Source organism: Phycodurus eques, chromosome 4 (assembly GCF_024500275.1).
Source record: "Phycodurus eques isolate BA_2022a chromosome 4, UOR_Pequ_1.1, whole genome shotgun sequence".
NCBI lineage: Eukaryota > Metazoa > Chordata > Actinopteri > Syngnathiformes > Syngnathidae > Phycodurus > Phycodurus eques.
The window spans coordinates 25,320,169-25,427,229 of record NC_084528.1 but is presented as its reverse complement, the minus strand read 5'-3'; the positions used below and the strand labels follow the sequence as shown (position 1 = coordinate 25,427,229).

At 39.6% G+C, this 107,061-nt stretch overlaps 4 protein-coding genes across 4 annotated transcripts; 1 reads left to right on the top strand and 3 right to left on the bottom strand.

The window, feature by feature from the left end:
* Positions 1-28,676: 28,676 nt before the first annotated feature.
* Positions 28,677-33,508, bottom strand: arl4aa (ADP-ribosylation factor-like 4aa). Its single transcript, XM_061674805.1, has 2 exons — positions 33,316-33,508; positions 28,677-31,503 (listed from the first exon to the last, which is right to left on the bottom strand). Exon 2 carries the CDS (start codon positions 31,406-31,408, stop codon positions 30,806-30,808), a length of 603 nt encoding a protein of 200 aa, XP_061530789.1. The 5' UTR covers positions 31,409-31,503; positions 33,316-33,508; the 3' UTR covers positions 28,677-30,805.
* Positions 33,509-41,760: 8,252 nt separating this feature from the next.
* Positions 41,761-70,991, top strand: vwde (von Willebrand factor D and EGF domains). Its single transcript, XM_061675481.1, has 27 exons — positions 41,761-41,920; positions 43,445-43,635; positions 45,902-46,133; positions 46,468-46,545; positions 47,741-47,991; positions 48,064-48,153; positions 49,129-49,282; positions 52,378-52,592; positions 52,826-52,899; positions 54,287-54,563; positions 54,657-54,853; positions 56,703-57,502; positions 58,148-58,407; positions 59,262-59,481; positions 60,559-60,696; positions 60,874-61,077; positions 61,560-61,799; positions 62,384-62,479; positions 63,324-63,419; positions 63,644-63,739; positions 65,149-65,244; positions 65,353-65,448; positions 66,465-66,560; positions 66,641-66,736; positions 67,013-67,108; positions 67,867-67,964; positions 68,036-70,991. The coding sequence occupies exons 1-27, from the start codon at positions 41,761-41,763 to the stop codon at positions 68,048-68,050; spliced, it is 4,662 nt and encodes a 1,553-aa protein (XP_061531465.1). The 3' UTR covers positions 68,051-70,991.
* A 97-nt stretch (positions 70,992-71,088) lies between these two features.
* On the bottom strand, positions 71,089-75,383 carry seraf (Schwann cell-specific EGF-like repeat autocrine factor). The gene is made up of 5 exons (XM_061675480.1): positions 75,152-75,383; positions 74,131-74,226; positions 73,950-74,054; positions 72,196-72,291; positions 71,089-71,291 (listed from the first exon to the last, which is right to left on the bottom strand). Exons 1-5 carry the CDS (start codon positions 75,381-75,383, stop codon positions 71,179-71,181), a joined length of 642 nt encoding a protein of 213 aa, XP_061531464.1. The 3' UTR covers positions 71,089-71,178.
* Positions 75,384-78,760: 3,377 nt separating this feature from the next.
* On the bottom strand, positions 78,761-88,303 carry tmem106ba (transmembrane protein 106Ba). The gene is made up of 8 exons (XM_061674804.1): positions 88,221-88,303; positions 85,681-85,896; positions 84,724-84,787; positions 84,489-84,648; positions 83,948-84,091; positions 80,143-80,192; positions 80,006-80,059; positions 78,761-79,701 (listed from the first exon to the last, which is right to left on the bottom strand). Exons 2-8 carry the CDS (start codon positions 85,880-85,882, stop codon positions 79,584-79,586), a joined length of 792 nt encoding a protein of 263 aa, XP_061530788.1. The 5' UTR covers positions 85,883-85,896; positions 88,221-88,303; the 3' UTR covers positions 78,761-79,583.
* Positions 88,304-107,061: the final 18,758 nt, after the last annotated feature.

Below are 107,061 nucleotides of genomic sequence, written 5' to 3'. Positions count from 1 at the left end.
TGAGGCACGATGGGGACACATGGTCCGGTCCTGCCGCTTTGTTAATCTTCTGTTGTTTGAAGATGCGTCTCACATCCTGTTCATGGATGGTTAACGCAGAAGTCAGAGGTGTGGTTGTGGTCGCGGGTGCGGCCGGGTGGGTGTGTGGAGTGAAACTGTCCTTTTCAAATCTGCAATAGAAGGTATTCAAGTCGTTGGCTAGTGTGCTATTGTTCTCAGCTTGGGGGGATCGTCGCTTGTAATTAGTCAGCGATTGGAATGCATGCCAGACTGATTTTGAGTCGACTTCGGAATCACTCACCTATTCCCTACTCGCGAATTACTACGGAGGGATTTTTAGGCGACTATTAAATACAAAAAGCATAGGCTATTTTGCAGAAATTTGCATTGATATTTCGGAAATGTTAAACCGTCAAACAATAGAATAGAATAGATAGAAACAACTGCTACTTTAACACACGCAGTGCAACACGTACAAACAGCAAACACCAATACTTAAATCCTGTATATTCTCTCAGCTGTGTGGGAATGACAACTTATTGGAGTTTAGTTTGGGACCTTCTCTGCCTCTTCTTCTTGCCTCTAATTACGCTGCATCTCTTCCAGTACACCTCAGTGCTGCCCGGCATGTTGCGGCACAAAATGGTAATACAACAAGGTCACAACTCTCAATTCAGAAGTATTGTGGAAGAAATAACATTTCGTGTGCGAAATGTTTGTCAGGTTATTGTTCGTAAGTACAGTGGACCCCCGCATATTCGCGGTTCGGCATTCGTAAATTCAGCTTTATTGGAACTTGCTTATTAGTACAAATAAAATTAGTAGTAACTTATTAGTACAAACCTCAGCTGGTTTGCGTCTTTTGTTTTTACCCGATCCTCCACTGATTCATATTTTTTTTACCCGATCCTCTGCTTATGTTTTTCTTCTTTTTTTTTTACCCAATCCCCCTCTCATTAAAAAACATTTTCCCGATCCACAACATTCCCCGCCACGTTTGAAAAATTATTTTACTCATGGCAATTATTTGGCATGGCAATTGAAGTCCCGAAAAAGCCAAAGAAAAAGCAAAATGCACAGCTAATCCTGTAAGGTCTCTTACATGAAGCATGACATTGTTTCGAACTCTGAAACTTTGTGCGACCTGAAAAGTTCTCTAACTGGATGAGCTAACACTTATGAAGTTGCTAACAAAACAAAACAAAGTTGGCTAATCATCATTGTCTTTTTTACGCAATGAGGCCGCACACACACACACACACACACAGCTTATTGATGAGCCCCACACAGCATTCATTAGCATGCTAATGCTACCTAATAGCTCAGCACACACACTTTGAGTGACGTGTCAATTAGCTGATCATTGATTAGACCGAGCCAAGGTCTATGTGGATCTGCACATTCTGGACAATTCATTTGGGACGCCTGTCTTATGACACCTGATAACAATGCTCACGTTTTGACTGACAGTCACTGAGTTGTCAACTTAACAAAACCATATGATAATTGAAACGTTCCTAATGTTTTGGTTACCTTAATGAGGGTCAAAATATTAGGAACAGCTCTCAGATGTGATGCAGTGCAGTTTTGCAATGGGCAGGTGGTCCCAAGGAAATGTCCTTTGAGACGCAAACTTTCGGTCAAAATGCACATTTATGATAACAATAAAAAAGTAGTGAGTAAGAAAAAAAAAAATCTAGTCAAACTAAGCAAAAAATAAAGTACTTGGCATTCTGCAGGACATGAATGAGGATTTAAAGGCTTAAAATACATTTTTAAACATGTTTATTTTTCATTTAGTTTTAGTTCATTGTTTTTAATTAGTTGTTTATTTCACCAATTAATAAAGTCAATAGATTAAAAACAATAATATTGTTTTTAATCTAATTTAGTTTAAAATGAATTTCTCTTATTTCTTATTTTAAAAAAAAAAATTTAATTTCAAAAAGAGTTTGGAAAGAATAGCTGTGCCGCCTGGAGAGCACTTAGAGCTAACTTCGCGGATTTTGTCTATTGTAGGGCTGGTCTGGAATCCCCCGCCATAAACGAGGGATTACTGTACACTGGTCTTCAAGGGATTTTTTTTTAAAAGTTAATATTCAACATGTATTTTTCAGCTCGAAGTTGACTGATTTGTTTAAAGTGGGAACAAAATCTGACTGTATTCAATTTTTGTAGCGGTTTTTCGGCAAGTTGACCATTGTTGTCTTAATGGCCTCTCACGTCGTGATGGTTTTGTCATTGAAACGCGTTATGGCGCTGTTCAAACACTCGTGTACACCAGAGGAATTGTCCCTTGAACGGCGACGGTATCAATCACTTGCTTGTCTATAATCACGAAAAACCTCAATAACTCCTCTCGAACGCCACGCTGACCCCGCGTGAGCACGTGCGTTATCAAAACCGCCATCATTGGCGCTCTGAATTGCTCGCAGCTGCGTTGACCCGGCTAATTTGCTAAGGCTAATTTGCTAAAGCCAATTCGCTAAGGCTCGTGTTAGCGCTAAGTGCTCTCCAGGCGGCACAGCTGCCCTGGAGGGAGGCCCTCATTTCCCTCAATGACGTGGGGAGGTATTTACTCTTAAGTGTCTGCTATAGGGCACAGGTGGCCAAACCAAGAGGGCGAGTCCCACCCCCCTTTTCGGGGCTCCTTAGTGTCTCCTCTGTGAGCGAGGGGGGGTTGTAAGAGGGGTAATCAGGGTCGTGATCTGATCAGAACGGGCAGGCCTGCAATTAATGTGAAAAGGAGCTGAAACGTTTGCCATCTGGCAATTAAAGCGACATCGTTCGCTCTCGGCTGGCCTGGATCCTCGTCCCCGTTGACGCTCGCCTCTGTGGAAATGAATGAGAACGCAATTCCAACGCAATTCAGCGGCGCGCAAATGCAGATGTCGACTCTCGAGCGGCTCAATTGACTCCTGAATGGGGAGCAGAGGTTGTCAATGGCGTCAATCATCCGCTGATTAGCCTTTGGGCGAGAGCCACAATGGACGCCAAATGACACATGCGCGGATAGCACGCGTTTCTGCTTTCCTTTTTGTACAAAATTATTTTTAATCTCATTTAATGTAATTTTTGATTTATTGAATCAGACGGCGGTGGTCGATGAATGAATGAATGAATTCCCAAGTAAATGACTGAATGAAGTCTTAAAGTAAAATGTATTTTCGCTTGATGGGTTGAATTAAATTAACTAAATTAAATTGGGCAGTAGAGATTATCATTGTGCTAAAATTTAATTAGGTTTTGTTAAATGTAGCATTTAATTAAAGAATATTTTATGTTCAATGATAATAGTATTACAATTAAAAATGTAAATACATTAAAATAAATATTTATAAATTAAATATTTTAAATACATTTAAAATTTTATTTTGAAAAAAAAACAGCCAAAAAAATAATTATTATTAGAATTACTATTAGAAGGATTTAAAAGTCACATTTCACTGTTACAGTTGTAACTTAATATCTATATTTTCTTAATTAGACAGATGTGTGTTTCTTGTATTTTATCAATTATTTATTTATATGTAATTTATTATTTTTCTTTTACTGCAAGTTAACTTTGTATTTATTACACTTACATTCATTTTTGTTAAACACATTCAATGAAAATTCAATTGAAATTCAATAAATTAATTCTATATTTTTAATGCATTATATTAAATCGATATGATACATTGTTTTAATTTTAATTTAATATATATTTAATATAATTCAACTAACATGTGATCAATCTAATAAAATAACTTGCATTTCTTATTTTATTTTACTCTTTTAATTTAGTTTTAATAAAACATTTAAGTACTCCTAAATTAATTTAAAATATGAATTCAACTACAACGCACTGAATATAAAATACATTCAATTCCATTTCTTATTCAATTTTATGATTTCAACTTAAAATATTAAATTGGTTAGTGGCAGCCATCTTCTTTCTGCCAAAATCAAAATGACATTAAATGTAATCTAAGTGGATTTTAATGTAATTTAAGGCCTCCCCTCCATGTAAGAACTATTCAAAGGTCTCATTATTTACTTCCTGTAGGTGTCATAATACTTTTGTACTGACAGTGTATTTGTTTTTTTTTTAAATTAGAGCATCAACGAAGTGATAAAGCGTTCCGAGGTGGACTCTTCACGAGCCGCTGACCCGATCCGTCATCTTCTTAATCGGCACCACCCGGCCAGCATCATCATGATCATCATCATCTTCTTCTTCTTCGTTTTTCATCATCTTCCTCTTCACCATCACGTCTGCTTCCTGTCGAGCAATAATGACGTACGTTGAATAATTGAGCGTCATTATCAAAGCCTGGCTTGTTGTGTTGTGCTGCAAAAAGTTGCTGTGATGTCGGGCACTCATGACTTATTCACCGCGTGGCGCCTCCATCCTGTTTGTCCTCGTTTTGAACGCCACGCAAACAGCGCAAATGATATCACACGAAAATATTAGCGTTGCACTGTGGGGAAAACTCACTGTTTACAGGCCTCAGATAAAGTCAGTATCATAAATGAAGGTTTTGTAGCCAGTGTTTACACAGCTCAGGACTGCTTGAGCCTCTCAGCTCATATAGATGTACATACAAGAGATATAAAAGGTCTACACACCCCTTTTTCAAATGCCAGGTTTTTGTGATTTTACAAAATGAGACCAAGATAAATCATTTACAAAGTTTTTCGACCATTAACGTGCTAGGACCAAGTGTCACCTTGCTTCTGCTTCACTTAAACAAATCGCCACACACACACACACACACACACACACACACACACACATGCACCGCCTTCTTTGCATCACACCACAGGAAGGGCGGACCCACAAGTCACCTGAAAGACAACCGCCAACGCAACAACATAATGTAGTTGTGGTTTACTTTGCATGTGTGTGTGTCTGTTAGTGTATTTGCGTGTGTGTGTGTGTGTGTGTGTGTGTGTGCGTGCGTATTAAATCCGGTCGAGGTCATTTGATCATTTGATTGTCTATGACTATGATAAAAAACATTAGCTGCCATTAAATGGGCCTTAATTTACAATGACGCCACTTCTGCTTTCACGTAATGAAAATACTGTAATGATATTAATTCTATTATATTTATTTAAATTAATTACAGTACGCTGTACAGTGTATATTTGGAGAATTTGAAAAGCGAGTAAAATATTGAATTTATTTGCAAATGATTTGAAGTTTGAGCTTAGCACTGCATGACTTGCAAAATGTAGTTTACATTATGCTGTATTTTCATATCTACTGTATTTGATTTTATAACATTCCTTTTTTCTCATTTTTGAAACCTGATTTTTAACACTATTATTATTTTCTAATTTCCCTTTCTAACTTCTTTGCCTTTCCTCATGTTTCTTGGTTTCTCTTCCATTTCCTTTGCTCATTCCCTCTCGTTAACTTTCCTTTTCTTTCTTTATTTCATCTCCTTTTCTTTCTGTACTTACCTTTCCTTGCTCCCTTTTCTCATTTCCATTCCTTTCCTCATCACCTTTCTCATCCTTTCCCTTTGACTCGTGTCCTGTCCTTCCCACCTTGCGTTGAACAGTCATGTTGTTTGTCTTCTTTAGGACCCACAGAAGAAGAATTTTAGCGTTTAGCATTAGCATGATAAAATAATCACGTACCCCCCCTGCCCCGCCCCCTCACCTCGGGGACATATTGTCCCGTGTGGGCGTCCCCTCGGGGACAGACGGCCCCGCCGTGGGGAGGCTCGGCGGGGGAGCGAGGAGCTGATGAAACGGAGATCGGGTAATGAAGGCATGGCCCGTGGCTTCCACGGCCTCACCATATGTCGAGCCAAAGGCAAATTATACCCCCCCACTCCATACCCTCCCTCCGCCTTCTCCAATCCAAACAACTTTTTCATCTTGATGCATGCTAATGTGTTTATAAGCGAGCACTTATTAATATCACAACACGCGTTTAGGCCGGGAACGGTGACAAGGTTTCATGTCGGGGTCTGCTGGGAATCTTTTATGATCCAATATATTACTGGAGTGGTATAGACAGTGAGTCGGCCATTTTGTAGTACTGTTTGGTAGGTGGGTTGGTTGTTTGGTTGGTTGACAAGTTAGTTTGTTGGTTAAATGGTTGATTGGTTGGCTGGCTATTTAGTTGGTTAGATTTTTATTGATCGGGCTGTTCAGTGTGATGTTTGGTTGGTGGGTTAGATTGGTGGTAAGGTGCTTGTTTGGGTAGATGTTTGGTCAAATGGTTGGTCAGTTATGTGGTTAGTTAGGTAAACGGATGTTTGGTTGGTTGGTTGGTTGGTTGGGTTGTTACATGGTTAGGTGATTGGTTGGTTAGATGGATGGTTGGGTGCTTTGTTGATTAAGCGGTTGATTGGTTAGGTGTTTGGTTAGTTAGATGGTTTTTTTTCATTGGTTGGTTAGGTGTTTGGTTGTTTGGTGGTTGGTTGGTTATTTGGGTGGTTTGTTGACTGGTTGGTTAAGTGTTTGGTTGATTGGTCATTTAGGTTGGTCTGTCAAGTATGTATCTAGATAGTTGGTCAGTTGCTCATTCAGGTTGGTTGGTTGGTCAGTTTGAGGTCAGTTAGTCGGTTGATTGGTTAGTTGGTAGGTCTGTCAGTCAGGTTTGCAAGATGGTTAAATCCAATAATCCACAATGTTAGCCAAGCCAGGGAAAGCCTCCCATGTCTTTTGCATTGGTGTCAGTCCTGGTACCCGTGCACCCGTACCACAGCTAAGTCAGCAGCGAGACCAGGCTGCTGGGTCACAGGCAGCCCCACCCCCGCTACCCGCGCCTGCGAGGGACGATGCCAAATGTTATTCTTGGAAACAAACATCTATTTAAGCGTCACATTGCCACCTTGCTCCTCTCTCGGTGCCATCTTGGTGCCAGTCATAAGTTGAGCCCAGGTAAAATGTGCTTTTTTGCACCGCCATTGTTCTTCGCTGCCATAGCAACACCCGTGTTTCTAATATTTTGGAGTACAAATATCGAGCATCAGCGGTCTCCATGACAACCACATTCGCTTTGATTGGACGCATCATTTATGATCCAATAAAATTCCCATGTGTGTGTGTGTGTATGCGCACGTGTGTGCATGTGTGTAATTATAATAATACATTGGCACATTTGGGTGTAGTCCAAGTAAAACATGTTGTAGAATTATTTACTTGTCATCATGATCAATTATCTGTTAATTTATTATAGGTGGTTATTTATGTGGATTGACTATTTTTATATAATAATAAAAAAGTCAATGGAGATGTTAGCTACAATGGCGCCCCCTTGTGAAGGTAATTTTTTTTTTTCAGGTACTGTATTTTAAGTGGCTGAAATGCCATCGATTTTATTAAATTAAAAATAAATGGAGGAGAAATAGTAGTTTGCATATTAGTCTCAGTTTTTTCTATTACTATATTATATAATATGGTAATTTAAAATAAGCACATTCACTTTCAAATGTAAAACAAGTAAAATGGTAATGTAAATAAAGTTAAAAATAAAATATTACAAGAATGAATAACACTGTATTCCATACGTCAACATGAAATACATATCTAATACAAAAATATTTACCTAAAAGTTTTTTAAATTAATTAAATTACATTTACTTTTGATGGCTATAGAATTTAGAATTTTTTTTACGTATTTGAATATATTATTTTCGATTTCATATATTTGTACCATTCACATTTTATTTCTGTATTATATTGTAAATATTTGCACTTTTTGAACATTATCTTTTTCCCTACACCTGGATTTTCCTATTTTTGTTCTTGTTTTGCTTCAATAAACTATCTAAGTATTTTCACAACGCACCACTGTAACAAGTCTAATTGCTAAGATTCAATAATATTAATTAAAAAATATTAATACAGTACGAAGTCAGTAATTATACGTTTGTCCACTAGAGAGCAGCAAATAACAGTGTGTCAATCGGAGCTTTGACTTAAATACACTGACTCGAGCTGCTCGATACTTTGCTGTTTATTCAATAAACTCCAATATTGACTCGTATTATCATAATATTATGTTACGAAATGATAATAATTTTGCACCTTGTGTATTCAAAACACACCCTTCCTTTCCCACCTCTCCCATGAGGAGAATTCCCTTGGGGTGGTGGTTGCGCCATAATTGGCGTATTAAAAATTCCGTCTCTCGTCCCCCCAGCGCATTCTTTTCATAGCTTTTGCACTTTAAAATAAAATCATAATTGTAATGTTCGGGTGCTGGTTGGTGCAGGACCGTAAATTATGCATGAGCGTAAAGCAGCTTAATGGTCGGGTGGGAGGTGGGAGCCCCCCCATCCCTTTACCCCCCCGCTCCCCTCCCTCATGTATGGTAATCATCAGAGGGAATTTTAACATTTCATTATAAACTTGCTATGAGTTTAGCCTCCCAAATTTAATCTGCAGTATTGCACTGCAGCCTCCACTTGGCTCCAGTAGTGCGGTTTGATGGCAAAATTTGTCGTCTTTGACGATACGCGGCTAGAAATTACAAAAACTAACACAAATGCTAATGGTAGCTTAGCATGTTGCTGTTCCAAAGCTTAAAATGGTGCAGTGCTATACTCCACAGTCTCCACCTGACTACAAGTGTCTGTATTTGTTGACAAAATTTGTCTTCGTTTAGGCTACACAGCTCAAAATGACAATAACCTAACACACGTGCTAACGTTAGCTTAGCATGTTGCTTTGCCAAAGCTCAAAACGGTACAGTGCTATACTCCACAGTCTCCACTTGACTGTAAGTGGTTAGCTTTGTTAACAAAATGTGTCTTTCTTTAGGCTTTACAGCTAAAAATGACCAAAACTAACACACACGCTAACGTTAGCTTAGCATGTTGCTTTGCCAAAGCTCAAAACAGTACAGTGCTATACTCCACAGTCTCCACTTGACTGTAAGTGGTTAGCTTTGTTAACAAAATGTGTCTTTCTTTAGGCTTTACAGCTAAAAATGACCAAAACTAACACACATGCTAACGTTAGCTTAGCATGTTGCTTTGCCAAAGCGCAAAACACCACAGTGCTATAACTCCACAGTGTCCACTTGACTGTAAGTGGCTGTATTTGCTGACAGAATTTGTCTTTTTCTGAGGCTATGCAGCTAGAAATGACAGAAAGTAACACACATCCTAATGTCAGATTAGCATATGGCTATGGATTACTGCTAGACAGTGTAATATAATACGCCACAGTCTCCACATGAATGCAGTGGCCCGGTTTGTTGACAACTTTGGTTGTAACACATTTAATGATATGCAGCAAGAAAAGACAAAACCAAATGCAAATGCTAATATTAGTTTAACCTTTGGTTGTCACTTAGCTCAGGGTGCTGAAGTATTACACTCCGCAATGTCCACTTGGCTGTGATCTGGTTTGTTGACGAAATTTGTTGAGCAGAGTTGTCATTGTGACATTTGAGGAGCCGTTTGGCTCGAAATGATAAAAAAAAATAAGCACAAATGCTAACATTAGCTTAGCCTGCAGCCTTGCCTTAGCTCAAGACACTGCAGTGTGATACTCCACTTGGCTGCAGTAGCCTGGTTTGGTTCAAGTTTCTGTTGCTGTTTTTTGGGGGGGCATGTTGTCGTACCACACTGCAGGCCGGCAACTCCGATCCGAAAAAAAACAAATCCGCAATTTAGTGGGTGAACACCGTTGTAGTGCATTCGGCAGCAGCCCAAACCAAACGTTTAACCCTCAAAGTACTACTTTTACACTTGAGGGCTCCCCGCAAACCTCAGGGACGCATTAGTGGGCTCGCTGTCCAGCTTCAGTTTCACAATGTGGGCGAGAGAAGAAGTTCCCACCCGGGAAATGCTTGCCTATGATTGGCTGACGCAGGCCCATCAACCACACTGTTATTATGTGGAGGCCCCCCAAGGCTCAATTTAAAGTGTTTGAGATAAATGCACACCAACTGTACTTAATGTATACACACACACACGCACGCACACACACTTTTAAACTGTTTAACACATGAAAACATAAAAGTGAAATGTGTCCAAATGTATTTAATTTTTAAAAATTAAAATAATAAATCAAAATCAAAAAATGGACAATCAAAATATGTGACAAAGTTGTATTTGAAAAATTTACAAAATATATATATATGTATTAGTATTATGAATTGGATAAAATTCCAAATAAGCACCAGACAATGGATGTGACACAATATGTGTGAAAAAATGATCCCCAATTAAATATTTCCATTATAATTAAAAAGGAAAATTATTTAAAATATGAAAATGGATGAATAATTTAGATTATTTTAAAATGTTTGAAATTGCAGTATAATATAAAAATCATTATACTGTAATTAAATATAAAGAATAATATGCAGAATTGACTGTCAAAATGTATTTAATTGTGAAAATATATTGTTTGCATTAATTTTTTTATCTAAATTAAATAAAATGTTAGTTAAAAAAATTAATAAGCATCAGTAAATAAAATTTTTCAAAAAATGTACCTCAGTAATTTCTAATCATTTCATCAACAGAAAGTGAACAGATGATCAAAAAATGAAAAAAAAAATTAAAACGTCTTGGGATCATCGAGATGTCTCTGGGAAAATTGAGACACGCCTTAATGTTATTTTTGCTCAGCAGTGGTTTTCGTTTTGGCACTCTGCCATGCAGGCCATTTTTGCCAGTCTCTTTCTCATGGTGGAGTCATGAACACTGACGTTAACTGAGACAAGTGAGGCCTGCAGTTCTTTGGATGTTGTTGTGGGGTCTTTTGTGACCTCTTGGATGAGTCATTGTTACACTCTTAGGGTCATTTTTGCACCATTGCACAATGGATCATTGCACCGGACTATTGCAATATTAGTCATTCAAACTGCTCTAAGTGCTAGAGGACTTTGCATCTTTTGCACAATTGTCACAAAAAAAAATGTACTGGCATTACTGACAACTAGCAGCCCTTTATTGCTCAGTGACTGTTTTTTTTTTTTTTTTTTTTTTTGTCAATGTCTTTATGTCTCAAATGTTTTCTGTCAATTGACTGTCCGTTGTCGTACTAGAGCAGCTCCAACTACCGGAGACAAATTCCTTGTTTTTTTGGACATACTTGGCAAATAAAGATGATTCTGAGTCTGAGTCTGAGTCTGAGTCTGATTCAGATTCTGATTCAGATTTTGGTCGGCCGACAGCTCTCGGGAAGGTTCATCACTGTTCTATGTTTTTGCCATTTATGGATGATGGTTCTCACTGTGGTTCGCTGGAGTCCCAAAGCTTTAGAAATGCTTTATAACCTTTTCCCCACTGATAGAGCTCAATTACTTTCTTTCTAATTTGTTCCTGGATTTCTTTAGATTTAGATTTCTTTCGGCCTAGCTTTTGATGATCTTTTGGTCTACTTCACTTTGTCAGGCAGGTCCTATTTAAGCGATTTCTTGATTGAGAACAGGAGTGGCAGCATCAGACCAGGGTGTGGCTAGAGAAATTGAACTCAGGTTTGATAAACCAGTTATGTTTTAACAGGGGGGGGAATCACTTTTGCCACACAGGGCCATGTCGGTTTGTATTTTTTTTCTCCCTTAATAATAAAAACCTTCATTACAAACTGCTTTTTGTGTTTACTTGTGTTGTCTTTGACCAACATTTAAATTTGTTTGATGATGGGAAACATTTAAGTGTGACAAACATGGAAAAAAATAAGAAATCAGAAAGGGGGAAACACATTTTCACACCACTGTATAACCCGGTCGATTTTAGGCCGTAGAAGAATGGAATATTGCAGTTTGAGAATCCCTATCTTTAGCTGTACCAGCCACGGCGTGTTCCCATCGACACCTCCCCACCACACACTCACTCACACATTTACAAACACACACATGCACACACATACAAATACAAATACACTTATCCTCCTTGTTGGATCCGAGGAATGTCGTCACGTCGGATGAGCTTTTGTGAGCAGTCAGGATTTACAGTTAAACCAATTAGTGCACGGATGGCTTAGACACACAAAAGCACCACTGAGAACCCTATCTCGCTTTATTTAAAGGTTTTCAAAAAATAAATAAATAAATAAGATGACAACATGTGTCTGTTTTTTTTTTTATTTGTGTGTATGTGTGTAGATGATGTAGTGTAATAATCTGTGGCTGTAGTCTGTGTTGTTGGAATTAGGAGGAAAAGTGCTGTGAAGTGTGCTGTTCACATGACTTGGATTGAGGTTTAGTACTCGCACACACGCACATGCATGTTGACAATCTGGTCTTAGTTGACCTCCAAAATTTTTTCATTTCAAAATAAATAAAAATGTGCCCGCAAGTGGAGACAAATGACTGACATCTTGTAAAGCAAAGCAAAGCAAATGTATTTATATAGCGCATTTCATAAAACATACCTTTTGTCTTCAATTGATTATTTTCCACGGGGGCGCTGGTTTCTTGTAGGAATCTAGTGGCGTTTTATAGCTAAAAGACTCAAACATACGTTGTGTATGTAATTTATATTAAATCAATTGTATTCCTCATACACTGTATGTCAAAATGCCAGCACAGACATGCTAATTTAAGCCACTACTGTACTTTACTGTATGACATCAAAAGTGTTATTACAGCATTTAGCACACCTGAATAGCTGCCTTGTTTGTGCTTGCATGTGTATGTGTATGTGCTCACCCACAGTGACATAACGTGTCTTCTGCTTATTAAGCGAGGTGTGTGCCAGCGATGAGGGTGTAGCACGAACATTCCTGCTAGAGAACAGCACGTCCAGCTTTCATTATTGTTATTATTCATCTTTTGCCAATGTTGCTAAGTTTTATTGCTTGAAAAATATGAATGGAACGACGCAACCACTCACAACACGTTCCATAGCACCACCACTGCGATCCGTTTATCAACCAAATCCGGCACGTGTGTTCATCATGACAGAATGGAAGGAAATCAAATAGGACCCTTTGCTATGAACTGCCCAGGTAGTCGGCCATTTTGGTTTAAGTTGGTATTTTTATGGCGATTCACATAGTGACCCATCCACAGTTTTTTCTAAATTAAAGTAATTTTTTTAAATGACAGCTTCCTGCACCTGTGTTCAACATGACAGGACGCACAAAAATGAAATGAGAACCTATGCTGTAAAATTCACAGATAGTCGGCCATTTCGGTTTGAAGTTCACATTTTTCTGAAGATTTAGGAAGAGATGCAGATAATGTTTGAAAATATTAGTAACCGGCACCAGTGAGTCTGATTTACACTAAATCCGGCACGCGTGTTCATTATGAGTGGACACAGAAAAATCAACAGCCTATCTTATCCTATTCTGTGAAACATACAAATAGTCAGCCATTTTGGTTTGAAGTTGGTGTTTTTCTGGGGATTTAGGTAGCAATGCCACTAGATTTAGAAAGCATTAGCAAACCGGCACCTGTGTTTCCATTTACATTACATCTGGCACGCATGTTCATCATAAGTTGATGGACAAAAATCAGTGCTGTGAAATGTTTGCCATTTTGGTTTGAATGTGCTAGTTATCTGTGATTTAGGTAGCGACCCACCCAGAGTGTTCAAAAACGTTAGCATCCGGCACCAGTGGCTCTGATTGACACGAAATCCGGCACACATTTTCATCATGACTGGACACACAGAAATCAATGAAGAACCTACACAGTGAAACACACAGATTGTCAGTCATTTTGCTTTGAAGGTGCTCTTTATCTGACACTCCGATAGCGTTCCCCGGAGGGTTAAAAATATTGTCAACGGGCACCGGTGAATCCGCACAACACAAAATCCGGCACACATCTCCAGATGCACAAAAAATCACAGAAGCACCTATACTGTGAAATGCACAGGTAGTCGGCTATTTTCGTTTAATGCTGATAGAATTGGAAAATATTAACAACCGGCACCAGTGCGTCTGATTGACACAAAATTCGGCGCACATGTTCATCATGGCAAGACGGAAATCAATAAGAGACGTTCGTCGGTTCTGCCTTCCGAAATAGAAGAAGCAAGAAGAAGAAGAAGAGTCACCGTGATTGAACAGGAAATGGGCACAGTGCAGCTCACCTGAATAATTCAGCCTTTCATTTCGAGAGGCCGCTTCCAATTCATCAGCGAGGGGACATCCCCATTACTACATGTCGGTCATTTTTAGCCGTCTTCTCTGTTTGTTTTAGGAGAACAAATTTGACTTTGGTGACTGTGGATTATTTCTTGATGTTCTAATTATTTGTATTGTGCAAGGTGGCGCTTAATATGAATAATTGCAGGGAACTACGGTGCAGTGTTTTTCTACTATATGGGGGATTTTTAAGCAATTATTTATGATACATTTTTACAGTACAGTATACAGGTCCAAGTCTAAAATTAGAATTGTCCACCTTCAATGTAGTACTAAATTGTGCCACAACATGCGGGGCAGCATTGAGCTCTACTGGAAGAGATGCAGCGTAATTAACAGCAAAAAGAAAAGACAGAAGTTTCCAAATGAAGCTCCGGTAATAGGAGTTGTTCCCACGCCGCATAGAGAATATACGCCTGTGAGTATTGTTGTAAGCTGTTTGTCTGCGTTCCTGCTCCGTGTGTGTGAAAGTAGTGTTTGAAAGTTTATATTTACCGTAACATTTATGCTCATTTTTACTTGCCCGTGTCGGGTGTTTTGCATTATATGTTAGCATTAAGCTGGCGGAGTTTCGTTAGACAAAATGATACGGTTTTGTTAACTATACAATGATTTTCTTTTGTTGTATGTTGTGTTCGTATGCGTTGCTGCTCCATGTCTGTTGAAGTAGCAGTTGTTTGAAGGTTTAAAATGACCATAACAGCGATGCTAATTTCCGTTAGCGCATCTATAGTGTTTCACATTATGTTAACGTTAATATGGTGGACTTTGAAATTATATGGTTTGGTTGAACTACATAAATAAATATACAATTTTAAATTGTCTTTTGTCTAAAGCGTCAGTTTTACAGTCGCACATATTGACACGTCCACATTGCGTCCTAAAATGTCTTCACGTCGTGGTCCTGACAGGACAGGACTTTTTTTTTAACAGTGTGCTGTGGCCTTCATTTGGGATGGAAGTGGTCCCGAGCCCCCCTGCTGGGTGAGCCAGGCCTTTGTTTGAGTTCGAGACCCCCATTTGTCTCATCGTTTCTGGCACATCAGATAACTGGAGCTGACCCACTTGTCTCGCACCAAGTGAAAGGGAACCCATTTGCGTGTGTGTGTGTGTTTGTGAGCACTGACCCCTCCCCTGCTGAGTGATGAGACAGCTGAGAAGAGGCTATGGAGGCTATGTGGGTGGGAGGTGGGGGTGCAAAGCAAAATCAAAAGCTTCCATTTGGATTCTCACTCTCCTCATGCACTGCTGCCAAAATAGAAACTAGAAGAAGGACCGCACCCACACAGTCATGTGAGGCAGCTGAAGCTAACAGGCTACATGTCGATAGCACGCACGCATGTCAGACAATTATTGGCCGTACATCACGAGCTGATGAAAATTTGTAATAAGATGGAAAATTGCTAGATTTCTTTGTTACGCTGTGGATAATTTAATTTATGGTTGTTGTCTTTATTTCTATTGTGCAAACCTCCGGTCATGATGAATGACTGGTGAGAAGAGTGATCGCATTACAGTAATCGGATGACACCACCATGTTGCATGTGTGTGCGGTGGATTGACCTTTTTAATAAGTCATGTTTTTTCAAAGGGAAACATTTTTGTTGACTTTTCTGAAAGAGAAAAATATGTTTTTCCCTAAAAATAATTACTGGGCAGAGAAAAAGTTGCAGGTAAACCAAAATCTAAAAGGTTTGAAATATATCTTTCCCCATCTTTGGAATCTATTTATCAGGATCTCATAAACTGCTTCAGTGACTTGTGCCTAACAATAGCTGACGAGCGACTGCTCCTTCCCACATGCCAGCCACGTGTTTTTTCCCGCAGCCCGCATCAAAAACACTTCCTGCAGGAGCGACCAGGATGCACCTGCTCTCGCCGAGCTGCTCTTTACGTCATATAAAAAGGAAGGGGGGGGGGGGGGGGGGGGGGGCTGCACGACTTGTACAACACCATGTCAAAGCAAAGAGTCCATGGATAGGAACTAGGCCTCACATCCATAGCATAACATTAGCATTTTGAGCTAACAACATATTACAGCGATAACATGAGTACATTGATTACCTTGGATTCAAATGATTATTCAGACGGCCACATAGATACCTGAGAGCAGACAAGCGTTTGCCTGGTGAGGGAGTCAAATTACTACGTGGACGACTGCATAGCTTGATCCAGATCCTGCATTTATCTAGTTTTGGGGGTTTGTGATCTTAACAAAACTTCCACATTGCGTCAAGGCCACTGAGCCCGGTTGGTCATCCATCTTGGCGGCAGTGAAAAGCATCACAAAGAGAGATTTTTTTTTTTAAAAGGCCTTTTGTGTGTGCCGGCGTTGCAAATGTGCCAGCGGGGCCTCTGGCCTCCATGCAGACTGAAAGTGAGACCCCGCAAAAGGCAGCCTACACCTCCACCTGCCTCACAAACCAGGCCTTTTTCACTCACCAAGGCCTTGACGTAGGATAGCAACGCTAACACGCTACATGGCGTTATTTTCATCTTATCATGCTAATATTCTGGACAATGACAGACGCAAATCCGTCAGGTAGGATTTAAGACGTAAGGAAATGACACAGAAACTGGAAGATCACAGAATTACAGATCGAATGGACGTGCCGAAAGGAATTTCTCATGTCTTGAAGCAACACGTCAGCAGCTTCAGGAAGTCTATTCAATGAAGCCACACCCCAAAAATGCAAACAGGCCAATCACAGTAAAGCATACAACAGCGACACAAAAACAATCTTATAAATATGAGAAAAAAAATACAAAATATTAGAATAAAAATATTGAGGGGGGGGGGGGGGGAATTTAAAAAAAAAATGAGACACAAGTGACAAGAGGGAAAGAAACCCTAAAAATATAAAGAAATGATACAAAATATTAGACAAAGCATGCAAATATATTAGAAACAAAAAATGCATTTTTATTAGACCCCAAAATCTTGGGGAAAAATACAAAATATTAGACAAATATGAGGGAAAATGATAAACTAAAATATTGGTGGCCGGGCCTGCACCCATGGGGCCCGACCGGGCATAGCCCGAAAGAGTAAGGTGGGTCCCCCCAATCTGAGACCATGGTCCTCAGTCGGGAAAGGGTGGCGTGCCTTCTCCAGGTCGGGGATGAGATCCTGCCCCAAGTGGAGGAGTTCAAGTATCTTGGGGTCTTGTTCACGAGTTAGGGAAGAATGGAACGGGAGATCGACAGGCGGATCGGTCCAGCGTCTGCAGTGATGCGGACTTTGTATCGATCCGTTGTGGTAAAGGAGGAGCTAAGCCAAAAGGCGAAGCTCTCGATTTACCGGTCGATCTACGTTCCTACCCTCACCTATGGTCACGAGCTGTGGGTCGTGACCGAAAGAACGAGATCCCGGATACAAGCGGCCGAAATGAGTTTCCTCCAGCAGGGTGTCCGGGCTCTGCCTTAGAGATAAGGTGAGAAGCTCGGTCATCCGGGAGGATCTCAGAGGAGAGCCGCTGCTCCTCCGCATTGAGAGGAGCCATATGAGGTGGCTGGGGCATCTGATTCAGATGCCTCCGGGACGCCTCCCTGGTGAGGTGTTCCGGGCACGTCCCACTGGGAGGAGACCTCGGGGACGACCCAGGACACGCTGGAGAGACTACATCGTTCGGCTGGCCCGGGAACGCCTCGGGATCCCCCCGGAAGAGCTGGATGAAGTGGCTGGGTGAGGGAAGTCTGGGCGTCCCTGCTAAAGCTACTGACACGCGACCCGACCTCGGATAAGCGGTAGAAAATGGATGGATGGATGGATAAAATATTGGAAAGTAATATGCAATCTTACACAACAAATACAAAAGAATATTAAAAAACATATATAACAAAAAAACAAAACAAATAAAACAAATTTGATTTAAAAATATTAGAAACAAAATACACATACATTAAACCATTTCTGAGCCGCTTCTCCTCACCAGGGTCGCGGGCGTGCTGGAGCCTATCCCAGCTGTCATCGGGCAGGAGGCGGGGTACACCCTGAACTGGTTGCCAGCCGATCACAGGGCACATACAAACAAACAAACAACCATTCACACTCACACTCACATTCACACCTACGGGCAATTTAGAGTCTCCAATTATTGCATGTTTTTGGGATGTGGGAGGAAACCGGAGTGCACGGAGAAAACCCACGCAGGCACGGGGAGAACATGCAAACTCCACACAGGCGGGGCCGGGGATTCAACCCGGAGCCTCAGAACTGTGAGGCTGACGCTCTAACCAGTCGGCCACCGTGCCGCCGAACATTAAACCAAAACATTTAAATACTAAATATTAAAAAATGTTATATAAGATACATTTGCTTCTTGCTAACTGCTAGCAACAATAAATATGAAAAAATCATATCAAAATATTACAGAACCAGGAATATTACTATATATATATATATATATATAAAACACACAAGAGAGACAAATGCTACAACAAAATATTGGAAAATAATAACAAATATTTTTAAATACAGAATTATTAGATGAAAAATCCAAAAATATAAGGCAAAACTACTACAAAATGTACAGAAAAATTTACAAAAAGCACAAACATATTATAAACCAAAATACGTAAACATTGAAACAAAAATATTCTTTTAAAAAATACATAAATATTTTAAACATACAAGGGGAAAACTAGAAAAATATTATATCAAAATATGGGAAAACTAACCCAGAGTAAGGGTAAATTGGAAAATATTCATGAGAAACTATAAGAAAGTTAAAGAAAAATAGACAAAGATTTGGAGGAAAAAATACAAAAGTCCACTTGTGTCAAACTTTAGCTCCGTACATGTATTACTATTTAGTCTTTAGCTATGCCTTGTGTATATACACCACAGAATACTTAAGTGAATGATATCATTTTTTTAAGTTACATCACTTGCCGCAATATTAGGTACAACATTCAAATAACCCAAATATTAAAAACAGCAGTATGGAGTGCCGTCGCAAATGAACAAACACACAATGACCTAAAAAGTCAACATCTTTATTCCTCTTTAGGGTACCTAATTTTGTGGCCTGTGCAGTACGCAGTTTAATCTTGCCCCTATTATAAAGCTTTAATGCTGCTGATATGTTATCAGTTATCAGAGTTTGTCATGGTGCAACAGTAAAGTGAGTGAGTTGTTTACTTAGGAAGCACTATCAGTATCAGTTTACATGCGGGACAAGGAAGTCTTCTTCCGTGGTATCAGTGTCATCTGACCCTGACTGCTCCTCAGCAGTCCAGCACTGTGAGTCAGAGCACGTGAGCGTGATCCGGTTGTAAAAGAGGCTATTGCTTCACCTCATGGTGCTATGTGACCGCCTGTACGGTGTATGGGAGCATCCGAGAAGGTTACGTGACCTCATTTCAATCGGGCAACAATCCACCTCCGAACGGTTCCCTAATCCCTTAAATAGAGACCAAAACTATTGCATGAAAATTTGAAAAATGTCAGGGTAAAAATGGACAAAAGGTTACAAAAAATATGTGAAAATAATACAAAATAATAAAAAGACATTTTCTGAAAAATACAAATAGGCCCAATATTCACCACTTCCTGGTCCCTGCACCCTAAACCTCTGCTTCACAAAGAAGTTTGAGACAAATCATTAACGACGTACATCACCGAAGTAAATACTCAGTTAGCGATTTCCAAATGAACACATCCTGGTTTAACTCGGTTTGTGGAGAGCACTACGGTGTTGGTTGGCCTTTAATTATTTGGATTTATGACTCTGAGGGGGAAGAACCCTGAACCCCCCCCGAATGACACTCCTACAATGTGACACTGTCTGGTTCTCATAGAAACCAGCGCACAATGTTCTACTTGGAGGTTACAAGTTCAGTCGCGGGGGTGGGGGGTCTGACATTTTGAGAACAAGCTGGGAAAATGGTTCGGACACCACCGGAGGAAGAGGCGTGATGAAATTCTACGTTAGCTTGTTGCGCTAACCGCTAGCTACCTAGCCATTGTCCTTATTTTCTAGACGAATGGCTGGTTGCTATAGTTACAGCTTATTTCTAGCAATGGAATTTTCTATCATTTGCTTCTTGCGGCAGCCATTAGCCTCTACATGCTTGAACATATAGACTACTACATTACGTTCTTGTGCTCACTGCGAGCAACAAACAAAACTTATTCCAGGAAAAAGTTGAAAAATATTGGAAAATAAGACAAACTCCTCAAGAAAAAAAAGTTTTTGAATATAAGACAAAAATAGTACATATTTGACCAATAATAAAACAATATTTTAATAAAAAGGAATACAACATATTTGATTAAAAAATATCTATACAAAAATATGACCAAAAAACAAAAATATTAGACAGAAAATTTTTAGTATCTTTTAAGAGTACAAAATTATTAGGCAGAAATCAAGAATATTTGATTAAAAAACGAAAAACTCTAAACCTTACTACAAAGATATAAGCCAAAATATACAAAATATTTGACAAAAATGCTAAATAATTGACAAAAATAGAAAATATTACAAAAATAGTACACACAACTGTAAAATATTTGATGAGAATACATATATAATATATCTTATATATATATATATATATATATATATATATAATATATATATATATATTATATAAAGTATTGAATAAGAATGCAACATATTTGATAAATAAAATACAAATATATTCAAAACAAAAGTACAAACATATTAGACAAAAAATACAAATATATAATGTATGAAAAATGTAAAATAAAACACACAAATATTTCATGAACAATACAAAAGTTTTGAAAAACATTTACAAACATGTTTGAGAAATACACTACAAATATTTGATGAAAAATACAAATATTAGAAAATGAATTCTTGACAAAAAACACAAATAAAAAAATTGAAAAATATATGCCGAACAATACAAATATTTTAAGAACAAAAATACAAATACAGAGGGAAATAGCTGTGGGTTCTGTTGTTGCTGTATCCAATAACAGCCCTTTTAATCAGTTTCTGGTCAAAAGTGTTGTGTAAACAGATTCCCAGGCCTGATCAATCATTGCAGTTATCAACTTTATGTTGTCCTTCTGCGACATGTGGAGGAGTGGCACTGATAAGCATGGAAATGGAGTCAGACTGAACGCTTCTGAGATGTTAATCATTCTTTAAGCATCAATAAAAGCCCGCGCCCTCCTTCTCCTCCTCCCCCATCCTCCTGTTTTTGTTTTCAAAAGAGGCCCGCTTCATTATTCAGCCAGGACATTCTCGGATTAATGAACTCCTGCGCCGTGTTTAAACAGCGCCGTCCGTGTTATTGGCAACGTTGGGCCGGTCACGCTGAGGAGGTCACATGAGAGGGAAACACACACACCTCAGAGCATTGAGAGGTGTGCAGATCAGATTAGCATCCAGTGTGAGACAAATAGAAACAATTGGATTCTCAAAGTGTAACAATGGAGATTTAAATATACCGCTAGGATAAAAAAGGTCAACAAGATGATTAAGGGAAAAAACTGTCACCTTCAAACCAAAACGGCAAGCATTGCATTTCACCACATAGATTTTCTATTGCTTTTCATGTGTCCTGTCGTGATGAATACACCAGATTTAGTGTCAATCAAACTATCAGTGGCATTACCTACATCTCAAAAAACAAACTACCTTTGCGTTTCACAGTGTTGGTTCCTCATGCCAGCAGACCAATCACAGTGCAGCACACAACAGAGGCCCATGGACACTTTCCTGGTACCGCTCAGTATTTATATTTATTTGATTTCTTCGTATAATACAAAATATTAGACATAAAAGACAAAAACATTCAATAAAAAACTAAATTGGAAAATAATACAAAATCATTCAGACAAAAATACATTATTAGAACCATATATATTAGATAAAAATTACAAAAATACAAATCTTTAGGAGAAGTTTTCAAAAATATATACAGTATATTAGAAAATAATAAAAAAATATTACAGGTGAACAAAAAATATTGGGAAAAATCTGATAATCGTGAGGTGGGGAAAAAGTCAAAAGAAAAATATTATCAACTAATACAAATGAGACAAAACTATTGGACAACATTTTTAAAAAATGGCAAAATATATTGGAAACAAAAACACATTAATATCCAACCAAGATGCTGGCCAACATGCAGCCTATGCGGCCAACCCGACTCCAGCTCCTGATGTCACTAACTAGGCCACGCCCCTTAAAGATACACAATGTACACACATTATACATACTACAGTAGATACAGTAAGTACACTTTATAAACTATGACAGGGTTATTTTTCATTAGGAAAAACACAACCAAAAAACTATTTTTCGAGGGGAGGGCTAGAACAAATTGATGGCATTTAAATTTATTTCAATGGGTAAAAGTGGTTTGATGCAGAGTCCTCCCTCGATTATCGCTGGGGTTATGTTCCACGCCACCCCCGCAATAGGTGAAATCCACAAAGAAGCGACCACATATATTTTTTTGATCATTTATACATATTTAAAAGCTGTATGAACCTCCCCAGATCCTTATGAATCTTCCTTCCTCAATGTCTATCATACTCTTCTAAACACTTTCTACTTTCTTCGATACTCTTAAACACCTTTTACACTCTTTAACAAACAGTAATGCAAAGTAGTACTGGACACTATGTACATTTCATTCCTTGTAATATGTATTTTAAGGGATTTTTGTTTTGTTTTGTTTGTTTACAGTTTTAATGTTTTGGGCTAGGAAGCGTTTATTTTCTCACAAAAAAATTACAGTATCCTCTCAAAATCCCACGATATGGCGAATTGTGCATGATATGAATATGAAAAAAAGAATCCGCAATGCACTCAATTCACAAGAGGGGAACAGCGTTTTGCGAGGGACCACTGTACGAGTATTTTGAGTTTCGAGTTTGGTCACAGAATTAACTAAACTCATAAAAGTCAAGGTACCACTATATTTTCAAGCCGTGGGGCCTTACCGAAGTTCCCCCCAAAACGACACCAAACTGAAGTGGTTTGAAGGTGGTTTCTTGGACTAATGGTTGCCATGGTTTCGTTTTGCATGGAACTGTGGGATTCCCACCGCTCTAATGTGCGCCTTATCATGTCATCTTCACGCACAATTCACTCACTTTGTATGAATTCCTTTCTATTGGCTCCCCTATTATAGTGTATATAGGCTGCCCATCCTAAATCTCCGCTAAGGTTTTTCGGGGGGCCCGTAATGTGAAAGGAATTCCGCCACGCCGCAGCAGCCCGCCGCCGTAATCCCTCACGGCCAAACAAGACCAGAGACACATTTCACAGGCCTGTGCCTCACAAAGACCCCTCTGGAGGGGACACGGCTCTTTGTGGCCCCCCGAAGCCGGCCCACCGGCTTGTGTCTGGATGTTGAGGCGGGGTGGCTCCGGGTTCAAGGTTAAAGGCAATGAAAAAGTCGTTTGCCGCTGCAGCTGGTGGTTTCGGACATGGGAGAGGAAACAAGGCAGAGACAAAGTCAAAGAAAAAAAGCTAAAATACTCCAATTCTGTGTGCAACATTTGAGCTTCGAGTTCCTGTGAGAGATGAGATAAGAAAACATAACATCATAATTATTTGATTGTCTAGTTTTTATTGTGCGCTTAGATCCCCCAAAAGAAAGTATTTCAATTCTGTCTGTGCAATATTTGACCGTCAAGGTCCCCAAACCCCCACAAAAAGAGAAATATAAAGCAAAAGTGTAAAATGATGCTTTTGGAACGATATCGTAACCCAACATTGCAAACAGTTCCACTTCCTCTTCTATGGTTATCATCAAGTTTTCCTTTTGGTCTATTACTTTGACCTTTTTTGATTAGAAAAAAAAAACCTTTCAATGTAAAACATAACCAATATTAGAAAATCATTGAAAAAATATTGGACCAAAAATACACAAAATATTACACCCAAAATACAAAAGTATTTTTTAAAAAATAAAAAAATACAAAGGAAATGATATGAAAATATAAACATTTATTAAATGGAAAATATTTAAAAAAACAAAAAAAGGAACCAAAATATTAGACACAAATATTGGGCAAAGAAACTTAAGTATCCCCTCAAAATTCATCAAACGCCAACTCAACTTAATTTGATTTATAGAATACTTTAAAAACAAACACAGCTTTGAATGTTCTAAAAAGACAACTACTGCTGCATATCAAATATTGACAAATGAACATAATTTTAAAACAATATAACAGTAACAAATAAAGCAGGCAGCTGGTGGAGGGAGCCTAGAATAGGGGTTCTGTGCTCCCTCCTACGTGTTCCAGCTGCAGCATTTTCCACCCAAACACCCCCGAGTATTCTATGAACCATTAACAGTAGTTAATCTGCAATGTCGTTGCAACGATAACCTTCCGTCGCAGACACTTCCACTACCTGTTCCATGTTTATCATCACTCTAATCGTTTCAGATCCCCAAGCTCCTTCGCTAGCAGCAAGCATCCCCTCTCCACCGCCACTACTTCTTCCCCAAGTCTGCAGGTGGCCATGTTCTCCACTTGCAATGAGGCTGAGGACGCCGTCCCGTTCACAAACGAATAAACTCTCGCTTGCTCTCCAAAGAGCTGAGGGGAAGAAAAATAAATTCCCGCCGTGATAATCTCGCATAGTAAGTAGACTGAGGCAGCATGCACGCATTCAAAAATTCACTCCAAAAATTACATATTAATATTCGGAGATGCATGTTGAGAGTAGCAGTCAAAAGTATTGAGACACTTCCCCATGCTACTGCCGTAGCTCTAATCATGTATCACTATATAAAGGTATGTACTGTATGTATGAATTTGGGTATTTATGTCCATACAATCCACTTTATCTAATTAAACAAACATTTGTACAAATAAACACACTACTTAAAAAAACACTTTGTAATATGAATAAATTAACGCTCTTGGCTGCTATTAAAGGAAATACAATATCAGGGATTATGTCCCCCCCACCCCATAAAACACAGATGTGCATCAAATAAACAACTGATACTCTCTACAGTTGAGTAAATAAATGCTCCTAGCCACTATTTAAGGAAATAAGTCATTTATGAAAGCGGAACACACATATACAGTTTGTTCCTCTGGGTAATAACTAAGTGACTCACTAATAAAACCATAATTTGTATAAACAAAGGCCTCCTCTCAAATTGACACCTCATTTCAAATAAATGCCCGGTACTCTTTACAGCCGTGTAAATAAACACCTGCAGATATTATTTGAGTAAATACAGTATTTATAAAAGGAAAACATAGGGCAATATGTTTATTTTCCCCCCAGTTAATAATGAATTAATTAACCAATAAAACAAGCATTTGTACAAATGAAGGCCTCTTCTCAAATTTACACCTTAGTTCAAATAAACTCTCCGCAGTTTAGTAACTAAACTCTGCTGAGGAAATATGGCATTTATGAAACACATAACATGCAGCAAGAATGTTTATTGTACAGGGAAATAAGATATGTTTTTAATAAAGCCCAATCATACTTCCAATAAATGGCTAGCACTCTTTAAACCCGGCGACTACTTGAGGAAATGGTGTCGTTATGGAAGGAGAACATGTGTCAAGATTGTTTTTTGCTCAGGCTAGTAACAAATTAACTCATTAAGAATCATTTGCACAAATAAGTCTCCTCTCAAATGAACGCTTCACTTCAAATAAACTAAGCAGTAGTTATTATCACTACTCTACTCAGAAAGTAGGCTATTTACAAAAGCAAAGCATACAGAAGAATTTTAGTGCTGTCCCAACTCTGAGATAAGAGCTAATTTATTAAAAACAAAATGCAGCCCTACTTCAAATAAAAACCTGCTCTTCTATGCAGTTGAGTATAAAGGAGTTATTCGCTTGTAACTTGTGATTTTAGTGCGAGTCTAAAGCAGACAATGAACCGCAATCTCGCTGCAGGCAGAGTGCAGCCTCGTATAAAAAGCAATAATGGAAATTCCTGCACGGATGAGCGGATTTTTGGAGGGCTTTTTTTTATTTATTTATTTTAATTTAATTGTTTATTTTTTTTAAATGGACAGCCTGTGGACAGGAGGCAAATTCACGTAGGATGGAGTTCATGTCACACAGAGATGGGAAACATGATCGACAACTTCAAGCAGGAAAAAAGTGTGAGCTGACCCTTTCCCCCCCCCACTCTTTTCCAGTTAGAGAGCAGACGAGCCACCTGCGCTTCACAAAGACGGCATTCATCGGAAAACGGGAGATGAGCCGGAGAAGTCTCCTGGCTTCCGCTCGCTGTGATTGGTCAGGTGAAACACCAACGACGGCACGGAGGATAAAACTTCAGAGACCAATCGGTTCAGAATCGCTGCAAAGTGTGACTCAAGAGTGGCACAAAACGTGTTCATATTCACAGTTGACCCTTTCACATAGCGTAAAATAACATTTTCCGCACTCTGGCCTCTGATACTACCTCCAAAGAAGGCCAATTTGCATTACACAAGTGTGCTTGAGATACTGTGCGAGTGACCCGACTTAGGCCTGGTACACACATAAAGATAATAGAGTTGTTTTTGTCCCTGATTTTTCTCCTTCCCGACCAAGGCAGACAAAGGTCAGACTATTTAAATCAACCATATAGCTTCAGCGGAGTGATTTTATTTCAATGCTCACAAACAATTCAAAACACCATTGAAGGGCGCAGGAATAGCATCTATGTGGTGGTGCTATAATCTTTTAAGCAAAGGACATTTGAACATAAACAGTGGAGCAAAACATGCAGACAGACAATCTAAAAATACTCGCAGGCATATATTCTTATATCCCTTGTGAAAAACGACTAATATTATTACATTTTACACAACATCCCAACTTCATTGGAATTGGGGTTTGTAAAGGAGATCATATCAATATTTAATCTCCCACTGATTAACCTTCCTGAGACTCCAGTGTTAATTAGGTCTCTATTTTTAAATTCCTGTAGCATTTCAAGCCTTCTTCCACGTGCAGAGCGCAACATCAAGGTCACAATATTAAAATGGAGACGATTTTTTACAGCCGGCTTGTTTTGATGTCGCTTCATCACCGGACCAGCTGCTGCTGGGACTCTTAACCCGTTAACCGTGTTTGTAAAGAGAGCTCGGGGAAGCCCCCCTCCCATCCCGAATCCCCCCCCTCTGGCTCGCAGCTCCTGCCCAAGCTTGTCCTACCGGCTTCGGGCTGCCCCCGACCGCATTGCAGAGCCTTGGAGGAAGGAGATAATTGTTAACCCTCTGCAAGGTTGAGCGTGCCTAACAACACTCAGGTGCTTTTTGTTCATGTCGGAACACTTCAACCCTTGTCTGCAGCTGTGACGTAATGAGAGGTGGAAAGGTTCTTACACTCTGTACTTAAAGTAGAAATCCAGATACTATGTGTGTTTAAAACAAAAAAACAAAAAAAAAACTGGTAAAGGTAGGTCAGGTTTAATGCCTGTATTTCAGGCAAAGCAAAAAAAAAAAAAAAAAAAAAAGTGCTGTCTGAAATGTAATTATGTACAAAAGTAATTCATCAATTATCTATAATACAGCGGTGGTGCTTTGATTTACGGTTTTAATTTTTTGAACTCTCCTACATCAAATAAATGTTCCTCATTGAAAAGAATTGAAGTGTCATTATTCCGCTTAGGCCTCCTAAAAAACACAAAAATCTACTTACGTACAGTTGTAAGTGTTAATACTTTGTTACTTCCCACCACTGGATGTACTTAAGTGACGTGACTGCAACCAAGCATGAAAAGCAACTAGTGAACTCCCTTGTCACATTTTTAAATGTCGCCTTTCAAACGCAGTGTGTGTCAATGTGATGACAGGTTTCTGGTTCTTACCGTGTCTTGCCACTAGAAGGAGTGCAGCTCCAAGCACCACATTGCAGATGGTTAGTAACATGTCCAGGCAAACACAGGTATTTACATCATGTGGTTGTTTCTTTGCATTTTTTGGCCTTTTGTTTACTTTAACGAACTGAAAGGTTCACAACGATAAAACCCCATTACCAGCATTTCCACGTAACTGGCAAAATCTGACTTTTTTTAGTGCCCCTTTTCATTGCGTTTTAAAGGTCACATATAAAATTAGCTTTTTAATAGCTTGTATACAAATATTTTGGTCTCTGGAATGCCTGTTAATCTCGTTTTCTTTTTAGCTCTTCAGCGTTTTTGCCGACTTGTATTGTAAAAGTGAGGCTAATTTACATAATCCCCCTCCACCCACACACACACACACACAGTTTCTCCACCCATTACTTGCCAGCGAGGCTGAGTGAAGTTCGACTATTTTCAAGCACCAACCAGACTACATTGTCTGAAGCACCATCTTGTCAAAGCCAAACGCTGGAGAGCCACAGTGTCGCTGGATGTCCAAATTAGCATAAGCCAAGCGCAAGATTCAAGTACTGCGCCGCTTATCAGAAGCTAACACCGATAGTTAGCGTCTCTAAGAGACTTGCATGTACTTGATTGTTTGGCAAACTTGTCGATGTGGTGGTGGTGGTTATGAATTGTCGACTAATCAGCACACAGAATTGTGTTTAGCTCTGTCCCACCACTTTTTTTAAGAACCAAAAGGTAGCTCAAGCGAAAGGGTGATTAGAATGTGTTACCCTTTACAATGGCAATGCAATAAAATACTGAACTGAAGCACAATGGTTAGAGTGGTAGGTAGGTTTTTATTTATAAAAAAAAATTATAAAAAAATGCTCAGGACAACCGGCTCAAAGAGGAATCTGTCCAAACCAGTTCAAATAATGCATATTTTAAAAAAGTCGATCTAATAAACTGTAAACGCAAGGAGAAGTGATCATCTAAAGTGCTTCAGGTGGAAGATAGAAGAGAGCAACCAAACTAATAAATGCACAATAATAATACTTTGCTTTCACATGTAGAAAGTCTATGAAGTGTAAAATAAAATAGTGATGAGTTAGCATACAAAAAGTTAAAATTTCCTTGATGTTCTAACCAGTCTAGTTATTTTATTTAAAATATCATTTTTTGTTTTTGGTAAGAATACAACAACCGTTGGCAATTTCAATCACATCTTGTACCACTCTTCCAGACCTCAAACCTTCTGTACATTAAATCACTTCTTCAAACCCTCACTTGTCTAGAACTTTCTCTTCGTCATACTTTGTTCCTTTATACATCACTTCCTGATCCACAAACATGATCACATGACTGAAGGCTGTGTTCACAATTGGGAGTTGGCTACTATTTTGCTGTTGTTTTAATGCCGGTCCATGTAGGGTGAACAGAACCGCACCAGAGTTAATTTGTACTGTAAGTTCACCCAAAACAACCTCTTCAAGCAGTCTCGGTTCGGATGATGGTGTTCCTACTTGATCGGTCTCCATTTGCTTGTCCGGATGATACCATCTACACAAAATAAATCGCACGAGCAGAGCAATTGCACCTCTGGTGAGTTTGTTTTAGTACTCTGGTCAGGACCAAAGACATATTTGGTCCGGTTCTTTGTGTCCTTTTGGCCCTTGTAAGCATTCAAACTTGAGCTCAAGTGAACCAAACCGCACTAGAGTTCACTTGCAAGGGGCTCGAGTCCACCTTTTCAAGCGGTCTCAGTCAGCTTGTTTGGTCCGCAACAGAGTTCAGATAGCATAAACACATAACCAAATGAACTGCACGAGTAGAGGAACGACACCAGTTTGTTTTAACCAAACCAAACCAGACCAGACCAAAATGATACATGGTGCGCATATTTGGTCCGGTTAGCTTTGCTGGGATTTTCATCATCGGACAAAGTTTGAAGTTCATGCTTTAGCTGAAGTGCACTGAATCGCATTGGAGTTCGCTAGCAAGCAGATCAATTCCACCTCTTAAGTAATTTTGGACCACGAGACTGTTCAGATGATGGAGTTTACAATTGACCAAACAAACAGCACTAGCAGAGCAATCAAACCAGAGTTTGTTTTAATAAAACAAATGAGACCAAAGTGGTCCTGACCAAAAGATAGGGTACATTTGGTCCGGTTCTTTGGTCCGTGTAGCTTTGACACTTGAGCGCAAGTGAACAGAACCGGATCAGAGTTTACTTGCAAGCTAGGCTGAGACCACCTCTTCAAGCTGTCTCAGTCTGCTTGTTTGGTTCGTGGTAAAATCCTTCACACTTTGACCAAACAAACCACTTCAGCCGAGTAATTGCTCCAGAGTTCACTTAAAGCAAACAAAGTGTGCGAACGCAGAGGAACTGCATTTTGATCTGTACCAAAAAAATACATGAAGTGCAATTTTGGTCTGGTTCGCCACATCTTCCCACTGGTATTTTCATCATTTGACTAAATGTATCATTAACACTTAAACCGAACCACATCAGAGTTCTTTTGCAAGTGGGCTGAGACCAATTTCTCAAAAAGTCTCAGTCCACTAATGTTCAACTGCAAACAGATCGAGACCAAGTCTTCAAGCGGTCTCGGGCTGCCTGTTTGGTCTATGTAGCAAATCATACTTGAGCGGCAATTAACCAAAACGCACTTGCGAGAAGACCGAGACCAAGTCTTCAAGCAGCCTCAGTCCGGGTGATCAAGTTCCAACTTGACCACACCTAATGAGTTTTAACACAGTCTTTGTGTGGTCTAGGTGAGCTTGTCTGTTGCACACCATGGTTTACATTGCCCAAACGAACCGCACTACGAAAGATCGCACCAGAGTTCGTTTTTAAACCTGACAAGTGTGAACACAGCCTGACAAACTTTTAAGCTCAGAGAACTGAGACAACAATGTAGACTGCTGGATTTGACTCCAGACACTCCTTTATCCGTAACTCACAGTCTTTATCGCTTCTTCCTCTGCTGCCGGATCACCTTTCTGTGCTTCAAGATGAGATCATAGAGTCGGTCTAGGCCCTCCCTGAGTCCATCCCCGATGATGGCGCAAGCGGGCTGCAGGTGCCACGGCGTTGCCGGGCTTAGCTCCTTCAGTGCAAGTAGCTTCTCGATCTCCAGCAGCCCCAGGGAGTGCCTCAGGTCCTGCTTGTTGGCCACCACCAATAGGGGCACGCCCTGGTTCTCCGAGGTCTTGGCGATCTTGTGGAGCTCCGTCTTCGCCTCCTCCATGCGCTCACTGTCCACAGAGTCCACCACAAAAATGATACCATCCGTGCAACGAGTGTAGGACTTCCACAGTGGCCGCAGCTTCTCCTGGCCACCCACGTCCCAAAATTGGAAGGTCACGGTGCGGTGACCGCCCAAGGACACCCGCACCCGCTCAGTGTTGAAGCCCTTGGTGGGCACTGTGTTGACAAACTCGTTGAACTGCAGCCTGTACAGCACGGTGGTCTTGCCAGCTGAGTCCAGTCCGAGGATGGCGATGTGGAAGGACTGGAAGAAGGGGATGCTCGCCAGGAAGCTAGGTTGTTCCGAGAAGCCATTCCCCATCTTTCCTCATGGGGAAGGGCCAGCACGATTCAAGCCAACTTTCACAGGCTAATCCTCAGTGTAATTTTATTATCCAAAATGGCTGCAGCAAGAACCTGCAAGTACATTTAAGGTTATTTGTTTTATTAAACACAGTCTTAGTGGTAAAGTGTTACAATAATTAAATGGTAAATGCATTGCACTTATATAGTGCTTTAACTACACCATCACATTGCCCGAAGTGCTTTACAGATGCTCACACATTTACCATCTGTCGTCATCTACCTAGTTCCGAGAATATGTCTGTGAGCAAGCCAGTGTGAATGACATCACATTTACACTATTTACACAATACATGTAGTTTCTCTGCCCATGACTTGGCAGGTAGGCGGGGGTTAAGATACTCCGCTTTCAAGCAACGGCTGAACTACACTGAAGCAATACCGTGTCAAAGCCAAAAGCTAAGCTAACGGGACCCCTGGACGAGCCTGGAAAATGTGTTGCAGTTCTTAATCCATGGGGTATTTCGCTGTAAGTCTGTCACATACGTTTTTGGGGGGACATATGGAAAATTGACTTATGAATAGCTTATATATAAATAGTTGGGTCTCTGAAGTGCCTGCCCACCCATCAAGTTTGAAATTAAACTACCAAATAAAAGTTTTGTTACCTACCCATTTCATAAAATGTGTCCGTCAATGATCCGTTCATAATTTCGCCAAATTGTAACAATTTGACTATTCTAAATACTGCTCCCACACTCAATTTCTCTGCTCATGACTGGGCAGCCAGGCTGGAAGAAAAATCCACCATTTTAGGCGACGGACAGACTACACATAACTTCTAGCATGTCAAAGCCAAAAGCTAAGCAGAGTTGCAATGTTGTTGGTTGTGCAAATTATCTTACAAAATAGTAGATGAGTTTACTTTGTGTGGGTTGCCCACGCTTTGCAATTGATGCTTGACATTGGCCCCACAGTAGAGGGGGCAGGGTGAGCTGTGGCTCATTTGCATGGGGCAGAACTGCCCCCGCAAAACAGACAATTTCAGTGAGGCTCAAATAAAAGAGGGTGAAAATTATGAAATGTGACAACACATTTTTTTGCAACACTCGATCCAAATGAAAAGGAAATTGTTTGGATTGGTTCCCAGTTATGCTGCTCAGTTTAAGTGAAACCAGTTTGACATCATTTACTGAACTTTTGTGAGTCTTCCCGGTAAACTAACCCTAATCCCTAACTGATCCGGACCTATTCATTCCAATTTGCATTTGCATTACCAATATAAAACTTTATTACTCCTAATGCATCAGGCAATTAGCTAATAATTTGATTCAAAAAACATTTCGGTGTCTTTTTTCCCCCTTTACAATTGTTGGGAAAATATATGATTTGGATATGACATTTAAAGTACCATCTTAAAATATAACCGGTGACAGGTAATCACCACCATCTTTGACATAATAAAGCCTTGGTGGAGCACTATACTAACTAAACATTATGTCCGTTAAAAGACAGCAAAGGCAGTATTATGCAACACTGCTTTACAAAAGTGTGTAAACATGATCCAAACTACCATTAGACACTTATCATGCGCATAGAAGCATTGCCACCGTGTCAAAATGCAATTAAACAGACACTTAAATTTTGCCACCATATTTTTAGTAAATCTCTAACATAAATAATTTATCCTAAACCATTGAATTCAGTGTGTAGTGCATTTCCTCTGTCGCGTTTTTAATAAATACATGTATAGTTTGAGGTAGTGCTATGATGCATGCCTGCAGTAGAGCTTAACCTAACACGTAAACCTTTTTTAATGACAGAGGGGGAACACTGCACACAATGGAGTTTTTATTTCATTTAATTCTATATATATATTTTTATTTATTTATTTTTTATTTAAATGGAACATAGGTTATAACCTACCAGTCTGAGCCCTCCGTAGCGCGAATATCCGTCACTTTTCCGGAGCTCAAAAGGCGTCTTCCGCCGTGAAAAGATGAATAATGTCGTATTTCCACCTCCCCGGTGAGACTGAAGAGAACACGCCGCTCGTGAGTGCTCGGAGCTCGGCGTAGATCACACTGACGAAGCTTAGGCTCCGCAGAGCGAGTAAACGCCCATATTGACTCCGCCACCGCACGCGATTGGCTTATTTGCGCTGATGTCTGCCCACTGATTGGGTCACCGCGGCTGTCAATCAGCACTACGCCCGGGAACGTGGATCACCTGTTGCAGTCCTGGCGTACGCCGCCTCTGTCGTCTAAACTTGTTTTTATCAATATTTAAATCTGTTGAGTCACAACTTGCATCTCGTTATTGTGTTTGGCGATTCAACTCTTTCAAAGATAATAGAGATAACCATTGTCCCCAGAGCTATCTTTGACGTGTTACTATCGCGGTTTGTGTATATTAGCCTCATCGTGTTCGAAAGCCATGGCACGTTCCACAAAATGATAGACGAAGTTTTTATTATGTCATAAAATAACAGTTCGTTTCAATACGCCCTTTCTGATACGACCGATTACACTCCAACCGTACAATTGAAACGGGCGAATTAATACTGTAAACAAAGGAAAAGGAACATATTAGACTGAGTGTGCGTTGACAACGCTCATGGGAACAGTTAGCTTATCTTGCTAGTTTAGCAACAGATTTACGTGTGTTTGTGCGCATGCGTGCGCGCTCCCAGCATGCCCACTCCCTTCCGGGTATTTGCGTTTAAAATGATTGGTCGACAAGCAGGAAGTAATTGCAACTCATGGCTTGACAGCCCCTCCACCCGATTGATGGCCATTGTAAGTACTACCACTGACTCAAACTGTATAGTTATTTTCCGTTTTCTGACATTGATTGAACTAGATTTATGTCAATGGTAAATCAAAATATTGTATTAAATATATAGAATAAATGGATGATGTAAAATGAAACAAGAGAAACAAGTGGCAGCCGTAAAAGTCAGGGGGCTTCATGCAGTGCTTGATCTGTTTGATTTTATATTTAGCGTGTGACTACTTGTACACATGCTCACAGATGGTGCGTTGATATCTTGCAAATATTCGACACATGCTTCCAGCACGGGCGTGTTTATCATTTTCTTAGGGTGTGGGGGGGGTCAAATGAGCAGCTGTCCACGCAGCAGTAGATCTTGTGGTCAAGTTTGACCCGCTGGCCTGCTGCATTCATCATAGCACTTAAATGACATCTAAACATATCACTTGAAGTCCGTGATTGCAGCTGACATTCTGCATTGCGTAATACAAAGGAGTATTAGCACCTTGCTGCATGAGGGGGAGGGGGGGGCAAATGCCATACAGAAAAAAGTCACATTTTCTCACAGAACAATAGTCATAATGTTATGGGAATAAATTCATATTTTGGAGAAAAAAGTGACAAAAATTTTTTTTGTAGTCGGTGGCCAACTGGTTCGAGCGTCAGCCTCACAGTTCTGAGGACCCGCGTTCGATCCCCGGCCCCGCCTGTGTGGAGTTTGCATGTTCTCCCCGTGCCTCCGTGGGTTTTCTCCGGGCACTCCGGTTTCCTCCCACATCCCAAAAACATGCATTCATTGGAGACTCTAAATTGCCCGTAGGCGTGACTGTGAGTGTGAATGGTTGTTTGTTTGTTTGTTTGTGCCCTGCGATTGGCTGGCAACCAGTTCAGGGTGTACCCCGCCTCCTGCCCGATGACAGCTGGGATAGGCTCCAGCACGCCCGCGACCCCTGTGAGGAGAAGCGGCTCAGAAAATGGATGGATGGATGGATATTATCGTTTTCTAAATAAATATTTTTCTTGAAATAAGATAACTTTTTTCTTGATTTTAAATGTTTTTATTTTTTTCATAAGAATCAAAACCAATGTATTTTTAAAAGAAATAATTTCACATTTGTCTTTTAAAAATACATTATTCCCACAAGATTATTTTTCTCAAAATGAACATTTGAACCACACTCATATTTCACTGATAAAAACACACCTTTTTTAAAAAGTTTTTCCCCAGTATTTCAACTTTATTCTCATAAGGTTATGACTGTTTTCCCTAACAAAAAATACTATTGTTTTCTTACAAAAATACAACTATTCTTTTAAGATGCAGATTTTTTTTTTATTGAATAAAATATTTTAAAAAATGACAATTTGCATAAAATGATCTTTTGTTGAACAATTTGAGTTGATTCTCATGACTTTTTCTCTTTAAAAATACTTTTTTCCTCCACAAAAAATACTTTAGACTCATAAGATTACAACTTTATACTCGTAGTATAACTAAAGATTATATTTATAAATAATATCGTAATAATAATATATACATTATATCAATAATTTAAAAAAAAGTATGTTTTGACAAAATGTGTAGAATGCTTCCTTGCAAAACAGGAAGAAAGTGACACTGGCTAGAAAACACGACTAGGGTTAACCAATAATCCACACAACTGAAAGAAGTATTTCATCATGGCTCGAGCAGAGTCCATCTTGTGCATAGGTGTCCAACTCAAGGCCCGGGGGCCAGATGCGGCCCGCCACATCATTTTATGTGGCCCGCGAAAGCAAATCATGCTCGTCAACTTCTGTGATTTCTGCTAAAATCTGTACACAGATTCCAAATTGTCATAATAATAAACAATAATGTTGAGATATTGCATTTTTCTGCTACCAAACCCTTCTTATACAGTAACTTAAACAATACTTGAACAAACTATTATCCTTGTCTTCTGATTTCAAAACTAGTTATCCCTCAATTTGTCGTGTAATGGTGATAATATGATTTTCTAATTAAACATTTCACTGTTCTAACGGCCTTCTGAGGGAAATCATAACTACAATGCGGCCCGAGACAAAAATGAGTTTGACACCCCTGAATACTAGTGGGACGTGTCCATGTCTAAGAAGTTCTTCGTCCAGCTGATGTGAAGGTTGACACACCCATCTTGTGGTCAAAATGAACACTACAAGCTGCTAAATCCACAGGTGGCAAAAGTAGGCTACTCACACTGTACTTAAGTACTGTAGAAGTACAGATACAAGTGTAAAAGAAAGACGTACACATTTACTTAAATTAACGTGAATAAAAGTACAGGCAAAGTATAAAAGCAACTCTAGTAATGAATGAATAAAATGAGATATGATTTCAAACTTCATGGTACAGTGAGACCGTGAAAAGTGAACAGTCATATAGCCGGGGATGACTGTACACACTCGGTCTATTTCTCTCAAATATTGTTCACAAAGCTGACTAAAGTTTTATTACTGAGCACTCCTCCTTTGCCAAGATGGTGATTAGACGGCACGATTATTGCACATGTGTGCCTTAGATTGCCCAAAAGAAAAGGCTACTGTAAAATGTGCAGTTTTAGCATCTGGTGTGACAACCAGTGATCATCACCTCTTGTTGCAGCGTGACAATGCATCTGTACACAACTCAGCAACGCTGCAAACAAACTTTTTGAACAAAAAAAGATGTTACTATTTTATCATGACACATAATGGACAATCATTGCAGCGGTGGGAAATGCACTTCGTTACTGTACTTATTAAGTCGATTATTATTATTATTAGACGTTTCCGCTTGGCAACACCCCATGCCTACATGATCCTTTCAAGGGTGAAAGCACTGAGTGCAATGCCTCAATAATGCCGATAGATGGCAGCACCTAATAGAGTTATTATAAGTAGGTCGTTTCAGTCAGCAATTTTAAATCGTAACGTGCTACGACAGACAACATTGAACACTCCATTATGGTGGGGATGCTTGGAATTTTTGTCAAATAGCTTTGGACATTTTTTTTGTGGAAATGTCCATTTGTGTAAGAATTGTCACCTTCTATGAGATTCCCCCCCACCCCCCATTTTTTTGTCCCATCTATATAGAATATGTCTGTTATGTGTGTGTGATTTATTTATTTATTTATTTTTTGCAGCATGTTTGTCAAATTTGGTGGGTAATTTGTGTCCATATTTGTGTTCCCCCCTAGTTTTTGTGGGGGCATGTACGTATGTATGTAATATGTACATTTTTATGGGGATTTTTGTTGAATTTTGTGGTTATTGTTCATCAATTTTTGTGATGTTTTTCTTGGGGGGGGGGGGGGGGTGAATTCTCGTCCATTTTTACATGAATGTTGGTCCATTTATGTCGAGGATGGTTTGTCCAATATAGTGGATTTAAAGAAAAAAAATCATTCTGGATATTTGTGTAAATTTTAATAAGAATTCGTCTATTTTTTTTGTAGGGAATTTTGCTGATTTAGGGCATTTTTTGTCCTTTAGTGTGAGAAATATTTATGATATTTGCGGAAAACTTTTGCAAGATTTTTGTGGTCCATTTTTTGTGGGGATTTTTGTTCTTTGTGGGAAATGTAAATTTTTGTGGGGATTTTTTTGGGTCCTTTTTACGGGAATTATTATGGGATTTTGTGGTACAGTTTTGTAGGATTTTAGTGGTCCATTTTCATGGGGATTTTTGTTCCTTGTTGGAAATACACATTTTTGTGGGTAATTTTTGTCCAGTTTTGTGAGGAATATTGGTCCATTTTTGGGGGGATTTTTAGTCTCCATTTTTGTGGAAATTTATGTCACATTTTCATGGGAATTTGTGTCCATTTCCGTGTGAAAGTTTGAGGTCTGTTCGGCCTTAGTAGAGGCCTGCAATTGTCTTTCAACTAGACGACTCCATTAGAAGTGAGCACTTTCAGTTGAACTTTGTCTCGTCAGTCCATTTTGTCGGCTGAAGACCAAGTGTTGAAATGTAATGGCAGAGTCCAAGTCGGTAAAACACGCAAGCGAGCGCTGGATAACCGCACTGCAACTACCTGTGCAGATCGCTCAAGTTGACAGTGCGGCAACACCAAGGTGCCTGATTGTCTTGTAGGCCGCGTGAGGAGCGTAAACCCCCTGCGCTCGTAAATCTCATCAGAGCGTCGGCGCGGTGGGCGCCTGGAATAGACATCGGGTTAACCGATTTCTCTCGGCTTTCTTGTGCCTTGCGAGATGCGCAATGTTGCTGCACTTTTCGCTGATTACAATTAGTGGCAAGAGGAATGGCAGCGCTTGGGCGTTCACTTGAGAATGATCTTTTTGAGCCCATTACCACCATTAATGGTATACAATGCAGTGTTGGCTTGTCAATACAATACAATGACCAAGCATTGTCAATTACCATATTACATTCCTTGAAGACAAAAAAAAAAATACAAATATTCCCACTGAAATAAATATATTTTGAAATTCAAATACACCTTGTTTTAGATGAACAGGACAAATAGTATATGGCTAATGAATGAGTAAAGTTGTTATTTTTCATCTCTGTTGTCTGCCTGTGACGCATTTCCGGTCTGCGCGCAGAAATTATAAGATAAAAGATACAACCAAGGTGGGGCGCTTACATTCCAACGCCCTAACTCCCGTACCGCTGCAATTTTAAATGTATACAGTGAGTTTGCTGCATTGGTGAATTAAAATCGTAGAGCAGCCTTTTATAATTTGCGTGTCGTGTAATAACAGTCGAAAAGCTAATTGAATGATGTTAATGATGTTTACATGCTGTTTACATGCTTCATTCTGTGGGAGTTTGTGTCAATGTTTTTATTCATTTAGTGGGAATGTTTTTCCATTTGTATTGGAATTTGGGGGGGGAATTTTGTTTAAATTTTGTGAATTTTGTGGGGGAATTTTTGTTTGGGGAAAATATTTGTGGGCAAGTTTAGGTCCATTTTCATTGTAATCTTTTCCACTTTTCTACGAATTGTTTAGCAATTTTTTTTGTCAATCTATGGGGAATTTTTATTCAGTGTGAATATTTTTTGGGTGTGAGTTTTTGCTGATGCAGCACGTTCTTTTGGGGTAAGTGATTGCAAAGAGAAAGATTTTGAATGCCCTGTTTGTCTTCCCGTAAATATCAGTTAATTGCCTCGGTGACGTGGGTTGGATTTGGACCATTAAGCTTTGATTACTACCTGAGCTTTGAGTAGGCCGACTGTGCTTCTGCTACACTATATGAACCTTAGTGCTGATCAATCTATTTTAACAGCGAGTACAAATTGCGTTATTCAGCTGGAGTCTTCCTGCACTTCATCACGCGAAATAAGCTCAAATTTGAAAGTCACGCACCACAACTCCAAAGCGTTTCCCTCTTCCAAGGAGAACTAGTTCCAGTTCCAATCTGTCAAGTGTGTTGGCACAGAACTACGGAAAAGGCCAGAATTTGATACATGACTCCTACAGTGTCCAAGTACTTGACGAAGACCACTGAGACCCTGAAAAGTGGAGTTAGTTTCAGTTCAATAGACTATATGGACAAAAGTTTTAGGACACATCAGGAAGTGAAATTTGAGGGTTTTTTTTTCTTCTTCCTTCTTTCTTCCACTCTTCTGGGAAGACTCAATACAACACATTGTAGTGTGACTACAAAATGTGGTGGGAATTTTAGATTTTTGTCAATTTGTGACAGGTTTTTTTTATGATTTTGCCTGGCTGTTTTGGCATTCTATGTGTGTGTGCTGGGGGTTAGGGTTGTTCATTATTAAGAGACTTTGTCGGAAGTTTTTTTAGGGACTTTTGGTCCATTTTTCTTTCAGCTATTTTTAAAATTGTTATTGTCCATTTTTTATTCAGAGCAATTGTCTTTTTTGTGTGGTATGCACATTTAATTTAGGAAATTTAGTTTTTTTTCCGGTGAATTTTGGTATTGTGGGATTTTTGGTTTTCAAGGGAATTTTTGCGTGGAATTACTGTATTTGTTTTTGTTATTTTTGTCAATTTTTGCGTGGAATGTACTTGAGTACTTTTGACACCTGATATTTGACAGTAAAATGTATTTTTACTTTTCACCTTTGTACCTACACTCTTAGACATTCCTGTAAATTCTACAGTTACCACATACCTTACAGTAAAAGACTTTAAAGTGATTTTATAGCAATAAACTACAGTTTGCACTGCATCATGCCATTTTGGTTGACATCACACAGGGAGTTATTGTATTTTGCACAAAGCAGAATTGTGAAGCCATGTGGCTGCCCAGCACGCATTGCGCAGTGAAATGTTAAACTGTTGCCGTAATAAAGACTTTAATCATTAATGTTCCTGAATAATAAGGATTAATTGTAACAGTATGTTACTCGTAGTTCATTGAATGTGTGTCTCATTTAACTCTCGCATTACATTAATGTTGCGCGTTGTTTTCATGAAACCCTGACTGTGGGTTGTGTGCGACATCCTGGTCAGTTCAAAGTGAAGCTAACATAAGCGTTACCTGTTGGTTTTTTTTGTTTTTTTAAAAATCAGTTTATTTGAAAGAGGACAATGCAATTTCATAAAACACATGAAATACACATGGTTAAAAAAGCCAGAATTAGCCAGAAGGCTAGAGTTGACTTAACAGATGCATGAAAAGCAAGCGTGTACTTCCCTGTGATTGCTCAATGTGGCCTATACTTCTGCTGCAGCTCCTGTTTACCTTGTGTAGTACTATAATGAATGGAAACATTGACTTGAGACTGTTGCCAGTAAGTTACTGTAATTCAAGTTTACAGTAACTTTTTTTTTTTTTTTTTTACACTTTTACATAAGTACAGCAATTAAATCAGTACTTCTACTGATTCTGATTGTAGCGTGTGGACATCTACTTATAGTGTGAGTACTTTTGCCACCTCCGATAATTAACCGTATATATATATTTTTTTACTTTAGGACATTTCAGTCTGTACTTTTTAAATTTTGTTGACATACAGAAGTTTAACCATTCCTCTACGTTTACCAGTCTTTTTTTCCACACAGGTACCTGTACTTCGGCTTGAGGACAGAGTCTGAGTACTTTTGCCGCTTGTAATAATTAACAGTAAAAACATATTATTACTTTAGTGCGTTTCAGTCTGCATTTCAGTTTGGTGACATACAGAAGTTAAATCAGTACTTCTACTTGTACCAGTGTGTGTGTGTATATATATATATATATATATATATATATATTTTTTTTTTTCCCACATAAGTAAGTACCTGGACTTCTGCTTAAGTACAGAGTCTGAGTACCACCTGTGATAATTGACAATAAAAACTCAATTTTACTTTTATACTTACGTACGGTTCAGTCTGTACCTGTTTTACTTAAAGGAATCAGTACTGCTACGTCTACTATTCGGTATACTTTTGATACTTCCAAGTGTGTGTGTGCGTGTGTGTTTGTTTTCTTCTTCTAATATTTTGGTACTTGTTCGTATTGGCGGCGGTGCGTCTGTGCGTCCACTCCCGCCCCTCCTGGCGCACTGTGCGCGGGGAGCCTGACGCTGCGAGCTCAGCCTGCCTCCAGGTTGCAGTCCTGGGACACTTGAAGCCTGACTCCCACTTCCACTTCCACGCGCGAGCCGAAGAAGCTGCACAATGTGGAGGAGGATGAGGAAGAGGAAGACCGAAGCATTGATCTCCACCGGAACAAGCAGCGTGAGGAGGAGGACGATGAGCTTTGGAATTGGGACGCTTGTCAATTTTGCGGCGTGCGTCACGTTTGCGCTCCCCGGCGACGCAATGCGCGCGCAAACGGGTACGTTTTACACACTTCCTTTGAACCGATCTTCCCCTAAAATTGGGATTATGTGTCAACAATCGGCAGGGAAATATTTCCGGGTGGCAGAAAAGTGATTGACCACCGCTGTCCTGAACTGAAACTGAAAAACAAACAAACACAAGTGAAAGGTGATAGCCATGTCAGCCAGGCTATCAGCTTTCACTTTTGGGTCAATCCTCTGACCATCACTCAGGCCACGTCTTTCATGTTCAGTGCAGATAGTTTGACTGACTTCCGCGGCCTCCTCACGCCTCATATCACCACTGGTGGCGTGCAAACCTCCGGTGCTGCTCGGGCCATAGAGATGTAATTTATAAAAAAAAAAAAAAAAACAACACATTTACAAAAAAATAAAATAAATAAATAAAGTGTCAGCAGGGAGGGGTGTGGATCGATGCCCACACTGGATTTACCCCATTTCCCAGCCACTGCCCTGTTTGCACACCACTAGGAATACTGAGTACAGAATAATGAAATAGTACAGGCGCTTTGATTTAGTTGGTTATGATTGCCAATTTTTTTTTTTTAGGAGAATTTGTCAATTTTGAGTTTATTTATTTTAAACCATCATCATTACAGTTTTTGTGGGAATTTTGCCCATTTGTTGTAGGAAATTTTATTGAGATTCTTTGTCCATATTGTGGGGACTTTTGTTATTTTCTTTGTAGTCATTTCTTGGTGGGATTTTGTTCATTTTATGGGAATTTTGTGGGGGATTGAGTTTTCCATTTTGGAGGGATTTCTCTTTGGCTTTTGTACAATTTTGTGGGATTTCTTTTTCATATTGCCGTGGCCAATTGTGTCTTTTTTTAAAATGGTAACAAATCCTAATCAATTTTTTGTTGGGATTTTGTATCCATTTTAGGGGAATTTTGCAGGGATTCTTTGTTGGGACTTTTTTGGGGGATTTGGGATACATGTGGATTTTTTGGGGATTTCATTTGTGCAATTTGTTAGGGATTTCCTGGTGGATTTTCACATTTTATATTCATATTTGTTATAATTTGATGTCAATTTTCTGGGAATTTTGTAAGGATTTATTGTTGGGATTTTTGTGTTGTGTTTATATATTTTCTGTGGGGAATTTTGTGGGATTTAATTTCTTTCATAACGTTGGGGATTTCTTGGACAATTTTATAATTCTTTTGTAGTAGGAATTGTTTATCATTTTTTGTTGAAATGTAGTGTCCATTTTATACCAATTTTGGGTAATTGTGTTGTGAATTTTGACCACTGTTTGTGGGAAATGTATTATTGTGGGAATTTGTGTCCATTTTGTACAATTTGGGGGGGGATTCTTGTGGGATTTTTTTTTTTTTTTTTTTATGGGGGGTGATTTTATGGGAATATCAGTTTTCATTAGACGTCCTGAAAGAGAGATTCACTTTGAAAAGGTCTGAATATTCAAAAGTAAACATTACCAGATTGGACGGATGCAGGTGTGGCAGATGAGGTTCATCCACGTATCGATCACCACTATTGATTGTTTTCTTCATCCAGCGTTCCCTCCCGAGTGCGCTCCAGGGGGCCACGGGCTCCTGCAGAACCCATACCGCAGCACCACCTTCAGCTCCAGCGGGCTTCTGCAGTCGTCCCTGCGGGATTTCGTCTGTGACCATTCCCTGGCACCCGGCTGGTACCAGTTCCAGATTTTGAACAAACCGGCCAGCATGCCTACCCGTTGTGTGGAGGTAACGTCGCATCTATCTAACTGCAGAGAAGTGGAAATAACTTTTATTGCCCTCTGAATACAAATGTCTTGAGTAAACATCTTGACTCATAACAGTAGGACTAGGAGCATAGTTACATCAGGGAAAAATCATCTGGGCAGACGGTTGTGTGCAGATGTTAATTTTATGATGAAGTTGGAATTTAAGATGAATCAATTCACAGTGATAAGTCAAAGTCACAGTTTCATAGGAAAATTGTTATATTCTGTAAATATTTTCCAAATATTTGTACAAGTACGGGGGCCGACTGGTTAGACCGTCAGCCTTACATTTCTGAGGACCCGGGTTCAATCCCCGGCCCCGCCTGTGTGGAGTTTGCATGTTCTCCCCGTGCCTGCGTGGGTTTTCTCCGGGCACTCCGGTTTCCTCCCACATCCCAAAAACACGCATTAATTGGAGACTCTAAATTGCCCGTAGGTGTGACTGTGATTGTGAATGGTTGTTTGTTTCTATGTGCCCTGCGATTGGCTGGCAACCAGTTCAGGGTGTACCCCGCCTCCTGCCCGATGACAGCTGGGATAGGCTCCGGCACGCCCGCGACCCTCGTGAGGAGAAGCGGCTCAGAAAATGGATGGATGGATGGATGGATGTACAAGAAAGTTTTTTTTTTTTGTAATTTACAAGCAATGTTCGGAAATTATGCGAGAAATGTTTTAAACATTTACAAGATCATTATTTTAACTTTATGAGAAAAAAAAAATATTTTATGAAAAAAATCAGTAATTTTACAATTGTCATCATTTGCAGGTGACATTTTACAAAAAAAAAAAAAAAGATTTTTCAGAGATAAATTCTATAACTTGCAAAGACAAAAATGTCGGCATTCTTGATAAACTGTTCTTGTTTTTTAATATAAAAATATCATAATGTTTATGTTATACAATATGATTACAAGGCAAATGTGAAGAAAAATGCTTTTTAGAGAATTAAAATTAAATATATAAAAAAAGATTTAGAAGTTTACACTTGAAGAAAATTGTTTTGTAAAATGTGATTTTTAAGATTTTTTTTCAATAGAAAAATATAGAAATCAAAATTTGTTTTAATTTTGAAGAATATATATAGCAAATTTACCAGAAAAACTCACAATTTTAGGATTACAAGGAAAAAGTAAAACAAAAAAAAGTTTACTTTTCAGAGAATTAAGATAAAATATGAGAAAAAAAATTGCAATTACAAGGAAAAGCTGCTAATATTAGTTATACTATATGGGAAAAGGTAAATGCCAATAGAATACAATTAAAATATTATTTAAATGTTTCCACTTAATTGGACTCCATAAATCATCTTATTGACACAAGCTATAATTGAACTACCAGTCCATAGTTTTCTACTGGTTCCTGCCTAATGGATGCCAAAATGTAATGTTTTCAACTCTCATGAAACATTTTTACAAACATGGTTGCTTCAGCAGTTGTCATCGTGCGTCTGCACATTTTCTCCAAGGGAAGCTCGTACGTATCTCATTTCGTGCTGTGTCGAGCTGGAAGGGATCCATGCCAGGTGTCAGGTTCCCGACAACTTCCCAGGACTTCCGTGCTCTCTCCTGGGTGGTGACTAAACACTTGAGCGGTTGCACGGATGGAAGGTGGATAGCTGCGTATACATTTAGTAGGTGTCTGACCCTGTGGGGTTGACATATTCCCGTTTGGTGTTATATGGCGTCGCATCAAACTTTGCTGCCTGGCTCCGCCCACACGCATTAACGGAAATAACATTTTGCCGTTTAGCGTCATCCACCTCTTTAGTATACTGTTCTTGGTTCAACTTTGGTAACAAAAATGGACAAAATCTTTAGGCAGAGTTTGTCTTTGAAGTATACCTTGAAAAGGCCAAAATTATCCGACAATGGGCCCTTCAAACCAAAATGGCCTGCACATTATCATTATTATTTCTTGGTCTACTCATGACGGACATGCCTACCAAACTTCAGGTTACAAACTGAAACAGGCTAAATGTTGTTTAACAAGGAATGCTGTAAAAAATAACAAATATTATTGTTTTAACACAGAATTTGCTTAAATATTTTTACAATCAAAATGTGTATTTTAAAGATTTTGTTTTTACATATAAAAGGGGTAGATATTATTTTAACAAGAAAAAAAAAAGGCTTGCCTCCCAAATTTGGGATTTCTACGTCAAACAGGCTTTTGGGGACTGAATTTCAAAACGAACAATTTTTGGAGTTGAGTGTACTTGAATGAACCAATGGGGGTCCTGGTGTCAGGTCAACCACTGCGGGACCCAGGCTCCGGTGTGGCTGTCTCTGGGAGAAGGCGAGTCCCTCCCCGGTCCTCTGGAGGTCCGACACCTGACCGCCTGCGCCGCCTGGCAGTCATTCCCGAGCAGCAGCAAGGAATGCTGTCTGTTCCGCATCCCGGTGTCCGTGCGCAACTGCGGAGACTTCTACGTTTACTTGCTGCAGCCCACTCAGGGATGCATGGGCTACTGTGCACAAGGTATACAGTAGTAGGAGGTGAAAGTAGCACAACACTTTTTCATCAATTAAATTTAATATTATGAGACAAAGTCACAATTTCTACAAGTACTAGGTCGATAATGTCAAAAGTTTTACAATGATTAAAGTTACAATAGAGAGCAAAACAAGTATTTTCCTCTATTAAAATGTCACACTATTCAGAATTGTAGTTAATAATTCTAATTGGATTTGATCAATTTAAAGGTAGTGTTAGCTAGTTGGCTGCCTGGATGAATAGTTACTTCGTATCAACCAAACCAACTGAAATGCCACTATTTCAGAAATTCAAAATTTTCTTGTTTGTCTTATGACAGAAATGGCAGACATGTCATCTGCGACGTCGCTTACCTGCAACCACGGTGAGGTCCACATGGACGGAACGTGTACAACAAGTGAGGACCTTTTGCTTTTTTTCCCCCCCATCCAAACGCAGCTACTGCATTCGGAATTATACATTTGTTCCCTACTTCTTATAGAAACGTTTAGTGGATTTTTGTAGTCCATTATATAGTCCACTATTTAAAAAGCCCTTCTAGTCATCAGGGAGAAGGTAATGAGTGAATGATTCCCGACACAGCCCATGTTTACAACTTGAACCTATCTGCTCATGTTCTGCGGGATGCCAAAACAATGAGTAGATCAGGAATACTCGCTTAATGAGCCTTGCATGAGGTATGTGTCCCCACGTCTGTCGGAGGTCTTGGCGTTTCCATGGCGGCGACGGCTCTCTGCCAGGCTGAGATTCAAGATTGTATGACGCAGCCAATGTTCAAATTTGCATTCAAGAAGTATGAAACTATGGTAGACTCCAATTTAGGGCTGGGCAAAAACATTTATTAACTCGGCTGAGTCGAATTAAAAAAATAAGTTGAAAGAAAATTTCTGCCTCGAAGTGCCGTCGGGACCCCAAAACAATTTCCGCCCAGAACCATGTTTGCGCCGCCACCACCAATGTTTCACACGGACAGTTATTGCAGACGGACACAATGTTGGGTCAATGACAAACTTTGCCAAAAAACGACAAAGGAGCATCTGTGAGTAATTTTTTTTGACCTAAAATGGTAATTGCGAGCACGCTAATGCTAATCGCGATTGCTAATTGTTTAGCATTTTGCTGTCTCAAATTCTGTGCACCAAATTTGTATCATAGACTCAGTACCAACATTTGCAGTTAAGGTTTGAAAGCCATCTGTCATAAATGAGAATAAAATGCATGTTAGTCATAAAAAAATATAGCTGATTTGTTTTTAGCAATAGTGAGGGTGATTATTATTCGATCAATAATCAATAGGAGAATCGAGTCTAAAAAGATTCTATAGTGACAGCCCAACTATAATTTAGACACCTGCGAAAATCAGCGAGATAGAGCGACAATAAAAAATAAATAAATAAAAAATATTGGTTGGATATTTAGTTGGGTGGTTGGTTGGTTCATTAGTTAGATGGTTGTTAATGACTTGGTTATTTCAGTAGTTAGTTGATTAGATGGGCAGTTGGTATGATGTTTGGTTAGTTAGTTAGTACGTGTTACCATAGAAAACAATGTGCCATCATTTGGATCCGTGCACTTTCTTTCTTCTTCTTCAGTGAGATCAGTCAAGGAGCCTGCCGCTCCATCCGTGCCCGTGATCGGCCCCGAGTGGACGGCCAGTGGCGTGTATCTGAAGTGCAGCTTCTCCACCGACTCCACTGACAAATCCGGCGGCTCCCTGGGCCACGTGGTGGCCTGGTCCCGAGCCTCCCCTCAGGGCAACCAGGAGGAGCTCAAGCATGAGACCACCATCCAGACGTGGGCCCTCATTGAGCTGGATGGCTTCAACCTCCGCCTGGGAGACAAGGTCAGGCCTCACTCGCTCTGCTAAAGAAGTCAATAATGTTCATCTTTTTTTGAATGAATATTTTTCCTTCAGATATACTGCTCCGTCTACAGTTTCTTCTTGGACTCTCCGGACATCCGCGGCGCTTCAGTGGAAAGTCAGGAGTTCTTTGCTGGGATTCGGGTACATTCCACTCTCTCTATTTCATTAATATTATACTTTTGAGGGCAGAATTTAGCAGCTATTCGGCACTTTTACTGATGTTCTGACCCTCTAGTGATAAACTAGTCAGGAAAAAAGTTTGACTTTAAAAAAAACAAAAACGTTTTTAATGCATGTTTTTATTCATGTTCTGTATTTATGTATATTCATTTACTTTGTCCATCCATCCATCCATTTTGTGAACCAGTTATCCTCACTAGGGTCGCGGTCATTTACATTGTACATTATAAAATGCATTTTAACTCTCTTTATTTTAGCCTAAGTAACAGAAAAAAATAACATTTTTAAATAGTATAAAAATAGATACAATTTATGTTTTTATGGATATTCATTTATTTCTAAAACAAAATATAGTTAAGTTTCATTTTGTTTTTTTTAAATTTGTATATCATATTTTTACATTGTACTGTATATTTTGTCATTTAAAAAAATATTTTGTTGAATAAAAAATATATTATTTGAAAAAATTTGGATTGCATTATTATTATTGGTCAAAATAATGAATCATATATAATTTCTTTATAAAACAATGAGAAAAATCCAAAATAAAAACATTTTACATAGTACAAAAACATAAAATGTATGTTTTTATGGATTCATTTGTATTAATTTTGTTTAAAAATGATATTATTCATGATTTCATCTTTTAAAACATGTATTAATATAATTACATCATCGCTTGCATAATTGCAGAATCATGAATATATATTTATGAAACAATGAGAAAAATAATATAGAAATAACAAATTTACACGAGATAAAAATATATATAGTTTCCATATTTTCTCGATTTTAGGATTTATTTACATTTATTTATTGTCTCTGTCAATTATTTATGTGTATTCATTTAATTTGAAAATGTTATTTATTTGATGTACTGTATTTCTCAGATTTATTTTCTAAATGTAAATGCATTGTTTTTTGTGCTAAGAGTAGCTGAGACCAGAGGTGAGCGTCATTTCCGAGGACGGGAAGCTGTACGAGCTGATGGTCGAGAGCACCGTTCCTGTCCCGTGTCTGGATGAGTCGTCGTCGTCTTCACAGTCAGGGCAATGCACCCTCTCCTTGACGTTCAGCACTAACAGCCAAGGTGAACACACAAACACTTTGGAGCAAGCACAAGTACCATTATTTCACACATTATTGAAACATTTCACACTGCTTATATATATATTATATATATATATATATATATATACATATATATATATATATATATATACAATATATATATGTATGTATATTATATATATATATATATATATATATATATATATATATATATATATATATATATGTATATGTATGTATGTATTTATATTGCTGTATATATTGTTTGTTTGTATAGTAGTTTATGTATATTTACTGTATTTTCTGCACCATACATATTGAAATAATGGAGAGAAATATCGCAAAATAAAATCATATTAATAAAAATAATATAATGACATAATATAATCAAAATATAATAATATATATTTTGTTTTCCGAGTTAAAACATCTGCGATTGGCTGGCAACCAGTTCAGGGTGACGTATAAATGTGCCGTTTTATAAATGGTTAAAAAAAAACATTTTCAGTATATCCCATATGAAGTATATAGTAATTTAGTTCTTAAATGTTAACTTTTTAATTAATTTTAATTTAATTAGTCTATCATACTTGTTCTGATTGATCACAACATCATCATGTATTTTTAAAAATATTTTTATATTCTTTATTTACAACCACAATTCCAATGAAGTTGGGACGTTGTGTTAAACATAAATAAAAAATAGAATACAACGATTTGCAAATCATGTTCAACCTATATTTAACTGAATACACTACAAAAACAAGATATTTAATGTTCAAACTGATAGACTTTATTGTTTTTAGCAAATAATCTTTAACTTAGAATTATATGGCTGCAACACGTTACAAAAAAGCTGGGACAGGGTCATGTTTACCACTGTGTTACATCACCTTTTCTTTTAACAGCATTCAATAAACACTAATTGTTGAAGCTTTGTTGGTGGAATTCTTTCCCATTCTTGCTTGATGTACAGCTTCAGGTGTTCAACAGTCCGGGGTCTCCGTTGTCGTATTTTACGCTTCATAATGCGCCACACATTTTCAACGGGAGACAGGTCTGGACTGCATGCAGGCCAGTCTCGTACCCGCACTCTTTTACTCCGAAGCCACACTGTTGTAACACATGCAGAATGTGGTTTGGCATTGTCTTACTGAAATAAGCAGGGGCGTCCATGAAAAAGACGTTGCTTGGATGGCAGCATATGTTTCTCCAAAACCTGTATGTACCTTTTAGCATTAATGGTGCCTTCATAGATGTAAGTTACCCATGCCATTGGCACTAACACAGACCCATACCATCACAGATGCTGGCTTTTGAACTTTGCCTCCATAACAGTCCGGATGGTTCTTTTCCTCCTTGGACCGGAGGACACGACGTCCACAATTTCCAAAACCAATTTGAAATGTGGACTCGTCAGACCGCAGAACACTTTTCCACTTTGCATCAGTCCATCTTAGATGAGCTCGGGCCCAGAGAAGCCGGCGGTGTTTCTGGGTGTTGTTGATAAATGTGTTTTGCTTTACATCGTAGAGTTTCAAGTTGCACTTATGGATGTAGCGCCGAACTGTATTTACTGACATTGGTTTTCTGAAGTGTTCCTGAGCCCATGTGGTGATATCCTTTAAACAGTGATGTCGGTTTTTGATGCAGTGCCGCCTGAGGGATCGAAGGTCACGGGCATTCAATGTTGGTTTTCGGCCTTGCCGGTTACATGATGTGGTTTCTCCAGATTCTCTGAACCTTTTGATGATATTATGGACTGCAGATGATGAAATCCCTAATTTCCTTGCAATTGTACATTGAGGAACATTGTCCTTAAACTGTTCGACTATTTTCTCATGCACTTATTCACAAAGAGGTGAACCTCGCCCCATCTTTGCTTGTTAATGACTGAGCAATTCAGGGAAGCTCCTTTTATACCCAATTATGGCACCCGCCAGTTCCCAATTAGCCTGTTCACCTGTGGGATGTTCCAAACAGGTTTTAGGTGGGCTCAGTATTGCATCTCTGCTTTTTGCAGATGATGTGGTTCTGTTGGCTTCATCAAGCCGTGATCTCCAACTCTCACTGGAGCGGTTCGCAGCCGAGTGTGAAGCGGCTGGGATGAGAAGCAGCACCTCTAAATCTGAGACCGTGGTCCTTAGTCGGAAAAGGGTGGAGTGCCCTCTCCAGGTCGGGGATGAGATCCTGCCCCAAGTGGAGAGTAGTTCAAGTATCTTGGGGTCTTGTTCACAAGTGAGGGAAGAACGGAACGGGAAATCGACAGGCGGATCGGTGCAGCGTCTGCTGTGATGCGGACTTTGTATCGGTCCGTTGTGGTGAAGAAGGAGGTAAGCCGAAAGGCAAAGCTCTCTATTCACCGGTCGAGCTACGTTCCTACCCTCGTCTATAGTCATGCGCTGTGGGTTGTGACCGAAAGAACAAGATTCCGGATACAAGCGGCTGAAATGAGTTTTCCCCCCCAGGGTGTCTGGGCTCTCCCTTAGCGATAAGGTGAGAAGCTCGGTCATCCGGGAGGAGCTCAGAGTCGAGCCACTGCTCCTCCGCATTGAGAGGAGCCAGATGAGGTGGCTTGGGCATCTGATTAGGATGCCTTCTGGACACCTCCCTGGTGAGGTGTTCCGGGAAAGTCCCATTGGGAGGAGACCCCGGGGACGACCCAGGACACGCTAGAGGGACTACGTCTCCCGGCAGGCCTGGGAACGCCTCGGGATCCCCCAGAAGAGCTGGATGAAGTGGCTGGGGAAAGGGAAGTCTGGGGTCCCCTGCTAAAGCTACTGCTCCCGGTACCCGATCTCGGATAAGCGGAAGACAATGGATATATATACACTAAATAAGAAAATGATGAGGAAAAATGATGAAATAAACATCTTATTCGTATCTTATATTATATATTGTACACTATCTAATAATTACATTTATTTAATTGTCATAGTTTATTTATTTATTTTTTCAATAATAATTTATTATATAATACAATATCCTACATGTTTATTTTTGTTAAAGGGCTATTTCATGGTTACATGTACTGTATCATCCAAGTAAGTCCAGTAAATGCTTCATGTCTGGGATTTTGAATTGCATCAGAATGTGTATGTGTGAGTGTTGCAGACAAAGCGGTACTGGGCTCTGACGTGTCCCTGTCCTCGTGCTCTGTGGACTTGCCCGGGGCTCCGTGCCAGGATGGTGTCTGCGGCCGGGCCGTGGTCCTTTTCACCGCCATCGCCGACTTTGTCAGAGACGGCGATCGGACCACTAACATCTCCGTCCGGCCCCTTGTCACCAGCAATTTTGTGTGGAACGGTTACGCTCCGGAACCTGTTCAGGTAAATCAAATCAAGGTCCATTTTCAGTACATCATTCATTGTTCTTGCCTCCGCCATAATTACATAATTGCCCGTGCATTATATTTTTAGCATTTTTATGGCTAATTAAAAAATCGTGGCAAACTGTCATGGGCACATAAAATGACACGGAGGACCGGATCTGGGCCTTGAGTTTGACAAGGGTGATATAAATGATAGAGTGCTGCTGAATTGACGGATTCTTTCTTTTGTAGCTCAAAGTGCAGGACGTGCCTTCAGCCTACTGTTACTCTTTCACCGACCCTCACGTCGTCACATTTGATGGCAGGTACTTCACGCTTCTTTTCATCTTTTCATGGACGGGCTAATGGAAATTACTATGAATGTTACGGTAATTGTAAACCTTCGAACTGCTGGTGCTTTAAAAAATGTATGTAGAGGAACGGTTCCAGGACTCAAATTGTTTGCTTGATGTGCTTTTTAGATGGGAAAATCAGTCTTATCCTGTAGCAAAGCTCGAGAAACTCCAAGGCACTCTCTTTGAAAACAATTAAAAAGCCTTTATTTTTTTCTGGATTGATCGTGTTAAATCTTGGGGGGGGGAAAGTGACACGTTTCAGTTCGTAGTTTAGGTTTAAAATGTATCTTTTGCTATGCCAGTCCTTGAATATTTCTGACACACCTCATATAGCGGGGGCACAAACCATTGATGTTTCAAGCCCCGTTTTGGGGGTGCTCAAGGAAAGAAAAGAGAAAAAAATCACAGCGCCCCTAAAATTTAGAGATTTTTTTTTTCTTACTGTATGTCCACTTTAAACAATCTATAAAAATGTATAACCATACAGACTAGTACTTGGTTGACACATAATATTTTATATTCCACCCAATCCCACCTCTCGCCTAAACCAGGATATGTGGAACAGTCTACCACTCAATATCAACACTCTATTATCATTTTACTCATTTTGCTGCATTTTATCATAGCTCACTGATTTAGTTGTTGGTGTGAGTTCGCCAATGTTTATTTTCTAGCTAGGAAACTTTTCGAGTGGTCAGAGACAGCGCCACTGTCCTCTGTGTGAATTGGAACTATTGAAGCTCGTTGTTGTGACATGTGCATGTGTTGATATTAAAGTCAAGGTGCTACTGACAAGCTAACTGACGCCCATTAGCGTTATAGCTCCTATTAGGACACAAAGAGAGAGGGAAAAGCAAAGAGGGAATTTTAATCCAAAGTATTCACAAAAGGCAATTTTTGTTAATGTGTTTTACATGTTGTGCATTGCATTTCATATGAAAGTCTAGAAATAAGTCCAAGGTCCATTTTTGTTATTTTTAATACTCATTATAGGGGGCTGGTTTATATATGCTGCCATATCTTGTCCCCAGGAATTCGTATAATTACAGCATGTTTGTTTTATAAATTCCTCTTTTCCTTTGGCTCAATATTTAAACAACCTTTTATCAGATGTGATGGTTTAGTTACAGAATTTCACAAAATTTCCTGTGCTTCCCTTTCATAAATCTGGGAATGAAATTGCATTAAAATGTACGAAACGGTAAACTTTATCTTGCCTGGCCGGGAGCTCAGCACCCCTAAACCTTTGATCCTGGACTCACCCCTGGTGCTAATGATGAGCTGCGATACCAGATGACCACTTCTGGGGACATTCAAGTGTATTACGGGAAATGGAGTTATGTCCCCCCCTCTACAGGCATTACGACAACTACCAGGTGGGCACGTTCGTGCTGTACAGGAGTGCTCGCTGGCCCTTTGAGGTCCACGTGCGGCAGTGGGAGTGCGGGGGTGGCGGGGCGGCCCCCACCTCGTGCGCATGCGGCGTGGCGGCCCAGGACGGCGACAACGTGGTCGCCTTGGACATGTGCAACGGCGACATGGGCCAAACCAAACCTCGCCTCTCTGTGCAAGAGAGAGACCTCAGTAAGAGCGGGGTGCGCGTCCACGAGGCCTACCAGGGGCGCAAAGTCACCGTGAGTGCCGGCACACTTTACTCTTACGCAGATATATATATATATATTTTTTGCTCCTTTTAAATCGTTAACAAGTTTCTGCTGTAATCGTAGCTGACCTTCTCATCCGGAGCGTTGGTACGCGCCGACGTGGCCGACTGGGGTCTGAGTCTGACGCTGAGGGCCCCCGGTTCAGACAGGGGCCAGACCGAGGGCCTGTGCGGCACCTACGACGGACAGCCCGACAACGACTTCCAGTTCTCGATGAGAACAAGCGTGGAGGATCTGCAGGCTTTTATCTCTCATTGGAGGTCAGTCTGATTATGGAAGCACTCGTTTCCACCAAGCGGTATGGTTCAGTTTGCCACGCATTTCCATTGTAAAGGGTCCCAACTGCCCATCTTTTAGCATAGGCACCTCTCGCCATCTCGCAAGCATGAAACTTGCTGTGGAAACGTAGGCCTGATGAGGATTTGCCTGATCCAAGCAATGTAGTTCGGTTAACTTTGGTATGGTCCACTGAAAAAAAGTAAACCGTGCTTAACTTTAAAAAATGTAAGTAATCTGTCACATTTTATATTTTAGCTTTGATGAAATGAAAATGATTTATTTAGTGTATCCTGAAAATCTGACCTGAAAGTTTTTATTTCATATAAACCATATTTGAATGTTGGAACAAACATTACTAGTGATAGCCAAAATGGTAGCTCTTGCTAAATTAGCTTAGTTTAAAAGCACAGCAGTGAGGTTCAGTGCTCATCCACATTCACACACTCATACAAGCTTCACACAAGGCCAAAGCTTTTTGTCTTTGTTATTTAACAAAGTTTCATGGCATCTTTCCAGTTTATCTAAGAGAACTAAAAACGTTTTAAGCAGTAGCTCCTCCCGCCCCCAGGAGGCTACCGTCTACTTGGCCTGCACTCTCCGGACAATAATACGTCCAGTCAAGGACATATATCCATCCATCCATCCATCCATCCATCCATTGATTGTCTGAGCCGCTTCTCCTCACACGGGTGGCGGGCGTGCTGGAGCCTATCCCAGCTGTCATCGGGCAGGAGGCGGGGTACACCCTGAACCGGTTGCCAGCCAATTGCAGGGCACATGCAAACAAACAACCAGTCGCACTCACAGTCACACCTACGGGCAATTTAGAGTCTTCAATTAATGCATGTTTTTGGGATGTGGGAGGAAACCGGAGTGCCCGGAGATCATGCAAACTCCACACAGCCGGGGCCGGGGATTGAACCCGGGTCCTCAGAACTGTGAGGCTGACGCTCTAATCAAGGACATATACATGTTTCAAAACATAAATGACTTTAAACTAACTGTAACATTACCAATATCCAAAATTTATTATTTTTTCTTATCAATGTCAACATCGCGCCTTCCGTCGTCCGCAATGCATTCGCAAGTCACATTCAATTAAATCCTTTGAAAATGAAATATTTCAGTTTGGTGCTAAGCTGTACATTTAAATTGGTAAGGAAAATACATTTCAATCACAAACTAAAAAAAATCAGCACCTTGAATTTAAAAAAATAAATAAATAAATAAAAACTTAAACTTGTGATAGCTTTGTTATATATATTTTTTGTAGTATATCCATTTTATTTCCAGTGTCCCAAACTGTCTTATGTAAGTGGAAGCGTTGATTAGGATTTACCTGATCTGGACCACCAGGTACTATGGTTTGGTTCTAGTTATTTCCACATTTTATTGCGTTTTTATTGTAAAGGGTCCCACAGCGTCCAACTTTCCCCATCTCGGCAACACAAATCATTGAATGGAAACGAAAACCTGACCAGTATTTACGTGACCCAAACTACCAAGCATTTTGGTTCGACCCATTATGGTCCCTTTCCATTGTAAAGGGTCTCCTACAACAGTGGAAATGCAAGCCTGGTCATGGGTTACCTGATCCAAACCATACCACGAAAAACTGTCTCCGTGATGCTGAATGGTTTGGTTCAGTTCAGTACAGAACAGTACAGTACAGAATTTAATACCCTTCATTTCCTCCAAATGGTACGCTTAGTTTAGTTCAGGTTCCCTAAATGTCCAACGCAGCTGTTGCCATTTCGCCTGCGCATTAATCTGAACCATACCAGAACTTGATTGCAACGCTTAGTTTTCCATCTTCTTCCTTCCTGCTAGGCTTCGTCCAGGAAGCAGCCTGTTCGATACAGTACGACCGAAATCCTCATCGCCTCCGAGCGCACTCAGTTCCCGCAAATTCTGTGACTGTCCATCATCGCCCCAGAGTGGAACGCTGCCCGAAGGCTCCCAGGACGCCGTCTGTTCTCGCCACGGTAACGTGCGCCTCCCCACTGTCATCCCGTCTCTGGACGTCACGGCGCGGTACATCAGCTCGGTGAAGTTGCTCGCCGGGGAAGAAGGAGCAGTGCGGCCTCCCGGGCATCCTACTAGGGGTCCCCCATCTGAGCGGCGGAGCAGGCACAGGCACCACTTCATCCCCGCCGCCTCGCACAAAAGCCTCAGCCAGTCCAACCTGGAGGGTTTCGCCTACTTCTTCCCCGAAGACCACAAACCTGACGCCGGCTTAGACCTAAATCTTACATGGCCGACGCCCTCCGGGTTGACGGAGCGTGAGGCGCGGGCCGAGTGTCGGGGCGCCGTCGCCAACTCCAGCCTGGCCCAGAGTTGCGGGGGGCTCTTGGGGACTGACGTGGTGGGCGGCGCGGTGGAAATGTGTGTCGGCGATCTGCGCCTGAAGGACGAGCGATCGTGGCTGGACGCCGCCCTGCCCCTGCTGGAGAACGAGTGCGAGAGACGGCTGGTGGAGGAAGGGCAGCGGGGGACGCCCCACCAGAACCACCTGGACGCTGTGGCTGTACTCAAGTGTCCCAATCTGTGCAATGGAAACGGGCAGTGCTTGGAGTGGGGATGTGTCTGCTTCCCCGGCTTTGGATCTTACGACTGCAGTGTCTTGTCTGGTGAGGCAATACATAAAGAAGTGGAAGTTCTCGCATAGACTGAACAATAACCCTAATTGTGTCAGAATGGTAACTGGTCGAGTACCCCAAAAAAGCAATAGTACGAGTACTAAAGAAAGAAAGTACATTAATAGAAAATAAAATAGAATTTGGTAAAATTAAAAATGTAACTGTAAAAACAAGGTAATGTAAAGTCCATCCATCCATCCATCCATTTTCTGAGCCGCTTCTCCTCACTAGGGTCGCGGGCGTGCTGGAGCCTATCCCAGCCGTCATCGGGCAGGAGGCAGGGTACATACACCCTGAACTGGTTGCCAGCCAATCGGAGGGCGCATACAAACAAACAACCATTCGCACTCACATTCACACCTGCGGGCAATTTAGAGTTTTCAATTAACCCAATTTAAATTAACTCCAATATAAATAAATACATAAACAAATCAGAATTTGAATTTATGTAGCCCCTAAGTAATAAGCTAAACAATATAGTTGATGTAGTAAATGAAATATATTGTATCAGGTGGTGTATAAAATATATGACTATGGAGCTGGGAAATAAATGAAATGTGTAAGTGCTGAAGGCTGAAGCCACTTCCCACATAACATTTTATTGTTACTAATTCCATTTTGATTTGGCTGCAACAGAAAACGAGCCTCCCTTGCTGGTGTCGCTTCCCCCCCAGGGCCTGCGGTCCTTCCAGGGGGAGGAGTTGCTCTACCAGTTGCGGGCCCGGGACCCCGAAGGCTCGGCGGTGGTCTTCACGCTTCGATCGGGTCCCGAGGGCGCTTCGTTGTCCCCGTCCGGTCTCATCCGGTGGAAGGTGACGGCCGGGCACACCCGCTCACACGCCTTCAACTTTAGCGTGACGGACGACTGCCACGCCGAGACCCTCGCTTCCCTACACGTACAGACAATCACCTTTGCTGTCTTTTAACCTATTTACATTAGCAACAGTCCTGTCATTTTTATTGAATGCCTTTCTTTTTTGTTTCATCAAAATGAATTCATTATTTTTTGATTTATCCATTTCAGTAAATATTTTGTTCAATATCATCAAACTTAAAAAATACATAAAACAGTGTTGTATTTATTTTAAAGGTAATTATTTAATTAATTACAATTTAATTATGAATAATACAGTTTGAAAACTAAAATGAAATATTTTATCACTGGAATATTTTTTTTCTGGGTGTATTTATTCATTAATGTCAGTAAATATTTGGTTGAATATTCATAAAATAAAATAAAGCAATACATATACATTTGACATTTTATTTCTTTATTTTTAAAAAGCGAATTATACTTTTAATTATCAAATCAAATAAAAAATGAGAACAAAACAATTTTTTTTTTAGTTTTTATTGATTTATCTTATCAAGTAATTGGTTAATTGAATTATTGTAAATAATAAAATAAAAAGTATATCTAAAGTAATTGTACATATACTGTACATTAACCACTTTTGAAAAAATATCCTTAAATAATTGGATTAATTTATTTTAAATAATACAACTGAAAATTCTAAATAAATGTCAATACAATTCACATTTCTATTTTTGTTTTATTTTATTACATAATTGGGTAATTATTTATAAGAAAAATCATTCAAAATAATACAATTAAATGTGAATGATTATTTTATTTTTACAATAGACTATTTTACAACTTTTTTTCATTATTATTCTCATAGCTCATCTACGAATGACTTTGCCAATATGTCTTTCTTTTTAAATGAAATATTTTGATGATTGGTTTCAGGTGTCGGTGCGTCTGTGCGAGTGCACGAACGGCGGCTCGTGCGTGAGCGACGTCAACGTGCCTGCCGACAGCGGTGAATACACGTGTGCCTGCCCGGATGGGTTCAAAGGTCAGCGGTGCGAGGTGGATGTGGACGACTGCAAGCCCAACCCCTGCAGGCTGGGACGCTGCGTGGACGGACCAAACTCCTTCACCTGCATTTGCCCGCCCGGAATGACAGGTGACTTTACGCATGCCTGTCGAGCTGGAATTTAGTACAGCAAACATGGATTTTAATTTAGTTTTTCAAAATAATTAAAATGTATACCTTTTTTGTAGTTATGTTTTGATCATTTTTAGCTTTTTTCTTTTTAAATGTACATTTTAATCTGTATGAGATAATTTCTACAAATGTTTTAAATTGTTCAAGTTTTATCTTATTTTCTAAGTTACAAAGTGTTTTTTTTAAATTTTAATTAAAAAAATGTAAATAAATAAAATACGGTGTGATTAGATAGTATAATAGTATTTGTATTTTATATTTTTTTATTGTTTCAATATTTTGACTTTCATAAAAAATAAATGAAGTCATTATTTTTATTCTTTGAGTTTTAATTTTGGGCGACAATTTGTTCCCAATTTCTAAAGTACCTTGCTGTTTTTGGCTCCAACAAATATTTATGTATATTTTTTCATTTTATTTATCTATTTTTTATTTTTAGTGTGTTTTTAAAAAAAAAGAAAAAGTAATATAATAGTTATACTTTATGAATAATTATACTATTAAAATGTACTTTTTTATTATGAATATCACATATGTAAATTATATATATGTATATTATTGTGTAATATACATATATATATATATATCTATAGCATGTAAATATTACATTAAGTTAAGTTTTTTTTTTGGTTGTAATTTTTTCCCAGTTTCTATACTACCTTAAAGTTGTTTATTTTCTGGATTCAACAAGTATTTTTTTAAAATATCATTTATTTATTACTTTTTTTGTTTCATTAAAACCGTTTTGTATTTCTATTTCATATGTTTTAAAATTTAAAGGCACATTAAAACTTTTTAAAAAAATGTTTTTTTTTGCAGTTTTCCAATTGAATTTCTTTCATTTTAGTTTTGGGTTCTTTCTACAAAATGTTTTTTGTTTTGTTTTTAAAACTGCCATTTTGGTACTCAAAATGTTAAAATCTTAAATTCTTTAATAAGAAATTATGCAGTGTGTCCTATTATGGGCTAGACTTTGTGCGTGAGTGTTTTTTTTTTTCTTGTGGTGACGTCAGCGCATGTGCGATGTGCGGTCAGGCGGAACGTGTCGAGAGGATGTGGACGAGTGCGCCTCTGGGCCGTGCTTCCCCAGGGTGGACTGCGCTAACACGCCGGGCTCCTTCTCTTGTGGACTGTGCCCGCGGGGATACGCCGGCGACGGCGCTATCTGCATTCGTAAGTTCACACAAATTTCATTTTATTATTAGCATTTGTTTGGATTTATTTTTAACCCTGCTCCTCAGTTCACTGTGATTTGTATTATTTTTTTTACATTTTATTGCTATCATTAGTATATTAATTTCAATTACGTATGTATTTAACCATATTTCATTTTATTGTATATAATTTTAGCCCTGAGATTAACGGTGATGCCGGCGAGAGTGGCGCCTTTTCCCCCGAGGCCCCGAGCCCCCCCGCCGTCACGCTCGCCCTGCTCCCGGGAACCGTGCCACCCTGGCGTTCGGTGCTTCCAAAGCCCCCACGTGGCAGCGGGCTACGTCTGCGGACCCTGCCCGCCTGGTCTCCCTGGCAACGGGACGACCTGCACGCCATCAAGTGAGGATACAATTTTCAAATTAAAATTCATCTTCTGTACCGCTTCTTCTGTATCCTCACTTGGGTCGTGGCTATCCCAGCTAAAAAGAATACAGTGATTTAATAGCATATACAGCGATCTAAAAAGTCTACACACCCCTGTTCAAATGCCAGGTTTTTGTGATATAAAAAATAGACCAAGATAAATCATTTCAAAACATTTTCACCACTAATGTGAAAAAAAATGCCAGGAAAAGCCTACTACAACAGTTGACCAGAGACACGTCAAATGGTGGCAGGTGTGTGATGACTTTGATTGAACATTTATACAATTATAAGCGGTGTCCAAATTTGTACAACCACATCTCAGTCGTTTATTTTGATTTCCCGTCTCAGAAAGATTTCTTTTAAATTTAGTCGTAGAGGAAAGTTTGGAAATGATTTCAAAATGATGATTTCAATTTCTTCTTCAGATATTTTTTCTAACTTGCAGTGTTTTGCAGGTCAGGCGATCTTCGCAGCTGAACAAATTCCCAACAGCAGACTGAATCCAGTCAGGCAAACGACCCCTACCAGCTTCTCCTCATCGTCATCGTCGCCCACCTCACCCAGACGGCCCCCCGACAGAAGCAGGAGACCGGGCGCCACCGTTTCCCACCCGCGAGGAGCTTCTTCTTCCTCCTCGGAGAGAAGTCCAGGACGATGCCCACACGGATACGTGGGTGATGGAGTCACGTGCAAAGGTAAAGTAGCGGGATTGTTACATAGTGGGCCAAAATACATTTTTATGTAGTTCACTGAAAAGTAGAAATCTCTGTCTGGTGATTAGGAATTCCACTGGGGAAATTCTACTGGATGTTGACAAACATTCACTCATTCCCTATTCCCCATTCCCTGTTTTGCGGGGCCGTCCTGTCTCATGTAAATGAGCCACTTCTCACCATGCCAGAGACTAAAAATAACATTTAAAAAAAAAAATAAAAAATTCCCACAGAAATAGACAGAAATTCCCCACGAAACGAACAAAACATCCCACGCAAATGGGCAAATAATCCAAAAATAGACAAAAAAAAAATCAAACTAAATATTGACACAAATTCATTATAGAAATAGACAAAAATAAATGTTTTCATACAACGCAGTGAGATTTATTTTTTGTGACCATAGGTTGTTCACGTCTTTTCAAGATGTATTGTGGGCTACATTGAAGGCAATATAAAGGGGATAACAGAATTCACACAAAACTCACTATATAGTTAGATTGAGAGGGATTCTAAACACAGTCCCTCTTCCTGTGAGTTGAAGCCACCGTTTTGTTGTTGGCCAGCTGTGTGCAGGTTTCAGTGCGGGAGAAATATGGAGTGCACGCAGCCCAATACGTGCACCTGCAAGGACGGCTACACCGGATACGACTGTCACATAGGTAAGAGACAGAGAAACGCTTTCTACATGTAGAAGTACTGTATGCTCCTCTTGATTTACGTTTTAATTCCAATTCAAGTTCAATATATTTTGGAATTTCCATTTTAATTTTGTTTAAATTAAAAAGTGAGTTGTTGTATTGTATTTTTTATTTTGTATGTTTTTTTATTTTGTCATTTTACATTTTGTTTTTTTTAAGATGTTTTTCATTGTCTATGGCAGAAACATCTTTATTCTAAATATTAATTTTAAAAATATTTTGATAATGTTTCATTAATGGATAATTAATAAATTATAATAATTTTGTTCTTTTAAAATATCAGTTTTTAATAAAATGTAAATGTATTTTTTTACATTTATGATATAATTCATTGTATTATTTTTAATAATTAAATTTAATTTTCAGTTATTGTTATTTGTGAATTAATTTTAATTGTAATTCCAATTAAAATCAACAGTTATTTTTAGTCATGCTATGAAAAAAATTATAGTCAATTTTAATTTTGAAAGTTAAAAGGTTTAAAAGTTGTATTTGTTTTATTATAGATTTTTATATTTTGTTTTCATTTTAATCTGACTGTTAATAAGAATTGCTACATTAAATGTTCTGCCAACTTAGATTTTTTAAAAGTTACATTTTTCATTTTAAAAAAATGTTTTTGAATGTAATTATTACTGAAATAATGTATATAATTTATGGAGTTTTATTAAATATATATGAATTTGCTATTAATTTCAATTGAATTTTCTTTTTTAAAACATAAAACAACAAATATTTAGGAGTGAATTATATGTGAAACTTTAAATTTAAATATACATATATATATATGTACATGCCACCCAAGCCGTGTGTCGGCCGGACTGCACGAACCAGGGCAGATGCGTGCGTCCTAACGTGTGCGAATGCCCCCTGGGATACGCCGGGCCCACCTGTGAGGAAGGTAACACCCCAAAACCTCAACATTCGTGTTCGTTTCTTTCAATAGACTTTTCTTCGCATCTTTGATTGGCTGGCATCCACTCCAGAGTGTAGCCCGCTTCTCGCCCAAGGTCAGCTGGGATAGGCTCCAGCACACCCGCCGCCTTAATGATGATAATTCGTATTGAAAATGGATGGAATTCCTCACATATTGATATTTCTTCTCCCACCCCCCCAATTGACCAGCGAGCTGCGAGCCGCCGTGCCGACACGGAGGCACGTGTCTGGCGAAGAACCTTTGCACATGCTCCTACGGCTACGTGGGACCGAGATGTCAAATCAGTGAGATGTTATTCTTTTCTTTATTCACTTCCAGTCCTGCATTTGCGGGTAAAATTACAATTTTATTTGCATGAAATTAGCTTATTGCCAAAATGCAATATTTCGACTTTTACAACATAATTCGCTCCAATATCATAAATATAACAAAATAACGACAACGTTTTCCTGGTAAAATCTTTCTCTTGCAAATGGATTTCTCACAATATTGTCCTTTTCCAAGTAAAATTATGATTTTGTTTTGATAAAATTAGGCGTTTTTTCGTCTAAAAGGGCAGCTTTATTCTCATAATCTTTTTCCTCAATAATATTTAAACTTTGGGGGGAAAAGAATTACAACTTTATTATTGTGATAATGTGCCCTTTTTTCCTTATAAAATTACAGTATGGTTCCCTACTATTGTGTCCCTTTCCAAGTAAAATAACAATTTTATTCTAATTAAATTAGGACTTTTTTTGCTCATGAAATGATCACTTTACTCTCTTAATAAAATATTCTTTTTCCCTTGGAAAATTACAAATGTATCCCCCCAATATTATTGATTTTGTTTGGTAAAATTAGATTTTTTACCCTCATAAAATTAAAACTTTAATTTCACAGTATTTCAACTTTAAAGTTACTTTCACAAAAATCACAAATTTATTCTTGTAATATTCTGCCTTTATTACTTGTAGAATAATATATAATTTGATTCACTCAACATTGTGTCCTTTTTCCCAAATAAAGTTCTTATTCTGTTAAGACTTTTTTTTCTTGTAAAATGACAGCTTTTTCTTTTCTGATAATATTGTGGCTTTTTCCCTTCACAAAATTATTCATTCTAATACTATTTCAACTTTGTATCGGCTCAAAATTGTAGCTTTATGCAAAACTGTAATATGTAATATAATATAAAATTGTAATATGACAAAAGTACAACTCTAGTAAAATTAAACCTTTATTATTATAATATTGTGACATCTTTCCCTGAGTAAAATTACGAATGTATTCCTCTGCTTGTATTTCATATTTGCTGAAATTACCATTTTATCCTCATAAAATTACAACTTCATTGCTATATTTTGACTTTTTTCTGCTCAAAATTCTCTGTTTTTTTTTTTTGTTATTGTAAAATTGAAACTTTATTCCAATCATATTACTGTATACCGTTTTTGGGAATAGATGACAATTTTCTTCTCATAAAATTAAAACTTTATTCTTTTGATATTGGAACTTTTTCAAAATGACAACTTTATTTCCCCTATTTGGCCTTTTTTCTTGGAAAAATTACAACCTTCTTCTGGTAAAATTATGAATTTTTACTCCATAAAAATACAAATGATTTCCCCCATTATTATGGCGTTTAGTCATAGTTCTTTTTTTTTTTTTTTTTTTTTTTTCTTGTAAAATGATGTGCGTGCGTGTCTGTTAGTGGTGTGTAACAGGCACTGTGAAAATGGCGGGGAGTGTGTTTCTCCCGACGTGTGCAAATGCAAACCAGGCTGGAATGGACCAACTTGCAACTCTGGTACAAAACAAGACAGCACATTAACATAATAGTTGTAGTCATAATCATAATAATATGTGATGTGTTTGTGTGTGTGTGTGTGTGTGTATATGTATGTGCGGCGCGCAGCTGAGTGCAGTCCGGTATGTCTGAATGGAGGAACGTGCATGAAACCAAACGTTTGCGCTTGTCCCGCCGGATTCTACGGCTCACAGTGTCAAATTGGTATGAAACTAAATTACTTTGTCGTAAAATTTTAATGTAATACTACATTTTTTTATCTTATAAAATTATATCTTTATTTTGTCAAAATGTATCTTTTTTTTTCATAAAGTTAAAACTTCATCCTCCCCCCCAATTTATTTACTCTTATTTCGTATAACATTTATATTTCTTTTGTGTGGAGAGGGGAGGACAACTTATTTAAAAAAAATATTTTTTATTTATTTATATATTTTTTCAATTATTTATTTTTTCTATTATGTATTTATTTGTTTACTTTATTTCTCATAAAATAAAGTCTCATGAAATTACAACTTTATGCTCAAAACTTTTCAATTATTTTTTAATGAAAAATTACGTTAATATCCCATTTTCATGCATTCAGTTAAAAAATACAACTCTTTTCTCATGAAACGAAAACGTTTTGGGTACAATTATAACTTTGTTTTTGTATTATGATTTTTCTTCCTTGTAAATGTGCAACTTTATTTTACCAATATAATGGCTTTTAGGATAAGATAAAATAATATATCTCTTTTGATCCTCAGTAGGGAAATTCAGATGTTACAGCAGTAAAAATAAAATAAATATACAATGTATATATTGGTAAAATTTAATTCTTCTTTATTCTTATAATATTTTGACTGAAAAAAAACATATTTCCCCATTAATATGGATTTTTCTCCTGGTAAAAACGTTCTTCTTGTATAATTCCAACTCTCAACAGTTCTTTGTAAAGAAAAATGATTATTCTCTGAGAAATAATTATCCATCCTTCCATCCATTTTCCGTACCGCTTTTCCTCACTAAATTGAAATGATTATCTTTTGTCTTGTAATATTACAACTTTATTCTCCAATAATATGGCCTTTTCCTGGGTTCATTCTCAAATTTCACATTACTGTGACTTTTTTTCCTTCATTAAATGACAACTTTATTCTCACAAAAATTCCCAATTTGTATTATTACTATAGTACTAATAATTAAATGTACAGAAAGCGTGTGTGTGTGTGGGTTAGCTGTGTGCAGCCCCCCTTGTAAGAACGGAGGCCAGTGCATGAGGAACAACGTGTGTTCATGTCCTGAAGGCTACACGGGGAAACGATGTGAAAAGAGTGAGTCACACGCACACACACACACACACACACACACACACACTAATAACGTTACCCCTAATAACCTGTGTGTGTCGCAGGCGTGTGCGAGCCCACATGTATGAACAAAGGCAAATGTGTGGGGGCCAACACGTGCTCGTGTTCGTCGGGATGGAAAGGAAATCGATGTCACATACGTACGTAGGCAAACCCGAACATACAACAACTATGACTAACCAGTAACTACGACAGTATCACTTTTACTACTATGTCCATTTCTACTAAATAGTAATTACTACTACTACAAGCACAATTAGACCACTATTAGGTACCTGAAGCACGACTACAACTATTACTAAGGACCAGTATTACTACTACAGTACTACTACAAGCAATACCCCTACTATTACTACTCTGAAGGACCACTGCTGCTAGTACTGCTAAGACTGTTTGTTTGTGTGTTGTTGTCTCAGCCGTGTGTCTACAAAAGTGTAAAAACGAAGGCGAGTGCGTGGGGCCCAACACATGCCACTGTCCCACCGGCTGGGACGGTCTGCAGTGTCAGACACGTGAGTCGCATACATCGCAGTAACGACATTTTGAGAAAATTCTTTATAATACAGTATTTTATTGCTTTACAAACCTCCCCAGCTGCTTTTTTTATCTTGTCCACGTTCCTATTAACCTCTACCATATTCTTATAAACGCTTTCTATACCCTTAAACACTTTTAAACTTTTAAACATACAGTAAAGCACAGTAGAACTATACACATGTACATTTTATTCCTTGTAATATGTTTCAATTTATTACAGTGTTAATGTTTTAGTCTAGTAAGCGTTTATTTCACCACAATGTTTTTAACAGCATACACTCAGAATCCCGCAATATGGCAAATTATGTGCGATATGAGTATGAAAAAAAAAATCCACAATGTACTGAATATGCAATAGGTGATCCGCGACGCGACACAGTGGACCCCTGCATACTCGTGATTCGGCAACTGTGGCTTCACCTATTCGTGGATTATTATTATTATGTTTTTTCAAATTTGTTCTTTTTTATTAATTTTTTTTTAATTTATTTTTTTTTGCTTATTGGCGGTTTATACCTTTTTAAGAATTTTTCTGGGTTTAAAAAAATATCTATATATATTTTTTTCAATGCAATTTTAATGGCTGTCAATTATCTGCAGATTTTCGCTATTTGCAGTCCGGCCTGGTCCCTATCCCCGTGAATAGCGTGGGTCCACTGTATAGCGAGGGATCAGTGTACTATAATAATACAGTCGCCGACTTTTGTTGTGCTCGTCTATTCTGTACATATAGCGGTCTGCAGACTGCGCTGCCTGAACGGGGGGCGATGCCTGCTGCCCGACTACTGCCACTGTCGCAGGGGCTACAAGGGCCTCACCTGCGCCATTCAGGTCGGTGCCACAGAGTATAAAAATGGCCGTCTACATCCATGCATCTCTATGTACCTTTGTGTTTTTTGCAGGTCTCGAAAGCATGATACAAAATGAAGTGAAAGAAGATTGTGAGTGTAGATAATGTATGAATGGCGCCGCCTAAAGGGGATTTATTATATTGTTTTGGTCCCCATCATGTCCACTACCTCAAAAAAAAAAAAAATTAAAAAAAGCTTTCTTGTCCTGTCACACCCGCGATTGGCTGGCAACCAATTCAGGGTGTACCCCGCCTCTCGCCCGAAGATAGCTGGGATAGACTCCAGCACGCCCGTGACCCAAGTGACCATTAGTGGTACAGAAGATGGATGGATGTTCTGTCACAATTGGTGGTGTACATCGGTTGCAATTTTAGCATTGAAAGCCCTTGTAAAGTGAAAATTAACAAGTATTGTAAATTTGGCACACCACAGAGAAGGGTGTTTTGACAACCATGGTAATTTTGAAAATTAATTTTAAAAAATTGTCACGTATGAGGCTTCAAAATGGTGAAAAATCAAGCAATTGTCTGTGCTCTTAAATGCTGTGAGCGTGTCCGTTTGATGCGTGAAACCACGCTCTGCTGAAATATCGTTGCTACTCAGTCGAACATCTTCTTATGCCTCATCCTTAAACATTTTAGCTGATAAAATATGAAAGCCTCTGGTGGCTGGAATATCTCCTACCGGGTCATCGCGGGGCTTTCCACGCCAAGCTAACAGGCGCGGGTCTCCTAATGGTAAGTAAGTAACTCGCAATTGCGCTGGATAACCATGCGAATGATGGGAGCCAAGGCACTCAACTTCTTAAAAATGCCGAAGTGCATCACTCGGCACCGTTTTAACCACGCTCCCAAAAACCATCCATCCAATATCTGAGGCACGGGGAGAACATGCAAACTCCACACAGGCGGGGCCGGTGATTGAACCCCGGTCCTCGGAACTGTGCGGCAGACGCTCTAACCAGACGTCCACCGTGCCGGCCCCCAAAAACCAAGATACCTGAAATGGTGAAAAACAGTTTAACGTTATCTTCTCAAGTGAGTACTACATAGTTCTTGGTCTTTGCGCATGTTTTCAGCATTTATCTTTAAACATTTATACAGTGAGATATGAGTTTAATTTGTTCTGTGACCACGCTCGTAACTCAAACCACTTGTATCTGAAATCATCTTTCCCCACTGAAATGTATGGAAATGCCATTTATCTGTTTCAGCCCCCCCCCCCCCTTCAAAAAAAAAAAGTTGTAATGTGTTTTAATAAGAAAAATAGCTCCATATATATTGTACTTTATAAAAACATTGAATAATGACATAAATAGAACTAAAACGTTTTTGTCACACTTTTTGCCTCAGTTAAATGGACATTGTGCTGCTGCTTCTCGTGTATGTGCCTTGGCCACCTCGGGCAGTATAATACAAACGGCTATACATTAAGATGGGTCAGTCCTCAGTAAGCCGCATTAATATTAATCGTTCTTGGCAGAGGATAAAGAATATAAGCCAGTGTGTATTCCTCTTCTTGCTCCACAATCTGTGTCCAAATATCTGTTACTTCAAGGGTTATAAAACTGCAACATGGAAATTATTCGTTAGCCCGTCCGTGGCGTTTCCTATTATGTGTTAGCATTAAGATAGCGGACTTTCCTAAGGTAAAGTTATGTCCATCCATCCATCTATTTACTTCCGCCAATCCGAGGTCGGGTCGCGGGGACAGCAGCTTAAGCAGGGAAGCCCAAACTTCCCTCTCCCCAGCCACTTCGTCCAGCTCTTCCAGGGGGATCCCGAGGCGTTACCAGGCCAGCCGGGAGACATAGTCTCTCTAGAGTGTCCTGGGTCGTCCCCGGGGCCTTCTCCCGGTGGGACTTGCCTGGAATACCTCACCAGGGAGGTGTCTGGGGGGGGCATCCTAACCAGATCCCTGAGCCACCTCATCTGGCTTCTCTTGATGTCTGAGCCCCTCCTGGATGACCGAGCTTCTCACCCTATCTCTAAGCGCGAGCCTGGACACCTTGCGGAGGAAACTCATTTCACCCACTTGTATCCGCGATCTTGTTCTTTCGGTCACGACCCACCGCTCGTGACCATAGGTGAGGGTAGGAAACATAGATTAACCAGTAAATAGAGAGCTTCGCCTTTCAGCTCAGTTCCTTCTTCACCACAACAGATCGATTGAGAGTCCGCATCACTGTGGACGCTCCACCGATCCGACTGTCGATTACCCGCTCCGTTCTTCCCTTACTCGTTAACAAGACCCCGAGATACTTGACTCCTCCACTTGGGGAAGGATCAGTGGCGTGTCAAACAAGACAGCCCTATAACATCCCAAGTCTTTAGGAATTCAGTGAGGATCTTATCCACCCCTGGGGCCCTGCCACCGAGGAGCGTTTTAACCACCTCAGTGACTTCAACCCCAGAGATAGAACCTGCCTTAGAGTCTCCAGACTCTGCTTCCTCATGGGAAAGTGTGTCGGTGGAATTGACGAGGTCTTCGAAGTATTCTCCCCACCGACTCACCATGTCCCGAGCTGAGGTCAGCAGCGCCCCGTGCCCACTATACACCGTGTTGATGGTGCACTACTTCCGCCTCCTGAAATGCCGGACGGTGGGCCAGAATTCCCTCGAAGCCGCCCGGACGTTGTTTTCCATGGCCTCACTGAACTCCTCCCGTGCCCGGGAGTTTTGTGGTTGTTTTAAATAAAGTGTGATGTACTTTGTTTTATGTTCAGTTTTACAGTAAACTTTGACAAGGAGTGGCATCAAACAGCTTGAAGCCTCTATTTTAAAGAATTGTTAAATATCAAAGCAAATAAAATCGGCCGAACAATGGCCTATATCTTGAAAAACCTGTACATCGGGTCTGATTGCACCGCTGTCATGTATTTAGAAACAAATCTCTGAATTCACTTAGCAGCGTTTTTAATTATGATTAGTAGTACATGCTATTGTGTTTATTAGCGCGCCTGACAGTAACTCTGAATGTTAAATGGAAACCTTTTACAACCAAAATATGTGACTAAATAAACTTTTTTTTCCCCTTCCCCATTGTATGACTTTTTTTTCTGAAACAGCGTGAAGTTTACACAGTTCATTCCATTTAATGTCGCAAAGTACAGTACATGCACAGAAACACAAAGCAGTCTTTGTACAGTAAAAATGAGAATAAATGATAAGTAAATAAAGTGGGACTATTGGGCCCTAATGGCGCCGCTTCCTTTCCTCACAGCGAGTGCCCAAGAAGGAGGGTCGGCAGCGGCATGTGTTGGGGGAAATACATTTTCCTCCGTTCAGGCATGGCAGAGTGCACTCGGCTGTAACACACACCAACAAAAACAAACAGTTTATTCACTTTTACGAAGCTTTATAAATCTTTTTCTGTCACATATGGAAAAATGCTCAATGGACACTTGTGTAACACCACCTGGATTTTTTATTTTTTATTCAGCACACCAAAACTAGCTTAGGAACATGACAATTGGTTGACATGTCTATCAAGAGTAGATCTGCAAAAAAGTCTCAAGTTATACAAAAACAGAGAAAGTCTGCCATTTTGGTTTGAAGAAGCCATTTTTGGATCTTTTTTCTACTTCCAGGATTGTGTTAGGAATCACTGCCTATCCACAATATACCGCCCTATACAGTGAATTTGTCATTTTGTTATCCACACACACACACACACACAGTTATCCCCTTCAGCACAAGTGTCAAACTGGTGGCCCGGGGGCCAGATCCGGTCCGTCACATCATTTTATGTGGCCCGCGAAAGCAAATTAAAAAAAATCGCTATTTGTGTTCTGGTGTAATAGCATTGAGATATTTGCAAGCATTTCTTTGTTACCACTCCCCCTTTGAAAATAAATGTAATAGTTGAAAAACATGTTTTTATCGGCTTCTGATTTCAAAACTGATTATTCATCGATGTGTTGTGTATACTGTAATTACAGTATATGAAGTAATCTTTCATTTATATGGGTCCACAGTCGTATGGCCCTCCGAGGGAAGTCATAACTGCGATGTGGCCCGTGACAAAAATGAGTGACACCCCTGCCCTACAGTGTCCTCAATGTATCTCACAATACATTTTGCAAAGTAGTCAACAGCCGATGTTCACTAGAATATATCCCATGATGTTTCATGTTTTGTTTGTTTGTTGACTTATTGTACCTAATGTGGCCAGTGATGTTATGTTTATCATCAGTGTGTTGTTTAACTCACCAATGTGGCAGGCGCCTCCCAGCCAGCCGTCAGGACAGCTGCAGATTCCAGGGGCCACGCAGAAGCCCCCGTTTCTGCAACCTTGGGGGCAAATGGCTGGTGTGGAACACAGCACAGGCGCATTATTAGTAGCAGAAATGCATGTACAGTGAACCCTCCTTTATCGTGTTCTCGACCCACCTGCAATATGTGTAAAAAGGCGACATAGAAAGACCATATTAAGAACTTTTTTAAATGAAGCGTCCCTTAGCACCTGTTCTCACTCACTCTCGCACACTGTTCTCCAAATAAAAGGTAAAGTGTGTTTGCGCTTTATTTGTGGTGCGACATGGCCTCAAAATTAAAATACATTTCACACCAGCAGAAATTGAGGTGATTGTGTCAGAGGTGAAGGCAAGGAATACAACACTTTTTGAAGCATTACCATGAACTGGAGCGTCAGCGACCAACAAAAAAAGGTACCTTGGCCTCTATCACAGAGGCTGTCAATGTAGTGTCACCTGAGGTCCGCACCGTGGCTCAGGTGAAGAAAAAGTGGTTTGATATTAAGGTGGATGCAATGAATAGGACATTGGACCAGAGAAAAAAGATGGAACTCTGACGAGGACAAGGACCACCTCTTCTCATGCCAGAAGATGAGCAATTGTCTGCTGGTTATATTGGAAATTCTAGATTTTAAATACATGAACAGTGGAGAAGTGCCCATTTCATAGTTATATTTAGTCTAGGGCTGTCACTATCAAATCTTTTTAGATTCGATTATCCTATAGATATTTAGTCGAGTACTTGAGTAACTGCACCCCCCCCCCCATGCCAAAAAAATATATATTTTTTTTTTACTACCACTAACATGTATTTTATTCTCACTTATGAGGGCTGGACTTATATCCTTATACTTCATGTGTTGGTACGGAGTGTAAATAAAGTGCACAGAATTTGAGACAAAAAAAAATCAGCCTTGTCTAAATGGTTAGCATTCGGGATTGGCACGCTAGCAATTACAATTTTAGGTTTAAAAAAAAAACAATAACCCCCACTCAGCTCAGTCATATATCATCTTATATGTACATTACACATAGTGTCTTAAAAATCACTTACAGATGCTACTCTGTTGTTTTTGCACTGGCCTGACAGTGCGTCCATCCGCAACAAAATGGACAATCGGCAAATGGTTCTACGCGGACCAAATCGGTTCCGGGTGGCGCAAATATGCTTTTATTTATATTTTTTATTGCCTCACGGCAGAAATTTTGTGTCGATCCAATTTTTGTGGTCGACTTAGCCAAGTTAGCCAATTCTTTTTTCACAGCGCTTAATTTAGTCAACTCATCAAATTCTCACTTTCGATTATTATCGTGACTTAAAATAAAAAAATAAATAACGTAGTTTCCATACATTGTGCATCTTGGGTAAAAGCTGGTCCTTCATTATTTGTGTGTATGCATGGCCTGAAAATGGCCTACATTTATTCACAGAGGAAGAACAAATTCAATAAGAACATACGAATCCCAGATTTGTGCGCCAAATAGTCGTACGCAAGATTAAGGCACAAATTTGTGAATGAGGCCCATTGAGATCAGCTGACTGAACACTGGTGTGTGTGTGTGTGTGTGTGTGTGTGTGTCACCAGCTGAGGAGGAGGCCCATCTAGCCCCCGTATCTCCAGCTGTGCGCCATTTGCTGTTTGGGAGCCGAGGTGCTAACATAATTGGAACCGGGCCCATAAAAACAAAAAAACAAAAAAAAACACGAACCCTCTTGGCATTTGGAGCCCGTCCAGCTGGAGGGACAGATGCACTTGGCCACTCCGTTGACAGCGTTGCATTCGCCTCCATTCCAGCAGCCGCCGTCGCACGTCACTGCACAAACAACAACACAAAACAGTACTTGTACTACTTATTTTTGCACTTGCATGACAAAATACTAAAATGTTACCTTTGTGACAATATCTCCCTCCAAACCCAGCCGGACATCTGCATTTTCCGGGACGAAGACAAACGCCTCCGTTCTTACATTTGGGATAGCAGTTGGCTGCAATGCATGCAATCAATAAGACTTTTATTTTATTATTTTATTTTTTTTTAAGACTTAGACTTGCTTCTTTGTCATTCAATAAACACATGGTCACATAAAACTTTTGTATCTTAGCACACAGTATCAAATGAACTCAATAGTTGGGAAGTACTCTGTGTATAGAAAAAGATAATAATAAATAAATGTAATTGTCAAAAGTGTAAGTCACATTAAATGTAATTACAATTAAATATGTCATAATGAAAAATAAATTCAATAACATTTTTAAACTGAAAAGACGAATAAAAACATACATTGTAAATTATAAAAAATATAAATTAAACTTGATATTTTTAAAAATTAAACTAACAAAAAGCAATAATTTAAAATGTCAAAACAAGTTCTTTAATTAAATATTAATCTAAATTATTTTTCAAAGCCAGAAGCATTTTTTCTTTTAATTGGTGAATATTTAGTTCTGATATGTATTTTATTTTTTCATTCATAAATACACATTCACACAAATAAAAACATACACGAACACACACTTTTGACTAGGACAAAAGTTGTTTTGAAAAATGCCACTGTCATTTGCGTTTTCCATAAGGAAAGGAGACAGAATCAATTAAAATAGACAATCGGATTTATATGAGGGATTTCAAAAAAAAAAAAAAAAAAAAAAAAAAAAAAAATCAGATTTGATTTTACGGCCTTTTAAATAAAGTTGCATTTCAAACTCCATTGTAACTTGGAATGCAGTTGTAAACACACAATCAAGCAATAATCATCACAAAGGGGAATACAAGTAACATTATAATGCACTTAATTATGGAAAGGAGCATATCTAGAACGAAGCCTGAAATGTAACTTTATTCAAACAGACAAGAATCATAGTGGAGCATGCAGGTGTGAACAGAAGTAGATCATGGGGGTATTTCCTCACCATACTGGCAGTTTTCTCCCTCGTAACCGCGGCCGCACAGACAAGTGTCGTTGCGGATGCACACTCCGGCGTGTTGGCAAGGCGGCTCGCACGTCGCTTTCGGGTCAAAAACGAAGCCCAGCGCCACCCCGCGAGGAGCGTCCGAGCGTGCCCAGCAGCGGCCGCAACACAGCCCGCATAGCCACACAGCCAGCAACAGAGCCGCCGGGCCGGATCCCCCGAAGAAGCCCATGACTGACACAAGACGAGAGCGACGGAAGTCCGCTAATGGAGGAGCTCCCCGCCGCCCGTCAGCACGCCCGGAGGCAAGCGGGAGGTCAGTGCGGGGGAGGCGGGCGTGGCCGGCCGGCCGGCTGGCGGGGAGGGTCTTCGATGGTGGGGACCCGAGTTCGACTTCAAACTTTTAAACATTTGTAAACAGTTTCGAAATATTTCAAAGCACTGACACCATTGAAATAAAATGAACTATGACTAGTGTCACTAATTAGCCTCGTCGTTGGCTAGTTTGCTACGTTAGCTTAGCATTTTATGTCATCAATGTCAGTGTCATTATTTTTAGCTGTATGAATATAGTTTTAAGATTCACACTGTATCAAATATTAAACATGTGCCATAAATGTGACGCTATTACATTTATTAGAACAATAAGGAGCATTGATAATTAGCTTCTTAGCTGGCTAGTTAATGATGTCACCATTTTATACTAATATTTTACTAATATGAATATATTCACAATGTGTCACCTGTCAATGTGTCACCTCAACATGAATTTTGATAAGTTACATAGTACTAGTACTGATAAGTTATAGTCCGATTCTTACAAACTAGTACTAGTTTGTAAGAATCGGATTAAGGATTTTTATTTATTTTTTTACCACTTTGTATGTCGCAAATTGGTCCACATGTACTTGTCCAAAAATCAATGTCAATCAATAGGGAATGTGTGACCAAAACCTTGACACTTTGGTTTAAAAAAAAAAAAAAAAAAAAAAATCCCAGGATATTTCTTATTAGTTGAGACGAAAATGTGATGTTTAAAACAGGACATTTCCATATTTTTCAATGGTGGCGTCCGCTCGAGCCATTTCTTTCGGGCCAGACCAAGAGCAAGCGCATTGTCAGAATTACTTTAAACTTCCCAGAAAACAAAAATAACAATAGTTCATTACGCCTATATAGTTTTCAATCGTGTCCAAATCCTATGAACGTATGGTTTTGAACATTGAAATCGTGGAACAATTTCATCATTATCAGAACCCTAGAAAATCTCATCTTGATTGAAAATATCAAAAACGAGGTGGTAAAGGGACTTCCTAACAATGTCACTGGAAAAGAACAAGGATTACCTTGTGCCAAACAATGAGAAACATGATTTTGGCGGACCTCAGCTAAATCTGCCACAGCAAAATGGAAAGAAAATGGCATTTTATAAGCTTATTGGCTCTTTTCAGTTACAAATATATATATATATATATATATATATATACTTATATATATATATATATATATATATATATATACTTTATATATACTTTATATAGATATACTGTATATTTTTCAATGCAATTATAATGGTCGGGCCCGGTCCCACTGTATTTTCATATTTAAAATGTGTCAATTCTAAAACACTTAAACCATAAAAGTGAGCTATCGAATTAATTCAAATTAGGTTGCTAGTTAGCTATGTTAGCTTCGACTTCAGAAAAAAACTTGAACGTTTGTATTTAACTTTTCAAGTTTGACCTTTTTTTTTTTTTTTTTTTTTACACTGCCTTCACATAAAATCTGATTCTCGTATCTGCTGCTAATGTTAACGTGACTAATTTACACTTTTAATTGTCCTATTCAAACAAACACAACTGGCACAACCAAACAAAAGGTTGGTTTCATATTTTCTTTCGTTCCCAACTATGACATTGATTACCAGTGCATTTATTCAACACTTCAGACTTCGTGTTCTGGGGAACGTCATAAGTAGAAAAATAGTTCACGCAGACGACCGCACATGTGGAGAAGTCATTAGTGAGTGCACAGTTTGAGGCCTATATGACCTGCCAGTGGAGGTCAGCTGGAACAGCAACAACAGTCAATCGGAGAATGTTGATGGGGGCTCCCTAGAAGGTTGCAGGTCACATTTTCACTTCACGTCATGCCTTTTTATAACTAAAAATGGACAAAAGCAGTGTGATTTGGCAGTTGGTTCATGTGACAATAGTTTTGAGCCCCAAAACAGGTTGGTAAAACATTGCTTTATTGTTTGTGTCAATCTTAATGTGTAATTTGAATAACGCTAGGTTTAAATAAATGTTACCTGAATTTACCCAACATGATTAATAATGTATACATCTGTTTGTAGCCTCTAAATAGAAATTGCGTTTTTACAGTAGTTTGGTAAAATAATAAAACCAAAATATCAAGGCTGACAAAAAAGGATTTTATTGTCAGGTTATTTGGCAGCTGTCAGTTATATTTTGTGTTTTTTGGTTGAACCACATATTTAGCATAGGATTTGAGAAATGCACTGAAATGTGTCCACTGCTCCACGTGTGATAAAGTAGGACTTGTTTGAAGGTTTTAAATTACTGTGACGTCTATTTTCCGTTAGTCCGTTTACGGCTTTTCCCATTATACAGTATGTTAGCATCAAGCTAGAAAACAAGATTAAATTATATGGTTTGCTTGAAGATTTTGGTGTTTAAATATACAATGTTTAATTCTCTTTTGTTTTATGTGTCATTTTTACTTTTCAATGCAAGTTTCAATGTGTTTAAAGTGTGTGGAAGGCGTAAAACTAACAAAACTTGTCAACTTGTGTCGCAGACTTTCAAATCAACAAACGGGGATTTACTGTATTTGCAGTTGTTTTTTAAGTAACTGGGGGTTTCGACCGATATACAGTTGTTTTTTTTCGGGGCTGTTGAATTCCCGTGCTGCAGGGAGCAGTCTGTGAAACAGGAAGTGAGCTGGCCGGTGTTTTGACGAGCGTAACAGATGCGAACATATCACGATGCTCCAGAGATGATTGCCGCGGTTTCTAGGTCGAGAAAGTCGTCGGAATAACTTGGACATGGTGGCATGTAAATACTACTGGGAGTTTGAACAAATCTAATAAAGTTATGTACTTGTAGGATTTGTGTGTGTGCTGAGTTTCCATTCACTTTGCCGTGGATTGCTACCTGTTGACTGGAGTGTTCCTTATGAGTCATCGATTTTGTTGCGTTTGTACATCGTCTCATTTTCTTTAATAAGTTTCGAGCAATGTTCCCCAACCTTTATTGAAGTGAGGCACATTGTTTACGTTAGAAAAATGTCCTGGCACACCACCATACAAAAATGTCACATTAATTTGCCGTGGCACAGTCGTTGGGCATCATTGGTTTAGACTAGTCATCCATTTTCTGTATTTTTGTTCACAAAATAATTAGCAGTCAATGCTGCATCTTGAATGTGATGAGTAGTTGGCTGTACTGAACCGACTTTGCATTGGAAATGTTTAATCATCGTTTTGTAGGCGAACCACGTGGAAAAACGTGTGCCGTCACAGCATTGGAAATAATAATTTCATGGTCTACAGCGCCTCCTGGAGTCTACAGAGAATACAACACAGAGAAATGACAGAACAATTTTATTTTTGGGCCTTCTTTCATGCAAAACTCATGTTCTCCATCTTATGACTTTCCTTTTTAATCGCAAATTAACAAATCCAATTATAGTATATTTAACAAAATGGATCACAAGTTACAAGGAGCAGGGATAAGGAAGGAAGCCAAGTTAATAGTTACACACTTAAAAATAATGCTGCAATGTCTTGTGAATTTAAAGACATCCCTTTTCCTACTTTAATTGGAAAAGTATCAGATATATTTTAATGCAATCACATCTGTGTTAAAATCATACTCCAAGGAAATGCTAAAACAGTTGAAATAATATTAAAAAAAACCCAGCTGAGACAGAAAATGTCAAAATACAGCAAAATAGACAGTCCATGTTGCAGTTTTCAAGAACACTCAAAGATATGCCGTATCAACTAAACTAGAAGTACCTCTCTCTGTTAACAGACTTTTTTTTATTCAAAAATAAAGTATTCCAAAAGTTGGATTTGTTGCGCTTAAACAAGTACCTCTGGGAGGTGACAGTGCCATGGACTTTAGTGGTCCAGACCAGCTCTCAAAAAACACGGCAAACATTGCAGTTGGAGTGTGCCATGTGCAAACTTATTAAAACACATTTTTATTGTTAAAATAACTTTTTTTTTTTTTTTTTTTACCAAGTACTTTACTCTGCCTTACCACACCGTTAATAGCAAACAAGCAGCCGTAACGTAGATGTTTTATTAAATACATCTCACCGGCTGCTTAATTGTGTAAGAAAGTACCAAATTTCACCTTTCTTGGTAAGAAGAATGCTCTCCAAGGTTGGACTTGTGTTGTTCTTACAAGACCTGCACGTGACCGTGCAAGGACGTGGTGTTTCCCCCGCAGTCCACATATTGGTACATCTCCTGGGACACCTGCTCGGTGTGGCCAAAGTACGACGTGGTCACAGTCACCCTGGTGGGGGGGAAAAAAAGACACCTTCAGTCCAGAGAAACAAGTTCCTTTACAACAAACTCAGAAGTTGCCTTTCTTATATAGCATGAAATTATTTATAATCATTGTCAGAAATGTCCGTCGTCCTAGTTTTGTTGGATGCAGCGTTGGGTGAACTCTAGCCGCATGGCTTGTTGTCACTGACTACTGCTGATTTAGCGCTAATTTTATCAACTTTTTATTTGATAAACATTTTTATATTTTATAGTAATGTTATAAACTGCAATCTGATATACATATAGATGTAAAATCAAGTCCAACTTACTGCATCATGACTACCATGTTGTGCACTCTGATGGACTGCAGCGTGCAGTAGTCACTGTGGACAACAAGATATCACGTCAGTGTCTTCTGACAAAAGTTCATAGTACACAGAATACACGTTGAGGTACGTCTACTTACAACATATCGTTTAATTCATCTGCAATGACAGTGGGGACTGTGTAGTCAATCTGTAAAACACAAACACAGAATTTTATTTTTGATTTATGGTTCAAAGGTGAGCAGATTAGATTTTACTTTGTGTTTTTTAATAAGCAGTTTGTGTCCAGTCCAAAGTTTGCAGAAACCTTTCTGCTATACATATTGAGCAGTTGTCACATGGCATAATATAGGAAGTCTGTGCTGTACAGTCATTGATTGTTGGTTTAGACTGCTAGAGAGCGGTGGAGGCTCGTTTTTTCTTTGACCACGTTGGTCATCCGTGATACTATGTCCTTCAGACGTCAGAATATAACAATTCGCCATGACGTCACAGCCGTAACGTGGCGGAAAATGGCTTGAATGAATAAAGTATAGGAAGTCTCATATTCACAAATGAACATGCCTCTGATTGGCTAGGCTTCTTCTGAACTGCCGTGGTTTGGATTTGTCAAGTGTCAGTCGAAAAGAAGATGCTATGCGAGGTAAACTGCGACCCAACGCCAGCCAGGATTTACATTTACAGCAGGTAAATTGATGAAAAAATAGATGTGATGGAAATGCAGACACTAAGAAGACAATCACTTGAAATAGACTCTTTTGTTGCTCAGATTAATGGCACTGATGTTCTTTTTTTTGATGCTATAATAGATGGGGCACTGTAGTCCACTCAGCAAGACAAACCACTCAAAATTAAACCCAACCCAATTATGGTTTGGTTACCAGTCTGTCCCTGTCCTAGCAGATATTTTTCTGCAATGTAGATATTTGTCAGCCGAGGAAATCCCTCCTAAACTTGAGAAATCTGCATTTTATAGTGATTCAAGATGGCGCCTAACAGTGTGGTGGCCTCGGTTACGCGCTCTCTATTATTGTTTTTGTGTTTTTCGTTCGTCTTTGGAGACATTACACGACTCATTTACACAAGGGGAGACTTGCTAACCATCAAGGAGGCTACTCCTTACTTTCTTTCACCAACTTTCGCAAATCCGCTCAGTTTTTTTCCCCGGAGTTACTCACCGGAGCAGCGACCGCGGTCCTCGGCGCATGGAAACGGAGGCGACGCCACAGAGGGAAGCGAGCCGGCATCGAGGTGAAACTCCGCAAGAGAGGATACAGATTGCCGTTTCCGTCCATCCACCTCGCGAATGTACGCTCCCTACCCAACAAAATGGACGAGCTTCATCTTCTGATAAATACCAGTAAAGACTTAGGATGTTCCGCCGCCATGTGATTTACGGAGACTTGGCTTTGTGAGGCTGTACCCAATGGCGCCTTCATGCTTCCTGGTTTTCATCTTCACCCAGCAGACTGCATCACGGAGTTATCGGGGAAAACAAAAGGCGGCGGAATATGCTTATATATCAACGAAAAATGGTGTACAGACGTCACGGAGCTCAGCACACACTGCAGCCCGCATTTGGAGTCGCTGTTTTTTGAACTGTAAGCCATTCTACTCTCCGCGTGAGTTTGCATTATTCATTCTGGCTGGCGCCTATATTCCGCTTCAAGCTAACACGAACGCCGCACTGCTAACGATCACCTCAAGAGCGTCACCATCATCCCTGAACTCCTTTCCTCCAAGCTTCTCCAGCTCAGCGTCTCACCTGCCATCTGCCAGTGGATTTACAGCTTCCTGATGGGCAGGGCACACCATGTGAGGCTGGGAGAGGCCACCTCATCCACACGCAGCATCAGCACTGTGGCGCCCCAAGGTTGTGTCCTTTCTCCGCTGCTCTTCTCTCTCTACACGAACGACTGCACCACAGCGCACCCGGCTGTCAAACTCCTCCAGTTTGCAGATGACACCACTGTCATCGGCCTCATCAAAGACGGTGACAAGTCTGCATATCGACAGGAAGCGGAGCGGCTGGAGCTGTGGTGCGGCCGACACAACCTGGAGCTGAACATGTTCAAGACTGTAGAGATGATCGTGGACTTCAGGGGGCATCCTTCGCCACAGCTGCCCCTCACGTTGTCCAGCTGCCTTGTGTCAACCGTCGAGACCTTCAAGTTCCTGGGAATTACAGTCTCTCAGGACCTGAAGTGGGCGACTAACATCAACTCCGTCCTCAAAAAGGCCCAGCAGAGGATGTACTTCCTGCGGCTTCTGAGAAAGCACGGTCTGCCACAGGAGCTGCTGAGGCAGTTCTACAGAGCGGTCATCGCATCAGTCCTGTGTTCTTCCATCACAGTCTGGTTTGGTGCTGCTACAAAAAAGGACAAACTCCGACTGCAACGGACAATCAAAACTGCTGAAAGGATTGTCGGTACCCCCCTACCCACCCTTGAGGACTTGCACGCTGCCAGAACTAAGACAAGAGCGTCCAAAATCCTCACGGACCCTCCGCATCCCGGTCATCGGCTCTTCCAGCTCCTTCCCTCAGGTAGGCGCTACCGATCAATGCAAACGAGAACTAATAGACATTCCAACAGCTTCTTCCCTCTTGCGATCAACTTCTTAAACACCTAACCTACAATTCCAACATGCTGGCAATTTTTTTACTTGAGTTTGTTGTCACATTTCGGTGGGGCCTATGATATATTACTCGTGCACTCACTGTAGTAGTCTCGCCACGCTGCACTATTTGCATATCTGTTGTTGACCAATACTGGCCACTCATGCCAGAGTAGCATCTGCAACATTTGCACAATATCAACATTGTCCCAGATTATCGCACTACTCGCTTGAAGTCTCGGCGCCCTTTGCACAATGGTCATTGCACCAGACTATTGCAATATTAGTCTTTCGAACTGCTCTAAGTGCTAGAGGACTCTGCATCTTTTTGCACAATTGTCAAAAAAAAATGTACCGGCATTAACCGATAACTAGCAACCCTTTATTGCTCAGTGACTGTTTTTTGTCAATGTCTTTATGTCTCAAAAGTGTTCTCTGTCAATTGACTGTCTGTTGTCGTACTAGAGCGTCTCCAACTACCGGAGACAAATTCCTTGTGTGTTTTTTTGGACATACTGGGTAAATAAAGATGATTCTGATTCAGATTTTTAATGGGGTTTTACATCTTTTGCATTAGTATTAAGGCTATAACTAACAATTATTTTAATAATCAATTAATCAGTCAATTATTTTTTCGATGAATCAAATTGAAAAAAAACCTTCTAGCCCTTTATTCAAAAACAGGACATATACAGAAAATACACAAACATGAATTGATTATGATACAGTTATTGATTTGGTCCGTAACATGTCGGAAAATAGGCCAAAATGTTAAATTGTTTTCCAACGTAAAAGATGTTTGTAAATGTCTTATTTTGATGAAACACAAAGATAATCAGTCTGTAAATATTAATACAAATAATATTTACTGCTTTATCGTTATAATAAATAATTATTTACTGTTGAGGCTGAATTTCAGACGATTTTAACAATTTTAAGCTAAACAAGGTCTCTAAATGATGAATCGATTATTAAAAATCATTGACTTGATAATTGATTAGTTGTCAATTAATCGATTAATTGTTGCACCTCTCATTAGTATAAATACAAAATGTACAGTATTAGCATATAAATATTGATTAACTCCATACCGTTGGAGTTACTGCCATCTAGAAGTAATCACAGTAGACAACACTGCTTGCTTATTTTTGTGTGTTGAAATATATTTACAATGTGATGCGAAAACGTCTGTTTTAAATGTCAGTTAAAATGTGTTTAAAGCGTGTGGCAGGAGTAAAACATTCAGTTTGGAACGTATCCCCCGTGATAAACGAGGGTTGACGGTACCTCATTTATGTTTGTTGTGTTTTAAAGAACACCATTACAGACCTGTCGCTGGTCCAGAGGTACGATGACAGTGCTGTTGCTGTTGAACTTGGCCTTGCCGATCACAGTCTTGGCGAACTCCACCTGGGCGGTGATGTTGGTGACTGATATGGCGTAGTAGTTGTTATTTGTGATGTTCAGAGTATTCTGGAGGGAAGAGGAGAATACATGTGTGAGATTATGGCTGTAAACCCCCAACACTGATTTGAAGGGTGTATATATAGAGTATGTGGTAACTTGTTCTTGCTAAAGTACAAAAACAAATATTCAAATGCTCAATGCTTCAATAATTTGGCTTAATACTCGCTATCTTACATCCTTGACATTCTTTTGCCAAAAATGCTACAAATGTGATGACAGTGAAATAAAGCAGTTGCGTTGAAGTTTGGGAAACCAGTATGGGAATGATAATTTTCTGCCAATTTAGTGAAAGGAAAATGTCCCGCACCGTGGTTGGGAATCACTCGCCAATCATAGCTGGTTCCAGCTCGGGCTCATTGGGAAAATTCCAACACAGTGCAGTAACACAGCTGGACAATCTTACGGTAATATTGAGATAGATGATTTGCTTCTCGTGGTCGTAGGCCACATAGGCCGACTTCACGCCCACGTAGTAGACATCGATGGTACGGGGGAACAGGAAGAAGACGGCCAGGCTGGACAATAGTAGGCACACGCACACCGATATGGTCACGTAAAGCTTCCTGCACACCAGACAAAACAGAACTCAGACAAAGTCGACGACCCTTTTGATCGGTCATCAGTACATAAACACTCACGTCCTGCTCGGCCTCAGCCTTTGGTCGCTGTAGGGAATCAGAGCCACCAGCTGATTCTCCTGACCTGGTCAATGATTAGAAAAAAACAATAAAAGCAGATATTGTATAGCAGAGGTACACAGACCATTAAATATGATGTACAGCGAGCCTCCGCCTCTTTGGCGGTTCATCCGTCACCTGTTGTGAATTTCAGCTCCTCACTAATCGATACTATTGGCCTGCCCACACGAAGTCTTATTTTTACGCATTATTAACCAATTTAAAGTGTTGAAAATAGCCTAAGCCTAATAGATTTGTTCAAGTAACTCTCTTTTAAATGCTTCAACTGTCTGAGAAGCATCGTAAAACTCTGCCTCTTCTCTGGGTTTGCTTATTTTCTAAGGAGGAGGAGGTGACACAGCAGGAGGGGGAAAAAAAAATCAAAAATAGTTGCATCCTATACTACTTTCACAGCAGGATCTCTGAGACTATAAGCTCGTCCGTGACCTATAATTCCACAACGAACGCTTGAATTTGTATGTCAGGCTGAGCAGGGACCAGTTTGAAAGCCTCTTGCAGAGACGTCTCTGTATATCATTTGTCTACTGTCCCAAAGCTCAGGATAGTGGGACATCGCATTTGTTAAGATTTATTCCATTTTCCCCTTGCCGTTTACAGTATAAGTCCGCCAAAATAGCAATCAGAAATCAATGATTTCAAATGACTCAGCCAGCCTCTCTCTTATTTGAGGCGCTTTCTGATGTCACCGCTCTCAAATAGTAATTTTTTCCATTCGAGGGCGCACTGCATCAGGTCAGCTGCCCTCTGCACTTGCGCGCCGCGGAATTCCGTGGTCCCGCCCCCTCAGCGCATTCACAATGAATGGGAAAGTCGACTGCGCACTGCGTGTTGCCAAGTGCACTGTGAAAAGGCCTTAAGTTTGGAAGAATTATTATTATTATTTTTTTTTTTTTTTACCTCGGGGGATGCGACCTGTGCCCTGACACGTGGGACAGGTCACGCTGTCCCGACCGGTGAACTCCACATAAGGAAACTGCGACACGTCGCCGTTTTTGGCTTCCTCCTGCGCTGGCGTCTCTCCGCACTCGTCCTTATTTTGCGTCAGCACCTCTTGACTGTCGTCTTTGTGCTTGGCCAGCAGTGACTGGGACTTCCCCATAGCTGACACCCTCACTATTTCCCAGACACAAAACACATGCACATTGTCACTATTAAGGTGATTATACTCAATTATGGTCTACAAAATGGAGGCTAGTGTTGATTTTCAAAATTCTCAAAAGTTGGGTGACCCTTATTCCAAAAGAATGAGCATGTGTGAAGATGAGGTACACTGGAAGTAACGTGGATTCAAATAAGTCACTGGTGTAACCAACTTATTTTGTGACAAGTAAAAAAAAAAAATTAAAATTTTTTTTTAAAAAGTGTTTGGCTTTGTTTTGTGCTTTTTTTGGCGACCCGTATTGCACAAAAGGAATAGCCTCAGAAATGGGCTAAATACAGTACAAAGTTACGAAAAATTCAGATCAGCAAGACTCGAGCATCACAACATGCGTTACCAACGTGAAGCTAAGACTGTTTTGTTGTTTTTAAGTGGTTAAAATTCTTGTGTGACTTTTAAGAAAGTTACAAAATTGCATTTTTCTTTTTTGGCAACCCTTATTCCCTGAAGGACGAATAGCCTAATAAGGGCCTAAACGAGAAGTTACACAAATTCAAATCAGCAAGACTCTTGCGTTATCGTCATAAGCTAAGACTGTTTTATCATATTTATGGTCAACTTCTTGTGTGACAGTTAGGAATGTCAAAAAAATTGCATCTGCATCACAAACACCTTCGCACTCTGCCTTCATCTTACGTTTAGCGGCTTTACACTTGACTTTTAGCTTGCTTCTTTTTACACTCGTACGACAGTTATGAATGCTAAAATATGGCTTATCGGGGTAAAATGTGCCTCTTAAGTCGCACAAAACCAAAGGATTGAATCTTCATGTTTTGCATATTTTGGGGGGGGCCTTTTTGGTGACCCTTATTCAAATAGAAGGAGCAGCTTCAACAAGGGATCTTAAGAGAATTAGGTACATGGGAAGTTATGTAGAATCAAATCAATAAGACCTCAGTGTCACCTTACACGTTATCAATGTGAAGCTAAGACTTAATTGTTTTTACATGGTTAATTTTTTGTGTTTTGCGTTTTCGTTGGCTTTTGTCGACACTTATTCCAAAAGGAGGAGCGGCCTCAACAAGTTGTGCACAGGAACTTGCGTGAAATAAGACCCTAGTGTACGTTATACACGCTAGGAATGTTAAGCCCGTTTTAGTACTTTTATGTGGTTAACTTCTTTTTCGAAAGTTAAGAATGTTAAAGAAATAGTATTTGAGACTCTTAAATGAAATATAGTGTTAATATATAGTGTTGATATTAATGCTAATGTGTATCTCATACACAAGTATGAGTGCTAAAATTGCAGTATGTTAAAATCCTGTGGCCATCCTTGAGTGGCATTACTTTGAAGGCTTAAATTGTTATGTTTATGGAATATGAACATGGTTTTTAATAATGAGTGTTCATTCCCCCCCCCACAAGGTTAATAATTGCCATCATTGCGGTGTTGTTGTGAGAGAGATGCTTTAGGAGTGTGTTGTGGTTAACCATTACACATGCATGACTTCAGATCGCACGTGTTAAACTCGAGGCCTGCCACATTAATTTATGTAGCAGCATCTACTTAATGCTGCTTGCCAAAATATGTACCAAAATTGTCTGTCTTCACATTTAATAACGATGACATATTGCATATTTTTGCTACCAAACCTTTTTTCAAAATAAATTCTACAATACTACTCATACCTGAACTAATTTTCCATGACGTCCAAGTTCAAAACTTAACCATCAATTTGCTTTGTAGCTCAATATGATGAGACAATTATACAACTGTTGAGTTTTCTAGCTGTCAGGTTGTCTAATTTTGCCATTTGTAGGTATACGTTTGAGTAAAATGAACATTTCTTTTCATCTTAAAACTACTGACAACATAGTCATTTGCAGAAGGTCACGATTATATGATTTCAGTCACAACGGCCCTCTGAGGGGAACAATAACTACGATGCGGCACACGGCAAAAATGAGTTTGGCATCCCCGCCTGAGTTTGCACGTACAACGTGAAGCTTTGGCCCAGGCCGCCATGCTGTTGTTACACAAGGCTCGGACACGATCGGGAACACAAAGTACCGCCAGCTTTAAAATCATTACCAACGCCTCACTTAGCTTGTAGGTTACATTTTGCAATTGTAAATGTTGGATGTATACCGTTTACCAACATAATAACCTGTATGTCGTCACGGTCTGCTGACATCGAGCTGCTGAGTGTCACAAAACAAACGCAATATACGCCAATGCGTCAACTACAACTGCTTTTTGGAATTGATGGTTTTATTTTTTAATGTTATTTTGTTATTTAGAGACAGTACGGTGGCAATCCGTTCCATACAGACTCACCCTTGTTGTCGCTCTTTAATTTGCGGAATTGGCCGTCATACGGTTGGGTCGAAGCGTTTGTTGTGCATCTTATCAGCACGGAAGAACGAAGCCGGAGGGAACGCCCCACTCGCTTCTCCCGATTGGCCAGACGCTGCCGACATGCGTGACGTCACTCTAGCGTCAATATTATATTAAATACACAGGTTAAGAAAATAAAAAACACAGGTTAATCCCTACGGGTTAAGCGATGGACTATGGATGACAAATATCATATTCTCAAATGTAAATAATAAAAAAATGAATACAAATAATAATAACAAACAATAAGAATCATATAAAGTAATTTTTATTATATATTTGAGAAAATGCTAGAACACGTGACATCAACCCCCTGTGACAACATGCGTCACAGGTTTAACCCTTTTAAAAATGGATGTTAAAAATCTCAATAATAAACAATAGCTATTTTGAGGGGAATGTATCTCAATATTATATTATTAAACATATATTATTTTAATTAATTTAATTTGCCCTTGATTCATTAAAATTACTGTCATAAATATTAAGAAAATAACTCAAAATTATACAGAGCCTCATGCTTATGCTTACATTTAACCACAATGGAAACTAGAAAAACAATATGGTTAATTTATACAATTTATATAAACTGTATAACTACAAAATAAGTTATGTTCTCAGATAAATGATTTATATCAATTCTATTTATCCCTTTATCCATTGTTGTAATTGTTGTACTTGTTTGTACGGTGACCTGGATTTTTTTAGGGCCACCATTAAAATGTTTATCAAATTATTATATTTGCATTAAAACATGTTATTTATAATTATAAATATGCTATAGTTCTTATATTGTTTGTGATTTGAATACATGCTAACTTTAGCTACTTTATCTGCAGCAGGTTGCCCACCAAAAATCCTATATTTGAAAGAAAGTATTGTTTGTATTGAAAAAAAAAATCGAAATAGGACCGTATTTCTCATTTTTTAAATACATTGTTAACATATACCTATTTTTGCATACAAGTGAGAGTCAAATATTCTACCATTTGTGAATGCATACACATAGGAAAGACAATGTGTATGAAAATAGTGGAGAGTGTTTTTTTTTTTGCATGAACAGGCCAGACGGTGGCAGTGTGCAACCACGCGTGGCTCAGTGGTTTCTATGTAAACATTTTCATGTGTTTAACCTCTCCTGAGTCCCCCCCCCCCCATCCAGAAATCAGAGTGACTCAGTGCACACTATTTGAAATGTCCAATTACAACGCAAAACAACATCTCTCGATTTTATGGCAGGACAGATTATTTTCAGTCATTGTGAATTTCCAGTGCACAGGCAGTTTGGCATTCAACATGAAAAATATGCTAAAAATAAAAATCCAGTTTGGCCATTACAATGACCTACTTGGCGTCATTATTGAGTTTGTCTTAATACTCGGGCTAAATGACAAGAATGGGCATCAGACAGAGGCTGTAAATATCCCCGCGCTAGAACAGATTTAGGACTTTTGCAGCAAATATGCTTTCAATTATGCACCGCTGCCACGTTTCCAACGTTTTAACTGTGAATTGTCCTGAGTTTCACACTGATAGTTTGTGAGAAACAGTCATTTATAAGTCAAGGAGTGAAATATAAATCTTTGACAAGCTCAGAGCAAGTCTGCAGCGGCTGATATGGAAATGTTGTCGACTAAATGGCTCTGAAATCACCAACAGCTATTTTTAAACATCAGCACTACATTTAATGGATGTTATAAAAGGAATAGCCTCTCACACCCCCCAACCATAACTTCTTTCAAATGATGGTAAAATAGAACTTTTTAATGACTTAAAAAAAAAAAAAACGTCACACTATGTCTGCTATGTTTAAGGAAAGTTTTCTATGTCACACTGATACGGTATCACTGGGGGGGGGGAAACCCGACCAAAAATAGTAATTCATTGAACCTCTAAAGATGGAAAGTCCAAATTTAGAGTTCTGTGCTTTCAGTCCAGTACCACGTTGTGCCACAACACGTCGGTCAGCACTTAGCTCTCCTGGAAAAGATGCAGCGTACCTAACAACAAGTTAAGGAGGACGATTACTAACCTATGCTAATTTACGTTAGCTGGTCTAAAGGTGTTTCAGATTATATGTTAGCATTAAGATAGCGGACTTTCGTTTCATTATTCGTAAGTGGGCAAGCAGGAGTCTTCTTTTCCTTCTTGACAGTGAGAGAGTGACAACAGACGCTAGGGAATACTTTAAAAAGTGTCTTTTAGAAAGTTTAAATGAGTTAAATTTATGTGGTAGGGGTAAAACTATATATAACAAAATATCTTCATATGGGGTCTCTATGTCGCTGATTCATTATATCGTAATGGTACGATGCTTTAAGATACCATACATAATTTAATGTAGAAATAAAGTATGTTAAGCTTGTAAAAATCAAAGAAATGCTACTATAAATATACAATATATGCTCAGACTTTTATCAGCAGTATGAAAATAGATGTTAACTCATGCTAGCCACAGTACTTAATGTTGATGTCGCTTCGCTAGTTTAGCGATACTGCATTTGCAACACATTTGTTAATTTTTCCTCCTGCTCAAGTTAAACATTTGCAGCCACTTGTTGCCAGGCAGATTTCATACTGCTCAATTATAGCTGCCCCATTGGCCAATGAAAAATAGGTATGCTCGGATGTGAGAAGACATTCAGCCCCTGGTCAGAAACATGAAGACAGGTGGACACCAACAAAGGAAATTACTTTAAAGATAGCACTGAGTTGAATCTGTATTAAATATAAATTGCCTACTGTAAAGTATAAAAAAAAAACAGTGTCATATTCTATATCAGAGCAGAGATATCCCATCTCGTGAGATCACACTGCATCTGTTTTAACAAGTTCCAAAATGAATCACATTCTTAATCTGTTTGGTCACACTGGAAGAAACTATTTTAATGACTTTTCTCAAGTCGTGAGGAAAAAACTAAATGGAACAAAAATCCCTGCAGGCCGCACACAATCGCAAAGCTTCCCCTACGGTGGTGGTCCATCTTGTGGAATAGGCCCACTCGTTATCTTAAAGTAGCATTTCATGGCATTTTTAACTCAACAACTCTCAGTGTGAATGGTGCACCGGATGGGTAAAAAAAGTACAAGGGGCAGACAAAAGAGTTCAGGATGGGGGAAAACCTGTTCAGGATATGGACGAAACAGTGCAGGATGGCGTAAAAACTGAAGAATGCAGACAAAACAGATGAGGATGGAGGATAAAAGGTGCAGGATGGGGTAAAAAAATTTTGCGGATGGGGGAAAACTGTGCAGGATGGGAGGAAAATAGTGCAGGATGTTGGAGCACTGTTCAGGAGGCAAACCAGCCAATGAAGGATGCAGGAAAAAGAGTCCAGGATGGGGAAAACAGTTTTGAGTTCAGAAAAAACAGTGCAGGATAGTGAAAAACAGTGCAGGATTGCGGAAAAACAGTGCAGGATACTAAAACAACAGTGCAGGATGGGGAAAACAATCCAGGATGCAGAGTAAAACCGTGTAGAATGTGAGAATAACATTGCAGGATGGGGTAAAACAGTACAGGGTGTGGGGAAAAACAATGCAGAATGCAGATAAATGGTGCAGGATGCGGCGTAAAGTGCAGGTTGCAGAAAGAAAGTGCCAGGTGGAAAAAAATGCAAGCTTTCCCATTGTGGGACTAAGAAAGGTTATCATATCTTAAAGACAATGCGGCATGTGGAAAAACAGTACAGGATGGGGCAATAAAAGTGCAGGACACAGGAAAAAAATGCCCATTGAACAAATGCTTAAAGGCACTGGTAACAGGCCAACGCAGCAAGACAAAAATGTCCACTGGCTATTTAATTCTGCTTAATATGTGGAACAAATCAAAATAAATTGAAATGTGTAATTTTAATGGTCACATGGTGCCATCCCGGGGAGCCATGTTGGTCTCGTGTTAAAAACACAGCAGGACGTCCAGTCACAAGCCTCCAAACTGCGCTCGGACACTTCAGGGAGCAAATAGAGCGCAACAGGGGTGGTGTGTTTGCCTGTGTGTGTGTGTGCGCGTGCAATCATTCCAAGTACATCCATCAAGTTAGGTTGTCTCTTGTTTGACCTACAGTTAGCGTCGGCTCCCCCCCATCGTATCCCCTTGACCAGCTGGGCTCGCATCTGTCCAGCTCTGAATCTGGCAACCACGGAGCTTCTTATTTGAGAAACATTATAACATTTAAAATTGTTGATTTAAACTGAAATGCTATGAATCCGTCACAGCCCCCAAAAATATTTTTTTGTTACATGTTGATTAATAAAGAAAAATTGCACAGTATTGTGTAAATAAATAAATAAATACTATATATATATATATATATATATATATATATATAATAAAAGAGAACAACCAAGGTGTGGTTTGCGCTACTCGTATCTCAAATCGTGCCTTCCCATTTAAATGAATGGAAATGCCATTAATCCATTCCAGCCTGCCCAAAAAAAAACAACCCAAAAATGTTTGTAATGTTTTTTAATAAGGAAAATAGCACTCTATAATATGTATTTTGTAAAACATATAGTAGTAACATAATTAAATAGAATGTAAAGAAACAATTTGTGCATCATGATTAATTCATTCCAACTCATACGAGTCTGTGCATTTTGGCCACCAGGGGCAGAATAATACAGTCATGAAAACAAATGAAGAAGACTTTCACAACTACTGTAAGCGACTCAGTTTTTCTCAGAGGATAAGGAATTTTTTCAATACACAACATCTCATTGTCTTGGTTTAGTTTGGACTTCAATTTGGAGTGGCAATACACAGCTGAAGAATTGTTCACTATCTGCAAATCTGCTGCTTGTTGTGGAGTGAGTTGAGTTCACTGCCACCATACAGCGCTTGTGTCTCTTATTTTTGCTCACAAGACAAAGCTAAAGATTGGCCAAGCAATGTCTCGTATTTAGAAAAACTTGAAAGTACCTCCAGGCACCACTGTATAACTAAATCGAGCATGAATGGAAGATTCAATTTATTTTTGACACAAAGAAACAAGGATTGCTTGTCTCTCAGCCTTGCCTCAATGACTTGTACTTGTGCTGTCAGAGAGACAAAAGGAGTGTTGAGATGAAGGCGGTGTAGGCGTGTCAGATCTTCAACTTGAGGCTGGCAAGTCCTGAGCGTCGCTCGCTGATGGTCTACGCAACAGATCGGATGTGACAGTCGGATGTGGCGACTCTGGCAGCTCTTGATCACCTTCTCATTTAGCAAATTGATCAGGCGCTAGAGGAAGTCAACTGGACTCCCATCATGTCTATGAGACCTTGAGGGGAAGACGTCATGTGGGTAGGGAAGAGGGTTTTTAATCTTGGGAGAAAGGCATCCTTCAAGGGTCATGCTGACATCTGAGGTGACCACGTAGTTGTTCACTTGTGCATGCTGCTGTTTATGAGTCCAAGGCCCTCTTGATATTGCTGTGTTCTGAACAATGAATCACATTTTCGGGTGCCGCAACATGCCCGAAAATGCATTTTAATTAAAAATTTTAGCAAGCGCATGATCACGACCACCCGAAAATCACTCCCTCTGGAAAGTAATTTAAAAAATGTGCCCAGGACACCAGATTCTTCCATTGACATGAAGTTGGGTGGACAAGTCTGCCATAACATCATGCACGAAAATGTCTCAAGGACCCATGCCTAAAGTTGAACTGGAAGTAAGCCATTTTGGGTGAAATTCTGCTAAGGTTAGAAAAAAGTAGCCCTCGACACCAATTTCACAGATCAACGTGAAATTGGGTGGACACGTCCATCATAACAGAACGTAGGAAAAAGTCTTAAGGACCAATGCAGAAATTGACCAGGAAGTCTGCCATTTTGGTTTGAAGTAGCCCTTTTGGTTGAACTTCGACCAGAATATTAGAAACATATAGCCCCCGATACCAGTTTCTCCCATTAAACATGAAAGTTCAATGCCGGAGTTCACTGGACCTTGGTCCGCGCCCTCAACAAACCTTTGACCCATCACTTTTCAACTGATTCACACACACACAAAAAAAAAAGCGCGCTGTCAAAGAGTGGATGGAGTAATTTTAGCATCACGTGTACACTAACTTTGTGGGTGAGTGTATGGGTGATGGGGTGGTTTGGGTTTGTTTGTCCCAGCTGAGAAGCAGAACAACAGCCCAATAATGGGCTTTACGTATAAATACAAGTGTGCATGCCCAAACCCAATGACTGCAGGCAGAAACGCGAACAAAAAGTGTGTCTCTCAGTAAAACATACACACACATGCACGTTCATTCCTGTCAGATCATATTAACATCAGGTCAGCATGTTTCTTTTTTTCCAAGCGTGTTGCTATGGCAGCAGGGAGCGAGAGAGAGAAAAAAAAGTCTATCAGTGATGACTGGATTGCTGCCTGTCACCGCTGTGCTTAACGTACGCTTCATTGGGCCTGCAGTCGCAATAACACAAGTGTCATTAAAAAAAAAAAATGAACCTCGCTCGCCCACCCAATCCAAAAGATAAAACCTCTGCTCATTAGATTTACAATGAACCCCCTATTATCAAGATGATATCATCCAGATCCACCATATAAAAATCATCCTTTTCACATAGTTGTATCCCTTCCACACTTATTTAAAACACATTTCAACTTATTTAAAAACACCCATATCAATATAAAAAACTGACCCTGCTCTGAGGGAACAACGACTATTTACTGGAGCTCAGTCGCCTCTTCTTGTTGTAATATTATGAGAATAAATTCATAATAATAAAAGTTGTAATTTTAGTGTACATTATTTTTCATTTTTTGGGTAAAAAAAAAAGTTGCAATTTTATGGTAAAGCATTTAAAACAGTTTAAGAGAAACAGGTCTGAAATTACAGGAATATATTGTTCACAATCATAGTTGCAGTTTTATCATGAATAATTACAAAATTATTGCTCAAAAAGTTGGATATTATGAGAATAAAGTCTTAATATTACGAGAATAAATTGTTCATAGGAAAAAGGTACGAGTTAATTTTATGAGAATAGTGTTGTAATATGATCGGCTGGCGACCGGTTCAGGGTGTACCCCGCCTCCCGCCTGAAGATAGCTGGGATACGCTCCAGCAGCCCGCGACCCTAGTGAGGATAAGCGATAAAGAAAATGGGTTGGATGGAGTTGTAATATGACAGTTGAAAAGTTTTAATTTTTTTTACGAGAATAAAATCATATTTGTAATGGAGAGAAATTGTAAGAGAATAAAGTCGTAATTTGCCGAGAAAAAGGTTCATTTAAAAATTTTCATTTTTTTTCTTGTAATATTGCAACTTTATTCTTGTAATTTGTCTTTTTTTTCTTTTCAGTGTGACTTTTCAGATTCAAACAAAATATAAATATATAATTTCTGATTATGACATTTATTTGGAACATCATCTAAGTACTCTACAGCTAACCAACTTCAAAATCTACGTTGTGAGGGTCGTCCAAGTGTAGTTTCCAAATACAAAAATAGAGTCAGGATTTTAAAAAAATACACATCATAATTTATCCCTTTTGGCCTTGGAATAAAATACTTTTTTTTAACTTGAACTCACACATATGCACTCTGTATCCAAAATACGCTGAGGAACCCCACGAGCTATTTACACCTGCTTTCATCGGGCAGAAATCAAAACAGTGACTACGCAGGTCAAAACGTGCCAACAAAATTTACATCATGTTGCCAGATTATGTTTTTGATACGAGTGCTCCAACACTGGAAGCATTTCTTTAAAATTAATTCTCACTAATGCTGATACCGACACTAATATTGAGTCAGCACACCTCTACCTCACTGAAATGCACGTCACCCACGCAAAAAAATCATCAAATAAAACAAACCCTGTTAAGTATATTGCTATAATGATTTTACATCATAAAACAGCGTTTCCCAAGATTTGTGTAGCCAAACATCCCCTTTCATCACCGTGACAGAGTTGGCGGACCCCTATCCCCAACCCTGAAACCCACTCCATTATTCGCCAGCCCCATCGCCCACTCAGCTCCGCATGCACTGTGTCGTGAGTTGCGTTTCTTTTTTGGTATTAGCAGTCGTAGTTTTATTCAGTCACCATACAGAAACATATTTCACAATACAGACTCTTTAACAAACAACAGTCTTACAGAGTGGTGACAGAACTGTCACATGCAAAAGCAAAATGCTTATAAAAGCCTAGCCTACTTTTTAAAAAACACCTCTAATTAAGTTACCAGCTTCCAAAATATAAGGGCGAAACAACACATTATTGTTTACAATCTTCCAAAACAGCTTTACGAATGAAGTATTTTGAAAAATAAGCGGTAGAGAAAATGAATGGATGGATGGATGGAAAAATGGATCCCAATTTTTCAAATTTATACTTGCATCATTCCAAAATTTAATATAATTTATAATTTCATAACATTTGAGTTAATAAAAAGTAGGTCTGTGTTAGTGTAATAACCATCCTAATTGATAATACGTACTTGTTTTTGCAGAACTACAATTGCATTTATTATTGTTTTGTGAGTAGATCCCCACAACTTTCACAATAGTACAAATCGAAAACATCAATCCATCCATCCATCCATTTTCTACCGCTTATCCGAGGTCAGGTCGCGGGAGCAGTAGCTTTAGCAGGGAGGCCCAGACTTCCCTCTCCCCGGCCACTTCATCCAGCTCTTCCGGGGGATCCCGAGGCGTTTCCAGGCCAGCCGAAAGACATAGTCTCTCCAGTGTGTCCTGGGTCGTCCCTGGAGTCTCCTCCCGGTGGGACGTGCCCGGAACACCTTACCAGAGAGGCGTCCGGGAGGCATCCGAATCAGATGCCCCAGCCACCTCATCTGGCTCCTCTCGATGTGGAGGAGCAGCGGCTCTACTCTGAGATCCTCCCGGATGACTGAGCTTCTCACCCTATCTCTAAGGGAGAGCCCGGACACCCTGCGGAGGAAACTCCTTTCGGCCGCTTGCATCCGGGATCTCGTTCTTTCGGTCACGACCCACAGCTCGTGACCATAGGTGAGGGTAGGAACGTAAATCGACCGGTAAATCGAGAGCTTTGCCTTTCGGCTTAGCTCCTTCTTTACCACAACGGACCGATACAAAGTCCGCATCACTGCAGATGCTGCACCGATCCGCCTGTCGATCTCCCATTCCATTCTTCCCTCACTTGTGAACAAGACCCCAAGATACTTGATCTCCTCCACTTGGGGCAGGATCTCATCCCCGCCCTGGAAAGGGCACGCCACCCTTTTCTGACTGAGGACCATGGAGGACCAAATAGAAAACAAACAAGTCGTCAATTATCCATCCATCATTCCATCCATTTTCTGTACCGCTTATCCTCACAAGGGTCACGGGCGTGCTGGCGAGCCTATCCCAGCTATGGTCGCCAGCCAATCGCAGCACACATATAAACAAACAACCATTCGCACTCACATTCACACCTACGGGTAATTTAGAGTCTTCAATCAACCTACTTGGGATGTGGGAGGAAACCGGAGTGTCCGGAGAAAACCCACGCAAGCATGGGGAGAACATGCAAACTCCACACAGGCGAGGCCAGGATTTGAACCCCGGTCCTCAGAACTGTGAAGCAGATGTGCTAACCAGTCGCCCACCATGTCCCAAGTAAATTATATGTAACATGTAAAGTGGTGCATCCCTAGTTTATAGCTATGTTAATTATACTTTGTAGAACTGATATTCCCAAACATTTTAAGCCACGCAGGCCCTTTCATCAACACCCAGACAGAGTTGGGGCACCTTTTTCCCCTGCATGGTAACCCGCACAAACCCAAAACTCCATCCTGTTTATTGTATCGCTATACGCATGTTGTTGACCGTAAGTCCCAGGGCGACTGTCCTGTGGAACCTGCTGAGGATGCTGGCAGGACGCAAAGGCTAAAATTTGGCAAGTGGGTCAGTTTATTTTTCTTTTTTTTTTATTATTCCTCTTCCTGTATTTCCAGTGGCTTGGCAGAGTGGCCGCTAAAAGCAGCGAGTATATGATACGTGACCTCGTTCTGCTCCACTCTCTGTCTGTCTCTCTTGTAATGATACTGACCCATATTTTCTTGGACTCTTCACCACCCGGGACATTTTGGGCTCCAAAGAAACTTGAATCATTTCGCAAAAAAAACAAAAAACAACAACAACAAAAAAATAGCATCAAAGCATTAAAACCACCACACTAAGACCACGGATATTACAAAATAATAATCCAGCTACAAATATAAAAAAGAAATTGTTTTTTTTTAAATGGCAGGTACCACAAAGGTTTACACCATGCCAAACGAGTAAGCGATTCCATTGGAACTTTATTTTGGATAAAGGTGCAAATAATTTACTCTTAATTTTTATTATGCCTATTGTTGCTGTTGGGCAGAATCCGTGATCTCCAAAACTACTACTTTTCAGGAAATTCCAAAAAATGCCATCTTGCTTGAGTTACTACTAGTACTAAACGCCGCATTGTACAAGTTGCTATTGGGCCTTATATTGCTATCATATACCATTGCACGCCAACATCAACACAACACTTTTCCAAAATCATGTTCAATTACCAATTTAAATTGCTAAACAATCGCTAATTTATCATGCTGTTATTGATTATAATGATAGATAATGGCGCCAGTGCTAGCCATATCAAAGTCTGCGCTGTGAGGGAAGAGGCGGAGTTTTATGACCCTTCTCAGACAGTTGGAGTGGCCAAGAAAGTTAATAGATTTGTCTAGAAGCTATAGTCAACACTTTTAATTGGTCAATAATCCATAAAAATAACAGACGATGTGGGAACTGACCAATAGTATTGATTTGTGAAAAAAGTATTCAATTGACCATGTATGGACATATGGTTTCAGATATGTAATTGAGCTGAATGACTTGTCACACACATACATACATACATACATACAGTACGTACATACTAGGCTTGGCGTTATGGTCTTAAAATAAAATCTTACATTTTTCCCCCCCAATATTTTGTACGCTTTTTGTCCTCACTTACAAGACATTTCAGCGCAGTAGTAGAACAACAGTGTCTTACAAGTAATGTTTTTTTGTTTGTTTTTTTTGTTTGTTTTTTGTTTTTTTCCCCCGTTTCTCACATTTCTACAACTTTGGCATACTAGTAGAACAACTGCATGTTACTAGAGAGGCAAAACTACTTGTGGGCATTTTGGTGCTACTAGTTTGGTCCAGGAGGCCACTAGTGCCTGCAAGTTGGACGTACGTAATAGTGTTATTAGTGCAGCACAGTAGTTTTGTAAGTTTTAATTGCATTCTAGTAGGTCTAAAGTCGCACTAGTAGTGGAAACATTTTACTAGTAAGACACAGTCATTATACTGGTGTGCCCTGCTAGTTCTGCTAGTGCACTGAATTGTCTAGTGAGGACAAAATGCGTACTTGTATATCGACCTTAAAATGGATATCACTCCGGTACCGGTAACGTTTCACATGATGTCATAATTTGACGGTTTGACTTTTTTGGAGCCGTAATGTAAAAAATTTCGAACTATCTGCAAATGGTTTGAGTACAATGGCATCCGATCGCTTCCGTAACGTGCTTCCTGTTGATGTAGTCAAGTGCACCACTGTCCGGTTTTCCCTCCCATCTGGCACCAAATCCCCTTTTGTGTAGCAACCACACTACAATCATACATGCTTTGACTGGAAATGTCGTCAAACAAATCACGTTAATCCCATGTGTGTTTCATACATGTTGTGTGCCGTGCGCAATTGTTGGGATTTAGCACTGGCAATCCTTGACGTTAAAAGTACATCTAAATGACACGCTTTTGTGGTTTTATATTAATCTTGAAAGGGGATGTATAAATGAAATGATGCATTACTTATGGCGATGTAGTCCAGCTGCTTATCAGGGTAAGTGGGCGGGCAGCCGGATGTGGTTGCAGCATAATTACAAATATTGCTTTGTCGTTGACGACTTGTGTTTAGACCATGGGAATCACAAATAAATGATTCCCATGGCACAAATAAATGTCTTGTAAATTCCACAAAGCACAGTGAAGAGTGTAGTTAACAACCCTGTCAAATTTCCATCCATCCATTTTCTGAGCTGCTTCTCACTAGGGTCGCGGGCGTGCTGGAGCCTATCCCAGCTATCGTCGGGCAGGAGGCGGGGTACACCCTGAACTGGTTGCCAGCCAATCGCAGGGCACATATAAACAAACAACCATTTGCACTCACATTCACACCTACGGGCAATTTAGAGTTGTCAATTAACCGGAGTGCCCGGAGAAAACCCACGCAGGCACGGGGAGAACATCCAAACTCCACAAAGGCGGGGCCGGGGATTGAACCCCGGTCCTCAGAGCTGTGAGGCAGGCGCTCTAACCAGTTGTCCACCGTGCCGCCCCCTGTCAAATTTGAATGATGAAAATAATGAGTTTTATTTGAGGGGGAACCAAACCCAAGAATGCAAGAATACTTTGCATGTGCCACCACTAGTCTAAACACAGTTTTTTTCCACGCTTGTGGAATAAGAATTAAACAGATTAATTTTAGCAAGTTCGCCTGCAACATAAATGAAAAGATTTTGATCCTACTAAAGGACAACAATGCATGAATGTGAGCATGAACATGTATTCCCAAAAACACAGAAATACAAAGTGCTTCTAAATTCTTAGCATAGTTAATTTAATCAAAAAACAAATGACAGGAATGACTTAAATATGTAAGAAACAGGCACAAACTGGTTAAGTCTACATGTCAGTACAAATTGTATTTTGATGCTTACAAATAAAAAAAGAGGGACTAGGAAACAACTTGAAGTAAAGCACCACAGGCATTATGGTCACGTGATCACGACAGGACCTACAGTAATGCTGCGTATGGCTCGTGCACGGTATGTGACAGCAAACTGTGGGAGAAAAAAACGCCACTTGACGGCGCACATACTTTATCTATATGTAACGGCAATTGACCGTGGGTCCACATGAGACCTTGACTCGATCCCGACCCGGATAGCGGTCTGTCATTTGAAGCTGTCCCGGTATAAATTATTGCACAGAGCATTCCCCTCGCATTTTTTTAATTGCAGTACTCTACAGAAAAACATTGATGACATCGGCAGCGACTAGTCGACTCAATTTTCATTGCATTAGTGTCGACTAAAAACATCACAACACACACACACGCATCTAGTGGAGCACATTCCACCAAGGTGGCCCAGTTTCTTCATCTTGCTGTGAAAGTGAGCGACAGACAAACAGACAGACAGGTAGAGAGAGACAGAGAGAGCGAAAGAGAGAGAGAGATGATGCTCTCTGCCAAAGTCACTGTGGAATTTGTTTTATTTATTTATTTGGGCCGATTTAAAACGATCTGCCCCAAATTCCGCCGCTTTCTTCTCACTCGGGTGTGTGCTCAAGCCCTCCAAGTATTGCCCGACAGATTTGACATAATCCCGCCGACAGATGGGCGAGAGCTCATATCCTCCTTGCTACAACACCAGTGCAGCACAACCGCGTTCCAACAACACCGCAGACAGAGTTTGCTTTAAAATTGGTCTTCTAGTTTTGATGTAATCCTGCTGAGAGCCCAAACAACGCGGGTAAAAACGCAACTTCCTCGCGGGATTTCCAGGGATTTACAGCTAAAATGAAAAAGCACGTGGGTTGAAAAGTTCCAGACGAGGAACATTTGGATCTCTTTTGACCCTGGTCTTATGTTAGCGATAGCACATTAGCTGAAAAAGCTAAAAACAAAGTGTGTTGCCAAGATGTCATTAAATAAGTCGCCCTCTATAGCAGCACCAAAATTTTGCTTAATTCAGATTGTAAAGTAGAAGACCAACACAAGATTTAAATCTAAATTGAAGCCCAAAAATTATATACTCCCCCCAAAAAACAACCCAAAATATTGTAATGTTTTTGATCAATACAAATAGCACTCTATCATATTGTACTTTATAAAAATTTACAATAATGACATCATTCAATACAATGGAAAGAAATATCAAAATGTGCCACATTTTCTGCCTCAGTTCACTGTACATGGTACTGCTCTTTATGTTGTATGTGCCTTGGCCACCTGACGCCAGTATAGTACAGAAATACAGATATACAGTACATAGAGAATGGTTTTAGCTTCCCAGTGAGCTGCATTAATATTAGTTGTTGTTCGCAGAGGGTAAAGAACATGCCTGTGAGGATTATTATATTATCTGGCTACATGTGTTGCGCCACCGTTTCTGTTCAAATCTCTGTTGCTTACACCATTATAACACCGTGACACACACACACACACACACACACACACACACACACACATATATATATATATATATATATATACTGTAGTTGTAGTTATACATGCAGTTGTCTTACTAGTGTGCAGAAATGTCATATAGTAGTGGAACGAAGTAGTGAAAACATTTTACTAGTGAGACGCAGTCATTCTACTAGGGCGCTGATTTGTTTTACTAGTGAGGACAAAGAGCATCCCAGTGAAGTACATGGACCTTAAGATGGATATCAAAGATTTTGAATAACTGCTCAAACGACTTTCCGTTTGAGCTGGCATTGTGTTGATGTGTTTGGACGTGACAATTGTGTTTTTGTGGTTGTGTTGCTGTATTGTTGTTGCATAGTGACCGCCCTCCACCATGTGAGTGAGTCATTGCTTTTGCTACGTCGCTGTCCTTCTCCTCCTTGTGAGTCATGCTGCCACTGCGGCGGAATACATCATGATCGCATGAGTACAGTAGAACCTACGAAGACCAGTGTAGACCGGCAGAAAGTTGGAGTTCAAGTAAAATGTTTCTGAAAAAAGAGGCCTCAAAAGTTCAACAAAACTCCAAAAGAAGTGGGTTGGCCAATGCGTGCGAGATCAGGGGGCTGATGACCAGTGTAATTGTGAAACGAGGCGGATTATGTGGTTATCAGGCGAATCTAAAGGTTTCACACAACTCTAGGTGAACAATGAACAGTGACGAAGTATGGCCCAGTAAACATAGTGTGCCGGAGGAAACAAATCCTGGCTGCAACTGAGTCCGATTCATTTTGTGATGAAATGAACGTGGTGAAAAAAATTCAGGAAATTCTGTTTTCAGGATGAGTCGCTGTGCCAGTCTACCTAGCTGAGGTATTTCAGGAAGAAGAATTCAATGAACCGCACATTCTGTTGTCAATACCCACAACATGCAGGGAACACGAAGATTGCGTGCAACTCCACAGTGGGAAATGTTCGAAAGAAGCATTTAAATGTGCGATATTGCGGGGAAGGGAACGATGAATTGCGATTTTGGCGGGGGGGCTACTCTATGTAGTTTTGTACGGGGACTCTGGAGTTGTCTCTCGTAGTCTTCGGTATTTCAACTCTAATTGCAAAGCTAGACATTTACATAAGTTTTAGAACGCCGTTGAGCATGGCTTCGCCTATCGGCCTCACTTCTTTGTTTGGAGTCTCAGTACTTTTAAGAAAGCAAAAGCAGACCAAGCAAATGTACAGCACGCGTGGATTATGAGTGTATGCCGGTACCCCCAGGGAATACGAGGCATCGTGCCTCGTTATGCATCATTATTTTGCAATTTAGACCTGAACCACAATGGAGATCCATTACCAAGTCTCTAATGGTACAAATTAACAAACAGATCATCAGATGCTGTGAATAATAGAATGAAATGTCAGTCATGAGATGGAGATGCCACTTGGACACCTGTGAAGTAAATGAAGACTTTCAAAGACATCAGTCACTCTGTTTACAAGTATATCAAAAGTGTCACATGGCAATATTTGAAGCCACAGGTTTAAAACTCACACGTGAGGGGCCAGATCTATTTTTGCGGTGCATTAAATAAAGCAAATGAAGTGCGACTACTTCGTGTTTCTTGCCTTCCGGAAGTCTTTCTCCATGGCCTCACCGAACTCCTCCCATACCCGGGTTTTTGCTTCAGCGACCACCAAAGCTGCATTCCGCTAGGCCATCAGCTGCCGATATATATACATATTTGACATATATCAAGCGACTACTCGAATCTAAAAAAACAAAAAAACAAACTTGTAGGTCAAGGCGCCTGTATCTCAAGGCACCACTGCAAACAGAGGGCGCAACAACCAAGTTATAAATCCCCCAGAATTTATCGCAGCCATGAAACTTTCAATCACTCTCCTGCAAAATGACACAAATGGAGTTGGCCCACTCTAGTTCTCAGTTGCTCCATTACTTACATACTTACTTACACACTTACATTTATTCAAAATACACCAGTAGAGAAGACTTCCTGTACCACCCAGCGAGATGAAAATCATTAATTCAAGCCCTTCCCCCTTGGTCAAATGACACAGAAGGGTTCGTTTGCTAATGGTGCCATAGGATATCGCTTCGGTTTTTGCCACCCGGAAGAACTTCCTTCAGCAGTAGTATGTTTAAATGGAGATGACGTCGAGGCGTATGCGAGCTGATGTGAATTTTAAAAGGCGTGGTATCAGGAGGCCTACAGATGGTCATAAATATGCATGCGAGTTTGTGGTGTGTGGCGTCTACGCTCTGTTGACGTACTGTACACCTTGTCAACATATTCGCTTCCAGATGTCATCGCGTGGTGGAAAGTGTTACCGTGGGAACAAAAAATGGTTGGTGCCGAATGTGAGCCAATTAGATCTTACAACTTGTGATATTTGTATGTATAATCATGAAACGTGTCCCTAAAATGTATCACAACAACAACAACAACAAAATATATGGTTTTTCGATAGAAATATAAATCTTTTCACAGCCATCAATTTATCGTGTATGTTGCAACATGGTTGATTTACCAGATTGTCTGTGTCCTGGGTTTAGGTTTAAAATTAGGGTTTGGGTTTCAAGATCAGGTTTCAAAGGAGGGCTTCAAATCAGGATTAGGCTTTCAAATTAGGGTTTTAAATTATTGTTTCAAGCCTGGGTTAGGGTTTTAAAAGATGGTTCAGTTTTCAAAGTAGGGCTTTAAGTCAGGGTTGAGCTTTAAAGTTAGTTTTAAATTATGGTTTTGAGCCTTGGTTTGGGTTTCAAGTTATAACTTTAAATTAGGGTTACGGTTTCAATGTAGGGTTTCAAACTAGTGTTAGGGTTTCAAGGTAGGGTTCAAACTGGGATTAAGGTTTCAAATTAGGGTTTCAAGGAAGGATTTCAATTTCAAGTCAGGAATAAGGTCTCAAATTAGGGTTTCTAGACAGTGTACGGGTTTTAAATTACAGTAGAGTTTAAAGCAAAGATTTCAAGCCTGATTTAGTTTCAAAGTAGAGTTTAGTTTCAAAGTAGAGTTTAAAATGTTGGTTAGGCTATCAAAGTAGGGTTTCAAGCCTGGATTAGAGTTTCACACAAAAGATGGGTTTTCAAATTAGGGTTTTAAGACCCTTTAAGGTCAGGGTTTGAAAGTGTGGTTTCAAGTTAGGGTTTCAAAGTAAGGTTTCGAGGCACGGGTACTGAATTAGGGTTTCTGTTTTCAAATTTGGCTTCCAAACCTGGGATAGGGTTTTCAAGCAAATGTTAGGGTTTCAAAAATCACTGAGAAAAGTGAGTCGGCAAGCATGTCTCCGTGTGAGTCCATATCAGGCCTGCTCTGTTTTCAATCCCACAAATCAGAGAAATGTAAAATTTGATTTGTGCCGCAATTTGTTACACGCAGATAAAGATTATCGTGCCTTCTGCTTTTGATTTTCCACCCTGCCAGTTCTGCCCCCATGTGCACCGCCTTATCTGCGTTTTTTTTCTCCCACTTGCCGCCTCCCCTCAGCGATGACGTCCAGACGCCACGGCGTTAGCTGACCCGTTAGTGGCATTGTTTGCCTGTCAGCTTGTACTGAGCCCACGTAAAGATAAAAAACACTTTTAGCTGTGTGTGTGTGTGTGTGTGTGTGTGTGTGTGTGTGTGTGTGTGCGCGCGTGCGCGCGTACGTGTGAGCGTGCGCGTGTGTGTGTACAGACATTTGAAGAAAAGTATTGGGACACCTACAGAACGTGAATAGAATTTGTGGCTTGGACAAAAGCATTGGGACGCCTTTAAGAGTTTAAAGGGAATATGTGCATTTTTGACAAAAGTATTGGGACAGATGCAGAAGAAGAAAATGTGGACTTTTGATAAATATATTAGGACAACTTCAACAGGTGAAGAAAATGTGGAGTTTGGACAAAAGTATTGGGACACGTACAGGACGTGAAGAAAATGGGGAGTTTGGACAAAAGTATTGGGACACGTACAGGACGTGAAGAAAATGTGGAGTTTGGACAAATATATTGGTACACTTACAGGAAGTGCAAAGTAAAGAAAATGTCGCAAACAACATACCATCTGGTGTCGGTTGTGTCGTTATATAATTGAGTTATATACAAAGAGGACCTTTCCTCAAGGGCCTCTGTGGCACTGAAGAAAACAAACACTTAAATGAAACAAACCCAGTGGCTCGCCTCCAAACCTTTATGTGCTCACTTGGAATGTGATAAATCTTTCGAGTGTACTCAAATTTAGCGCCCAAAAGCAGTCGTGCTCTTTCATCTAAGATACAATCTCTTGTTTGACTGGCTCAGTCCACTCTGAGCTTTCTGCAATTAGAAGATCATTACTTATATGTATTAACACCTACAGGAGTTCGGACAAAAGTATTGGGACAAGTACATGGAGGGAAAATGTGGATTTTGGATTTTTGGGAAAGCTCCAGAAGAAGAGAATATGGAATTTGGACAAAAGTTTTCGGACACCTACAGTACATGGGGAAAAAAATAAATAAATAAATAAATTGAGTTTGGACAAAAGTATTGGGACAGCAGATTAAACATCCATCCATCCATCCATTTTCTTTATCGCTTATCCTCACTAGGGTCGTG

Coding starts and splice junctions, on each gene's coding strand:
- tmem106ba (XM_061674804.1), bottom strand. CDS start 85,882: ATGGGGAAGTCCCAGTCACTGCTGGCCAAGCACAAAGACGACAGTCAA. Junction 84,092..84,488: donor TCATCTATCTCAATATTACC/GTAAGATTGTCC, acceptor TCTTCCCTCCAG/AATACTCTGAACATCACAAA. Junction 80,060..80,142: donor GATGAATTAAACGATATGTT/GTAAGTAGACGT, acceptor TGTTGTCCACAG/TGACTACTGCACGCTGCAGT.
- vwde (XM_061675481.1), top strand. CDS start 41,761: ATGTGGAGGAGGATGAGGAAGAGGAAGACCGAAGCATTGATCTCCACC. Junction 59,482..60,558: donor TTGCCCGCCCGGAATGACAG/GTGACTTTACGC, acceptor ATGTGCGGTCAG/GCGGAACGTGTCGAGAGGAT. Junction 65,449..66,464: donor CGGCTCACAGTGTCAAATTG/GTATGAAACTAA, acceptor TGTGTGGGTTAG/CTGTGTGCAGCCCCCCTTGT.
- arl4aa (XM_061674805.1), bottom strand. CDS start 31,408: ATGGGGAATGGCTTCTCGGAACAACCTAGCTTCCTGGCGAGCATCCCC.
- seraf (XM_061675480.1), bottom strand. CDS start 75,383: ATGGGCTTCTTCGGGGGATCCGGCCCGGCGGCTCTGTTGCTGGCTGTG. Junction 72,292..73,949: donor GGGCTCCAAATGCCAAGAGG/GTTCGTGTTTTT, acceptor GTTCCACACCAG/CCATTTGCCCCCAAGGTTGC. Junction 71,292..72,195: donor GGGAGGCGCCTGCCACATTG/GTGAGTTAAACA, acceptor TGTGTGTTACAG/CCGAGTGCACTCTGCCATGC.